Below are 141993 nucleotides of genomic sequence, written 5' to 3'. Positions count from 1 at the left end.
GACCAAATAAACCGAAATTCTGTTTTGTTTCATTGTTTTAGAGGGAGGCACACTTGGCATAACGTCGAACATTTTCACGAGCGTCAGAGCACGTTTATTAACCGAGCTCACACGGGCGAGCTCTCGCTCACGGCAGGAAAATCCCCCGCATTCTTCACCAAGGCCCCACTCCTGTCCTGCACACCCAGCTTGGCTTTGCGCGGTTCCCTCGCTGGAAGCCTCGTCGGAGCTCACTCCTTGTGGCTTTTCTGATGTAGAAGGAAGTTGGACTTGTGGCGAAATGTCTTCTCGCAGGCGTCGCACTCGTAGGGCTTCTCCCCGGTGTGGATCTTCTGGTGCTCCGTGAGGGTCCAGAGCCGCCGGTAGGTTTTCCCGCAGTCGGCGCACTCGTAGGGCTTCTCCCCGGTGTGGATCCTCTGGTGCACCCTGAAGGCGGACTTGTGGCAGAAGGACTTCCCGCAGTCGGCGCACTCGTAGGGCTTCTCCCCGGTGTGCGTGCGCCGGTGCTCCACGAAGGAGAACTTCTGGCAGAAGGTCTTGCCGCAGTCGGCGCACTCGTAGGGCCGCTCCCCCGAGTGCGACCTCTGGTGGTGCGTGAGGGCCGACTTCCTGCAGTAGGTCCTCCCGCACTGGCCGCACTCGTACGGCCGCTCCCACGGGGTCCTCGGGTGGACGAGCCAGCGCGAGCTCCTGCCCGCCGCGCGCGCGAGCTCGGCGCCCGCAAACAGGTTCTCCTTGGCGTCCAGCCCCTCGCGGCCGCCGCGGTCGGCCTCCGCCATGGGCGCGGCCCGCCTCTCTCCCGCGTGCGTTCTCTGGTGTATGGCGAGCGTCGACCTGTGGCAGAAGGACTTGCCGCACTCGGCGCACTTGTGCGGGCGCTTCCCGCGGTGCGTCATCTTGTGTGCGGTGAGCGCCGACTTGGTGCACAGGAACTTCCCGCACTGCGCGCACTCGTAGGGCTTCTCCCCGGTGTGGCTTCTGCGGTGGACGTTGAGGGCTGACTGGCAGAAGAAGGTCTTCTCGCACTCGCCGCACTCGTAGGGCTTCTCCCCCGTGTGGATCCGCTGGTGCGCGGCCAGGGCTGACTGGCAGAAGAAGGTCTTCCCGCACTGCGCGCACTCGTTGGGCTTCTCCCCGCGGTGGGTTCGCTGGTGCACCCGGAGGTAGGACTTCTTGCTGAAGGCGTTCCCGCACTCCTTGCACGCGTAAGGCTTCTCCCCGGTGTGTGACCGGAAGTGCTCGGCGAGGGCCGACTTCCGGAAGAAGGTCTTTCCACACTCGTTGCACTCGTAGGATTTCTCCCCTCCGTGGATCTTCTGATGTACCAGGAGGGCGGACTTGTCGATGAAGGCCTTCCCACACTCGCTGCACTCGTAGGGCCTCTCTCCAGTGTGGATTCTCCGGTGTCGAGTGAGGCTCGTCTTCACACGGAAGGTCTTCCTGCACACGTTGCACGCGTAGGGCCTCTCTCCGGTGTGGATTCTCCGGTGGACGATGAGGGTGGACCTCTTGGAGAAGGTCCTCCGGCACTCGTCACACTCATTCAGCTTCCTGCCGGCCGGCTCCCCTGTCTGCGCGGACAGGACTGTCCTGAAGAAGGGTTTCGCGTATTTATTGTGGTCAAAAGGCTGTTTCAAGGCCTGAATGTTTGGGTGCAGAAAGAGGTCCTCCTCTTCCTCGTCAGTCCTGGCTTCCCGGGCTGGGTCACACTTGCGCCTTCTCGCTCCAGAGCGGCCGCTCCCATCCTCAGGCGGGGACTGCGGCCTCTCACACCCACTGTGCTCCTCAGGAGCCTTTGGGTTTTCTTTGCTCTTCACGGCAACAATGACTACCGAACTGGTTTCCACGCTGTCTCCATCTGAATCGCAACTGCAGGGTGTTTCTTCTGAGGGCGCGGTATTCATGCCCGGAGCACATGTTTCGCCCACGGCACCGTCTCTCTCTGTGGTCGGCTCGCTGTTGCTCTCGGGGGCAACCTGCCGCACACGCGTATCTCGGGTCTCCTTGTCCTGCCCCAGTGCATTATCGCCTTCTAGAAAGGAGCGCAGTGAGTAACGTGTGAGTCTCTAGACACTTACTATGCCATAAGAAGCCTGGCACATGCTTGGTGCAGGGGTTCAGACTTTAGGCCCCCCTCCCAGGATTAAGGAAATACCAAGTACAAATAATCTTACTTGGTTGATTTTGGAGAGAGAAAAAAAAAGCAAATTCATCCACACTAACCCACTAACAGGGCTGAAGGAAAAAGAAACTAGCAAAGAATCTTTGACACTTTACAAGAGCTCCGATGCTTTACCGAGACATTCTATACATAGGGTGAGAACGATAAAACAGTTAGAAGGCACAGTACACAAAGCAAACTGGAAGCGGGGTGATGGTGTGTTCCAAGTGACAGGTCAAGTTTGAACTTAAGAGACAGACGATGCAGTGAGACCAAGGAAAACACAGAAGGTGACTCTGAAAATTCTGCAGTGACATGGAGCTCTGGGATTCACCCATTTAAAAAGGGAACAGGGAGTAAGACTGGGAGCTGAGCGGCCGGGACTGGAGGGAGGTGAGCTGGACGCCTCGAGCAACCGCACAACCCCGAGAGCGAGGGTTTTCTTAAATTTTGTCTCCTAGGAGTCTTGCTTGCCTCATTTTAGGACTAGAATGGAAGTTTATTTCTAGTTTAAACCATGGACAAAAAAAGGATATAAAAATATAATGCAAATCAACCAATATGTGTCCTTTTTAAGACAATCTACAATATCTACATATAAAACAGGTCTATGACAGTGGTGTGTGGGCAAGGCCGGCAACAAACGCTGCAGAAATGAGATGAGTGGTGGGGCAAAAAAGGAGCTCAGCTCTGGGGTGAGTGACCGAGGGGCAAAGTCTTGAGTTTCAATGAAAGGAGGACGCTTATTTGAGGGGCTCCCAGCTGGGATCCTCCCGTCTCAGCCTCCTAAGGGCTGGGACTACAGGTGTGCATCCCCACACCCTGATGTTTAAGTTAACTGCTAGTTGTCCTCAACCACTCCCAAAGGTATGAAGAGAGACCCCAGCGACGCCCACACTGCTCGTGGCCTTCCGGCCGGGCTCTCATCTCCTCTGGTCCTCACCTGCGCAGCGCTGACTTGAGAATCCATCCACCACCCACGGTTCTTCTCCTCGCTCCAGCCTGAAGATCACATCTGGCTTGCTGATATGAAACCCTGTCAGTGGGAAAGGACATGGCACTTGGACCACGCTCTTTGGACCTCACAGATTCTGAGGGATGGAAAAGGCACAGCTTCAGACGCCGTGCGGTGGCGAGGCCCAGCCACGGCTCACGAGATGGAGCACTGTGTTGGGGGGAGGGTGGGAGAGCCCCTGCGGGTGCGTGCACGCACACACGCACTTCTACTGTCTAAAAGGGTGTAGTCATCGTTCTCTTCCGATATTCAAAGTGAAGTCATTAAATCCTACAGACCCAACATGTCCCCGAGGCACAGAAGGCAGCGAGCCCTTGGGCGCCGTGCGGGCCGCGCTCACCCACGGACACGAGGTTGCTGTAGTTCTCCAGCATCACCTCCCGGTACAGGAGCCGCTGCGCGGGGTCCAGCTGCTGCCACTCCTCATAGGAGAAGTCCACAGTCAGGTCCTCGAATGAAACCGGTCCCTGAAATGTGTTGAATCTAAGGTAATTAGAATCAAGTCTATGGGAACATCAAATACCATGACTACAGTTATAAAGAAATATACATTGTGGGAGGGTCAAAACAGATTGTCAGTGTGTTGAGAGAGAGAGAGAGAGAGAGAGAGAGAGAGAGAGAGAGAGAGAGAGAGAGTGTGTGTGCCAGGAAGGGAAGGGTCCACCTCTGAGCTACACTCCCAATCCTATTTTTTAATTTTTAAACAAGGTATCACAGAATTATCATGAATTGGCCTCAAACCTGTGATCCTCCTGTCTTGACCTTCCAAGTGCTGAGATTACAGGCCCCCACCACCCCACTTGGTTACTGTGTTCACTTTTTTGGGGGGGAGCACTGTGGATGGAACCCAGGGGCATTCTACCTCCGAGCTACACTCCTGCCCTATTTTTTATTCTTTATTTTGAAACAGGGTCTCACTGAGTTGCAGAGGGCCTAAGTAGCTGAGGCTGTCCGTGAACCGTGATCCTCCTGTCTCAGCCTCCCAAGTGCTGGGATGACAAGCGTGCGCCTCCTCGCCCAGCCCTGTGTTCGTTTTTTAATGAAATCTCTGAATGTATTAGTTTACACGTGTCCTGGGGCTCTGGCTGGCTTGGGTTACTAACTCACACGAAACACTGATCCCGCTTTCTAGGCGCACACATTCTGAGAGGCCGACGTGGACAGCAATGCACACGCCTGGCAAAGAGCAAGCGCGCTCACAGGAGACGAGGCGCCAAGACAAAGGCGAAAGCGAATTCCATTCTGTGTTATCAGACTTCTTTGAGGGGGGATTTTTTTCCTAAAATATAAACTGTGTTTCACAGGAATGTGATCATTATAGAATCTACACAACATAGAAAGTGTAAAAACTACAAATATTTCTGTGTGAAAAGAAGCTGGACAGAGGACAGAGAACAGAGGAACTTTTTCCTAAAATTAGTAGTGTTGGATTTTTTTTTTTTTTTTTTTTTTTGGTGGTACTGGGGGTGGAACCCAGAGGCCTTCTACCTCCAGGCTATACTCCCAGACCTATTTTTTAATACTTTATTTGGAAACAGGGTCTCACTAAGTTGCTGAGAGCCTCACTAAGTAGCTGAGGCTGGCTTCGAACCTGTGTGATCCTTCTGTCTCAGCTTCCCAAGGGCTGAGATTATAAGTGTGTGCCACCACGCCCAGCTAGTAGTGTTGGATTTTTTTTTTAAGACAGTACAACATATCAGTAAAAAATTATTGCCAGGCGTGGTGGCACACGCTTGTAATCCCCACGCTTGGAAGGCGGAGACAGGAGGATCAGGCAGGTTCGACGCCAGCCTCTCTGGCTTAAGAGACCCTGTTTCCAAATAAAATATAAAATAGGTCTGGGAGTGTATCCCGGTGGTAGAAGGGCTTCCAGGAACCCCAGTACCACCAAAAAAATATGTATATATATAATATACAACCAACATGTTCACTTAGCTAAAAATTATATTGTAATTCTGAGTTCTTTTAGGCTACATATTAATATCAATAAAGCACAAAAAAATTTATCATTTTTTTTTAGCCAAGATACTAATGTGAAGCCCAGGGGTCTCCAGGGTTGCCCCTGATTTTCTAATTTGGAGACCACTGTTTTGAATAATGGAAATCCATAAGAAGATTTGTAAGCAAGGCCTGGAGTTTTGTGAGCCAATTTGTATTTTAGAAGCGACACTCCTGAGTATAGGGTTGGCCCCAACAGCCTGCGGGCCCGATTCAGCCATGGAGAGCCCGGCTGGCTGTGCCCTGTGCTCACACCATCACAGCCGCTCCATGCTACCGCTGCTGTGCTCAGGACACAGGGGAGAAGCCATGAGGCCAGATGAGCTAAACATTTACCATCTGCTCCTCTAAAGAAAATGTTTAATGTCCTCTACTGTAAAACATGGAAAACAGCTTGATGGTCAACACAGAGGGGAAGAAATGGCGATATCCTCATGAGACCGAACCACAGGTCGCTCTGGTGGGGCGGGAAGGAGGGCATCAATCCTACTTGATAAGCGCGAGGAGCGGCCCTGCTTGGCTGCATGGATGCTTCTCATCATCAGCTGGGCACACAAGACTGTGGCTTGGATTCGGGGGACAGAATGATAAAAGGACTTAGGATAGGAAGCGAATGCGTTCACCGCAGATGCTGTGCCTGAAGTGCCCGCAAACCATGGAAGCAGAGATGCCTGGGGCAGGTGGACATTTGGTCCTGGGGCTAAGCAGAACGAGAATCGTGACTGGAAGCAATGTTTGAAGGCATAAATAATGAAGGCGGTCTCCATGAAGCGCTAAGGAGGGATGTCCAGGTGAAAAAAGTGAAAAAAGTGAAACACAAGTGTATCGACAGTATACTACCTCTGTGTAAGAAAGGAAATGCAAAATACACATGCAACCACTACGTGTGGGGAAAAAAAAAACAGCCAGAAGAGACAAACTCACAAACGTGGCCACTTCAGGGAGGGGCGAGGACAAGTAGAAAGTACAAGGGAGGCTGGGCGTGGTGGCGCACGCTTGTAATCCCATCATTTGGGAGGCTGAGACAGAAGGATCACTGTTTGAGGACAGCCTCAGCTACTTAGTGAGGCCCTTTGCAGCTCAGTGAGACCCTGTTTCAAAATAAAGAACAAAAAATAAGGCTAGGGATGTAGCTCAGAGGTAGAATGCCCCTGGGTTCCATCCCTAGTACAAAAAAAAAAAAAAGAAAAAGAAAAAGAAAGAAAGAAAGAAAGAAAGAAAGAAAGAAAGAAAGAAAGAAGAAGAAAGTACAGGGGAACGGGAAGCGGGCAAGAGAGAGGGGGCAGCATTTCTCTAAATATGCTTTTTATACTGTTCTATTTTTATGGTAATATTACCTAACCCCAAATAAAATAGCCATAATCAAACAGTATACAGAAAGAAAACTCCGAAGGAGCCACAGATAAAAATACATGAGAGCTGGGAGTGGTGCACGCTTGTCATCCCAGCATTCAGGAGGCCAAGACAGGAGGATCACAGTTCACAGACAGCCTCAGCTACTTAGTGAGGCCCTCTGCAACTCAATGAGACCCTGTTTCAAAATAAAAGAATAAAAAATAGGGCTGGGGTATAGCTTGGAGGTAGAATGCCCCTGGGTTCCATCCTTGGTACAGGAAAAAATAAAATAATAAAAATATGAACTAACCATAATAAAAATAGCAACCACAGTAAAGAGGATGAAGGACACCTACAGTGGCTCTGGAGAAGAGCATCCGCCTACGTTCTGTAAGGCTCTAGGTAAAGGCACTGCATATAATTACACTCTATTTAGAAAATGTGTTTCTCACATGGGTTATGGACCAGTGATTATTAACACTACCTTGTGTGTGTACTTAATTGAGGAAATAAGTAAACAGAATGTAGATCAGGAAAGTCAGGTTTCTCTCTCCCTCTGAGACAAAAGAGTTATAGAGAAGAGAAAGGCAACGTTGTATTTGGTTTGAATTAGAACTCTGGAGATTTTTTTTACTCTTTTGAAAGCCTTCCCTTTCCCCAATCTGCTATATTCTTTCACACTGGCATATTTTATTAAGACAATTTCAACATCCCCTTCCATCGCCGTGGATACACTCCTACAGATAAACTGGAAATAGTCACCACCCATTTTGTTTCCACCATGAATTACTTCCTCCAGAGCCAAGAGCTTCCTGATGATAAAAAGTATCTTACAATTACAGGCACAACAACAGACACAGGTCTTAATACTCAGAAAGAAAGACTGCAAAAATACTGGAAGCAAAGGGCCGGGAGGGGAGTGGAGAGCCTCACCAGCGAGTCCTGTGAGAGCCTTTAAAAGCACAGCAAATGTGTCAGACACTGTGAGAAACTGAACGATGCTCATAATTAAGAGAAAAAAATGTCCAATTCTCCTAAAAGTAACTCGAGGCAACTGCTACGTGTCTCTTGGTGGATCCGTCACCCATTCAGAGCAGAGTTCACAGATCCTTACAACACAAGACAATCCACAAAAAAGAAACAAGAACTTCCACGAGCAGACACAGGGCCGTGGAGGGCGACGGAGGAAGGCACACGGGCCTCAGCCTCCAAAGCCACCGGCCTTGTCTGTGGAGACACCTGCAGGCGATGCCTAGATCCTACGCTGCTGCAGAGATGGAGACAGCCGCACGCCCTGCCCGGTGCTGTGGACGGAGCCCTGGGGACAGAAGACAGGGCAGGGACGGGTCACGAGGAGATGGCTCCTGGCTGTGGTCACATGTGAGGTAAAAGGAGGTAGAGTCAAAAAAACACCCAAACCATGGGGACATGGTTTAAAAGCAGGGGTGTGAAACCTGGGACACGTTCAGGAAACTGCACGCACGTTCCCAACACGCTGCAGTGCTGCTCAGCATGGGCGCCGCTCGCACTTGGGGCCACTAAAGCCTCTGCAGGAATTTGGGCTGTCAAAGTTCTGTGGGCTGCTGCTGCTGCGTGGCAGAGAAATAGAGAACGAGGGATCACAGACATCCTGTAAGATACAGGACAGTCTCACGCAGAAAAGAAATGCTCCGAGTCTTGTATCATTTTCTAACATCCTAAATATTCACAGATGATAAGCCTGTCTATAACGACTTGAGCCCAGGACCTTATTCCGTCTTACACTAAACACACAGTGTTTATATATGTTTTTCTTACATAGACTCAATTTTCCAGAAATGCCATACTGAGCACATCAAGGGAACACTGCATTGGGTTGGAATTAGAACTCTGGAGACGTTTCTGAGAAACATCACTTATGGCTGCGTTGCCCACGGTATTTGTGAAAAGCTCACACACCTCCATCAGGGTGGATCCGTCAGTGTGGATTGGTAATTATCCCGCTCACAGCCATTCAACTTCCAGGTCTAAGTATCCAACTGTGTGTATCCGCACAACTTCGTACCAAATACATACTGTTTCGTTTGTAACTATTTTCCTCTTCTCTCTCCTACAGAGAATTATATTGATTTAAAAACCAGAGAAATAGGTTATTTATGATTCCCAAACTAAGATGAAAGATGGGTTTTAGCTGGGATCTTTAGAAACGAGCGCCAGGCTAACGAGTTATCACTTCACTTGGGAGCTCCGGGCCCGGCGGCGAGGGGCGGAGGGAGGCGGCGAGGACACAGCGCCCACTCACCTGCCCCGGAGGCAGCGTCAGCCCAGCGCTCTGCAGGACTGCGTGGCGAAGCTGGCCTTGGGGTAGTGTGTGGAGGACAGGACACTGGGGCAATTTATCTGCCCACCTCATTCCCAGTTCTTTTCTCCCTGTATTCAAGATTCACCCCAAGGTGAGTCAACCTGCCCACACAGGTTGGCTACATCATCTTTTCCCATTATCTGTTTTCAGAAAGCCAGAAACCCCACCTCATGGGGTGTGGTTCCATTCAAGTCTAAAAGAGGAGGCAGGCTGGTGTGCGTGGGCAGCTTCAACTAAGAGAGAGAGAGAGAGAGGAGATGGTGGCATATGTCAAGTTGTTGTCCTTTTGAAAAGTACAGCTTGAGCTGGCTGTGGTGGAGCGTGCTTGTAATTCCAGTACCTGGGAGGCTGAGACAGGAGGACTGCGTGTTCACAGACAGCCTCAGCAACTTAGTGAGGCCCTGTTTAAAAATAAATAAGTCAGCTGAGACAGGAGGATCACATAGGTTTGAAGCCAGACTCAGCTACTTAGTGAGGCTCTCAGCAACTTAGTGAGACCATTTCCAAATAAAATATTTTAAAAAAATAGGTCTGGGAGTATAGCCTGGAGGTAGAAATGCCCCTGGGTTCCACCCCCAGTACCACCAAAAATAAATAAATAAATAAATAAATAAATAAATAATAAATAAGTAAATAAAATAGGGCTGGGGGTATAGCTCAGAGTAGAATGCTCCTGGGTTCAATCCCCAAGTCTGTCTGTCTGTCTCTCACACACACACTATACATTTTTTTTTTTTTTTTGGTGGTACTGGGGTTCCTGGAAACCCTACTTCCGGGCTACACTCCCAGATATATTTTATGTTTTTATTTGGAAACAGGGTCTCTTAAGCGAGCGCGGCTGGCTTCGAACCTGCGCGATCCTCCTGTCTCCACCTCCCAAGCGTGGGGATTACAAGCGTGCGCCACCACGCCCAGCTCACACCACACATCTTTATGAAATAGGTTACATAATTGGACACTGGGTCTGAAGTTGCAACAACTCCTCAGGGTTGGTATTATCTGCATAATGTCTTCCTCCTCTGCTGCTCTGCGTCCCACCAGGGCAGAGGCGACGCCTCTCTTGTCTGAGGGGCACAGAGCGTGCAGCACAGTGTCTGGCGGGCAGCAGTCTGAGCAGTACATTGTTGTTGAAAGGTCTGGAGCGGCAGGAATAACAATGCTGGGAATGATCACGAAGCACAGAGCTGTGCGGGTCGCCCCAGGAGGCTCGGCTCTGCTGTGTGGACTTACGCGAGGGGCTTTCAGAGTAAGATGCTACCAGGTGGCACACTAGAGGGTCAGCAGCCGACAGAGGCCGCGTGAACAGCCTTGAGGAGGGAGAAGCAGCAAGCAGACCGTGAGAACATGAGCCCGGCAGCCCAGAAGAGAGCAGCTGAGGCGGGGGCAGCAGGGAGGGACAAAGTCAAGAAATAGCGACCGGCAAACATCAGCAAGGCCTGATAATCAGATAGGGTAGGAGGTAAGGAACAGGGCTGTCTAAGAAGTGTCTCCTTTTCTGGTTTGTACAACTAGAAGAGCAGTGGCAGCACAGAGAGGGATAAAGAAGGAGGAGCCAATCGAGCAGATGCAAATATCATTCCCATTTTGGACACCAGTACTCCACGGCCTTCTGAACATCCTTACGGAGATGCCCAGCAATCATCTCGAGCTGAAGCTCTTGGAGGCACAAAAAGATTTCAGAGCACAACGAGCTGCAAATTAAAGTCAAAAATGGCATAAGAAGAATAAGAAAGAATAATGGGATAACTAGGGAATAACGTTTATGGTACAAGAGGAAACAGTAAGGGTTGACAAGAGACTCATGTGAGTGAGATCACAGAAATTATTGGAGGAACATTTTAGTGAGGAGGTGGTCAGGTGCAACAGAGTTTGGTAAGGCGTGGACTGGAAAATACCCACTGGGTCTGAAAACATTTAGGTGACTGTTAACTTTGTTTTGTGTGTGTGGGTCTGGGGATGGAACCCAGGGGCATTCGACCTCTAAGCTACACCCCCTGCCCTATTTTTTATTCTTTATTTTGAAACAGGGTCTTACTGAGTTGCAGAGGGCCTCACTAAGTAGCTGAGGCTGTCCGCGAACCGTGATCCTCTGGTCTCAGCCTCCCGAATGCTGGGATTACAAGCGCGCGCCGCCACGCCCGGCAAGTGGCTGCTAACTTTAGCAGAACAGATCCATGCGACTGATGGGGACAGAGAAGACTGCACGAAGTCAGATGAGAGGAGACAGCAAGTTTTACCTACAGAATATATCACTGATTTGTTCCCTGGAGAACTCCCCCCCCCCCCCGGTGGTACTCGGGGTGGAACCCAGGGGCTTTTCTACCTCCGGGCTATACTCCCAGACCTATTTTATATTTTATTTGGAAACAGGGTCTCACTAAGTTGCTGAGAGCCTCACTAAGTAGCTGAGGCTGGCTTTGAACCTGTGAGATCCTCCTATCTCAGCCTCCCAAGCGCGGGGATTACAAGTGTGCGCCACCACGGCCAGCTAGCACTTGTTTTAAAAGTATACCTAAAATAGTTACAGGACAAATCGTTACAGGACATTCTCTGAAGAGCATGCAATCCATTCTTCTAGGTTTCATCACTGGATCAGGAGGAGCCATCGGAATGCCGAGTACTTGGGTGATAGCAAAGTCATCCCGTCATTACTGTGCTTTGCCTGGTATAAAAGTCACCGCTGTTTTTGGCAGAGCTGCCTTTGCAACACTTATTCAAAGATTATCTGAGAAAATGTTTATATATAAATGACAGAAAAACATACTAGTAACCAATTGAATGCCTCGAATAAGCACACTGGAATGCACGATCTCTGTATATTTAGGCTGATTATTCTCTTAATGATCTGATTCTCTTACTTTCTGTGCTGCTGAATTTTACATATTGCTACTATTTCACCTGCATGTGCAAACGATAAACCTCCTACAATCCACTGTAAAATGTGGGAAGCAAATCCTTAAACAACTTACCTGGGATCTGTTCATTTTCAGGCGCTCCTGAGAAAAGACCAAGGGTGCTGAGCAGAGCTGGGTAAGGAAGAATGGGGCATGGTGTTATGAGAGGTCGGGCCCACACAGCAGCCCCTACAATCACCACCGAGACAGACACCCCTGAAAAGTCTGGCACAGGAAGCGACGGTTTGGGCAACGTCCACTGCTAGCTCTGAAGTAAATACAGAGACTTTCTTCTCTCTCCTTTTTTTTTTTCCCAAGGAGTTTCTCTTACTGAATGGATATAACCACGGGTTTTCTACTTTAATCACTATCGATTTGTGCTTCCCTGGAAAAAGTTACAAATTCCCTGAGTCCAGTAACACTAGACTGGGTCAACAAATGTTACTATATAAAAAGCTTGAAAGAGCAGTCCAGAATTAAAACGACTCTGAGATTAAAATATTTATTGAATAGGAAAATGTTGATATTATGTTGCTTACCTAATTGCCTACTAATATGTTTAGCCAATGAGAATAGAGAATCTAATGTCCTTCAAATAATGCAAGTACTTTAAGATGCTCATCTTTTTGACGGTTTGGCCTCCCCAAATTGCATTCACAAGAGGACCTCTCACTACAAATTTGTTTTTAACTTAGAAGTGGTACAGGACAGAGCCCTAACCTGGGAATCAAGGGACCAGAATTCAAGTCTTGGCTCTGTCACCAGAATGCTACACGATGGGTACATATTTACCTTCTAAGCCTTAATTTTAAAATCAGGCAAGTTTGTTTGTTTGTGTTTTTTGGTGGTACTGGGGATGGAATTCTGGGGCATTCTACCTCCGGGCTACACTCCTAGCCCTATTTTATTTTATTTGAACCTGTGATCCTTCTGTTTTAGCTCGCCAAGTACTGGGATTACAGACATGCGCCCCCACGCCCGACTTAAAAGGTTTTGAAAACGTTTCTTTTACCTCCACTGTGTGGTTATATATGGGCAAAAATTTAATCAGTCGCCAGGAGCGGAGATGGTCACGGTTTGAGCAGCTCAAAATAAATTAAGAGTGGAGACTGTAGAGAAAGACAGGTACGTGTTTAGGAAATGATGGAGAAATCTTTTCCTTAGGTGTTCCCCCTTCCCTCCAACCAACGCCTCGACGATCCTCCGAGGGAGTGTCTCGCTGTCAAATCGGGAGCCCTGCCTATTCCCTCAAGTGTAGCTGCGTCCTTCTGAAAACGGAATTCAAGCTTTGTCGGGCCAGAGTACGCCAACAGCGGCAGGTCCAGGGGCATCTGCGAAACTTCGGACTCGGATGCACAAACCTTTCCCCTTCGCAGGGCACCGTCTTCGGGCCAAGCAGGGCCGCAGAGCGCCTGTTCCGAGGCCTGCAGTCCCAGCCGGCGCTGCCCCGCGGGCCGGCCCGGGACCCTCGGAGGCCTCCCTCGAGAGCGACGCGGGAGGGCGCCGTCCACCTCCACGGCCCGGCCAGCGGCGCCTCCCCTCGACCCCGGCGCTCGCCGCCAGCCCCTCCGCTGGCTCCTGGGCACCTCCGCCGCGCGCCCACGTCGCACCAGGCCCAGGGGGCGCCGGGGCTCGGCAACGCAGGGGATGTGAGACCCTCCCCGGGGAAAGCCGGGCGAACCGGAAGAGCATCTCAGTAGAGGACCGGAAGCGGAGCATGCGCAGCAGGGGCTTCCGGCCGCGCTTCCCGGGATGCTCCGTAGGGCGTTCCCGCACTTCCGGGACCACAGTACCCAGAAGGCGCCGCGGCCGCGGTCCAGCTGTGGGGGGGCCTTTGGAGGAGCCTGGACTCAGGGGGCTTGGCGGGCCGACGGCTGTCGTTTATCCAATACGAAAAGCCTCACCTCCGTTTTGCTGAGAATTATGGATGAGAAGGGAAAATTACAGACTGTGAAAGAGATTCCTGCAGTGTATCAAGAAAGCAATAATGCTTCACAGGATGTCTCCCAGATTAAAAAATAATAATAATAACTTGGCTTCCCCCAAACACGCGAGAACTACATGAATATTGAAGAGAATTCAGACCATCTCCAAATAAGTCTAAAGAGAATAATCTATTAGCTATAGTCCCAATTCCCAGATACCCGAGTTTAACGTTAAATGCATGTTTTTCTGGCAATTTTACAGGTGATAATTATTAGTTTTGCATGCCTGTGAGGGATGTTTTCCCCAAAAGGTTTTAATCTCTTACTGTAGTGTAAGGTTATGCTCCTTCACAGATGCTGAATTCGACCATGGGCTTAGTCCTGCCATATAAGGCCGCAGCCTACAGCAGCCACTCTGATGGAACGGCCACGTATGGCTCTGTAAGGCAGACATTTTGGAACAACAGCAGGGTGTGACATCAGCGTTGAGCCAGTGACGGATATACGATGCTATAGTCCCAGCAATCCCATGGCAGTAGGATCGCTCGCTGTTACTCCCACTTGTGGAATTTGAGTTTTCCAGTCCTACACCTTTTGACCTGATAGAGATCTTAGGTCTTGGAGAGGATGGTGGACAATTCCTTTGGAAACACCGTGATGAAAACTGGAATCCATGCTCTCTCCTCTGGGCCTTCAGGAGACGATTCCGAGTGTGTGCATGGCAGAGTTCCTGGCAGAATCAGGTTCCTGTTGTCTACAGCAGTGACCTTCCGAACACACCTTCGTGTGGACTTCCCTTCTTTCCTTCATTGTCCCTAGTTCTTCATTCCTGCTTCCTGGAATCATGCTCTGGGTTCAAGCTCTAGCACAGCGCTCTCTCTCTCTCTCTCTCTCTCTCTCTCTCTCTCTCTCTCTCTCTCTCTCTCTCTCTCTCTCTCTCTCTCTCTCTCTCTCCATCATCTTAAGTGAAATAAACAACTGGCAAATAAATATATAAAGCATAATTTCTATGCATACACGTGTTGACAAAGCTATGCACATTTAAATAGATATAAGAAGAATGGCATAAATGTACAAGCATTTAGAAAAGATACAAATGTAACGACAGTAATCCACCAGCTATGAGATGCTTAGGCGAGAGACTCACTTGCGGATCTCTGTCATTTTTCCATGAAGAAGTAAAATGAATGGTTTTTCCATTTTGTTTATGAAGGATACGCAGAATAGATGGGGATTTTAAGTGCATCCTGAACCCATTAACAATATGAATGTCAATATTTCATGTGTGTGCATGCCTGTGAAAAGAAAGGGGATAGACACATACATAGATCTTCGCTGAGCTATGCACTACAGAAAAGACTGAAATAAATATTTATTGTGGACAAGTATAAGGTTAGAAGTGATTTTATTTAAGTTTTTTATTTTTTTGGTACTGGGGATTGAACCTAGGGGCATTCTATCTCTGAGCTATACCCCCAACCGTAATTTTTATTTTTTTATTTTGAAACAGGATCTCACTAAGTTGCTGAGGCTGGCCAAGAACCTGCGATCCTCCTTTCTCAGCCTTCCAAGTACTGGGATTACCAGCATGGGCCACCACACCTGGCTTTAACTCCTTTTGAATGTAACAATTTAAGGTTCTATATTTTCTTACAAACTTCTCTTTATTGTGATCTCCCCAAATCTTCATTTTAGTGGCGGAGACCTATAATACTGACACTACTGCTAGGTGTGGTGTCCATGCCTGTCAGCCCAGTATTTGGGGACCTGAGAAGCAGGATCACAGTTCTGACGCCAGCATCAGCAATTCAGCAAGGCTCTCGTCAGCTTAGTGAGACTGTTTGGAAATAAAATAATAAATTAGGGCGGGGGTATAGCCCAGAGGTGGAATGCCCATGAGTTTAATCCCTGGCACTGCAGATTCATACATAAATAACAATACTACTGACACCAGACCAAAGTGTTTAATGGGCAGTGCGGTATATGTTCAGGAGGAGACACTGGCTCTCAGGGGGACGTGACCTGTCTGTGGGCTGGAGAGAGTCTCATCTGGGAAGACATATGTGACTGGTGCCCGGGAGGGCAGTACAGGGAAGGAGGAACACCTTTGAAGTGTGGTCCCACTGAAAGTATCAGCCCACGGGAGGTGAAGAGGGAAGAGGACGGTGATATGTCTCAGCACAGAAGTGAGCGGGGAGGTGGAAGCCGGCCTCTCACTCTGGGGTCCCTCTGGACACTGTGTATCAGGCCTCTCCCATGACACGGTCCCAGTGTCTGAAAAAAAGTGTTTCAATGCACACTGTCCTGCCCCTCATGAAATTCCTGCCAGTTCATATTGGGGAAGGGGGGGAGACTGGGACTGGCCCTGACTTTCCTTTTTTTTAAAAAAAAAAAAATCAGGGGTCCAGCCAGGATTCTGGAATGATCTCTACATTTCAGAGCATCGGATCCCACATCTGTCTGCTTCCCGCTGACCAATCGTGGGGACTGTGAATTCAGACTGCCTGAGAGTTGATGCTGACGGGAGCCGTGATTGAGCAGAATGGAAATAGCACCTGAGTTGGGCCCTGCCGGGGGTGGCGGTCCTCTGAAGGACAGTTGGCACAAGGAGAGAGGTACTGTAGCATAGAGAGGGACCCCCACCGTGGCTGGGACTCAGCGAGGCTTCTGGGAGGTATGGACTTCTAAGCTCGGCCCGACTGGGTAGATTGGCAGCCCCAGGTGAGGAGGATTCCTCTGGTCAGAGGGAGGTGCATTTGGTTAGAGCAGAGCCTGGCTGGCCAGGTGGTGCCTGTGTGAGGTGGTGGAGCAGGTGGTGTTCTCCAAAGACGCCCATTACAGTGTCCCCATGCCATCTGCGCCTGCTGCACTGCTCCCCCATCAAAAGGTGGGCTCTCTGCCCCCCCCCCCTTGAACCTGGGCAGATCTTCCTGATGGCCTGCAGGATACAGTGGAAGAGATGCTTTGTGACTGCAGAGGTCTGGGGATAAAGCAACTCAGTCTCCACCCGGCTCTTTGGGGATGCTGGCCCTTGGAACCCAGCTGTCACAGACATAGGAGTAAAAATGTTTTCATGAGGACCCCAGCCCCAGCTGCCATCTGCCCGATGATGCCCAAAAGACCCTGAGTGTAGACACTGGCAAGCCGGCCTTCAGAACCGCAGCAGTAACTGGCGTTGCGTTACAGCGCTGTTTGGAGTGGCCCATTGCACTGCAATGATCACTGGTGCACATGGCCAGACAGTGACAAGCACTGAAATCCCAGGCTACAGAAGGGTGTGGGTGCAGCTGAGTACCAGACTGGAATAAGGAGTCTAGGCATGAGAGGAGAAGAAAATGGAGAAGAGGAGGAGATAAAACGAGGAGAGGGAAGAGGAGGGGGCTGGAGGAGAAGGAGAGGGGTTATAGAAGGGGGAGGCTCTGGAGGAAAAGAGAAAAAACACAGCCAGCTGACCTTGGGCATGCAGTTTCTTTTCTTTTTTCTTTTCTTTTTTCTTTTCTTTTTTCTTTTCTTTTCTTCCCCCCCCCCCCCCCCAGTACTGGGAATGAAACTCAGGGGCATTCTACCTCCAAGATACACTCCCAGATCTATTTTTATTCTTTATTTTGAAACAGGGTCTCATTGAGTTGCAGAGGGCCTCACTAAGTAGCTGAGGCTGGCTGCAAACCTGCAAGCCTCTTGTCTGAGCCTCCTGAATACTAGGATTAAAGCCCAAATACTAGAATCACCAAAACCCAGTTTGACATGTAGTTTATATAGTGACCACTAGATGGCAGCCGCACGACAGGCCAGCCATGGTCCGTCTCCTAGGATGAACTTTATTGCCTACCAGGAGATCTGGATAGCTCAGGCTTGACCCCCACGCTTATGGCCACAGTGTCTACCTAGTAGTAGAGGTGGATGGTGTGGGCAGTCTACAGAGAAATAGAGGACAGTGGGGGAGGCTGGAGGCAGGGACGTCGGAGAGGAGTCCAACGCGGTGGTCCAGCGAGGGATGGGAGTGGAGAGGTATCATCAGTAATTGATGGGCTGGGAAATGTGAGGTGCAGAAGAGCTGCGGTGGCCCAGGAATGGGGCTTGAGGTGGGCTTGAGGTGGGCGGAAGAGGTCTGTGGAGCTCAGGTTGGCTGGATTGGGTTTGGGGGCCTAGAGGGAATGCTGGTTGACAGAAAAGAGTCAGGGTTAGATCTCATGGTTTGACTTGTCACAGCCCAGAGCCATGCTAGAGACTAGTGTCTCAGAGCCAGCAGGGGTCCTGGTTGCAAGCAACAGATACGGACTCCGGCTAACTACATAGTAAAGGGGACTTAGATAAGGATGCTATTAAATATAGGTGTCTAATAAGGAGGCTCACAGGACCAAGTTAAAATACTGTCCAGAACCAAGGTGTACTAGGTGGTAGGACCATCTGATGGGGCCACAACTCCATCAGCACCCTGGACAGTGGGTAGCCGCTGAGATGCCCAAGGAAAACACCCTCTGTGCTCTTGGGGCTGCGATCGCGAGGCAGTCCTGGGTATGGGCAGCTGACTGGCTGGGCCCAGGTCTCATGGCTTGTGCCCAGGTTCCCTAGAGAGACCCCAGGGATCCCACTGAAAGCTCTTCTCCATCTTCCTCTCCCCCCCCCCCCCGGGCCTATTAAGATTGGTCACTGTTACCGACTAGCTCAGTTCTGTGGGGGGCAAGTCCACTAGCGGTCGGGGGCCTCAGAAAGATGGGACAAAAGGCAGGCGAAGTCCTGCAGATCCTTATCTGCAGCGGTCCTTTCCCCTCTATGAATTCTTTAAGTTTTTAGTCACGACGCTTTGGAAAAAGGACCTGAGGTGGACAAAGGCTTCTTGAGCCAATGACACTTTATTATGAAAAACCCAAGAAATTTATACACTTCACCAGTAAAGTTAAGAGAAAGGGGGGCGGGGGTCCTTCAGCTGGCTGTTGGCCTTTGAAGAATTAACTTCTGTTTCTCTCCAAGGTCTTGCAGATAAGCAGCTCCAGGTGGCAGCCTCCCAGGATAGTCGAGGCTTGGGAGCTTCTCAGGGGAATCTTCTTTTAACCCTTCCTGGAACTTTCCATCTTTTGGGCTCAGTTCATATAACAAGTGTGAGGAGATTTGGTAATTCAGGTATTGGCATCTTATCTTCTGAATCTGAAAGCTTAAGCATACTCACAACACAGTTTGGCAGACAAAATACCACAAACAACACCACAAGATTTTTAGTTTTAATTGTCAGATGTATTTTCTTAACTGCTGAGCACTCTTTTTTAAACAACAAGCCTATTAAAAGTCTACTTATCTTTAATAATTCACTTCCCTGTCACAAACTCTCTGCAACCTGCTTTTAACCTTCTAATTTCTTTCTTTTCCAGTTGGGACTTTCTTATGATATGCTCTTTTTCATGCAAAAATGCTTTTCTTACTCTTACGGTATTTCCTTTTCTTCATACATATATATATTTAGAATGTCTGTCCTTTATTTTGTCATATTCATTTCTAACTATGCGGCCATTTTTTCTGTCTCCTGGAGTGCTCACACTGAGGTAAAAGTTAACAGTCTTTTTCTTTGGGTCTATTGTATTTGGGCAGCTAAGTTGTTTCTTTAAGGTCACACACAAGGTTTTTCTCTGTCTCTTGGCAGGATTTGCCAGAGTTAACGATGAAGGTCGGAGGCCATTTGTGATTGCTGCAGCTGGGGTGCTTATCACAGTACCCGAATTCTGGCCAGTTTCTCATTATTGTTGAGCAGAGCCAAGGACGCTTGGACAGATTATTAGAGTGTTCATCTTCACTGACTCAGTTTTATAAATCACATCACTGGAGCAATTCATATAGAAAGTTAAAAGGAATAATAGTGAAGGGTATCTATAAGTTGGGGGGCTTTGGCCAGAGACGATACCTGCCTCTCGGGGCGTCCTTGCCGATTAACTATGTGGAGTGGGGTCTCAACACATAGATGCCGAGGCAGCAGGATGTCTTGGCAGGTCACCACCCTCCCTGTAGAAGAAGTAGGGCAGAGAGAACTGCTCTGAGCAGGCAGGTAGTTGTCTAGGGAACCCTGCATGTGGTCTTGAATCCTGTGGCATTCTCTGCTGCTGGGGCATTCAGAGATGCTGTGTGGTTCCCTTGCAAAGGCGCAGCATGAATTCAGGGACTTGTGACATCTCAGGAGGTGGCTTTACACCTCACCAAGTTGGACGGATGGTGCCCGGGACTTTTTAAATTACTTATTTATTTTACGGTAGTAGGGATTGAACCTAGGTGCATTCTACCTCTGAACTACACACCCAGCCTTTTTTGTTTGTTTGTTTTGTGTTGTTGTTTAGAAATGGTCTTGCTAAGTTGCTGAGGACCTTGATAATTTGTTGAGATTGGCCTCAAACTTGCCATCTTTCTGTCCCAGCCTCCCAAGTACTGGGATTATAAGCATGTGCTACCATGGCGAACAAAGCTGTGTCTTTATATCTCTCTCCAGAAACATCTGGAAATCAGGCCCGTTTTTGAAGGAGCCAGACTTCAACAATGTCTTTCCTCCTCTGGATGGGAGCCAAGCATGGATCTATCCAGAGATATCTCTTGACTGCAGAGAGTACAGATGGTGCTGAAGCTGAGAGGACAGATGTACAGATAGTTCATCTGTACGTCCTCGGGTCCATTCTGGACACCTGGGTCCTGGGCCCTGCCTCTTGATAGATCAAATATGCATCAAAACTGGGAGAATGAATCCGCAACAGGAGGCTAAACACAGGGCTCCCGAATGCCAGAGAGAAGGGGACCTGGGGAAGACTGATGTTCCCTCCTGTCACCATAACAACACGATGCCGCCAGAGCCAATGGGAAGGCAGAGCTGGCAGTAGGCGGAGATGAAGGTGCAGGCTCAGTTGCAACCACAAAGGATTCTGCCCCGGGGAAACTCCCAACAGGGGCAGACCATACAGAGTTAGCTGTTAGGGTAAGCATTTGGGTCTTTGAAGTTTTAAGGGGGCTGCGGCTTCCTCTAAAAGTCTAAGAGAACATTAAGGCTAGATGGACCTCCTCAACCTCTCAGTCTCCAGATAAGGAACTGAGGCAAGGAGAACATGGCTGATGTGTTCCAGATCACACAGTGGGCGGATGGCAGAGCCAGGACACAGTGCCGGGCCTCAGAGTCCCTACTCCTCTGTTTGGTGTGAGCCCACGCCGCCAAGGCTGCCAGCGCCCCGACTCTTTCCTGACCTCAGTCCTCTTTAGGCATCTGCATCACGTCTTCCCCTGCCGTGTGTGGGGACCACAGGCACAGGAAGGCCACGCAGCCTCCCCACAAATGTTCTTAAGCTCAGCCCCCACCATTCCACTGCCAGGCAGCGGTTCAGCGCTCAGCTCCGCTGGACAGCTCCCACCGTCCTTGGGTGGGAGTTCTCAACATCCTTTGAGATATGGGTGGTTGGCCAGGTGTGGTGGTGGTGCATGCCTGCAATCCCGGTACTTGGAAGGCTGAGACAGAAGGATCGCAGTTTCGCAGCCAACCCCAGCTACTTAGTGAGGCACTCTGGTGATGCAGGCCTGTAATCCCAGTACTTGGGAGGCAGAGACAGGAGGATTGAAGGTGAGAGGCCAGACTCAGAAACTTAGCAAGAAGACCTTGTTTCCAAGTAAAAAATAAAAAGGGCTGGGAATGTAGCTTGGAGATAGAATGCCCTTGGATTCAATCTCTACTAGACAACAAAACAAAATAAAATAAAAACAATAACAAAGCCCCTAGCCTGGTCCAAACACCATGCTGTGCTGGATAGTGCTGGCTATTATCTGTTTCTCCAGCTTGGCTAGGCAGGCATAATTACTCCCATCTAATTAAATTAATTTATTTAGTGGTACTCGGGATTCTCACTCCAAGCCTTCCAGTGCTGTGCCCTTCAGTTGCCAACAGCAGATCTCAGCAATGGACCAAGTCTCTGAAGCGGAGACTTAACTTCCCCTGCCTTACCTGTATCTCCAGTCCTCCGCACCTCTCTCCTTGTTATGGCCTGGATTTGGAATGGCCCCAGAGACTCATGTGTCAAAGCCCAGTCCCCAGGCAGCAGTGGTCAGCGTGGGGATCTGGGGAGATGATTGGGTCACGAAGGCTCTGACCGCATTGATGGGTTAATCTGTCGATGGTTTCATCCGTGGAATGGAAATTGGGAGATGGTGGGACTTTAGAAGTGGGTCTAGTTGGAGGAGATAGGTTCCTGGGGCTGTGCCCTGGAAGGGTATTTTTTTTGTTGTTTCTGTCCCCTCTTTTTGAGCATTCTACTCCTGAGCTACACTCCCAGCCCGATTTTATTTTATTTATGTATTTATTTACACATATACAACAAATATATGTATAACATATGCAAATATATATATGGATGGAACTAAGGATTAAACCCAGGGGTATTTTACTGAGTTACATCCTCAGCCCTATATTTTATTTATTTATTTATTTATTTATTTATTTATTTATTTTTGGTGGTACTGGGGTTCCTGGAAGCCTTTCTATCTCCGGGCTACACTCCCAGACCTATTTTTACATTTTAATTTGGAAACAGGATCTCCTAAGCCAGCACGCGGGGCTGGCTTCGAACCTGCGCAATTCTCCTGTCTTCGCCTCCCAAGCGCGGGGATTACAAGCATGCGCCACCACGCCCCGCTTATTCTTTGTTTTGAAACAGGGTCTCACTAAGTTGTGGAGGGCTTCACTAAGTAGCCACACCGGCTTATTTTTCATTTTGAAACCGGGGCTCTTACTACACTGCCAAGGCTGGCCTTAAACTTGCGATCCTCCTGCCTCCGCTTCCCAAGTACTGGGATTACAGGCATGTGCCACCAGGCCCAGCTTCCTGGATTTTTATTTGCTAAACCTGGCACTCCTAGATGGGAGCCCTTGTAGAAATCTGAAGATGAGAAATAACGTTTAATCTATGTTTTAATAAATACACTCATTTACAAAATGGAATATTAGATTACCATAAATAATTTCAGAGGTCCCTGAGGCTTATAAATAAGTCCGTGGAGCACTTAGATAAAGTCATGACTCGAAGCCTCCACAGGTCAAGCAGTCCACGCAGAAGTCATGACCCACTTCCAAGTGGCCTGGGGGAGCCCGGAGCCACCCCCCCCTTCTTTGCCTCCGCTGTGGTCCTCTTTCACTAGTTACAGGGGGGCCTTCCATGCCCAATACATGTGTGCACATTCCCACGAAGAAATTAGGCCACCACAATTATCACCGTGCAGATGCAGAAGCGGAGGCCCAGAGAGGGGAAGAACCCACCCAAGGCCACACAGAAAGGCCAGAGTTACAACCCAGCTCCGCCTGCGCAGCTCCTGTCTACACCATGCTGCTGTCTACACCATGGGGCTGGCAGACAGGCCGGGGCGCGGCGTGGAAGGCGCCCCCTGCTGGCCTCGGCGCCGCAGGTGCCTCCGCTGGAGCCGGGCGTGCAGGTGTCTGGCCCTCTGGGCCTCGCGGGCCGGGAAGAAGGAGGCGGCGATGGAGTGGCGCAGGCGGCGGGCGTAGGCGTCCAGGAGCGCGGTGGCGCAGGCCAGCAGCTGCAGGGTCCCCGCGGCCAGCGCGGCGGCGGCCCGAGGGCGCTGGGCGGGCAGCAGCGGGCAGCGGCGGGAGGCCAGGCGGAGCTCCCAGTGGAAGGAGCGCTGGGCCGAGAGGAAGGGGCGCTCGGCCGGCGGCTGGTTGAGGAGGAAGGGGATGAAGCCCAGGACCGTGTAAGCCGCCTGGAAAGCAGAAAAGGCAAAATCAGCCCGCAGCAGACGGGCGAGGGCACCAGGGCCGACCAGGAAGCCACAGAGGGCGACCCCAGAGGACACAGCGGTGGTGGACCAGCCCTGCGGGGGCCACAGGAGGGGCTGGCTCAGCCATTGTTAGCCATGGAGACACAGGGCGGGACTCCAAGAGAGAAAGAGCCCTGTGACCACCTGCCGGTTCACAACCAGGCCCTTGCTGCCAGAACCTGCTGAGTGACCCTGGGCATGTGAAGCTACACCCCCAGCCCTTATTTGTGTGTGTGTGTGTGTGTGTGTGTGTGTGTGTGTGTGTGTGTGTGTGGCTGCGGGCTCAGTATATAATAAGCATGTGATAAATCTCAGCTATTAACATCATTAGCTCAGGCTCTGACACTGTGAGGTGTTTTATGCAATTGAATTTGCATGTGATCTATTAAAAAAAAAAAAAAAAGAGCCGGGCGTGGTTGCGTACAATGGGAATCCCAGCATTCGGGAGGCTGAGCCAGGAGGATCACCGTTTGCTGCCAGCCTCAGCTATTTAGTGAGGCCCACTGCAACTCAGTGAAACACTGTTTCAAAAGAAAGAATAAAAAAGAATAGTGCTGGGCATGTAGCTCAGAGGTAGAATGTCCCTGGGTTCCATCCCCATTACTGCAAAATAAATAGATAGCTAAATAAATAAATAAATAATGCTGAGTTGCATGCCTGTACTTGGGAGACTGAAACAGGAGGATCTCAAGTTCGAAGCCAGTCTCGGCAACTTATTGAGACCCTAAGCAACTTAGCAAGACCCTGTTTCCGAACAATAAATAAAATAGGGCTGGATGTGCGGCTCAGAAGTAGAATGCCTCTGGGTTCGATCCCCAGCACCACACAGAGTCATCCCTTGATTAATAAACAAATCAGTAAAAATAGGCCTCTCTTATTTTGAGGTGGCCTGCATTCTCTCTTGAATGTTTATTTCTTACTTTTCCAAATAAATCTCTATGACTCTGAACAATAAAAAGATTATGGCAAAGAAAAAGATTGAGGTTGAGTATGGTGGCGCACATTTGTAATCCCAGTGCTTGGGAGGCTGAGACAGGAGGACCGCAGGTTTGAAGCAGCCTCAGCCATGCAGTGAGAGTTGCATGACTGAGACCCCATTTCCAAATAAAAAATAAAATAAGAGCCGGGCGTGGTGGCGCACAATGGGAATCCCAGCATTCGGGAGGCTGAGACAGGAGGATCTGGGTTTGAGGACAGCCTCAGCTACTTAGTGAGGCCTTCTGCAACTCAGTGAGACCCTGTTTCAAAATAAAGAATAAAAAATAGGGCTGGGGGTGCAGCTCAGAGGGAGAATGCCCCTGGGTTCCATCCCACGTACTGAAAAGGCAAATACATAAATAAATAAAATAAGGCTGAGGGTATAGCTCGGAGGTAAATGCCCGTGGGTTCAATCCCTAGCAACACACACACACACACACACACACACACACACACACACACACAGATTGAAGAACACTGATAGTACGTATGCCCCACTGGAAGGAGATAGTGAATATTTCAAATATTGCTACTGACATAATAACTTTTTTAGGCTTTTTGGGCCGTACAGTTTTTCCTGTGCCTTTGTAGAGCAGCCATGGATAATACATAAACAGCTGGAAGGCTGTGTTCCAATAAAACTTTATTGACAAAACCAGGAAGCCATCCGGATCTGCCCTGAGGGCCATAATTGGCCAACTCCGATCTAGACCATATCTGAGATTTATATTCAGTCTGACCCATCCAGGTGTAAGCTGTTAGTAGTGGCCACTGTTAATTAAACCTCTCTTGTGTGGCATAGAACTTACTGCTTTTGGAAACGCAGTCCCATTTTTTTTTTTTTTTTTTTTGGTGGTATTGGGGTTCCTGGAAACCCTTCTCCGGGCTACACTCCCAGAACTATTTTATATTTTTTTTATTTGGAAACAGGGTCTCTTAAGCCAGCGAGGCTGGCATCGAACCAGCACGATCCTCCTATCTCCGCCTCCCAAGCACGGGGATTACAAGCGTGCGCCACCACGCCCGGCATTACACAATCCCATTTTTAAGACTCACAATAGTTTTGTAGTATAAGTTGTATTGATCTAATTTATACAAATGGAAACAAGGAGGCCAGGACATTTTGTTACTTAAAAGTGTGACCACGGAAGAGTTATCTTTTTTTTTTTTTGGTGGTACTGGGGTTCCTGGAAGCCCTTCTACCTCCAGGCTACACTCCCAGACCTATTTTTACATTTTTATTTGGAAACAGGGTCTCCTAAGCCAGCCAGCGCGCGTGGCTAGCTTCGAACCTGCGCGATCCTCCTGTCTCTGCTTCCCAAGCGCGGGGATTACAAGCGTGCGCCACCACGCCCGGCCGGAAGAGTTATCTTAAGTCGAGGTGTTTGAGTCTGGAACTGGGGGTGAACATAGAGCCCACTTTGTAGGGCTCCCGTGGGGACCCAGGCCCCGGGGCTTATCTAAAACCTGAAGCCAGGGGAAATATCATTGCAAGTCAAGGTTTAACAGGCCCGCCCCTCCCTTCAAAAACGACTACCGGTCACCTCCCCTCCCTGGTACTTACGTCATACTTGACCGTGAGCGTGATGGGCACAGCCGGCAACTTCTGAGCCCAGTCCACAGCCGCCCGTGCCAGGAGGAAGGCCACGTAGTCTAGGGCCACCATCACCGCTGTGGCCGCCAGGACCAGGGTGAGCGGCCCCAGCCTCAGACAGCAGCTCAGCAGCTCCTCCTGGGACAGCTTGGGCCGGGCTGCCCGGAACAGCCAGGCAGGTGGAGAGGCCACCAAGTGGGCAGCCTGGGCCTGGGCCAGCTGCTGGGCCAGCTGCCGGGTCGCGTAGAAATTGTCGAACCTCAGGTCGGTCAGGTAGCGATGGAGGTACCCGGCAGACTCCGAGAGGAGGCACAACAGAAAGAGCCCCGTGACAGCCCGCCGGGTCCCCAGCACAGTGGCCTGGGCCAGGGACTCCAGGCTGGAGAAATCCTCTGAGATCCGCTGCGTGACGCTGAGCGCGTGAAGCCAGACGGCAGAGCCGTTACCCTGGGCCTCGAATGCCAAGCCCCGGCTGCCCGCTCGGCCGGAGGGGCCCAGGGCCCGGGATGCCACGTGCAGCTGCTGAGTGCTGTCCAGCAAACTCTCCAGGGAGCCCTCGGTGACGCACCTCAGCACCTGGCCGGTGGCGCCCACGTTGGCCAAGACGTTGGGCAGCGTGGCGAGGGCCAGGGTGGCCGTGCTGTAGGACAGCAGCAGCCGGCGGCCCTGCGCCGTGCCCAGCATGGGCATGCTGAGTGCAAACACACACCGGGCGGGGGGCACCAGGGCCAGGCCCAGGAAGACCAGGAAGCCACAGGTGGTGGCCATGACGGCCGAGGGGCCCAGAGGACAGAGCTGCAAAGACACCAGCCAGTGATGGACCAGTCCCGCGGCAGCGACAACCAGGGAGCCGCACAGGAGGAGCTGGGTCAGCAGCTGGCCACAGCTGGCTGGAACCGGCCGAGAGAAGGCATCCCAGGCAGCCCGCAGCGGGCCCAGGGCCTTGATGATGCCCCGGGACCAGAGTCTCCACCTGTACACAAGGAAGTAGGGGACCCTCCGTCAGGAGGTTGGTGGTCTACCCACCGTCCAGCCCCCAGGAACCCCGACCATGTGGCCATAGGGGCTTTACAGATGGACCAATCAGAGTGCCCCGCCTCCTATCCCATGTGACACAAGCTGAACCAATCAGAGCCTTCCCTAGGGCCTTTTCTCACTGGCACTGGCAGGGAAGAGCCCAGTTGCCCTGCAGCTCCTGAGGATGTGGGGTTGCACATATGGGCTGCCTGAGTCCGTGATTACAGTCTGGTGAGAGTAACTGGCCCAAGAGAAGGAAAGATACAGAGCAAGAAGCAGAGATGAAAGGGAGAGAATGGTGGAGGAGAGAGAGAGAAGGAGGAGGAGAAGCTATTCCACTTGAATTCATAGTCTTTAGGACTCTCCGTGCCTCCTGTACCATTTAGGGGCAAAGAAGGTGGGCCTCTGAGCAACTTTTCTATTCTTTCAGCCTTATATTTATTCACTCAACAAATGCGTGCCAGCCACTGGAGAAATCGTGATGAATGAAATAGACGGAGCCCCTGTCTTTGTCGCTCACACGGCAGGGATGGCGGGAGGACAGCAAGGAGAGGTTGGGCTCTGTCTCCTCTTTTTCTGCAGGCAAGTCTTGCAGACCGATGGGCTGGGGGCTGAGAGAGGGAGTCGGAGTTATGGCTGGTGGTGAGGTTTGGTTTCTGAGGAAGCGCTGAGCGTTTTTTCCTGAGGGGGATCTCTGTGGTGGAAGCAGGTGCTCGTGGAGGGAGGCCCGAGGACTTCAGGTTGGAACTCTTAAAGCGGAGAGGCCGATTTTGCCGCTCTGAGGAACTCCTGAGTCTGGGTCCAAGATGCAAGACCAGAATTCAGAGGGGAAGTTGGGCTGCGATGCCACATTATGTAAAGATGCCTAAAAGCCACGTGCGGTGGCACACACCTGCAATCCCAGTACTGAGAGGCTGAGACAGGAGGACTGCGGGTTCGAGGGCAGCCTCGGCAACGTAGCTAGACTCTCAGCAAACTAGGGAGATCCCGTTTCAAAAACAAAAAAAGGGCTGGGGGTGTAGCTCGGAGGTAGAATGCTCCTGGGCTCAATCCCCAGCATCCCAAATAAATAAATATAGAGAAAGTCTCAGCGCAGGGTGAGGGGGTGAATTGCTCAAGAGGGAGCCGTGTTGGGAAGGAGAGAGATGCAGCCAGCGGCTGAACCCCCGGGCCCAGCAGCCAGCAAAGGGGTGGAGAGGTCCACGGTGGCGCCAGGTGCACACAGTGCTTCCAGGAGCGAGCCGTGAGTGGGCGAGATGTCAACCACGTAAAGACAGCGCGGGCTGACGGGCGGCAAGAGGGGCCCTGAGCAAGGCCTCTTGGGTCCAGCCGCCTAGGGGTCACTGGCGACCTTGGCAGGGTGGCTTGGTGGCATGTTGGGCCGAAACCCAATTAGAGCAGGTCCAGGGGAGACTGAAGGAGAATAGGAGACGCAGAATCATTTTCGCAGTGAAGGGGCAGAGAAACGGAGCCGTAGCAGGCAGGGTTGATGGGACCAGGAGGCCTCATTCCGGAGGAGAAGCAGCAGCCGGTTTGCAGGGGAAAGGCCCGATGGAAGGGCCTGGGTGAAGGAGGGACTAATGCAGTCCGATGAGAAGAGAGAGGAGAGCTTGCAGGTGGGGCCCATCTTAGACAGGAGCAGGGGCCGCTCATCCTTAAGGGCACGTGCGCAGAGCGAGGGAATGCCGGTAATGAACAGGCAAGGTGTCTGCGCCGGTGACAGATAGCACCAGATACACAAAGACAGAGCCGTGGCTAAGAGCAGGATCTCTGGTCTGCTTGGGCTCAGATCCCCACTCCGCAGTTCAGCTGTGTGACCTTGAAAATATTTCTCAGCTTCTTTGGGCCTCACTTTTCTCACCAGTAAAATGGTACCCAAAAAAGGATTTACTTCCTTGCAGGTCTACCTTGTGCCTGCACATCATAAATGCCACGTGAGTGATTTTCTGTCGTTAGAGGGTCAGTTCGTGCAGGGCAGGGACCTTGTCTTTTTTGATCACTGATACAGCCCAGGTACCTAGAGTCATGTCTGCTGTGCAGTGGGTGCTCTGTGAGCACCCTCTCGAGTGTGGCGAGATTGCTTCTGTTTGCTCAGCTAGCAGGGAACAAATGAACAGGAACAACTGGACGCCGGAGGAGGTGGACCCTTGGAGATAGAGGAGAAGGTACGGAATTGCCCGCACATCCGGCACCGAGACGGATTAAGTCATGGTCAATACACCGGAGGGAGGGCTTCGCAGTACAACTGGGGAGGTTTAAACAGGACATTGGAGTGTAAGTCCATTAGAACACAACTCTGAGCATGGGATGCCTGGGCTTCGTGGAGCCGGCGTGGTGGTGCACGCTCGTAATCCCAGCATTCGGGAGGCTGAGACGGGAGGATTGCGGTTTGCAGGCAGCATCAGCTACTTAGTGAGGCCCTCTGCAACTCAGTGAGACCCTGTTTCAAAATAAAGAATGAAAAGTAGGACTGGGGTTGGAGGTAGAATGCCCCTGGGTTCCATCCCCAGTACCACAGAGAGAGAGAGAGAGAGAGAGAGAGAGAGAGAGAGAGAGAGAGAGAGGAAGAAGAAGAAGAAGAAGAAGAAGAAGAAGAAGAAGAAGAAGGAGAAAAAGAAGGAGGAGGAGGAGGAAGAGGAGGAGGAGGAAGAAGAGGAGGAGGAGGAAGGGAGGGAGGGAGAGAGGGAGAAAGGGAAAGGGAGAGAGAGAGAGAGAGAGAGAGAGAGAGAGAGAGAGAGAGAGGGAGAGAGGCGTGCTTCTCGGGAGAGATGCCATTTGAGCTGGGGCTGAGAGAGAGCTGACCCCAGAGGGCTCCATTAAGAAGCCCTGAAGGGTTGGGGGTGGGTCTATGCTGTCTGAGGCCTGGGGGCCTGGAGCAGAGGTACCATCCTGGACCCCAAGGGATGAATTCAGCTTCAGATATGCTGTGTGTGTGTGTGTGTGTGTGTGTGTGTGTGTGTGTACGCGCTCGCACACTGTTTCCATCTGGAAATAGGAGGTTCCACATTAAAATCCGGATTTCTAGCTTTTTTTTTTTTTTTTTTGAGAAATCGGAGGATTGGGTTAGAATTCCTGCCTTTGTAATAGGCAGCTAGCGCTGAGTAAGCACTATCCCTTCAACAGAGGTGCGGGGGATCTAAGGCTGTGCCCAGCTCATCCACGTATGGGCTGTCCGCACCCCAGGAGCCCCCACAGTGCCTGGTCCTCGAAGGCATTCGGATGTGGGACCAATTGCCCCTCCGTCTGGATAACTGCTGTTCAGAACAGATAGCTATTCACGTAATCATATAAGCTAACCGTATAGATGCTAAGAATTGAAAGGCGGCACTGTGTACATCGGAGTTAAGTTCTGTGCTGGGTATTACAAATGGCGAAAGAAGAAGCTGCCGCTTTGAATGCGCACTCTGAGCCCAGCCCTGGGCCTGGCTTTTCTCCTTCAATTCCTACAACGCTTTCATAGACATTGTTATCGTTCCCATTTCAGAGGAGTGAGGATTCACCCGGCCACACACCCGGCAGTGGAAGACCTTGAGATTCGACTGGGGCTCGTACCCATCACAATGGACTGTTCTTTGCCTGCGGCCCTTGGTGCCCAGCGACCCCGACCTACCCGGTGCTGACGAGGTGCTCGTCGGCTCCACGGAGGCCCGTCATGGTCTGGAACAGCAGCAGCGGCAGGGGCCGTCTCTGGCAGCCGCGGCAGGTGGAGAGGAAGTGGGGACTCCTGGGCCGGGACTGCTGCTTTTGCTTCTCCCCCTAAATTGAGCTTCCGCCCACTGGTCCCGCCCTGCCTGGCACCCACCCCCCCTGGGATTGGAGGAGGTGCCTGGTCCTCTCCCTGTAGGCAGGAGCAGTGGGAGGTGTGGGAGGAGAAAGAGAGGTCCCCCTCCCCAAAAAACCCCTCTGTAATCCTAATAACAGGAAGGCAGAATTAACCCCATTTTACAGAGGCAGAAACTGAGTTTCAGAGAAACTGCACCAGTCACTACCAGGAGCGGGAGGCCATGAACTCTGCTCTGCTCCCCTTTCCCCTCCCCCTCCAGGGCTGTGTGCCCCAAGGCCACCTGGTCGCTGGCTCTTGGGGGGTGGTGAGAATCCCCAGAAGACTATGGAGCTCCCCAGCATCTAAGAGCAGAGACCAGAGGTTTGTTACTGAGCTTACCCAATGTCGCCGCTGCCTCACAGAGAAGGGCGCGCAGACCTGTCTATGATTCTCTTTTCATCGTCAGTACTGTAAACAGTGGGCACTCAATAAGTGTACCTTCCCCAGATGTACCTTCTGCTCTAGTCACTGCCTTCCTGGTCCACTTCTAGGCGGTCCTAGAAGCCAGTTCCACTTCTCCCCAGCACCTCTGACCCGCCAGCTTTCTTCCCCAAAGGCCTCTCCTGACCCCCCCCCCCCACACACAGGGGATGGGTCAGAGGGCAGAATTCCAGGCTGCCCGTCATTTTCCCTTAAAAGGCCATGGTACCCGGGCTCCTGGCTCAGGTCCAGGGGGGGGTGGGGCACCCTGCGGCTTGGATAGAGGAAGTGGCATTTCACAGTACCCAGGAATTGGATGAGACACCTGCGGCTGGGCTCTAAGGAGTCTAAAACCCTGCCTAGGCCAGGAGCCCCACCAGGAAGCCTAGAGTGTTCACATCCGAAAGAACTAGGTTCCACACAGAGGAGCTCAGGAGCAGCGAACCTCACCCTGCAGGGCCTGGGCAGCTCAGCTCCTGCACAGAGCAGGTGTCCTGGAGGCAGGGTGAGCTGCAGGTGCCCACCCCTTTGGGAAGGGCGGCTGCTCCTCTCCATTGGCCAAGGGTTAAGGCCCCTCCTCCTCCAAAAAGTGAGGCCTAACATGACCAGATTTCCAATATCTCCAAAGATACCAGTCATTCCTCCCTATCTGTAAAAATCCCAACATTTTTAAAACCAGTATTTTTTTTTTTTAATAAAATACTGGTTCAAGACCAGCCTCAGCAACTTAGTGATACTCTCAGGAACCTAGCAAAACCTTCTTTCAAAAATATAAAAAAGGGCTGTGGGTGTAGCTTGGAGGTAGGATTCCTCTGGGTTCAATCTCTGGTACTATAAAAAAAGAAAGAAAGAAGGAAAGAAGAAAGAAGAAAAAAAAGGAAGGAAGGAGGGAAGGAAGGAAGCTGGGCGTGGTGGCGCATGCTTATAATCCTAGTATTTGATAGGATGAGACAGGAGGATCATAATTTGTGGACAGCTTCAGCTACTTAGTGAGACCCTTTGGAACTCAGTGAGACCCTGTTTCCAAATAAAGAATAAAAAATAGGGCTGGGGGTGTAGCTCGGAGGTAGAATGCCCCTGGGTTCCATCCCCAGTAACACACACACACAAAAAGAAATCAAGACAATGTACATAGAATGTGCAGTAGGCAATCATTAAATACTCAGGCCCTGCTCCCTCCCGCCTGGGCAGCCACTCCACAGGAGTGAGGCCAGCCAGCTCCGACTTGCCCATTCGGGGCTCTGTGGTGCCCACCAGCCACCTTGCAGGGCCCGCCACGTGAGAAGTCGAGGAGTGGGGCTGGCCACAAGGGCGGTCCAGGGCACTGCACGGGCACCCGAGCGCTGCCTGGCTGTGGACCACGCGGTCTTTCCCACTAAGCCTCTGGAACGTGAGGGTTTTTTGGGTTTTTTTTGTTTTTTTGTTTTTATCTTTTCTTGGTAGATGGAGGCGTCGCCTCTGCCCATACAAGGCTGGCCGGACTCCAGGCCCACGGCATCCGGAGGGGGCGGGCCTTCTGAATCATCTAGAGGGATGATTGGAGAGGGACTTTCTGGGAAGGATTCAGAGGCATGAGACAGAAGAGGAAGTAGCTTGCCTTCCCGGAGCCTGGTGGGCAGTGAGAATCAGCGCTCCAGAGAGCGTTGGTGTCACTGAGCCTGAAAGCCGGTGTAAAATGTGGCTCCTGTCCAGAGGCGGTTAAAGTCCTACTGTGCACACAGTGTTCGCCGACAGAAACAGGGCAGGAGCTACCAAAATGAGCCAGACGATACGGTTTTCTAAGAACCACATAAAAAACTGGAATTAATTTCAATAAAACATTTTATTCAACCTACTACATCCAAGGTGTTACCCTTTGGCATGTTAAAATATAAAATGTTATTAATAGGATATTTTACATTTATTTTCTCATGCTAAGTATTTGTTTATTGATTTATAGCACTAGGAGTTGAATCCAGGGCCATTCTATCTCCGAGCTACACCCAGCTTTTTTAAAATTATTTATTTTATTTTGAAACAGAGTCTTGCCCGGTGGCTGAGGGTCTCATACTACTTGGGAGGCTGAGACAGGAGGATCACAGGTTGGAGGTCAGCCTTAGCAACTTAGCGAGACCATTTTGAAACAAGAAACAACAAAAAAAGGGGGGGGCGGTATCGCTCAGAAGAAGATGCCCCGGGTTTCATCCCCAGTACCAGGGTGCCTGGTATTTGGTCCAGTGTTATTCTGGATGTTTCTGTGTGGGTGTGTTGATGAGATGAAGATTTTAAATAAATGGGCTCAGAGTAAAACAGATTACACTCCAGAAAGGGGTGAGCGTCATCCGATCAGTGGATGCCTGAACAGGACAAAAGTTTGAGCTTCTGGGGATGGGGGAATTCTCTTCTGCAGCGGGCAGGCTTCAGGTTCCACCTGCAACTAACACTCACTCTCTCTCTCTCTCTCTCTCTCCCTCTCCCTCTCCTTCTCCCTCTCTCCCTCTCTCCCTCTCTCTCTCCTCTGCCTTCCAGCCTAGGCCCCTGTCAGATAAGGGACTCGCCAAGACTCCCCGCTTGTATTTCAGTTGTAGGAACAAATGTCCCCCACCTCCCTCTTTATCTCCCTGAGATACAGCGGTCCCTCCCTGCCCGGAGTTTCGCCATTTTCCCATGGTCAGCCACCATCCAAAAATATTAAATGGAAAACCTCAGAAATAATTCACACGTTTTAAGTAATTTTTTGGCGACAGCGTCTCGTCATTAGCCATTGTTGTTCATCTTATTGTGCGTAATTCATAAATTAAACTTGACCCTTGGAAGGCTGGGACAGGAGGATTACAGGTTAGAGGTTAGCCTCAGCCATTTAGCAAGATCCTGTTTCAAAAAACATAAACAAACAAACAAACAAACAGGGCTAGGGGTGTAGCTCAGAGGTAGCATGGCCTTGGGTTCAATCCCCAATAGCACAAACACAAAAACAAAACTAAAACCGTTTTATATATGTACAGGTAAGTGGCAACACTATTTTAGGTATGGATAGTTAGGAGAACCCCATTGTATTCATAAGGTTCAGGCGCGCTCTGCCCGGCCCCTCCGCACCCCGGGGTCCTGCAGTGTCCTTGGTCACCTCCACACGCTCTGCGCAGGCCTCCACTAGACCCTTAGGAAGGCTCCTCGCTCCCCGTGAGCTGCTTGTTTGAAGATCTCAACTGTGGCCCCTTTGTGCCGCCTGTTAGGGAGGGATGGAGGCGGAGGCCAGTGTTGCTCCTCCTCTTCCACCCGCCGGAGTCACTCTCGGTCCCTCGCACCCACATCCTGGTGTCCCTGTGCGCCTCCTGCGTGTCCCTGAGTATCTGTAGTTTCCTGTGTCTCCATGTGTCTGTGCTTTGCACAGTGTGTTTTGCCCAGATTTATTTAAATATCCCCCCATGGTCACCCAGGTGGTGTCTGGCTCCTTAGCACCCCAAGAACAATGGCCTAGCAGGGTGTGGTGGCCCAGGCCTGTAATCCCAGGATTTGGGAGGCTGAGACAGGATGATTGCAGCCTCAGCTATTTATATTTTCTATTTTTTGGTGGTACTGGGGTTCCTGGAAACCCTTCTACCTCCGGGCTACACTCCCAGACCTATTTTTATACTTTTTTAAAATTTGGAAACAGGGTCTCTTAAGCCAGCGCGGCTGGCTTTGAACCTGTGCGATCCTCCTGTCTCCGCCTCCCAAGCGCGGGGATGACAAGCCTGCACCACCACGCCTGGCCTGCCTCAGCTATTTAGTGAGGCCCTCTGCAAATCAGCAAGACCCTGTTTCAAAATAAAAAATAAAATAGGGCTGGGGGCATAGGGATTGAACCCAGGGGCATTCTACCTCCAAGCTCCACCCTGAGCCCTGCTTTTTTATTTTTCTTTTGAAATAGGGTCTCACTAGGTTGATGAGAGTCTCACTACTTGCTGAGGCTGGCTTCAAACCTGCGATCCTCCTGTCTCAGCCTCCCACATACTGGAATTACAAGCCTGTGCCACCATGCCCAGCAGATCACCTCTTTTGTTAAGAAAGACAAAGCCCTTTGGCCTCAGGGGCCAGTGATGTGCAGTGAGCATTTCTGGGGAGGGGATGAGGGAGTCGCTTTTTAAGGGGAGAATTGTCACCAGCCAGAAGAGGATGAGCTAGACAGACTTTCTAATCTCCACAAAGGTCCAGGAGAGAAGCCAGAGGGTGGAGAATGGCAGCCGTCCTCCTGCCTGGCCCATCCTGCCACCGATCTCCCACCTGGCCCTCCCTCCTCCCTCCAGCTCTGGCTCCTCAGTTCTCAGCCCAAAGCCAAAGCCGCCTCCTCACAGAAGTCCCCCACCACCGGGCCCCTGAGTCATGGTATCTCATTGGCCGGTTCCCTTTTCTTCTTAGCCCCAATGAATCATGACTCAGAGTCATTTTATCTCTTTGTTTACCTTCCTACTTCCGGTCCCTCCTGCTAGAAAGCTAGTTCCGTGTCCTGGGATAGTTAACAGAAATAGTACAGGCTCTGAGTAGATGCTTGTTGAATTAATAAACAAGAGAATGAGCAAACAAAGAAATGGGCCGAGCAGACCTCAGATCCAAGGCCAACATCAGTTTCTCATAAATCTGACGGAAAGCCGGGCGCGGCGGCGCACACTTGTGCTCCCTGTACTCGGGAGGCTGAGACAGGGGGATCGCAGGTTCGCTGCCAGCCTCAGCTACTTTGAGGCCTCCGCCACTTAGCGAAACCCTGTTTCAAAAGAAATAAAAACTAGGACTGGGGTTGTAGCTCGGAGGTGGTGAGGTAGGAGCCTGCTGGGTTCTTGGATCCACTTATGGGTAGAAGCTTAAAAAATAAGATAAAAGCTCCCAGGAAGGCCTGGAGGTGGGCTGGGGGTGGATGGCCCGGCCCGCTCCCCCGGGAAGGCCCGGTGCCGGGAGGGAGGCCGAGCCGCGGGTACCGAGGAACTCAGCGCTGCTGCGCTGCGCTGGGCCGTGATGCGCTTAGGACAGCAGATCCTGCTCTGCGTGGTGAGGCTGCGGGACTCCGCTCTTGGAAGGGAGAAAAAATTCATTGCTACCGAGTGCCTGATCCCACAACCTCTTCAAACCACACATACTGTCTTCTCTTACTAGAAAGAAAGAAAAAAAAGAAAGAAAGAAAGAAAGGAAAAGAAAAGAAAAAACATTGGAGAGGGGTCAAGATGGCCGCGGGGGCAGCCAGGATTATGGAGATGCAGACAAAACATATCCAACTGACCTGGAACTTTTGGAAAAATTCCCTGCAAAGGGGGACTGCTTCTTCCTTACATGCTTAAGAATCCTAGACATCATCTGTAAGGAGGGAGCTCAGCAGAGACCTAGGAGGAAGGCGGTGTTGGCAGCGGTGGCTGCAGGGGTGGTGGAGGCTTGTATGTGTGAGAGGCAGAGACCTGATCCAACCCACCCTGATCTTCTGAAGAAATTGCCCCAAAGGTGCCAAGACATCCTGCTGCCTCGGCATCTATGTGTTGAGACCCCCACTCCACATAGTTAATCGGCAGAACGCCCCGAGAAAGAGGTATCGTCTCTGGCCAAAATATCCCCCACTTTTACCCTTCATGACTATTAATATTTCCTTTAACTTTCTACACGAATTGGTCCAGTGATGTGAAATTAGGACTATAAATAGAAACTGAGTCCGTGGAAATAAACGTCCTTGGCTTTGTTCAATAATAATAAAAACTGGCCAGAATTCAGATGCTGTGATAAGCATTCCAGCTGCAGCAATTACAAAGGGTCTCTGACCCTCACTATCACTAACTTAGGTTAAGCTATTAACTCAGGTAAGGTAGTTCAGTTTAAGGAAACTTTGTTTACCCTTGAGATCCTGCCTAGAGACAGAGAAGATAAAAACCTTGTGTGTGACCTTAAAGCAATTTAGTTGATAAACAACTTAGTTGCCCAAATACAATAGACTCAAGGAGAAAGATTGGTGACTTTTACGCCCAGTGTAAATATTCCTGAAGACAGAGAGGCTGATCGCATGGTTAATGAATATGACAAAATAAAGGACAGACGTTCTAAATATATATGTATGAAGGAAAGGAAATACCGTGTAAGAGTAAGAAAAGCATTTTTGCATGAAGAAGAGCTTATCATAAGAAAGTCCCAACCGGGAGAGAAAGGAATTAGAAAGTTAGAAGCAGGTTGCAGAGGGTTTGTGACAGAGAAATGGATTATTAAAGATGGTTAGACTTTTAATAGGCTTATTGTCTAAAGAAGAGTGTTCAGCAGTTAAGGAAATATATCTGACAATTAAAACCAAGAACTTTGTGGTGTTGTTTGTGGTATTTTGTCTGCAAAACTGTGTTGTGAGTTTGCTTAAGCTTTCAGATTTAGGAGATAAAAATGCCAACACCTGGAGAAACTTTATCACATCCACCTGAATCACCACGTCTCCCCACACTTGCTATATGAACTGAGCCCAAAAGATGGAAAGTTCCAAGAAAGCCAAAGAAGATTCCCCGAGAAACCCCCAAGCCTTGGCCATGCTTGTTTATTTTGGGAAGTGGCCCCCTGGGACTGCTTATCTGCAAAGACCTTGGAAAAGAATCAGGAGTCAGGAGTCAATCTCTCGAAGATCAACAGTCAGCTGAAGGACTAGTTTTATTACCTTTGTTTACATGTCATTCATTATTACTTCACAATGATTACACCCACCTCCCTTTTCTCTTATTATTAACTTTACTGGTGAAAGGTATACATTTCTTGGAGTTTTTGTAATAAAGTGTCATTGGCTCAAGAAGCCTTTGTCCACCTCAAATTCTTTCCCAAGCGCCGTACCTAAAAACTTAGGGAATTCATAGAGGGGAAGGAATTGCTGCAGATAAGTTTCTGCAGAACTCCACCTGCCTTTTGTCCCATCTTTCTGAGGATTTGACCGGGAGCTGACAATAACGACCCAACTGAGATTAGTCGGCGACACAAAGGTGGAATGCTACCGCCGCGCATGCTCAGGAATACAGGACAACATGCAGTGTGGGAAAGGAAGGAGTTTGAGAAAGAATTGAGATGGTGGAGGCAGCAGCAACGTCAGCGGCCCGTACTTAGGAGAGGCAGAGATCTGATGCAACACACCTGGATCTTTTGAAGAAATAACCCCAGAGGCACAATGCTACCACCGCGCACACTTGGGAACTTGGGACAACATGCAGTGTAAAAAGAGGGTGCTCGGATCCAAGCCTACCGAGGGGTGAGGCTGGTGCTGGGGACAGCAAGGCTGGGATCAGAGCCTGCCATGAGGCAAGGCCAGTGCAGGGGCCTCCGAGACTGGGATCAGAGACTACTGAGGAATAAGGCCAGTGCCTGGGCCAGCCTGGTCGGGATTGGGGCCTGCCGTGAGGCAAGGCTGGTCCTGGGGCCTCCAAGGCCGGGATTGGAGCCTACCAAGGGGTGAAGCTGATGCCGGCACCACCGAGGCTTGGACCAAAGCCTGCCATGAGGCAGGGCTGTTTCTGGGGCCTCTGAGGCTGGGACCAGAGCCTGCCGAGGAGTGAGGCCAGTGCCGGGGCCACCGAGGCTGGGATCGGAGCCTGCCGTGAGGCAAGGCCGGGGTTGGGGCCTCTGAGGCTGGGATCGGAGCCTGCCGAGGGGTTAGGCCAGTGCTGAGGCCAGCTAGGCCAGGATTGGAGCCTGCCATGAGGCAAGGCCAGGATCGGAGCCTGCCGAGGGGTCAGGCTGGTGCCGGGGCAAGCAAAGCCAGGATCAGAGCCTGCGGTGAGGCAGGGCCAGTGCTGGGGCCTCTGAGGCCAGGATCAGAGCCTGCCGAGGGGTTAGGCCAGTGCTGGAACCAGTTAGGCCAGGATCAGAGCCTGCCATGTGGCAAGGCCGGTGCTGGGGCCTCCGAGGCCAGGATCAGAGCCTGCCAAGGGGTTAGGCCGGTGCCAGGGCCAGCAAGGCCGGGATCGGAGCCTGCCATGAGGCAAGGCCAGCGCTGAGGCCTCCGAGGCTGGGATCAGAGCCTGCCGAGGGCTGAGGCCGGTGCCGGGGCCAGTTAGGCCAGGATCAGAGCCCGCCATGAGGCAAGGTCGGTGCTGGGGCTTCTGAGGCTGGGATCGGTGCCTGCCGAGTGGTTGGGTCGGTGTCGGGGCCAGCAAGGGAGGGATCGAAGCCTGCCATGAGGCAAGGTCGGTGCTGGGGCCTCCAAGGCCGGGATTGGAGCCTGCCGAGGGGTTAGGCTGGTGCTGGAACCAGTGAGGCTGGATTGGAGCCTGCCGTGAGGCAAGGTCGGTGCTAGGGCCTCCGAGGCCGGGATCAGAGCCTGCTGAGGGGTAAGGCTGGTGCCTGGGCCAGCAAGGCTGGGATTGCAACCTGCCGAGGGGTTAGGCCCTGTGCCGGGAGGGAGGCCAGGATTGGAGCCTGCCAAGGGGTGAGGCTGGTGCCAGGGCCAGTGAGGCCGGGATCAGGACCTGCCATGAGGCAAGGCTGGTGCTGGAGCCAGTGAGGCCAGCATCAGAGTCTGCCGGGTGGCCAGGCCAGTGCCGAGGCTGTCAAGAGTGGGATCGGAACTTGCAATGGGGCATACACAGAGAAATATCACAGAAAAAAAAAAAGATGCTTTACCTGATATGCAAAAACTAGGAAGAAATAGGTAATAGGAGGAGATCTAGTTGAAGGAAGGACCCTATAGAGGAGCAATTAAGGTGACCAATCAGAGGGGACGGGATGGGGGAGGATGGAACCTCTTTAAAACTCATGATGTACGGAAACAAATGTATCAAAGATAATCACAAATCAAGCATGGGATCGAGGGAGGGGGAGGGAATGGGATGGGGACTGGATAAAGGCTAATTGGATGATGTGTGCTTATATATCCTCACAAGCCCTGTATTCCATTATAATGTATGACTACAATGCACTAATAAAAATATTTAAATATAAAAAAATAAAAAATAAAAGAATAAGGCTTCTTTACTGCCCTCCCACCCCAAGTAATAATATGCAGACAGCTTCGGAGATAAGACACAAAACAGGCCGGGCCTCTCTAGACCACTTGAGAAGTACAGCCCAGTACCAGCTCCCCGTAATTTAAACAAGACAGAGTCTCCCTAGGCCACCTGTGAGAAAAGGCACAAGAGAGGGAGAGAGAGAATGTGGGTTGATGGCTATCCTGCTCTATCTCTGGCTTATGCTAGGTGAAATAAATCTCACACTTACCCCTCCCTCCCCTCCACAATTACGTGACCAAATGTATAGCAAACTTGGAATTCCTTTGTCTGATGCTTTCAGATCTGAAAGCTTTGCTTACTGGGCCTTCACTAGAGAATGAAGTAGCCTGCTTTTCCAACACAGGTCAGTGTTCCTTTGCCTCTGGGACCAAGCTGTGAGAGCATCCTGCAAAGTAGAAGATCCCTGGTTTCAATCACGGTACCATAAAAAACGAAACAAGTAAATCTGGTGTAGGCTCACAGGTCAAGTATTTACAGATACTTGCTATGGGCCAGAGACTGGCTTAGTTACCAGACTTGAGGCAGTGAGCCAAATAAAATCTGTATTTACACAAATTTGTGTGCCAGAGGGAGAGAAAGCTAATAAACAGTCGGGTGTGGTGGTGCACACCCGTGATCCCAGTACTTGGGAGGCTGAGACAGGAGGATCCAGGTTTGCGGCCAGCACTCGGCTACTTAACAAAGCCCTCAGCAATTTCGTGTGACCCTGCTTCAAAATTAAAAATAAGAAAAAAAAAAAAAAAGCCGGGCGTGGTGGCGCACGCTTGGAATCCCAGCATTTGGGAGGCTGAGACCGGAGGATCGCGGTTTGCGGACAGCCTCAGCTACCTTAGTGAGGCCCTTTGCAACTCAGTGAGACCTGGTTTCAAAATAAATAAAAAATCAGGTTGGGAGTGTAGCTTGGAGGTAAATAGATAAATAAATAAATAAATAAATAAATAAATAAACATAAATAAAATAAAAATAAAAATAAGAAAAATAGGGTTGGGGATGTAGCTCAGAGGTAGAATGCTCCTGAGTTCAATCCCCAGTACCACCAGAAGGAGAAGGAGGAGGAGGGGGAGAAGGAGGAGGAGGAGGAGAAGAAGAAGAAGAGAAGAAAGCTAATAAGCAAGAAAAACAAATGCTACAGACTCCTAAGGGCCAGGAGAGCAGAGTGAGGGGCAGAGGGCAATATGGGTGAGCGCTAAGAATGTAAATAAAGTGAGGGCGGGAGCCAGGTGAGCATCTGCTTATATCCAAGCGGAGGGCCAGCACATGCAAAGGCCCTGGTGCAGGTGTGTGGAGCCGAGAGGAGAGGGGAAAGCGGGAGGGAGTGAAGTCAGAGAGGTCAAGCCTGCGGAACCCCCAGCCCAGGAATTCGGGGATTTGAGGCCCTCGTGTTCAGAAAGGCGAAGAGGCTCTGGGTCCAGTGTTGATTGACATCCTTTATTGTGTAGCACATTTGATCAGGAGTACTTGAATCATGAATCCTCTGGTTACATGTCCGAGGGTTCCTCTGTGCCTGGGCCTCTCGCTGTCCCACAGGAAGGCGGTACCTCGGCAGCCCGGCAGGGCCGACCCTGAGGTTAAATACTGAACACTCATTGGGAAGGAGGGGGCTCCAGGTCCAGCTCGGGGGTGTCCTCTCTGCTCTCAGGGAGGTGCCCCTGGCTCTCTAGGGCTCTAGCCAGACCACCTCCATCCTGGGGGCTGCTCAGGGCATCCCAGCCCGGGGGCAGAGCCAGGGAAGCGCAAGGGTCCCGGCCCCCCCCATGTGCCTCACCAGGAGCGGGGCAGACACTTCCTGAGCGTCTGCTGGCTGGACCCCTGCGCTATTCCCAGGATTCCTCGGCCTGACACAGGAGAGCTGCGGTCCTCCTTACCCCAACTCCAGCCTCCAGCTCCTGGGAATGTCGCCAGTTTTCCCAACTATAGCGGGGGATAACAACACTTTGCCCACCTGAGCCATTTTACCCAGAGCTTCCTCAGAGCCCCAATGAATGACTCTTCCTGCTTCTCCTCGTCCCTGAAAAATGTGGTCTCTGTTAGTTGAGCATGCTTACCGCTCGGGCTGAGGGCTCAGAGGTAAAGACCTGCTGCTTGGCCAAGAGACAGGTGGTGGGCGCCCCACGGCCACGCAGGCCCTGGGGCCACAGGCAGGAGGCCATGAGTCCCCTGGGAGAGAGTGGGCCCCGGCATGGCCTGACCCCAGAGTCTGACCGCACTGAATCAGACCAAAGAGGAGAACCTCTTTCTTGGGTAGAGATGTCGGCTGGTGGTTCTCAAACTCCCCTGGGGGAACCCATAGATACAGAGGCTTTGCACAGTTTCCCCACACTCTGGCGACCATCATCTCTATTCCCTGTCTCTAAGGATTGAAAACCATACCTGCTACTGGGGACCCGCCTGGATAGAAGCCAAACAACTATTGTTGAATGGGTACCAGCCGCGCGGGATGTACCGTGGTCACGAACGGCTTCCACATCTGGCCGGAACTTTGCAACCCCAATGCCTCTCTCCTAGAGAGAAGATGGTCTCTCCAGAGAGACCTAAAGTGGTCAGTTGGCGATAAAGTAGCCGTGCTACTGGTGATACATTGCCTCCCATCCAGAGTGGACAAGACAAAGACCATTCTAGATATGCTCATGGTGGCTAAAGTCAGGCTCTCGTGCCTCTAGAGCACACACCCGCTCACAGAGAGAGCAGCTTCTCAGGAGGCAGATCTGGAAGTTATCTGGGCCCTGAACTACCTACGGAGAGGGGGAAAGTGTCACAGACAATGGGCCTGTGGGCCCGAGTGGACCGCTGGAGGTCATCCTTGCTTCCTGCCTAGTAGATTACAGAAAAGGATTGCTTGATCTTCCAGTAGGATCCTAGCAGCAAGAGATGGTGAGAGTCCTCTGGAAGGGCCCAGCCCAAAGGGAATCACCCCCCAAGAGGGCTCAGAGTGTTCGAAATGTGTCATTGGCCAAGGTGGGTGGCAGTTCCGTGGCGTTGGTCGAGTGGATGTCGGCCCAGTCCGGGAAGGTGCCCAGCTGGAAGATACTCTGTGCCCAGGTATTCATGGCCAAGCTGAGCAGCAGGACGCCCATCACGTTCATCAGAAAACCCGTCCGAACCTGAAAGGGAGCCCAGATGGAGGGAGGGGTCAGCACAGACCCGCTGTCCAGATGGGAAACCCAGGCTCAGACACGGGAAGTCACTCGCCCCAGATTCCCGGCTGGGAAGTGCCAGCCTCAGTTGGGGGGGGGGGCGTCGGAAGAGAATGGATGGCGTGAGGTCTGGGGAAGGCTTGGGGCTCACTTCTCCAGGGTCCTGAGAGCCCGGCTCTAAATTCCTATGGCCCCACAACCGTGATTTTGATCAGCAACTCACTTGCTGGTCTGGGGAGCAAACCCCACCGTGGGCCACTGCAGTGACCTGGCTCTGCGGGGGCCTTGGGGCCCTGGCCCAGTCTCCACCTCTTGGGGTCTCTCCCGTCTCCTTGTTCTCCACGTCTGTGTGGTTTGCTCATCCACCCCCTCACCCTCCCTAATCGCCCTCCCTGTGTCATCCCTCCCACCCTGTCGACCCACCCCGCTCGGCCAAGCCATCTTTAAAGGCAGAAGCAAAACAGAGTCATTGCCCTGCTTGAAACTCCTGCGGTCCGGAGCCTGTGCCCACTCTCCACCCGCCCATGTCTCTGACACAGTCGCTCAGCTCGGCCCCTCAGCGCAGCCCCCTAGCTGTGCACGCGGCGCTGCTCCCTTCCCCGCCTTGCTTGCCGTGCCTCTGCCTGGACAGCTCTGCTGTTTTTGTGCAAGGCTGGCTGCTTCTCCATGACGTCTCAGGGAATGTGGAGAGGCTGTCCCATCCTATCGTTTCCCTTTTCCACTTCCTCATGTCCTATGATTTATTTCTTTCCTTTATAATATTTCAAAATCTGCTAAACGTGGCTGCTGTCTAGTCTGCATCAAACAGAAAACAACACTGGTGCTGCCTGCAGCTCTGCCCCTGCGTGTGCTGCCCCCCAGTGGCCAGAACGCAGAACACACTCAGCTTGCTTTAGGACTGTGTGTGTGTGTGTGTGTGTGTGTGTGTGTGTGTGTGTGTATGTGTGTGTACCCGTATATCAGCTCAGGACCCTGAATTCTCCAGTGGAGAGGAAGAGGCTGAGGAGGGAGGCATCCCTTGGGCAGGGAGCTCTCTGCTGGGAAGGAGACACTCCCCATACATACCTGGGCCCTGACTGAAGCTGGTGCCCGCCCCAGCTTCACTTCCTTCTTTTCACTTGGTGGCCGGGCACTGCGGCCCACCCAAACCAGGGTGTGGAAGACAGTCGCTAGGCAGTTTCCCAGAGCGATTGCCGAAGGATGTTTTGGGCCCCGTTCAGAACAGCCTGTTCGGAGCCCCGGGGGTGCAGGAGGCCATGCCTTCCCCATCACCCGCCCCCCCCCAAAGGCTACAGACTCACCATGTCTTTGACCAGCAGGTGTCCAGAGGCGAAGGCGATTGAATTGGGCGGCGTGGAGACCGGGAGCATGAAGGCGTAGGAGCAGCCCACCGTGCCCGGGATCATGAGGTACAGCGGGTGCACGCGCAGGCGGATGGCCTGGGCCGGGAGGTGGGGGGCGCAAGACACAGGTGGGTGCGGAAAAATCACAGGTGGCAAGAGAGTGTCACAGAGGCACAGAGATTGGCAGAGTGACGGGCGGGGGGAGACAGACAGAGAAGCATAGAGACACAGGAAGAAAGACAAGCAGATGGGAAGAGGAGATGGAGGGACATTTCAAGGTCATGGTCACACTGCTGTTTCATTAGGGAGGGACTGGGGTGGTTTATCCAGGATGCTCCTTCTCAAGCCCGTGAGCACCTGGACCGCCCAGCTGGCTGGCTCTGCTGTGCCCCAGCAGGTCCAGGGACCAGCGCTGAGAATGAGGGCACTAACTGGACAGGACCGGGCCAGGCCGGGCTGCAGTGCTAAGGAGAACCCCGGCTGGGTCTGCTGGCAAGCACTTCCACAGTTGTTATACTGTGTGGAACAAGGCATTCGGGAGGCTGACACAGGAGGATCTGGGTTCGTGGTCAGCCTCAGCTACTTAGAGAGGCCCTTTGCAACTCAATGAGACCTTGTTTCAAAATAAAGAATAAAAATAGGGCTGGAGATGTAGCTCAGAGGTAGAATGCCCCTGGGTTCCATCCCCAGTACCACAAAATAAATAAATAAAAATATAAAATAAGAGCCGGGTGTGTCGGCGCACGCGTGTAATCCCCGCGCTTGGGAGGTGGAGACAGGAGGATCGCGCAGGTTCGAAGCCAGCCGTGCTGGCTTAAGAGACCCTGTTTCCAAATAAAAAGTATAAAAATAGGTCTGGGAGTGTAGCCCGGAGGTAGAAGGGCTTCCAGTAACCCCAGTACCACAAAAAAAAAAAAAAAAGAAAGAAAGAAAGAAAGAAAGAAAAAGAAAAAAATAGGGTTTGGGTATAGCTGAGAGGCAGAATTCCCCTGGGTTCCATTCCCAGAATCAAAAAATAAAAGTAATGAAAAAATAAGCAAACCACAGCCTTATACGAGCTGGTGCAGTTAAGCATGCTGGCAACCCACTGCGCACTAGGCCAACATGCTTGCGTGTGGTCTGGGGGTTCCTGGAAGCCCTTCTACCTCCGGGCTACACTCCCAGACCTATATACATTTTTATTTGGAAACAGGGTCTCTTAAGCCAGCGCGGCTGGCTTTGAACCTGCGCGATCCTCCTGTCTCCGCCTCCCAAGTGCGGGGATTACAAGCGTGCGCCACTTCTGTGGTGCTTGGGTAGAGATTTGGGAAGTGTGGGCTTGGAAAGAGAGTTCTGACTCTGCCCTGGGGAAGCCCCCCCCCCCGCCCCGGAAGGCCCCTCACCAGCTCCGCCAGCACCGGCAGGAAGATGATGATGGTGGCCGTGTTGCTGGCAAACTCGGTGAAGAAGGCGATGACGACGGTGATGAGCATCACAGCCAGCACCGGGGGCACGTGCTCCAGCGGGTGCAGCTGCCCCCCGATCCACGCCGACAGCCCCGACTCCTGCGGGCAGGCGCACGTCACTCCCTGTCCACCCAGCTTCCCCCTCGGTGAGGAGACGCAGAGCAGAGAGGGCCGGGGACACAGCCAGGCACACCGGCCAGCCAGGGCCCTCGGCCGCGCGGACGTCAACCCTGGGACCCCACGGTCCATTCGGACGGGATCAGAAGCTCCGTTTCCATTGGCTCTAGCACCCTGAGCCTCCAACTTCAGTAGGAGATGGAGTGAGACTCCTCCTGGTAAATCTCATTCCTCCAGTGATCGTGTGTGTGTGTGTGTGTGTGTGTGTGTGTGTGTGTGTGTGTGTTACTGGAAACTGAACTCAGGGGCATTCTGCCTCTGAGCTACACCCCAGCACTTTTTCTTTTTCATTTTGAAATAGTCTTGCTAGGTTGCTGAGAGTTACTATGCTGAGGCTGGTCTCAAACCTGTGATCCTCCTGTTTCAGTCTCCAGAGTACTGAGATTATAGATATGCAGGTCCACCCTGACTAAAGTGTGTGTGTGTGTGTGTGTGTGTGTGTGTGTGTGTGTGTGTTACTCAGGATTGAACTCAGGGGCATGCTGCTTCTGAGTTACACCCCCAGGCCCCCAACCCTATTTTTTTTTAAAAAACAGGGTCTTGCTAAGTTGTGGAGGGCCTCACTAAGATGCTGAGGCTGGCCTTGAACCTGCAATCCTCCTATCTCAGCCACCCAAGTACTAGGATTACAGGCATGTAATGATGCCCAGCTAAATAACAACATATTAATAAATAAGATACTTTTATGTAAGTAACAATTACATAAAAATTCACTGTTGTAATTATAAATAATATATTAATATGTACCAAATATTATATATGATATGCTACACATCATACATGATATAAAACATGTATCAGATACATATCAAATAAAACAGGATCAGTATGATTATTGAGAATAAATATATTACGATTAGTGTTAAGGATGCTCAGTACAATGATATCAGTACAGAGAGTAATATATTTGATATTGTACCATTATTCACCATCATAAGAACTGACATCCTTATGACTTTAGCCAGGCCAGGCATTTGAAGCAACATCTGCTGGCTTCTCCAACCAGTCTGCAAGGTGAGCGGCCCCAGGTCTGTCTGTCTCCAAAAGGAGTGACCAAGTTGCACATCTGGATCCATAAGCTAACTTGCTTCTGCTGAATTCCCTCCACCAACACCCCTTCTCCCTCCCTCCCTCCCTCCCTCTCTCTCTGCCTGCCTGCCTGTCTGTCTGTCTGTCTGTCTGTCTGTCTGTCTGTCTCTCTCTCTCTCTCTCTCTCTCTCTCTCTCTCTCTCTCTCCATCTCTCTCTCCATCGCTTTCTCTTCTCTTTGGTACTGAAGATTGAACCTAGGGGTACTCTATCTCCAAGCTACACCCCGAGCCCCATTTTTATTCTTTATTTTGAAACAGAGCCTCACTAAGTTGCCGAGAGCCTCTCTAAGTAACCTGAACCCTGGCCCTGAACCCTGATCCTCCCGTGTCAGCTCCCAAGTACTGGGATTGCCAGCGTGCACCACCATACCTGGCTATTTTATTTATATCTTTAAACAGGGTGTTAGTTGCTTAGGGTCTGGCTAAGATGCTGAGGCTGGCTTCAAACCTGTGACCCTCCTGAATCAGCCTACTAGGAACTGGGGTTGCAGGTGTGCGCCACCACGCCCAGCTCACTTGGCCTCTCAGTTAAGAGCAACGCCCAGGCTGACCACAGTCTTCCAAGCCAGAGAAGAAGACAGATGCCCAGGACAGGAAGGGAAGGGTCGTCTCCTAGGCTCCGCTCTCGCCAGTGCAGCAAAATCACTGGGGTGCCCTCTCTGCTGGCTTTTCCAGGAATTACCCCAGTTAAACGTACATAATATGGAACACTCCCTCCAACCCGGCCTCCCACCACCGAATGTGTCCTTAAATCACCCCATCCCACACATTTTCATAATGACCACGTAGCTGTGAATACCGTGCTCAACACTGCCCCCTGGTGGTGTCATAAAAAGCTGCAAGTGCAAACCCTGGTGTAGCTTGTTTTCTGGACAAAAATAAGTGGAGGTTTAGGAGCCGATGGAGGGCAGAGCTGGATCCCTCCCCTAACATTTAGACTCAGGTGTCTTCCTACCACTGTCCTTTGATCAACCTAGACTCCTCTGCTATCCTAATGGTTTTACCGAAGACGCTTCATCCATTTTTGCATTTTGAAAATGCACGGCTTCAGAATTTAGGACTTCAGAACAGACTCTAGGATAGAGCCTAGAGTTTTTATATAAAAATCATTACACTGGCCCCTCAGGTTTAACTTCAAAAGTTGCCTTCAATGCACGAGTAATAAATGTCCACAGATCTCTGTCACCGGAGCCGAGTGCGGTAGTGTGTGCCTGTAGTTCCAGTACTTGGAAGGCTGGCGGCAACTTAGTGAGACCCTGTTTCAAAACTAAAAAATAAAATAGGGCCGGAGGAGTAGCTCAGAAGCAGAATGCCCCTAGGTCCAACCCCCAGGTCCACAAGAAGAAGAAGAAGAAAGAAGAAGAAAGAAGGAAGAAGGAAGAAGGAGGAGGAGAAGAAGAAGAAGAAGAAGAAGAAGAAGAAGAAGAAGAAGAAGAAGAAGAAGAAGAAGAAGAAGAAGAAGAAGAAGAAGAAGAAGAAGAAGAAATTTAGAAAAATTTCACCCTGGAAGAATCCTTGTAGAAGAAGGTGTTGTGGGTACCTCTGCACTGTTCGATGGTGAATGCCGCTTCTCCCCTGGCCCAGGGAGAGCTGCAAGGATACAACGGGGCCCTGGCTTTTCACAGAGGCCTCCACTCTGGCAAGGAGGCCCAGGAGTGTGTGCCGTTAATGGAGAGGGGCTGGTGGCCGGGAATGTTAATGACTCGGGACAGGAGCCAGCCAAACGCCTCCCTGTCCGTTGGCCTCCGGGGGCCGGGCTTCCTGCCAACATCCCACAGTACTCGGGTCCCTGGCTAGTCCCTCAATGGAGAGCCCTGGAAGCCTCATGAGAGGAAAACCCCCAGGGGCTCTGTTGGGGACACTGGAGGGACTTCACCTGCCCTTTCCCATCCCCTTAGGCATCGGAAGCTCTGTTTCCTTGGAAACACACAGCCCAGTGTTCCCAGGGATGCCAGGAACCAGCAACAGCCAACATCCAGGCTACGTGGCCAGAGGTGAGGGAAGAGCCCCGGAGTCGGGCTGAGTGTGCCCCGGCTTGATGCTTTCTGGCTGTCATCCCAGGCGAGTCCCGTGGCCTCTCTGCCTTCCTCTCCCGCTCTGTGAACTGGGGATAACACCAGCACCTGTTCTAGAAGGTGACTGTTGGGAGAAAAGGGGCCCCCCTATAAAGCACCCAGGAGGGTGGCCGGGTACCCAGGGAGTGCCCAGTGCACACCAGCTGTACTCGGCAGCACTGAGCCACCAGGGGCCGGAGGGGTTAGGATTCAGGATCGCCTGGCGCAGCAGGCAACAGACTGTGCTCCTCGGTGGCCCCAGAGATGACCAGACAGCGGAGGCCACCTTGCAGGTGGGAGGGAGGGAGGCTGAGCTGCCAGGATGATGCCCCCCCCTTCAACTGATCACCTGATCTCTTTTCTCTATGTCAGGGCCCCATCCCATAAGGAAAGTGTATGATTGAAGTTTAGTATTTGAAATCAAAATCTCCCTGAGCCCTTGAGACTCTTGTCAAAAGACAAAGAGTTTTTTGATGAAAAATACAGAGGCCTCAGCTGTGTGTATGCAGCTCTGTAAAATGAGTGTTAGGTTAGAGAGGGCAGTGGATTTGATTACAGACAGGAACAAGGAGAAGGCTTTAAGGGCCAGCGTGAACATTCTCTCTGCAGCGTTCCCGAGGTGGGTGACCTTGGGCAAGTTATCTGACATCTCTGAACCTTGATTTCTTTAAGTGACGGTAAGAATGAAGTAAGTTCAGGTAAGAGCAGCCTCTACACATAGGAAGCACAAGTATTGTTTATCAGCATGTGTGTGCATGTGTGTGTGTGTGTGTGTGTGTGTGTGTGTGTGTATTTGTAGTACTGGGGGTTGAACCCGGGGCATGCGACCTCTGAGCTACACCCCAGCCCTATTTTTATTTTTTATTTGGAAACAAGATCTCACTAAGGACTATATATAAGGACTTAGAACAATAATAATCATTTAATTATACTCCTGAAGTCTGGGTGCTGGCTGAGAGCATCGCTAAGTTGCTGAGGCTGGCTGTGAACCTGCGATCTTCTGGCCTCAGCCTCCTAGGTACTGGGATTACAGGCTTGCACCACCACACCCAGTGACATATTTTATTTTATATTTATATTTATTTATTTATTTATTTATTTATTTATTTTTGCGGGTTTAGGATAGAACCAGGGGCATTTGACCTCTGAGCTATATACCCCTTGCCCTATTTTTTATTCTTTATTTTGAAACCGGGTCTCACTGAGTTGCGGAGAGCCTCACTAAGCAGCTGAGGCTGTCCGGGAACCGTGATCCTCTGGTCTCAGCCTCTCGAATGCTGGGATTACAAGCATGTGCCACCACGCCCGGCTTGACATATTTTAATAAACAATATGTGCTTACTTGGTGCCAGGTACTCTCCTAAGCACTTTACTACTAACTTGTTTAATATCCTAACAGCTGTGTGGGTGAGCGGGCTGCTGGTATCCATCTCTTCTCTGCCGGGCACTTTCCCTGTCTTTGTGTGTGTGTGTGTGTGTGTGTGTGTGTGTGTGTGTGTGTGTGTGTGGTACTGGGGTTCCTGGGAGCCCTTCTACCTCCAGGCTACATTCCCAGACCTATTTTTTATATTTTTATTTGGAAACAGGGTCTCTTAAGCCAGCGCGGCTGGCTTTGAACCTGCGCGATCCTCCTGTCTCCGCCTCCCAAGCGCAGGGATTACAAGCGTGCCCACCACGCCCGGCTTCCCTGTCTTATTTATTAATTTTCAAAACTACCCATCTAATAGGTCACAACAGCAAGTATCTGTTGAGCACGGCTAAGGATGCTTCTGGGTGTCTAGACCAGTGGTGGACAGGACAGATCGGGTCCCTGTCCTTGTGGAGCTTATATTCTCCTGAGGGAGATTCCAATCAACAGATCAACAGGGTCATTAGGGCTAGACATGGTGTGAGCAGGGTGGTGAGGGGAGAGGGATGGGGAAGGGCTGCTCTACACCTGGGGGCCGTGGAGGCCACCTCTGAGGAGCTGAGGCTTGAAGAATAAGACTCTGAGATCTCTGTAAGGATATTCAACAGAGAAAGGCAGGTGCAAAGGTCTTGGGGTGCAGATGAGTCTGACTGGACCAAGGAAGAGACCAGACGGAGAGGAGAGGAGTGAAGAGCGAGCGAGGCCGGCGCCCATGTCAGGGAGGCAGGCGTAGCTGGGCCATGAGCGGCCTCCTATGGAGACCCAGGAAGCCTTCAGACCTAGGTTAAAGTACATGGGAATCACGGATGCATGGTTTCGCAGGGCACCCCATGAGCACTGAGTGGCCTGAGCTCAGCGCAGCTCCGGGACGCGCTTCCAGCCTCGGAGCCGCCCGCGCGGCCCGCCTGGCCCCATCCGAGGACCCCCAGCCCCGGGGCCTGGCCGAGGCCCAGCGGAGGCGCTGGGCAGGGCCTGGGAGCCAGGAGGTGCCATAAGCATTCTTGTTGCTCTGGACCGGGTCGCGGCTGCCCGGGGACAGGATGGTCCAGGCAGAGGTTGGGGGAACGAGGCAGCTGCCACACAAAGGCCCCGTTGAGCAGAAACCCTGGGACAGACTGCCCAGGCCTGGGCAAGGGGCCAGACCGGCCTCCCAGCATGCTCTGCGGCCTGCAGCCCAGCCCTCGGAGCCGGAGCCTCTCCCACCCAGCCCGGCTGGGCTCCGGCTTGGAGAACCCCTGGTGGCCGGGTCATCTCCTCCAGCCCGCTGCCTGGGCCAGGCCGGGCTCAGCTCACCGTGGTAACTGGCGCCATTTCTGTTGGGTGCTTGGCTGGGCACCCCATGCCATCCTGGACCCCAATTTTCCCTCCCCCCAACATCTAATCACACCAACTGTGTCAGGCTGTGGTTTAAGTTTCCTACACACACTGACTTAAGACGGTGGGTGTCACTGTTACTACCATTTGACAGGTGAAGAAACAGAGGCCCAGAGAGGTTTAGTAACTGGGCGAAGGTCACACACCTAACAAGTGGGAGATCTTTGATTCCAACCCGGATAATCTGTTTCTACGGCAGTGCAGAGACTCTTTAAGACCTGGATGACACCCACGTCCTCTGTCCTCTAGGAAGCCTCCCTACAACAGCTCCTAAGGCGGCAGCAACACGGAGAGTCAGACAAACACGAATCCAGATTCATGCTCTGAACAGGCATGGTGGTGCATGCTTGTAATCCCCGCGCTTGGGAGGCTGAGACAGGAGGATCGCACAGGTTCAAAGCCAGCCTCAGCTATTTAGTGAGGCTCTCAGCAACTTAGTGAGACCCTGTTTCCAAATAAAGTATAAAATAGGTCTGGGAGTATAGCCTGGAGGTAGAAAGCCCCTGGGTTCCACCCCCAGTACCACAAACACACAAAAAAATTCCATGCTCTACTACCCATGATCTGTGCTACCTGGAAGCAGTCACTTAACCCCTGTGGGCCTTGTGATTTTAAAAATGAATTTTATTTATGCATAAATCACTTTTATTTGATTCATTTAATAAAAGAGAATTTTTGTGAAACCACTAGCAATATGGTAAACTTTAAATAACTTATTTTGGCTTCGCTTATTTATTATATTTCTTGGAATGGGGATATGCACATTATTTGCCAATAAATGCTTACTGGGTTTTTTTTTTGGTGTGTGTGTGTGGGTGGGTCTAGGAATGGAACCCAGAGGCATTTGACCTCCGGTCTACACCCCTTGCCCAGTTTTTTATTCTTAATTTTGAAACCAGTCTCACTGAGTTGCAGAGGGCCCCACTAAGGAGCTGAGGCTGACTGTGAACCTCCGGTCTCAGCCTCCCGAATGCTGGGATGACAAGTGTGCGCCACCACGCCTGGCTTGCTTACTGGTTTAAATTTACATTTACCCCAGATGCAGAATCTTGAAACTTACTCTAATTAAATGAAGAAAAATGTATTGAAAAATTCTTTTTTTGTGTGATACTGGGGATTGATCCCAGGGGCCTTCTACCTCTGTGCTAGACCCCCAGCCTTTTTATTTTCTGTCTGGAAACAGGGTCTCACTAAGTTGTGGAGGGCCTCACTAAGTGGCTGAGGCTGGCCACAAACCTGCGATCCTCCTGCCTCAACCTCCAAGTACTGGGATTACAAGCCTGTGCCACCATTCCCAGCTAAAAAAATCTTTTAAATGAGCAAAAGAAAAAAAAAACAAAACATTTTGCTCTTACAATTCAAAATATATCCCAAATAACGTTTTTACAACAGCCAAAACCATTAACCAAAAATCCAGGCCAATGGTCTCATATGTGTAACAAAATGGTCACACTCAATTGTCTTGACTATTAAGACTATTAAGACATATATACATGTATGTGTGTATATATATTTATATGCATAGAAATAAATTTATATATATATACTTAGGAATATACATACATATATATATATATGTACACACACACACACACACACACACACACTTCTAAAACCACGCAGATTAGCAACTTGGAGAGTTTTGCCTCTGGGAAATCAGAAGAAGAACTTTTGTTCATCTGTCTTTTTGTTTTCTTTGACTTCTGTACCACTGCACATGTGTTACTTAAAAAAAACAGAATATGTTTAATAAAAAGAGTGCTTCTAGCCAGGCGTGGTGGCGCACGCTTGTAATCCCAGGACTTGGGAGGCTGAGACAGGAGGATCCAGGTTCGTGGCCAGCCTCAGCTACTCAGTGAGGCCCTCTGCAACTCAGTGAGACCCTGTTTCAAAATAAAGAATAAAAAATAGAGCTGGGGATGTAGATGGGAGGTAGATTGCCCCTGGGTTCCATTCCCAGGACTGTAATAAATAAACAAGCAAATAAATAAAAAGCAATAAATAAACACACAAAATAAATAAATAAATACATAATAAAAAAATCCAACATGCCTACACAAATAAAAGAATCTCTCCAAGGAGAACCTGCAGGTGCCGTCCAGGTTGCCTGGAGTGGACGCCCTGCGGCCCCTGCTGAGTGCAGGGAGCTCTGGCACCCTGGGACGAGGCGCCTGGCTCACATTCACACCTGCTCCTGTGGCAGCTCCCTCCTGCAGATGGACACTGGGACCCAAAGGCCTGTTTGTCTCTGGTTCATGGAGATGTTTCCAAAGCCTCTGTAGGGTTGGGTCTGCCTCCCAGCTCCTCTCTCCCTGGCCCTCTCCCCCACAGGTGGTGACCCCAAGGGCAGGAGCTAATGACCTCCTGCTGGTCAAGCACCTGGGGGTCGCAGACACTGGCGAGGACATGGTGAGACCCCTGGATGTAATCCCAGCATGCCTTCCTCGCCGGGCATGGGGCTCACCATCACCTTAATACCTTCCAACAATCCAAAGAGTCAGAAGTTGGTAATTCACAGGTGGGAAAGCCAGAGCCCAGAGAGGTTAAGCCTCCTGCCCAAAGTCCCGGGTGAGGGTTAAATGAGATAATACTTGGTATAAATGTTGGGGCTGAGACCACACTGCCTCCGGCTGACCGTGGACTTGCCCAGCCCCGAGAGCGAGCGACTTCTAAAACTGTACTCTGTGTCTCGCTAGGTTCACCCTAGTGCCGCCCTGACAAGCTCACGGAGCCCGCTGGAATAACATTCATTATAGCATTAATTAACTATCATTAATACCCAACATGCTAGCCAGGTGTGGTGGCGCACGCTTGTAATCCCAGTGCTTGGGCGGCTGAGACAGGAGGATCGCAGGCTCATGGCCAGCCTCGGCTACTTAGTGAGGCTCTCTGCAACTTAATGAGCCCATTTCAAAATAAAAAGTAAGCTGGGCGCGGTAACGCACGCTTGTAATCCCAGTACTTGGGAGGCTGAGACAGGAGGACCTCAGGTTCGTGGCCAGCCTCAACTACTCGGTGAGGCCCTCTGCAACTTAGTGAGACCCTGTTTCAAAATAAAGAATAAAAAGTAAGGCTGAAGGTATAGTTCAGAGGTAGAATGTCCTTTGGTTCAATCACCAGTACCACACACACACACACACACACACACACACCCCAAAAAATAAAAATAAAAATAAATAAAAAATAAAAAATCCAACATGCCTATCACAGAGTCAAGAACGCGGACTCTAGAGCGGGCCTGCCTGGATTCCCATCTTGACTGCACGGCTGTGTGACCGCAGGCAAGTTGCTTGACCTCTCTGTGTCCCCACTTCCTTATCTACAGAATGGGAATAACAACTGCGTCTACCTCACAGGCTCTGTACTGCGGTCTGCCTCCAACCCTGGCAGCCGACAGAGGCCTGTTTCAAAGCTGACATTTTCCCTCTCCTCTTTCCCTCCTGTCCCCTCCCCCCTTGTTAACAAGAAACAGCCTCTTAGCAGTTTACTGACCAAAGGCGCCTGTGAATCTAAGAATCAACTCGAGGATGACGTGGACCTGAATCTGTCTCCTCCGACCAGCCCAGGCCACCCTGAAGAGCCGACCTGAAAGGGGACTGGATGCCTTTGTTCAGATAGAGTCCAGGCTTTGATTCTGAACTGTTAAGCTCACTGGCTTTCTCCGATTTGCTAGCAAATCACAGCTCTTTTTTTCCTTCCTCTCAAAGGCTTGTCCCAGTTATTTGATTGGCAAGTGGGGTCAGGTAGCGGAATCCGGAACGGTGCGTGGCACGGGGCCGTGCCGCCACTCCTCTGCGCTCACGGGACCCTGGAGCCGGGATCGTGCTCGGACTTGTGTTAGTATCACGCCTGCCTCGAGCTCCCTGAGTGTCCGTATCATACCTCGTTCCTCTTTCTCCGCAGCACCTGGAGCTGCGTGTGGGCCCATGAAGTAGAAACCACGATTGCAAGCTGGTAAGCAGGAAGCCGGTGTGCCCGCGTGGCCCTGGGTGCCCCTCGGCCCTGTCCTGGAGCGGCGCTGGGACCTCCCACCCTCCCGGGCCCGGGGCTGTTACCTCGCAGCCCTTGGCCATGGCGAAGCCCCCGCCCAGGAGAAGGATGATGTTCCAGGGCACGGTCTCCTGGGCCTTCTTCCAGGTCAGCAGCGGCTCCGTCTGTGTGTTGGGAGCTGAGTGGGGCAGAGAGAGGACCCGGCACAGGTCAGGGCCACGCAGCCTGGGGAAGGGCCAGCCACCAGCCCTGCCGCCCCTGCCCTGGGTTCCCCAGAAGGCCACGGTCTCACTCCTGCTTCCGATTTGGGGATTTTAGCCCATTAAGTCTCAAGAACTGCCAGGTACAGTGGCACATGCTTGTAATTCTAGTACTTGGGAGGTTGCGACAGGAAGATGGCAGGTTCAAGGCCAGCCTCGGCAATGTAGCGAGACTCTTAGCAACTTAGTAAGGCTGTGTCACAAAACAAAACAGAACGCGCGGGGATGTAGTTCAGCTGTGGAATGCCCCTGAATTCAATTCCCAGCACACACACACACACACACACACACACACACACACACACTCCCAAGAATTAAATTTCATGAATACTTCAATGAATTTGATACAGGTGTATTAAAATAGGTTGAAATAGTAATCTAGAGCTAATATATATTAATGAATATTTTATTATATTATAACTAGTTGATTGTTATATATTATGCCATATAATTATACTCTATATTTAAGTCTATAAATGTTCCACATCTCCCTCCGCTGATGGGACAAAATGAGTGTAGAAGAAACCCCACAAGCATCATGATGCGGTGTCTGCTCTACTCAGAATGAAAATAATTCTGTGGTTCCTCGGCTTGAGAATGTTCTGGAAACAGGCACTCCACCAGCAGAACATTCAAGTCGTCCAACACCCCTTCTGGTTTGGTGTGCAAGATAAAAGGCTGCCTTTGATTTGAATGTGTACAGAGAACTAAAGAGAGAGGAGGAAATTTAGTAAAATGGAAACTAAGGTTAGCTTTGGACCATGAGATTATGACATGACTTCTTTTTTCTTAACAATATCAGTGCAACTGAGACAAGAGGATCCCGGGTTCGAGGCCAGCCTCAGCAATGCAGTGAGACTGTCAGCAACATAGCAGGACCCAGTTTCAAAAAGAGAAAAGTAAAAAGGACTGGGGTGTAGCTCAGAGGTAGAATGCTCCTGGGTTCCATCCTCAGTACCAAGACAAAACAAAATCAAAATCAGTGTGATTTCATCAGGCTAAATACGGCATGGTCCCTAGAGGGTCCCTGTGAGGATGGTCTGAGGTCACGATGACGTTGTCGGTGAACGGGAAGGGTTTCCGTTTAGCTGCAGCCCAGGCTCTAGAGCGGAGTTACTCTGGCACCTGTAGCCTAGCGCCTGGCGCAGAGCCCACACTCCTAAGATGAGATTTTCCTTTGCAAGGTGCTACCAGGGAGGTGGAAAGGGGGTGTGGGAGAAAGACAGTCTCCTTCCTGGTCAAGGAACTACCGGCATCTTGTCTCTCCTTTTTAGCTTTTTACACAGTGGCCTCCCTGAAGCTGGATTTGAAATCAGGAATTAAAGGCAATAAAAGCTACTTAGTAAAACCCGTCCTTCAGTTAGCGCGAGGCCCACGGGGCTGCGCAGCCCCGCAGGTTCTTGGACCAAATTCGACATTCGATTCAGCTCAGAATCGAACGAAACTGCAGGCGGCAGGTGGCCCAGACCTCAGCCTTTAGGTGATAAAATATTATTTCATTAAAGAGGTAGGAAAAACCTGAAAAGAAAAGCAACTTGCTCTGCATAGCGGGTAAGATCCAGACAGGGGGAGGGCGCAGGCCCTGGCGTGGGGCTCACGGGATGCAGAAGTGGCCAGTGCTCACCGGACTGTCTGCCACGTTACGAGCTCAGCCTCAGCGCTTCCTGTTCTGACCGTCTTCCCACCCACCCTGTCCTGGCCACTGTCCCCTGTGAGCCCAGCCCTGGACGCGTGGATCCCCACTTCTGGCTCAGCTTGACACTAGCTGGGGTTTAGAGCAGTGGCTAAAAGCACAAGCTTGAAATTAGATTTGAGGAGCCAGGTGTGGTGGTGCACGCCCGTCATCTCAGGGCTCTGGAGGCTGAGATGGGAGGATCGCAGGTTCAAGGCCAGCCTCAGCGGTGTAGCAAGACTCTCACCAACTTAGCATGACCCTGTTTCAAAACAATAAAATAAAAAAAATAAAATAGCTGGGGGGTGTAGCTCAGAGGTAGAATGCCCCTAGGTTCAATACCCAGTAAAACATACACACACACACACACACACACACACACACACACACTTGATTTGAATCCTGCCTTCAGTCATTCACCAACTATATGGACCAGTGATTGTCCCTCTCTGAACCCCATTGAACTCCTCTGCAAGCTGGGGTTGCAGCGCTTCCCCAGAGACTTGTTGGCGTAAATGGTCTCCCCTGTAGAGGGCTCGGCCGAGGGCGTGGCCCAGAGCAAGCCCCAGTTCTTCCTTTGACAAATGTGTACAGAGCTCCCACCGTGCGCCCAACGCTCTTTTGGACAAAGGGGTGCAGAAGAGCCAGCACGGACACAATCCCTCTCCCCGGGAATGGACATTCCAGTGGAGAAGGCGGGTAGTGAGCAAATAAATACGTGATGCCGAGAAAGTTTAGATGGTGAAAAGAAAAACAAAATAGGGTAAAGGAAATGAGAATGACAAAAAAAAAACCCCAAAAACAAATAAACAAAAATACTCTTCTAGGTGGTGCATTCAGAGAATGCTTCTCTGGGGAGATGGCATTTGTTTTTTTGTTTGTTTGGTTTTTTTTTTTTTTTTTTGGTGTTACTGGGATTCCTGGAAGCCCTTCTACCTCCAGGCTACACTCCCAGACCTATTTTTTTATATTTTTATTTGGAAACAGGGTCTCTTAAGCCAGCGAGGCTGGCTTCGAACCTGCGCGATCCTCCTGTCTCCGCCTCCCAAGCGCGGGGATGACAAGCGTGCGCCACCACGCCCGGCGGGAGATGGCATTTGGACAGAGCCCTAGATGCAGTGATGGGTGAGCCATGCAGGTACATATCTGGAGGAAGAGCTGGCTGGGCGGGGAGGAAACGGGAGACACTATTGTTGTCATTATCATCGTCGCCATCACTGTCAATGGTGGACGTAGCACTGTGCCCACCATTGTCAACCACAGCACGTGCCTGGCACATTGTAGGTACCGGATCAATACCTGTGGGCTGGCCATTAAAAGGGAGAAATACTGGCTGGGCATGGTGGTGCATACCTGTAATCCCACTACTTGGGAGGCTGAAAGAGGGGGATCGCAGTTTCAAGGCCATCCTCAGCAACTGAGTGAGATTCAGCAACCTAGCAAGACCCTGTTTCAAAAAAAAAAAAAAAAAACTTAGGCGCCGGGCGTGGTGGCGCACGCTTGTAATCCCCACGCTTGGGAGGCGGAGACAGGAGGATCGCGCAGGTGCTGGCTTAAGAGACCCTGTTTCCAAATAAAAAATATTAAAAAAAATAGGTGTCTGGGCGTGTAGCCCGGAGGTGGAAGCCCTCCATGGACCAGACGCAGCTCACACAAGCATTCAGTGCTGCTGCTGCTGCCCCCATGGGTTTGCTTTCCAGTTAGAATTAACTGTCCACGTTAAAATCAGGGAGATCTCTACGCAAGCCCAGATATTTCACTTCTTTTGAAAAAGAATCAGCAAGTTTGACAAGAGCAGCTGTTTTCTTGCGTGGTGGCGATCGGTAGGAACTGAGCAGCATTTCGCGTCGGTTCGCAGAGACCTCGGCACGCCAGGACACAGAGGATCTTGCCGTTTATTATCATCCTCTGCTGCTATTTTCCTTGTGATTCTTCTGTTTCAGAGACTTGGCCACAGAAATGCAAGAGGGGGCTATGTGTTATGTGAGACATTTCCCCGTACCTACTTGGCTGTGGGCATTACAGTCTGCAACACCTGATCTAGAAAACCACTAAAAGCCAAGGTGAGAGGCACTAAGGGAATCCCTTATTTTCTTTTATTTGGGGGAGGGCACTAGGGATTAAACCCAGGGGCAGTCTACCTCCAAGCTACACCCCTAGCCCTATTATATTTTTTATTTGAAAACAGGGTCTCACTTAGTTACTGAGAGCCTTGCTCTGTTGGTGAGACTGGCTTAGAACCTGTGATCTTCCCGTCTCAGCCTCCCACGTATTGGGATTACAGGCGTGTGCCACCACACCTGGCTGGGGACTTCCTCATTTTCTAAGTGGGAAGCAGGATTAGAAGAGGTCATCGGGCATGTAGTAGTAGAGCTAGGGTACCAAATACCTGTGCCACTGTGCCTTCCCCAGAGCCCAGCCAATAGAAAGCTGTGGGTATGGAGGTCACCTGGGGAACAGAGCCACGGATGGAGACTTGACTAAAGGCAGCTGGTTATGGGGTGGCCAGGAATCCATGAGGCCTTTAGGTGGGGAGATCTGCTCAGATAAGAACTCACTGTACCAAGAAAATTCCTATTCTCCTTGATGGGAAATAGAGACAACTGAGAGAAGAGAAATAAAAAGCCCAGGTGAAGGAGTAGACAGGGAGAGAGGCCACATGTCACAGAGGGACACGAGTGCTGATGCCCTTGAGGAAACAGAAAGCGTGGGAAAGAAGAAATCATGTGCAAGTAGAAACTGGGCAGAGGCAGAAACCATGCAGAAGCGGGGACTAAGCGAGTGCAGAAGCCACGTGGAAGTAAAAGCCAGGTGGATGTGGAAACTAAGCAGGAGCAGACACCAAGAGGAAGTAGAAACCATGTGGAATTAAGAAATAGGTGGAAGTAGAAACCAATGGAAGTAGAAATCAGGCAGAAGTAGAAACTCAGCAGAAATAAAAACCAAAGTAGAAACCCCAGGAATCAGAAACCAGGAGGAAGTAGAAACCGTGTGGAGTTAAGAACGAGGTGGGAATAGAAACTAAGTGGAAGCAGAAACCATGGGGAAGTAGAAATCAGGCAGAAGTAGAAACTCAGCAGAAATAAAAACCAAAGTAGAAACCCCAGGAATCAGAAACCAAGAGGAAACAGAAACCATGCTGATGTAGAAGCCAGGCAGAAACAAAAACCACGCAGAAGTTAAATGAAACGGAAGTAGAAACTAAGTGGACTCAGAAACCAGGCAGAAGCAGAGACACCGAGGGCGCGACCACCACGAGGGAGCGAAGGAGTGGGCGTTACCGAGGAGTAGACACCATAAGGAAACGGAGGCTTTGAGCACGCAGAAACTGATACTCGTGCAAGGCCTAAGAGACAGGATAAACTCAGAAGAGGTCAGGAAAGGGTACACTGAGTGGTGAGTTGGAAGTTAGAGAGACGCAGGGCTGGAGAGAAGGGCCGAGTCCTGCTCAACTGCAGAGGCCACGAGCCATCGGAGGCCTTCTTGGACCCAGTTCTGGCCTCCTTGGGGTCCAATGTGCCACAGCTACCGGAACTCCTTGTCTTCTGTTGGAATCTCACAATGACTGGGACTAGCCTGCATAATCATTTGCTTTTTTTATTTTCAATGATAAAAAATAGATTCTGTCCCCGAGACCATCCCACTGCCCCAGGTGGAGTCTGGGCTAGTGGCAGCCTCCATCCCAGGTGGCAGGTGCTGGTGTTGCTTTCTGGCAGACATCCGCTGGAAATCCAGCCTGCGGACATGTGGCTTGCGGGGTGCTGGGTGTTGTTTTTTTTTTTTTTTAATAAATTGGATTTTAATGCCTTTAGGCAGTTTTGCCTCCTATTCTGCTTAAACGCCGCTTGTTATTTTTGTGCCTGTGTTCTTAGTTAACTGGGTTGTAATTTTTTTGCCTTTGGCAAAGGGGTCAGCCACACCCCTTTACAGGGGTCTCCTGTAAAGGGCCAGAAAGTAATTATGTTTGGCTTTGTGGGTCAAGAGGTAAAGTCGAGGCAGTTGTGTAGGTACTTGCAAAAGTAAGAAAAATAAATTTCCAGTTTTCTTGAGGAAATGGAAACTAGGAAGCAGAAACTAGGCAGAACTTTACTTATGAACACTGAAATTTGAATTTCATGTAATGTTCACGTGTCAGGAAATATTTTTCTTTGGACTCTTTTCAACCATTTGAAAATATGAAAACCATTCTTAGCTTATGGATTGTACAAACAGAGAGAGCTTCCGGGTCTGGCTTGGAGGCCATATCTGCTAACACCTGTCCTCAGCTGTCATTCCCAGCATCCCTACATCCCCAGACGAGGTTCAGTGCAAGGGGGACTCGCCGGACCATGTGTTTAGCGAAGCCCGGCTGCTCCAGGTCACTGATGCCCCTGTCCCTCACCACGGTCCTCGCTGAGCTCACCAAGACCTCAACCTTGACCTTCTTACCTTTGAAGTCAAACCACCACTTGAACGAGGGCCTCTGGGATGGGAAGAAGAACAGGATGATGACAATGGCCACACCCGTGACAGCATCAGAAACAAACCTACAATGAGAAGGCCCCAAAGCATGTGACCCTGGGCTTCTCAGCAGGCCCCGGCTTGGCAGCTTTGCAAATGAGGATTTGTTGAAGGGAATTAGGCCCTCCGCTGTGAAGGGGGCATTGTTGAAGGCTGGCCCCTGGATGCAGTGGGCATTAGGCTCAGCGGGAATGCCTTGCCCACAGGTGCAAAAGCCTTTATCCCCAGCTCCCTGGGGTGTTTAGCTACTGCTTGAGCCAAACAGTGATTATCTGCCCAATTCAAGGGCCCTAGGAAAAGAGGCTTGACCAAAGGAGATCTGAGGGCCATAGAATATTGATCCAAGCACCACAAGTTGCCTAACGTGGACTCCATAAGAACCTCGTACGCATTCTTGAGTCTCCTTATGCTTGAGTTCATACTGGCACGGGCCACTTGCCACAGAGACGCAGCCCACTCCCACCAATGGAGCCCAGACCCACCCAGCCTCCCAGCCCCTCAAAACCCACCACCGCCCAGGCATCCACAGTGTGTCTTTTGGGTGAGCCTGGGACCCTTAGGACAGGCCTCTTCTGTTTCTGATGAGAAATTGGGGGTATCTGACAGCAAAAACAACTTGCTCAAGGGCAGACTAGTTGGTGGAGGAGGTGGGCCTTGAACCCAATTTTCTGTCTCCAAGACCATTGCTAACAAAAGCTCTTTCAGCTCACGTATTTGGAAAGAAGAATATTCAAATAGCCAAAACGCTGAAAAAGAGTATCACTATAATCAGGGAAATACAAATGAGAACACCAAAGGAGCCAGGCACGGGTCACACACCTGTAATCCCAGCATTTGAGAAGCTGAGACAGGAGGATCACAGGTTTGAGGCTTGCCTTGGCAACTTAGTGAGACCCTATTTCAAAATAAAAAATACAATAGGGCTGGGGGTGTAGTTCAGAGGTAGAATGCCCTTGGGTTCAAGCCCCAGTACCAAAAAAAGAGGAAGGAAGATTTTTTTGATAGAAACATATTTAAATTACATTTCATTCACATTACAAAATATCTTGCATCTGATTTAAAAAGACAAGAGATAATGTCAGGCTTTATGCATTCACGAAGAAAGTCAACCAAGATGCCTGCTTAAAACAAACCAACCAACCACAGGGCTTCATTTGTAGTATTGGACACAGTTCGATAAAAAATGGTCAGATAAAGTGTTCCCATTCTGTGGAATATCGAGGTGTAATCTCAGTACTTGGGAGGCTGAGACAAGAGGGCTGCAGGTTCAAGGCCAGCCTCAGCAACTCTGTGAGGCCCTGTTTCAAAATAAGAAATCAAAAGGCCTGGGGGCTTAGCTTACCTTAGAAGTTAAAATGCCCTTGGGTTTAATCTCCAGTGCCAAAAAAAAGTTAAGTCAGAAATATCAAGTTGTTCTTTTGATCATATGGTTGTACATCTCCATCTTTCGTCATATGCGTGTACACATATACATATACATATGCGTGTACACATATACATATACATATGCGTGTACACATATACATATACATATGCGTGTGTAAGTGTTAGTATATGTGTATGTATCCAGCTTGTTACACACCAAGCTATTCACTGCGCTCCTCCTGGGGGATGGGACGGAAGGCAGAGGAAGGGGAACCAACTTTGAATTTTTTCAGTTTGTCGTTGTTGGAATTTTCTGTACATATGTTGCATAACTTTATAATTAAAGAAAAAAGCGGATCAGAAATAATGTTTGCTGGGATCACAATTCTGTTAGACCTTGTGGATCCATGGGGTTCTTTTTAACTGTTTGTGTTTCACTAAAGTATAATTATCATAATCAAAGTGTAGAAGAATTTGCAGAGAGGCCTTTTTAAAGTCAGAAAAGATGTATATCAGAACTGGAGGCTGGGATTCTAAGTGATTTTTGCTTTATCTGCATTGTAGGAATGTTTATAACACCCATTTTTTACCTAAAAAACACCACCAACAAAATACATTCTGGAAAAATAAGACTGGTAATAGTGATAAAAGCCACCTTTCTTGGCTCCATAAAGTTATATTGGTTTTACCTTCAACACATCAGAACTTTTTTTTTTTTTTTTGTGGTACTGGGGATGGAACCCAGGGGCATTCTACCTCCAAGATACACCCTCAGCCCTATTTTCTATTCCTTATTTTGAAACAGGGTCTCACTGAGTTGCAGAGGGTCTCATTAAATAGTAGCTGAGGCTGGCCGCAAATCGCGATCCTCCTGTCTCAGCCTCTCAAACGCTGGAATTACAAGCGTGCGCCACCATGCCCGACTAGAACTTTTTTCTTTTTTTTTTTTTTTTTTGGTGGTGCCAGGGATTGAACCCAGGGGCCTTCTACCTCCGACCTACACCCCCAGACTGATTTTTTATTCTTTATATTTGAAACAAAGTCTCACTAAGTCATAGAGGGCCTCACTAAGCATCTGAGGCTGGCTGTGAACCCAGATCCTCTGGTCTCAGCCTCCCAAGGACTGGAATTACGAGCGTGTGCCACCAAGCCCGGCTCTGATCAAAACTTTTATCATTCATTTTAGGAGCAAGGACTCTGAGGCTCAGTGGGAGAGGTATCCAGAACTGCAAGGTCCACATGGTAGCTGCTGGCCTCATGGCTGGTGTGTATTCAAAATGTGGCAAGACCAAGCTGAGATGTGCTTTATGTGGAGAATACACACCAGATTGTGGTGATTAAGTAGCCAAAACAAAACCCCCAAAATCAAGGATGTAGAATATAAAAATACCTCACATAACAATACAGCCATGAGTTTCTGGGCGTGGGGGCGCACGTTTGTAATCCCAGCATTTGGGAGGCTGAGACCAGAGGATCGCGGTTCGCGGACAGCCTCAGCTACTTAGTGAGGCCCTCTGCAACTCAGTGAGACCCTGTTTCAAAATAAATAATATGCCAGGGCGTGGTGGCACACGCTTGTAATCCCCGCGCTTGGGAGGCAGAGTCAGGAGGATCGTGCAGGTTCGAAGCCAGCCACACTGGCTTAAGAGACCCTGTTTCCAAATAAAAAGTATAAAATGGGTCTGGGAGTGTAGCCTGGAGGTAGAAGGGTTTCCAGGAACCCCAGTACCACCACCACCAAAAAAAAAAAAAGATAAATAAATAAATAATAAAAAAATAGGGCTGGGGGTGTAGCTCGGAGGTAGAATGCCCCTGGGTTCCATCCCCAGTACCACAAAAAAAGTGTGTGTGTGTGTGTGTGTGTGTGTGTGTGTGTGTGTGTGTGAATTAACAGCAGTAATACCCTTGGACAAATGTTATAATCTGATTTTGTCACTGTGCAAATATCGTGGAGTATACTAACACAAACTAAGCCAGCTATGCCATCACTAGTCATATCATCTCATGGGGCCAGCTCTGTAGTTCCTCACTGAGTAAAATGTCATCACTTGGAACATGCCTATATCAAACATACGTTTTCCAGTACTGGAGATTGAACCCAGGAGCACTTTACCACTGAACTACATCCCCAACCTCCCCCCACCCCGAGTTTGGTACTAGGGATGGAACCCAGGGCCACTCTGCCTCCAAGCTACACCTCAGCCCCATTTTTTTTTTTTCATTTTAAAGCAGGGCCTTGCTAAGTTGCCGAGAGTCTTGCTTAATTTCTGAGCTTTGCCTCAAACCTGTGATTCTCCTGTTTCAGCTTTCCAAGTAGTGAGATTTTAGGTGTGCTCCCCCATGACTGGCAGCTCAGCCTTTTTTTTTTTTTTTTTTTTTTTGGTATATGTGTTTGGTACTGGGGATTGAACCCAGGCATGTTCTACCTCCAAGCTACACCTCATGCCCCCCCCCCTTTTTTTCTTTTTTGCAGTACTGGGGATGGAACCTAGGAGCATTCTACCTCTGAGCTGCAACTCCAGCCCTATTTTTTATTCTTTATTTTGAAACAGGATCTCACTGAGTTGCAAAGGGCCTCCCTAAATAGCTGAAGCTGTACACGCGCTGACCCAAATCATCAGAATTCACCAAATCCAGCAGACGCAGGTCCCATCTAATAACGTCGGAGTTTGACACCATGACCCACTCACTCCTCCCACTGGCACCTGCCTCTGCTCACAGCCCCATGGTCCACAGCTTGGGTCCTCGCTGGCTGCTTCTCAGCTTACCTAACACTGTCCTTCTCCACCCAGCTGAGACGTGTTGAGGTTCCGTAGAATCCTCCACACTCTCCGGGTCCACTTTCTCTAGCTAAGCCCATCGAGTCCTATGGCTTTAAGTTCCACATCGGTAGAAGGACCCCCAGATTCACACCTGCAAACTAAGTATCTCCCCTGAGCTCCTGTCTTGCACTCCAACTACCTGCTACGATATATACGACTTGACAGGTCTAAACTGAGCCCAAGATGGGATTGGTGAGAAGCCAACCCAACCTTGAAGAACGTCCTTCAAATAACCGCCATCCAGGCGGGTTCCCTCCACCCCCAAATCCAACCCCCTGCAGGCCCTGCTGTACCTAACTTTGAAATATATCTTAACTCCTGCATCTCCACATTGCTACAATGTGCTACAACCTCCACTCCAGTCACTGAAGCCTCTGACCTCTGTTAATCCCAACTGTATTAATTCATTAATTCTTCAGAACTGCTGTTATGGGTATAGGATGATCCCTGAAGAACTCAAGTATTAGTGTTCAGAACTGGTATATGTAAGTCATGAGGGCTGTAATATCATCAGTAGATAACTCCATTGTGATGGATTTGCCCTGGCCTGGGGGGTGACCTAGGATTGTGGCTAGAGAGGGCGGGTCCCTGGGGTGTGGCCTCAGGGACTGTGCTTGTCTGTGAATCCTCTCGCTTGCTGGCTTTCTCGTGACAACAGAGCCTTGCTCCCTCCCTCTCTGCTTCCCACCACCCTGCACTGAGCTCTGCAGACCCAGCCTCACATGGACTGAGCCTGAAATATCCAAAAACTGTGAGCAAATAAATTGTCCTTCCCCTAAGGTGTGTGGTCAGTTGTTTTGGGTTATAGTAGTAAGAATGCTGACCGAGACAGCTAATCATGGGGAAAGAATTGTTAAACTAACATTTTACACATATAATTTTTTAAAATATAGCTTTTAAGTCGAAATGAGGTAGAACATCATGTGTATGTCTTAGGCCTTTTCGTTTCCTTATTCAACAATTTGCCTGTTTGTTTGCTTGTTCTGTGGTTGCTGGGAATTAAACCCAGGGCTCTGTGCATGTTAGGCGTCTGTCACTGAGCTGAAACCAGATATTTTATCATCCAAACCTCATCTCTTTTGAGAGGGGAAGAGTACTGATAATGGCATAATTACATGGGACCTGGGGTATACACCCGGACTCAGGCCTCCCCAGCTCTGCTTGGCTGCCTCTCTAGCTCCTTGTGGCCCACCCCAGACTCTATTCCATGGGTCCCCAGAATCTCACCCGGGGGGGAAGAGGCTGGCCCAGCCAGGGATGAACTTCGGGTCCCGGGAGAAGAGGAGCACAGCAAATGCGCAGAACAGGATGAAAACGGCCTGCTCGGCAAACCTGCGGCACAGACAGGCAGGCGCGACGTGACCCTGGGCTCAGGCGACGGCAGCAGGGGAGGAGGGCTCAGGCAGGCGTCCACTGGCCGTGACCCGCGACGGGCCCAGGCCCTGCCTCTGAGGAAGCTGACAAGAATTATTCACTCCCAGGGAGTCCTCAGAGAGAGGGGAGGGGCGTCCAATGGTGTAACGGATTCCTATCCTGGGGCTCCACGCTCCCCGGGGTCCTGCCTCCCCAAAAGGTTTCTATCATTATCACCGGGAATTCTCCAGGGTCCTACGGAAAAACAAGAAAGAGAAAGGGGAGAGAGTAAGAAACAGAGACAGAGGCAGGAAAGCAGAGAGAAAAAGAAACAGACTGAGTTAGAGAGAGGGAGAGGAAGGGGGGATCACACAGTGACAGATAAATGAGGGGACAGACACACTGGAGGGGGGCACAGAAGTGGGAAGGGAGGATCCCCAATTGCTGGAGGAGATAGCAACTCCGTGCACCCCTTGCCCAGACTGGGGGAGCAGGCCCAGAGAGGGTTAGTTCCCTGCCCAAAGCCACACGGGGAGTGTGTCCTAAACGCAGGCCTGCCGAAGGCTGGTTATCTTCACCACGTGGGAAATGTGCATTAAACAAGGACATGGAAGCCCCTGGAGCCAGCGAGAGGTATCCCACGTGCCAGAAGGGAAGGGGCGGAGAGCCACCCACGCACACCTGCGGGGTTTTGGGGTTTTGGGTTTTACGTTCTCAAGCTACCCGGCCCAGCCCCAGGGCAAGAGGCCACTGTGTGAGCTGATTCCCACCCTCCGCCTCCAGCCTCTCAGGTCCTTATGATCCTCTGGGACCCAGGCAGGCCCAGCAGGAGCTGACCCTCACCCCCGACCCCCACGCACTTGATGGGCCCCAAGTTCTGGAATTCTTCCTGAATCACTGCTCTGGCCTGGTGTTCTGCATCCGCTCTTAACGATGATTTCTTCTTTCTTCTGCACCTGGAACAGAAAGAGGGCGGTCGGGAGAGGCCAGGGCAGGCGAGACTGACTTCTCACAGACCCTCACTTGGCCAGGCCACATCCACTCTGTTCTGGATGATGCCTGGGTCTTCCTGCCGCATCTCCCCTTCCGACTGTGCTCCCCTACCCCAGAGCCTGGCCGATCTTTTAAAAGGGTGTGATAGATGGGCGTGGCGGTACACACTCTAATCCCAGCCTTCGGGAGGCTGAGACAGGAGGATCGCGATTTGCGGACAGCCTCAGCTACTTAGTGAGGCCCTTTGCAACTTAGTGAGACCCTGCTTCAAAATAAAGAATAAAAAATAGGGCTGGGGTGGAGGGTAGCTCAGAGGTAGAATGCACCCACAGTACTGTAAAAAAAAAAAAAAAAGTATGCAATGGAATTGGTAATATGACTCCCAGGCTTAAAATCCTCTTATGAATCAACAGCAGGGCCCCATAAATGAGAAACCCTGCACTCCGCTACCCTCTGGTCACGAGTATTCACTTTACTGAGAGAACAATAATATATATATATATATATATATATATATATATATATATATATGTATGTTTAATTATATACTTATGAATATATGTATATATATTATACTTTTTTATAAATACTTAAATACTTTTTATATATACTTAATACTTAAATTCTTTTTTTATATATACTTAAATACTTTTTTCCCCTTGTGATACTGGGGATTGAACCCAGGGGCATTGTACCGCTGAGTCACACCCCCAGCTTATGTTATGTTATTTTTTATTGGGAAGCAGGCGCTCACTAAGTTGCTTGAACCCTCTGCTAAATTGCTGAGGCCAGCTTCAGACCTGCAATGATCCCACAGTCTCAGTCTCCCAAGTACTGGGATTACAAGCATGCGCCATTATGCCCGGCTCAAATAATTACTAATGATGGGTGACATTTACTGAGGGCCGGGGCTTAGCAGGCAGGACCCCCCCCCCCATCCACTCCTCACATCTCTGGAGCTCAAGCCACCATGATGTGACAGGATGGCAGTCATCTTTGGTTTCTGGGGGACACAGTAGGACTTGGGAAGGGAAGGGGGGTTAGGAAGCTGAGTCCTGCAGGCCAGCCTCCAGCCTGGCTCAGCAGCTCAGACCTTTTTCTCCCAGCCACGCCCCCACCCCCAAGGAACTCAGTGAGGTACCTGAAACTTATTCCCCCATACAGGAAGGAGATCCAGAGCCAGCCCGCCAGGAGGAAAAGGAGCATGAGGGGCAGCGCGAAGATGAACCAGGAGCCGAAGTTCACCACGTCGCACTGCGGAAAGAAGCTGGAGACCGTGGGCAGTGAGCCGGCCCCACGGCCCAGCCAGGCGTGCAGGGGTCCGCAGGGGTCCGGGGAAGTGGCGGGGACAGCGTTCCTCCCCTTACTTAGTGAGGCCCTCCGCAACTCAGTGAGACCCGGTTTCAAAATAAAGAATAAAAAATAGGGCAGGGGGTGTAGCTCAGAGGTCGAATGCCTCTGGGTTCCATCTCCAGACCCGCAAAAGAAAGAAAGAAAGAAAGAAAGAAAGAAAGAAAGAAAGAAAGAAAGAAAGAATAAAAAATAGGGCTGGGGGTATAGCTTGGAGGTATAATGCCCCTGGGTTCCATCCCCAGTACAACACACATACACACCAAAAAAAGTTATGTTTTCTATAAAGTTTTCATGATAAACTTTGGCTAGGAAACTGTACAAACAGTATGATGATGTTATAGCTAAATACAGAATGTCCTCTGAAGAGCTCGTGTGTTAATAATAGTTAAGTCACGAGGGCTGTAATCTCATTGGTGGAAGAATCCACTGTAGTGGATTTGCTGGGTGGCAACTTAGGCAGGTGGAGAAGGTGGGTCATTGGGGGTGTGGCTTTAGAGACTGCTCTTGTTTTTGAATTCCCTTGCTGTGGGTTCCCTCTGGCTTCCCGCCTCTGTGATAGGAAAGCAGAGCATCGCTCCTCCCTCTTTCTGCTTCTCACTGCCAAGCCCTGAGCTCTGCAGACCCAGCTTGACATGGACAGAACTCCAAAATCTCCAAAACTGTGAGCAAATCAATCTTCCTGCCTTAAGCTGTGTGGTCAGTTGTTTTGGATTACAGCTGGGGGAATGCTAACTGAGACAGGCAACAATAATGTTAAACATACACACATATTTAATATATAAACACAGAAAAGACTACAGGGACATCTGCTATCAGCGTGATTGGAGCTGTTCCAAACTTTTCATTTCTTCTAATGTTTTCTTTTTTTTTTCTTTTTTTTTTTTTTTTTTTGGTGGTACTGGGGTTCCTGGAAGCCCTTCTACCTCCGGACTACACTCCACGGGCTACACTCCCAGACCTATTTTTACATTTTTTTAAATTTGGAAACAGGGTCTCCTAAGCCAGCGCGCGCGGCTGGCTTCGAACCCGCGCGATCCTCCTGTCTCCGCCTCCCAAGCGCGGGGATGACAAGCGTGCGCCACCACGCCCGGCTTCTTCTATGTTTTCAAAGTGCTTTACAATGTGCCTATATGATTTGATAAATGGATAAAATGCACTTTGGGACAAGGGACAAGGGTCATTCAGGGGAGTCATTTCCCTATTCGCCCCCGGGCTCCTTTTGGCTCTCAGCTGGAGAACCAAAACCATACATCGCTCAGCACCTCCATCCAGACCAGAAGGCCCGGGTGTGTGCCATTAAATGCTGCACACGATTCGCATGTCATTTATTCAGAAATCTTAGGTATTTGGTATTTTCACGAAGCAGCTCCGGTGCCGTCTCCCTAAATCCTCCTCAGGTTAGGAGAAAGTCCTGTTCATATAAGGATAGTCAGCAGCCTGAAAACAGCTGGCAGCAGCTGCCCTGCCCATTCCCCCACGCCGCAGCTCAGACCCCGCCTGCTTTCTCAGGGCCTACGGCTTTCTGCCCCAGCCGGACACCCACCTCCTTGTGGAAGCCGCAGAAAACTAAGGAAGCAGAGGGATGAACCTAGATCCCCACACCTGGAGCAGGACCAGCTCGGCTTCTGGTTTGTTAGTTACTAACCCAAACCACCAGGTACAGCTGGGCCCTATTTAAACACACTTAGGGTTTGCAGTAAAACCCAGTGGGTTTAAACTAATAAAATATGTGAGATGGGGTTTTGCTATGTTGGCCTTGAACTCATGGGCGTAAGCAGTATTCTCTTCCTGGCTCCAGAGTGGACTGGGACAACAGGTGTCGTCCCACTGCACCGGGCTCTCCCTGGTCTCCCCGCGGATCCTGGAGATTTCCCGGGGAGCAGTTCCGGTTCAGAGCCCCCGTACTGGATGTCCCTTCCGTCTGAAAGGCTCCCAGCTTGTGCACGTAGTCCACGCCCTCATTTCTAGGTCTCTGCTCTGATGTCACCTTAGCAAAAGGGACAGATGACCCTCACTAACTTATGAGAATTGGGCACCACTGTGTGTGTGTGTGTGTGTGTGTGTGTGTGTGTGTGTGTGTGTGTGTTTTACTGGGGATTGACCCCAGGGGCATTCTACCTTTGTCCTTTTCACAGTTTTGTTTTCTGAAACAGGGTCTCACTAGGTTACTGAGAGTTTCACTACGTTGCTGAGTCTGGCCTCAAACCTGCGACCTTCCTGTCTCAGCCTCCCAAGTACTGAGTCTACAAGTGTGCACCACCACACCTGGCTCTACAGGGCACCACTTCTGACCCTTGTATTCTGCTATCCATTCTATCTTCGAGCTACACCCCCAGCCCATTTAATTTTTTTTTTTTTTTGAAACATGGTCTTGCTAAGTTTTTGAGGCTGGCTTTGAATCTGTAAGCCTCTAGTCTCAGCCTCCCAAGTACTGGATTACAGGCTTGAGCCACTGCTTTCAGCTTCGCCCTGCTTTATTTATGTCCTACCCCACATATAAGCTTATATTCCACTTCCTGTTCCGTCTCTTGTCTGTTCCCCTGTCACCAACACACACACAAGAAGAAAAGTTCCCGGGGTGCTGAGATCTGCTGGATTGCATCTCTCTGTGTCTCCAGAGCCTGGCTGGGGAGAGGAGGCTCCTTGGAACACATTCCCTGAACGTGGGGTGGGTTTGGGGAGGGGGAGACGGAGCTGGCGCCTCACCTCTTGAGCTGGCCGAGCAGGATGAGGTTGGGGGCTGTGCCGGTGAGGGTGGCAGTGCCCCCGATGCTGGCCGAGTAGGGGATGGAGATGAGGAAGCCCTTCCAGATGTTCCTGCGGCGCTCCTCCTCCTTCTGGGAGTCCGCGGGCAGGTCGAGCGGGGCCTCTGCCTCTTCAAGGTGGCCGCCTCTGCTGCAAAGGGCCCAAGGAGAAGCCGTTCAGAATGCGTTCAGACGAACGGCTCGCCTCTCGGGGGTCAGAAGAGCTAAGTGTTCTTTCTAGAAGTAAATTTGAGCTGGGCATAGTGGTGCGCGGTAATCCCAGTACTTGAGAGGCAGAGACGGAGGATCATAGGTTTGAAGACAGACTCGCAATTTATAGAGGGTCTCCGCAACCTCGAGACCTAGCGACCTCGTGAGACTCTGTTTCTAGATGAGAAATAAAATCAGGCTGGGGGTGTAGCTCAAAGGTAGAATGCCCCCGGGCTCAATCCCCAGTACCAAAAATTAAAAAAAAAAAATAGACACAGGTCTCAGACAAATGAATAAGGGAATTCACCATGGTGTTAAATAGAATTTAAATCAAAAGCTATCTGAATGTCCTTTGAAAAGGAACAGGTTTTCATAGTGTGGTCATAATGTCATAATGTCCAAGCATCTCAACACATCACACCTGTACACCTTAAACAGATACAGTTTTGTCAAGTATACTTCAAATCTGAAAGAGAAAAAGGAAATTAAGATCTAAAAATAGCTGTTTCTATGTAACAAGCAATTTTAAAGATGTATTTTATTTTTGGTACTGGGGCTTGAACCCAGGGGCATTCTACTTTCAAACTACACCCCCGCCCCATCTCTTTTGGTTTTTATTTTGAAATAGGATCTTGCTAAGTAGCTGAAGGGTTTGCTAAGTTGCTGAGGCTGGACTTGAACCTGCAATACTCCTGTCCCAGCCTCCCAAATACTGAGATTACAGGCATGCACCACCATGTCTAACTTAAAACATTATTTTTATAAAGCCGGGCGTGGTGGCGCACGCTTGTAATCCCCGCGCTTGGGAGGCGGAGACAGGAGGATCGCGCAGGTTCGAAGCCAGCCTCGCTGGCGTAAGAGACCCTGTTTCAAAAATATAAAATAGGTCTGGGAGTGTAGCCCGGAGGTAGAAGGGCTTCCAGGAACCCCAGTACCACCAAAAAAATATATATTTTTATAATCTTATTTTTAAATTAAAAGTATTTATTTATTTATTTTGCAACACTACTGATTGAGCCTAGGGAAATTCTGCCTCCAAATTACTATACCTTCCCTCCAGCCCTTTTTTTTTTTGTTGTTGTTGGTCTTTTATTTTAAAGCAAATTCTTACTAAGTTGCTGAGGGCCTCACTAAGTTGCTGAGGCTGGCCTTAAACCTGCGATCCTCCTGCCTCAGCCTCCCAGGTGCTGGGATTAGAGTGTGCACCACCATGTACAGCCAACATTTATTTCTTTTCAAGCCGGGTGTGATGGTACACGCTTGTAATCCCAGTACTTGGGAGGCTGAGACAGGAGGATTGCAGTTTTACGGTCAGCCTCAGCAACTTGTGAGGCTCTCTGCAACTTAGTGAGACCCTGTTTCAAAATAAAAAATAAAAAATAGGGCTGGGGATGGAGCTCAGAGGTAGAATGTCCCTGGGTTCGGGATCCAGTTCTGAAAAAAAAAAAAAAAAAAAGAGTAAAAGACAATTAAAAAATCACCTGGCCTTAATGACCTCAGCAGGAATCTCCCCCAGATGGCAGCGGGAACCCAGCCTGTCCGATAGGAAGGTGGAGACAGAGCAGAGAGACAGAGTGGAGACAGCTGGCAATCGGGGCCTGGGCTGACTTCTCAGGCGTGGGGGCCTGATCCAGAACCGCGGCCTCCCTCAGCCTGGACGCCCAACAGACAGAGCCACAGAAAGAGGAGGGAGTGTGCAGAAGGGGTTCTAGGACTCATCCAGAAAAATCCTTGCTTTGTTCAGAAGGGGAAACTGAGGCCCAGTGTGGGGAGGGGTGTGCCTGCCTCCCATGGACAAGGACTTCCGCATGGTGGGGACTGGGTGTTTTCCAATAGCCCCATCATGAGCTCTGCATGGCTGATTCTTAAAATACAGCCCCAGGTCACATGGGGAGGGGCGGATGGGCCACAGACCCCAACCCTCAAAGTTGGATCAAAGGCCCCAGGTATGATACCCGGAAGGAAGGAGCGCGGGCAGGGGGTGGGCACGCCGGGCACGCCCCTCCTCACTGGCTCCCAGCTGGTCCAAAGCCAAGGCTGCTCAGGGGCCGCGGGGTCCCACCTTCCCGGCCCGCAACCTCGACCTCTCTGGCTCCGCCTCCCGCCATGGCTCGGCAGCCCGGCCTCCCCGCTGCTCTTTGAACCCTCAGGAGCTTGACGCATGCTGGGCTCTCCGCTGAGAACACTCTTTCCACAGAGACCCACGAGCCTCGCCTCCCACAGGGGTTGCTCGGGCGTGACCCTCGGCGAGGCTCCCTGGACGCCCACTGTTTATTTATTTTTATACTTTTATCGGTGCATTACAGCCTCAGATCATAATGTAGCTCTGGTGCTAGTGACACCCATGCGCAGGGCACTTGGCGGGGTTACCCTCGCTCCTTCCCCTTACTTATATTTATTTATTTGTTTATTTATTTATTTATTTAGCGGTTCTGGGGATGGAACCCAGAGGCATTCAACCTCTGAGCTACACCCCTTGCCCTTTTTAAAAATTATTCTTTATCTTGAAACTGGGTCTCACTAAGTTGCAGAGGGCCTCACTAAGTAGCTGAGGCTGTCCTCAAACCTGCGATCCTCCTGTCTCAGCCTACCAAGTACTGGGATTACAGGCGTGTGCCACCACACCCGGCTCTGACCACCCAGTTTAAAAGTGCCCTCCTCCACGCAGGGGGGTGTAGCTCGGAGGTAGAACGCCCCTGGGTTCCATCTCGAGACCCGCAAAAAAAAAAAAGTGCCCTCCTCCACTCACCAGTCCACCTCCCGGCCCTCCAGCACTTACAACATCTGGCCTGCTGCAGACTTCATTCATTCATTCATTCATTCATTCATCGATTCATTTCTCCCCACTAAACCTTAGTCTCCCTACAAGAGCTGGGGCTTTCTCTGTCCCTTGCTGCTGCCCCTGAATAAGGATGTACATGCTGAGTGAATACAGTGGGCCCGATCGAAGCCACCCAGAACTATGGCGGCCAATCGCTTGGTCCCCTGCTGCTTGGTCCGTTAAAATGAGAAAAATCGTGCCTTACAACAAGCGCCGCCCTGCGCAGATGTAAGGCAGCCTGCTCTCGTCACTCCTCTCATTTAACCTCAAAACAGCGCTTTAGTGTGAGCCCCTGTCGTGCCCAGCGGGCAGGGAAGGCTAGCTGAGGCCCAGGGCAGCCTAATGACTTGTTCGAGGCGCACAGCAGTGGACAGCAGGGCCGGAGTTCCAGGTCAGAGCCGTGTGACCCCACGCCCCACAAGCTCAACCACCGGCCGAAATGCAGAGGACAGACGCTGGGGACCCAAGGACACTGGAGACTCCCGCGGTGCCAAGGGCTGTCCCCGGATCGCAGGACGTTTGTCTTTGGGGCCTCTCGGCCTCCCATCTTTGACGGGCTGAGCTCTCTGGGTCCCGCCCTGTTTAGAGGAGGCCCTGCTGTCCATGCCCAAGCCACAGGGTTGAGAAGACCCAGGGGCCGGGCCGGGTGGGGATGGCTGCAGCACCCAGCCGCAGCCCAGTGCCTCCCTCCATGGATTCCCCCAGGACTTACTGTTCCGTGCTGGCGAGAAACTGCATCTCGGTGGGCACGGCGTGCAGGCCGCTCCTCTGTGCCGTGGCTACGAGGAAAGGCCGGGTTTAGTGAAGGCCACGCAGAGGGCACCGGCTTCTGAGGAGCCGGCCTGCCCTGGACCTCGTGCTATTTATTGAATGGGTGAGGGGGGAGAGGGAGGACTAAACGGGAGAGGAGAAGGAGGACTAAACGGGAAGGATGCTCCTACATCGACAGACACGCCCATCCTCTGGTCCCACCATCCACATCTGGAGACGCCTCAGGCCTCTGGGCAGGGAGTTAGCCAGGCGGCCTGACCACCCCTGGCTCAAGCCCAGGCCCATCTGAGTCGCCACGGCCAAAGGGCTACTTGGGGGCTTTCAGCACTGGGTGGTGATGGATCGGCAATGGGATGGGTGAGCTCCATTGTCTGTCCGTCCATCAGTCCATCCATCCATCCATCCATCTGAAAAGTACTTATTGTCCCTCTACTGTGGACTCCGGACTATGAGCTTGGGTACCCAGTGAGCGATACAGGACAAGGCCGCTGTTCCCATGGAGATTATATTATAGAGGAAAGACCACCAGTATATGAATTTTCTATTAGTGATGGATGCTGGGGAGGAAATAAAACTGGGCAATGTGAGGGCCAGATAAACGGTATACGGTATGCTGGACGCAGGCGGGTGTCATGGGGACTATATAAGCAGGGCGGGATGGGTGTCCTGGGGTGTGACATCTTTTTCAAGAGTCTGACTGAGATAAAATTCTTACAGGAAATCTGAGAAGGAAACCCTGCCACCTATCAGAGATGTGAAGCAGGTGAGGAGGTGAGCCATGGAGCAGTGAAGAGCAGGTGCCCTGGGGCAGGAGAGTGCCTGGTCGGCTGGGACTACCATACATAAAGAATGTACACCTGAGCTGGGCGTGGTGGCGCACACTTGTAATCCCAGCATTCGGAAGGCTGAGACCGGAGGATCGCAGTTTGCAGACAGACAGCCTCAGCTACTTAGTGAGGCCTCTGCAACTCAGTGAGACCCGGTTTCAAAATAAAGAATAAAAAATAGCACAGGGGTGTAGATCGGAGGTCGAATGCCCCTGGGTTCCATCCCCAGACCTGCAAGGAAAAAAAAAATGTACACCTGGTCACTTTTTATTATTTTTTTTTTCCGGTGGTACTGGGAATTGAAGCCTGGGGCATTCTACCTCCAAGCTACACCTCCAGGCATAATTTATTTTTCATTTATAAACCGGGCCTTGCTAACTTGCTGAGGCTGTCCTCGAACTTGCGATCCTCCTGTCCCAAGTACTGAGATTACAGGTGTGCTCCCAGCTCCGGTTACACTTGGGTGAGACTGAAAAGGCAGAACTGTGAGCACACTCACGGCCACACCATGTGTTCTCCGGGAGCCTCCACAGTCTAAGAGAACACCGACCTCACACCCAGGCACTCCGAGACTAATGAGGGACAGAAGGCAAGATCGCTACGGACTCCTGTGAAACCATAAAATCCCCAGCGCCTGCCTCTTGCAAATGAACACCTGCTCCTTCCTGCCCCAGGCACAGACCTGCCCCTGGTCTCTGGCAGCAGCCAATCTGGAAGCAGCCTGGCATCCTAGGCCCTCCTCCAGACGACCTGGCCAAAGCCCCCGCCCTTGCTGATGTCCAGGGTCTGAGCGCTGGCTCCTGCCGCGATGGGTAACAGGATCAACTCATTCAACTACAGAGTCTTTTTGGGATTCTGATTGGAGGGTATTGATACCTTTGAAGGAACTCTAGTAAGGAGGAAAAATAGTTTTATTATTTTTAATAGTGGAGATTAGACCCAGAGACATTCTATATCTATGCTATGCCTCTCTGACACATCTTAGTGAAACAAGGTCTCGCTAAGTTGCCGAGCTCCTCGCTAAGTCGCTTCTGTGACTCTCCTGTGTCAGCCGCCCAGGTACTTGGATCACAGGCATGCACCACCATGCCTGGCTTGATTTTTTTTTTTATTTTATGTGAGATTTTTCTTTGGGAAATCAGGCCGCATTTCAGCCATATGAACCTGAACGAATCGTTCAAAAGTAGCCTCAAGTCTTTCCCTGCCTCGCCCGGTGGCCTGGGGAGCCCCTTCCCCACCCCTGCCTCTGATTTCCCTCTTACTACCAGGAGGGAGCAGGGTTTTATGGGGGCCACTGGTGTCATATCTGTTGTGCCTGAGGCTGGCCCCACTGACCACCAGCAGCGCTCTGAAGGCAGAAGGTCAGGTCTGCTTGTCCTGGGTGTCGTGGATAAGTACCTCAGGGTGCGTGAGGCCTGATCCCGGGGTGCCAAGGCAGGAAGCGAAGGCCTGTTAATAGTGCACTAATGGCCGGGGCAAAGTCGCTCCCCAGGGGGGATGGCGGAACAGGAAGAATGCTGACCTGGTCACCCCAGGCCCTCACCCATCCATAGCTCACAGCTGTCGTACAGCATCAGATGACCACAGGGCTCACCAGCCCTCAGACACGACTCTGGGCTCCCTGGGGGGTGATCCCACTCCAGAGGGTCCATCGGTGGCTCGAGGCCTGGACCTCAGTAGTTTTAGAAAAAGCTCTATAGGCGAGTCTTTTGTGTAGCCAGGGTTGAGAGCAACTTGTCTGAAGTTGCAGGTAAGAAGCTGAGGCTCCGCTGGGGCTGCCCAGGTTCTTGAGGGAGAGGGCACCCCAGTTTGCTCATCCCTGGAACCTGGTCACATGCACGCTACCTACATCTGAGTCAGAGGGCTCCGGATATCAGAGAACTCACACTCCTAGCAGGGAGCCCCGGCACACCCAACTGCATCCTGGGAGATGGGAAAAGAGTCCCTGCTTCCTTATATGGGTTAGTAGTGCAGATCACTCTGGATCAGCCTTTATGTTCTTGATAATGATGAAGATTAAATTGAAAAAAATAGGCAAACCTAGGCGAGGGCTCCTAACCATTTACCCAGCATCCCCCACTCACTCCCGGGATTCCTGGACCGCAGGGGTCCAAGTGAGCACAGGAAAACAGGCTGCTGGGCAAAGTCTCCAGACACTTCTCTGGGTCCAGACGTGGTGATGACTCGGGAGCTTGGTGCTTAGTAAGGCCTTAGTTGAATGTTTCTATCAGACAGGGGGACTGGGAGCTTCATGTTGGCAATCTTGTGACAACCTCGGAGCAGCCTTGGGGAGCTGGGCAAGGCTGACTGTCTCCTTTTTGACACCTGGGGAAACTGAGGCTTGGAGAGGTGGGTCAAAGTTGGGACCAAGGGGATGCAGTGGCGTAGAGGCAGAGCCAGGCCAGTACCTGGGACTGCTGACCCCCGACCCTCCATCCTCTCCCCATCTCCAAGGCACACAGCTGATGCTTGGTAGGTGGACTTGAAACTAGTAACTCTAGTCTAGTAGATCATCTGGAACTAATACTCTAGTCCAGCCTTCCCAGTATGGTGGAAATATTCTGATTTGGCACATAGAAGGCCTTCAGGAAAGAATTCTTGTGTCAAATATTCCTTAACAAACACCCCAGGGAAGGTCAAAAGCCCCATATATGGCAGATTGACATCCATCAATTCATTTGGTACTACTTATGACCTAGGGGTAAGCGTTATTATCCCCAGTGGACATATGGGTAAACTGAGGCTGAGAACAGTTAACTGACTAGCCCATTCCTTCATTGATTCATTAAATTCACACACTTATTGAGCACCGAGTATGGTCAGTCCGTGTCCTGGGAGAATAAGACTTCTCTATGAACAGCAACGAGAAGGACGCAAGCCCTCGGGGAGCTTGGAGTCTACGGAGACATCATGAATTAGTGGGCAAACAGATCCCTTTAGCTGGGAGTAGGGAATGGACCCATCAGGCACGGGACTGAGGGTCTGCTCACCGGCTCCTCTGACTTCAGCATCTCACAGTAACTTTATGCAGCTGCCACGTATTAGCCACTTCCTGTGCACCTGCTTCTCATTTCTCACACATTATGCAACATACTCAAACCATGGAACCAGCTTAGGTGTCCACCGACAGATGAATGGAAAATGGTATGTACACACGATGGAATTTTACTCAACCATAAAGAAGAACAAAAGCCAGGGCTGGTGGCACACGCTTGTAATCCTAGCATTTGGGGGGCTGACACAGGAGGGTTGTGCAGGTTTGAAGCCAGCCTCAACTACTTAGTGAAGCTCTCAGCAACTCAGTGAGACCCTGTTTCAAAATAAAGAGTAAAAAATAGGGCTTGAGGTGTTGCTTGAAGGTAAAATGCCCCTGGGTTCCACCCCCAGTATAGGAGAAGAAGAAGAAGAAGAAGAAGAAGAAGAAGAGGAGGAGGAGGAGGAGGAGGAGGAGGAGGAGGAGGAGGAGGAGGAAGAGATGCCATTAGCAGAAAAATGTACAGAACTAGAAAATATCAATGCTAGGTGAGATTTGCCAGTCTCAGAAAGTCAACAGTCATCTGTTTCCTCTCATATTTGGACACTAGAACAAAAATAGGAACAAAAAGGACCTCTGTTGGATGACAAGAGAAACCAGTAGAGTAGTGGGAGGGGGAAAAGAGGGAGGTGAGGCTTGAAGACGGGAATAGTTCAAAGAAGGCTGTGTCCATATATGCAGGCATTACTGCCACTCTCACTGAGGTGTACGGGGAGGGAGGATCCAGAGGGAAATCCATCAAGTGACCCTTGCATGTATTAATGTATCCCTTTGACTCTCACTCTGATGTGTGATTACAATGCACCAATAAAGGTTAAAAAAGAGGCTTTATCCGTGCTTTATAGATGAGGGTAACGAGCATATATTGAAGGAAGAGATAACGATGCTGAACCCAGCCTAAGAGGTCCTTTGTGAACGGCGGCATCCGGGCCTTCCTGAAGGTAAGCCATGGATGGCACTCCTGGGTGGCCTTCTTTGGGCAGAGAACAGGAGGAAAAAGACTTTAGATTAGAATGTCAGCTGGAGCTAGGCACGGTGCGTGCCCACCTCTAATCCCAGCTACTTGGGAGCCCGAGGCAAGAGGATCGCATGCTAGAGGACAACTTAGGGAGACCCTGTCTCAAAATAAAAAAAATAAAAGTGGCTGGGGAATGTAGCTCAGGGGTAGAGAGCTTCTGGGTTCAATCCTTCATGGAGAAGAAGGAGGAGGAGGAAGGGGAAGAAGAGGAGAGGAAAAAGAAAAAGAAAGCCAGGTGGGCTCTCACTAGCTAAAGGACACAGGCAAGTCATGGCCTTGAACTCTGTGAGATGGGATGGACAGTGGCCCCCAGCAGGTGAGGGTATAATAGAGCACACCTGCAGAGGGCCCTGGAGAAGCCGCCAACCACAGGACACCGCAGAGCACAGCGCCAGGTAAAGGCCCTGGAGACAGGGGCAGATATTCTCCAGGGCTGGGACCTCTGGGTCCTGCCCAGTGAGCCCCACCCTAGCCCAGCTTCGGCTCCCCTCTGTGCCAGGTCCTAAGACACGGAGCTCAGAAGAGAGATTCTCGATTCAGAGCTCAGCTGCCATGTTACTTTGGGCAAACCCTTTTGTGTCTTGGGACCTCATTCTCTTTCTCTGTATGACAGAGATCATTTACCTTCCAGTCCAGTTATAGAGATTAAACAAGCTGGTGGGTATGTAAAATTGATTCTAGAGTTCTGCAGACCATGGCCTCAACAAGGAACAGCTGGTATTAGGATTGTGGTCGCTGCTGCAGATGCCCCTCATGAACTTGGTGCCCCTGGGAGACTGCTTGTCCCTCTCCTGGTCCCACACAGTCTCCTCACCTCCAGCTCCCTGGTCAAAACACAGAAACTGGGTGAAAGGGGCATCTCTCTTTGCACTGGAATCGGTCCTGTCCTAGGTCACAGACGCTGATCATTAACCAGCGCCCGCTCTCTGATCCTGCGGCCTGTGAAGGCAGGTGTCTGGCCCGGCCACCCGGGGCCCCCTGCCTCCCCACATCCTGCAACCCAAAGGGAAAAACTAGATCTCACGGCACAGCCACCGCATGTGACCTTGAGCAATCCCTTCCCTCCCTGCGGCTCAGATTTCACATCTTTGTAATGAGCGGCTTGGCGTTCAGACCCCTGGGTGGCCTTCTTGTAGTAGGCTCCCGCAGGAGGCAGAGGAAGGAAGAGGAGGCTGTGTGGTCCAAAGGTAGCCAGCCCAATCCAAAGGCCCAGGGTTCTGAAACCTTGTGGCCTGAGGTGGGGAGTCTTCGCGTTCTTTTTTATTTCTTTCTCAGCACCCATTCCTCAAAATGAAGGCGTTGCTAGCGCCATTTCATTCAGACATGAGGCTCTCAGGAGTCTTTGCATAGAATCAGTACTCAAGAAATAGCAGCTACTGTTACCTGGAAGTCCAGCGTATAAAACAGATAAAGTGGGCTTGACTGGGACTGAACTGGGGAAATGAGACCCGGCCGCTTGCCACCACCCCAGGGTGACTGCAAAGTAGTTCTCGGGGCCCCAAGATCTGAGGGGAGCAGCTTGAAAACCCAATGAATCTGACCATGTAGAGCAGGGGTCTGCAACCCGTGGGTTTCAAGTGAGAGCCATCCCCACCATGGGTTTTGGGTGACCTGCCAACTACACTGATTTTTACTTTTTTCTTTGTGGTACTGTGGACTAAACCCAGGGGCATTTTATTCTATTATCTCTGTTATACCCCCAATCCTTTTTTATTTTTTTGTTCAAAGACAGGTTCTCACTAAGTTGCTGAGGGCCTTGCTAAGTTGCTGAGGTTGGCTTCGAACCTGTGATTCTTCTGTCTCAGCCTCCCAAGTACTGGGGTTACAGACATGCGCCACCATGCCTAGCTGATTTTTTTTTTTTTTTTTACAATTTTAAATGGTTAAAAGATCAATTGAAGGATATTATTTCAGGACATAAAAATTACATGAAATTTCAACTTTGGCACCCATAAATAACATGCTACCATCGGCACAGGGCCACAACCATTGGCACCCCGCCGCTCTCTTCAAAGGCAGAGTAGAGCAGTTGCAACAGAGTAGATCACAGAGCCTAAAATATTTACTGTCTGGTTATTTACGGAGAATGACTGCCAACCCCGGCTATAAAGCATCTCTCCTCTCCCACGTGTACGACTTTGGCCTTCTCAGAGTTCCCGATTCTGCTCTTTTGCCAACAGTGATGTTCTGGACCTTAACTGTAAAGTGATTATAGTTATTCCTAGCTTTCAGGGCCATTGTGGAAATAAGATATACAAGACTCTTGAGTGCATGGTGCGGAAATACTCACATGCTGTCAGCAAGCAACGTGCACTTAGATAAATATGGACCAGCGTTTAACTTTTAAGAGATACGTATTTTTTACGCGCATGCCTGTGTGTGGTATTAGGAATTGAGCCCAGGGGCATTCTCCCTCCAAGCCATACCCCCAGCACTTTTTATTTATTTTTTTATTTGAAATAGGGCCTCGCTAAGTTGCTGAGGCTGTCCTTAAGCCTGCCTTCATCCTGTCTTATTTCTCACACATTATGAAACATACTCAAACCACGGAACCAGCTTAGGTGTCCACCGACAGATGAATGGGCAGAAAAAAATATGGTATGTACACACGATGGAATTTTTTTCTTATTTATTTATTTATTTATTTATTTATTGTGGTACTGGGGTTCCTGGAAACCCTTCTACCTCTGGGCTACACTCCCAGACACCTATTTGTAACCCCAAGTACTGAGGTTACAGGCATGTGCCATATTTATTTATTTATTTATTTATTTATTTATTTATTTATTGTGATACTGGGGTTCCTGGAAACCCTTCTACCTCCGGGTTACACTCCCAGACCTATTTTTATATTTTTATTTGGAAACAGGGTCTCCTAAGCCAGCGCGGTTGGCTTCGAACCTGCGCGATCCTCCTGTCTCTGCCTCCCGAGCGTGGGGATTACAAGCGTGCGCTACCATGCCTGGCAATTTTTAAAGTCTATCCCCGTCTCCCACTTCCACCTATCTCATGGCAGCCGTTCAGATGCCTTTCGTGTCCAGCTTTGACTTTTTTATGTTCCTATACAATATTTTATCATTCACATGAGTATATTTAATTTATGTGGTATTATGATCTGACTCTCCCTCTGATTTCTTCCACAATCATAACTGTTTCGTGAGATCCCTGCCTCTAACTGGTTCTGTCTCTTGCAGGCAGCATGGCACTCCGTGTACACACCCATCGCCCTTCACTAGTGATGGAGCCACTGTCTCTCACACCACGGAGCAGGCCGTAGTGAGCATCGCTGTGCATGGCTCCTCCGGGATCTGCAGGGAATCCCCTGGGCCCTGGCTTCCAGAGCAGAGGGGCTGGGTTCTGGGGTGTACGCACACTGACTTGAGGAAATCCTTGCAGAATGTCCTTAAGAGAGGCTGACCTGGACCACACTCTTTCTAACAGTGCACAAGACTTCCCATGCCAAGCCTGGGTGTGATCCGGCTTTCTTACGCTTTTGCCAGTCTTACTGACTTAAATATCGTCGCTTCGATTGGCAGTCCTCTACAGGGCAGTGCTGTCGAACATCTGTTCAAACGCTTTCAAAGAAAGTTCAATGATAGCATGCATGGCTTTCAGAGGGCCATCTGGAGAGCCACGGGAGCCAGCGTCCATAAAACACTGAGTAAACGCACATTTTTAAAAAGCAAGATGCCAGTTAAAACTGTCGAATTCTCCATGAATACCATCAAAACTCCTGGCACACAGCAAGTGCTCAGGAAGCGTGCATGCCCGCGGCCCTCCCCGGTATCCTCTGGCTCTTCCCAGCCCGCAGCCCCCCAGGCTGGCGGAGCAGGCCCCGCGCCCGGCACGGCCTCACCTGTGCTCTCCTCGCTCTCCCGGCTGAGGTCCTTCTGAGTCTCCTTCGGGCTAAAGAGACTCTTGAGGATGGCGTTGGCGATGGGCAGCATCATGGCGGTGGAGGCGGTGTTGCTCAGCCACATGGACAGGAACGAGGTGGTCAGCATCATCCCCAGAATGAGCCTGAGCCACAGAGGGAGAGGGGGTGGTCCAGAGCCCAGGGGAGGCTTACAGGCGAAAGTCGTGACTAAGTAGGGACCAACAGACTGGACTTGTTTAAATCTAAGGCAGCCTTGGCCAGTGCGCTGGCCACACGTGCCGGAGGTACCGGGGTTCTGAAGCCATTTTGAGCTCCATACTTTCTGTCCATTGCTCCCAAAGCCTCGATGGCACCCGTTTCTTGGTACCATTTTTGGGTGCCAAGGCTCTCACCATCTCTCCCTAACGGCCTCCTCCTGCTCCCTCCGCCACCCACAGCTCACCCCGCCAAGCCCGTCGGCACCCGACAGGCCTGAACTTACCAGCCTCCTGCTCTCTGTTTGGTCCGCCCTCATCAATTGAATCTAGGTTTCACGTATTTTTTAATACTGGTCTTTTAATCCGCTTGGAACTTATTTAGGTGAATAGTGTGAAGCCAGGTATAGGTGTTGTTTCTTTCATACACTAAACCAGTGATCTCAGCTCCTATCATTCATGGAATAATCTTTCCCTTTTCCCTACTGACACTAATGTCTTCAAGATTATTTTTTCTGTGTTTAAAATATCTGTTTTTAGCTGGGCGTGGTGCCGCACGCTTGTAATCCCCGGGCTTGGGAGGCTGAGACAGGAGGATCGCGCAGGTTCGAAGCCAGCCTCAGCTGGCATGAGAGACCCTGTTTCCAAATAAAACATAAAATAGGTCTGGGAGCGTAGCCCGGAGGTAGAAGGGCCCTGGGTTCCATCCCCAGTACCACCAAAAAAAAAAATCTGTTTTTGCTGGGTGTGGTGGCATATGCCTATAATTCCGGTACTTGGAAGGCTGAGACAGGAGGACCGCAGGTTCAAAGTCAGCCTCAACAACTTAGTGAGCTTCTCAGCAACTTAGAGACGCCCTGTTTCCAAAGGGGGAAAAAAAAAAAAGGCTGGGGAATTTAGCTTGGAGGTAGAATGCCCTAGGGTTCAGTCCCTGGCACCAAACAAACAAAACAAAACAAAACATCTATTTTTAAACAGTGTCCTGTTCTTTTCCTTGCTACCTTATAATGTGTGTGATAGCAGACGTGCCCACTGCCAGCCATTCTGGAAAGTTGATCTCAAATGACCCCTGCTCCAGGGAGTCTTCTCCTCCCTCTGTGGGGCTCCTGTGCTGAGGTACCCCTTAGGTACCAACATCTGTTCTTTTCTTGTGGTACTGGGGATCGGACTCTGGGGCACTCTATCTCTGAGCTATACCCCCAGCCCTGTTTTAATTTTGAAATAGGGTCTCACTCGGTTGATGAGAGTCTCAGTGATTTTTGGGTATCCTCACCCCTGTGGTCCTCCCGTCTCAGCCCCCCCCAGGACTGGGATTACAATCGTGCAGTAGAAATCAGTTCTTAGATGGACTCTGCTCACAGGACCGACGGTTCCTCCTTGAGGAAGCACTTTTACATAGCACTGCACAGTGGCTGGCATAGCAGACGACAGAACTCTGTCTTCCAGAACCTTCTTCCCTTACCCCTCCCCCACATCGACCTTGTCATGCAAATCTGTCTTTCTCCACGACCATCATCCTAGTCCAGCATGTCTTGTCAGGACACCTGACCAGCCTCCCAGTGGGCCGAGCCTGGCTTCTCGAATCTCTTTTCCTGCAGTCTGATCTCTACATCCAGCCCAGAGGAGTCTTAAAATGCAAAAAAGGTCAGGTTCCTCCCAGTTTAAGACAATTTCTTTTTTTGGTTTCCCTCCCTTCCTCTCTTTCTTTCTTTCTTTCTTTCTTTCTTTCTTTCTTTCTTTTCTTTCTTTCATGTGTGTAGTCCTGGGGATGGAACCCAGGGGCATTCTACCTCTGAGCTACACCCCCAACCCTATTTTATTCTTATTCTGAAAGAGTCTTGCTAGGTTGGTGAGAGTTTCACTACTTACCGAGGCCGTCCTCAAACCTGTGGTCCTCCTGTCTCAGCCTCCCATGTACTGGGATTACAGGCATATACCACCCCCGCCCCTTTAAAGCAGAAAGTTGGAATCGGGGCTGTGGATGTCATTTAAGGCTGTGTCAGGGGGATAAAATCCTCATCTTCATCCTGCTAACTTCCAACCAGAACTGAGTATTTTCTTCAGTGATAAACAGGCATCACGGTTCCTTGGCAGGAGCAGGATGCGGGGCTGTCTCACTAGAGATCTCGGCTCGTATCACGCCACCTATCATGTGCGCGTGAGAAGGGCTGTCGACCCTCGGAATTATGGCGGTCACTGGGCCCTCTGCTGGGTCTCGCCGTTCGCCCAGTGAGTAAAGGACTATGTACGCTACTCTGGCACAGATATGGGTGTTAAAAAATTATTTGGATAGCTGCATTTTGCTGTAGCTGTTGTTTCAAATCCTAAGAGTTATGTTTTATATAATTGAAAACATTATTCTGGGGAAAGCCTTAGGAGTCACCAATCTGCCCAAGGGGTTTATGGAGCAAAAAATGTACATAAATGCATGTATAATACACATTTATTTATTTATTTATTTAGGTACTGGGGATTAGACCCAGGCGTGTTTATTCTACCTCTGAGCTACACTCCCAGTCTCATTTTATATTTTATTTTCAAACAGGGTCTTACTAAGTTTCTGAGGACCTCGCTAACCTGCTGAGGCTGGCCTTGAACCTGTGATCCTCCTGTCTCAGCCTCCCAAGTTCTGGGATTACAGGTGTGCACCACCATGCCTGGCTATAGCATGCCTATTTTAAAGGTTTTATTTATTTATTTATTTATTTATTTATTTATTTATTTATTTATTTACTTATTTTGTGATGCTGGGAATTAAACCCAAGAGCATTCTACCTCTGAGATCCACCCCCAGCCCTCTTTTAGACTTTTAGTTAGAAACGGGCCTCACTAAGTTGCAGAGGGCCTCACTAAGTTCCCGAGGCTGGCCGCCAACCTGCCATCCTCTTGTCTCAGCCTCCCCAGCACTGACAAGCGTGCACCGCCACGCCGGGCCGGGTACGCAGTGTGAGGACAGCTGTGCCCGGGTGTGTCTGGCACACGCCAGCTGCTCACTCAACAGCCGAGGAGGAGTCAGCGCCCGCCTTACCTGGCCGGCTGGACCCCGACCAGCATTAGGACCTTGAGGGCGATTCTCCGGTGCAGGTTCCACTCCTCGATGGCGCCGGCCATGATGAGCCCGCTGAGGAAGAGGAAGTTGGTGTCCAGGAAGTACTGGGGGCAGACCTTGCTGGAGGGCAGGATGCCCAGGAAGGGGAAGAGGACGATGGGCAGCAGCGCCGTCACCGACAGCGGCAGGGCCTCCGTGCACCAGTACACGGCCATGAGCAGGATGACGAACAGGCAGCGGCCTTCCTGCGGGAGACGCGGGCACCGGGGTCAGCGGAGCTGGGGTGCAGAGGGCCGGGCGGGGCGGGGCGGGGGTCAGCGGAGCTGGGCTGCAGAGGGACAGGGGTCAGTGGAGCTGGGTGCGGAGGGCCAGGCGGGGCGGGGGTCAGCGGAGCTGGGTGCAGAGGGACAGGGGTCAGCGGAGCTGGGTGCAGAGGGCCGGGCGGGGCGGGGTGGGCGGGCGAGGGAGGGTCGGCCAGGGAGGCTGAAGACCTGGAAGGGCAGAGCCCTGGGCTGGTGGCATCGTCTTTCTGAGCCTCATTTGGCTCAACTATAAAATAGGAACTCTCTTTCTGTCCATTGCACGGGACTACTGAAGACTTTTGGTTTGGGTTTTTTTGTTTGTTTTTTGTTTGTTTTTTGTCTGGTACTGGAGATTGAACCCACGGGCATTCTATTTCCAAATTACATTCCAGCACTATTTATTTATTTATTTATTTATTTATTTATTTATTTATTTATTTTGGTGGTACTGGGGTTCCTGGAAACACTTCTACCTCCGGGCTACACTCCCAGACCTATTTTATTTTATTTTTTTAATTTGGAAACAGGGTCTCTTAAGCCAGCGCAGCTGGCTTTGAACCTGCGCGATCCTCCTGTCTCCCTCTGCCTCCCGAGCGCGGGGATTACAAACGTGTGCCACTGCACCCGCTATTATTTTTTTAATCTTTTTTTTTTTTTTTTTTTGTAGTGGTGGTACTGGGGTTCCTGGAAACCCTTTTACCTCCGGGCTACACTCCCAGACCTATTTTAACATTTTTATTTAGAAACAGGGTCTCCTATGCCAGCACGCGCGGCTGGCTTCCAACCTACGCAATCCTCCTGTCTCTGCCTCCCAAGCGCAGGGATTACAAGCGTGCGCCACCACGCCCGGCTATTTTTTTAATCTTGAAACACAGTCTCACTAGGTTGCTAAGGGTCTTGCTATACTGCTGAGGCTGTCCTCAAACCTGCAATCCTCCTATTCAAGCCTCCCAGGTTACTGGGATTATAGGCATGCATAACTAAGCCTGGCCTTTTTTTTTTTTTAATTTTGAAACAGGGTCTTGCCAAGTTGCTAAGGACTCCACTCAGTGGGGCTGAGTCTGGCCTCAAACCGAGGATGCTCCTGCCTCAGTCTCCCAAGTACTGGGATTGCAAGCATGCGCCACCATGCCTGGCACTGTTGAAGAATTAAATGAAATACCTTTGTCGTCTTAGAAGTAAACTCTGAGATGAGGGTGAGCATAATAGTGATTTGCTTGGTAGAGGAGCCCGGAAAATTCTGGAATTTTCCGGGGATATGGACCAGAGAAGGAAGCCAATACCTTTATGAGAAGGTGACATTGTGGGCAAAAGGAGCTGCAGTTCTCATGGGGGCCCTGGGAGGCAGCGGAGACCATTCCTCAGAGTGGTCCTGCCTGGGAGGCCAAGCAGCCACCTCCGGGCCAGCAGTGATGGAGGACCGCCCCTAGAAGCTCCTAGCAGTTCTGGCCTCCCTGTGTGTGGGCTGAGCATGCGCCCACAGCCAGCAAGACAGTCCCACGGAGGCAGCAAGGAGCCTCCAGCTACGTCATGTGCAGGGGTGGTGAGCACCACTGGGGATGAGGGAGAGCCCTGAGAGCCACGGCCACATCTATGCACAGCGCCTCACGCTGTGCGCAGCACAAGTACACACTCTGTAAGTGATGCCGATACCCAGCATTCACCGGGCCACTGCGTGCCACAACCATGCCGTTCTGCGTACCACCCGACAGACCAAACAACGCCATCCCAATGGAATTATGATCTCCGCTCCTGGCTGTACCCTCGGGGCACTCTTGGGTTTCCTTAGATTATCCTGCATTGTCCATTCGCTTTGGAAAAGCATGAGAATAAAACGTCTCACTTTTGTCCTTGGTCTACACGAGACACCTAGACAGCCAGACCCCACTAGACTCCTCTGCTTGGCACCTGAGAGTTGGTGCTCAGCCATGTCCAGCTCATTGGCTTCGTCTGCCCAGGGGGACAGACATATAGGCGACCCTTCACCCCCAGAGAGACCAGGTCTAGGACAGAGTTTGGTACAGTAGACCGTGGGAGCCGAGGAGAAAAGAAACTAAATTGGCCAACAGAGTCAGAAAAAAAAAAAAAGCAGACGCCTCAGTCCTCAGTCCTCAGTCCTCAGTCCTCAGTCCTCAGTCCCCCTGGACCCAGGTGTTGAATCCTAATCCCCACTGTGGCGTTAGTAAGTGAACTGGGCATCCTGTCTTTTCTTTGGTAACCATCGCTGAACCAATACTCTGAAGATGTGATTCCGGGAGCCCAGGTGTTTCTGGAGATCAGAGACAGTCATGGGTGGTAGTTCAACTTGGGCAACTTTTCAGCAGTACTGGCGATTGGACCCAGGGGCATTCTACCTCCGAGCTACCCCCCTAGGCCTATTTTTATTTTTTATTTTTGGAAACAAGTTGTGGCGGGCCTTGCTACATTGCCGAGGCTGGCCATGAACCTGCGATCCTCCTGTCTCGGCCTCCCAAGTACTGGGATCAAAGGCGTGTGTCACCACACCTGACTGAGCCCAGGCCACTTTGCACTCTGCCTAAGAGGTCTGCTTCTAAGTGATATGGCTTCCCATGCATGGAAAATTAGGGATTGGAGGGGGATCTGCTTGAGAAAAAGGAATCCCCCAAGAGAGTGTCCCAGAAGGAGGAGTCCTCTGGTCCCGGGCAACCGACAAGAGTGGTCTCTTCAAGGGAAGCTGAGCAGAGGTGGAGAGGGAAGTCCCCGGAGGGCCACCCTCTTCCCTCTCCCACAGCTGCCGGCCAAGGGAGGGAACGGGAAGACTTCGCTTCCAATCAAGTTCCTCATTCGATCCGCCTTTAGGGCGGGGTGTCCTCCTTTCTGAATCAAGACCCAGTCTGCGTATTGAAGCAAACGGAGGTTCTTATTATTTCTCAAGAGTGGCAGACAGAGTCCTGAGCTAGCAGGGGTTTTTGTCCGAATGATTCAAACAAAACAAAACAAAATAACTTCCCTGCAGAGGGACCGTTCCATGGCCATAGCTGGGAGAGAATTAGAACGTGATTGTTTTTGAAAAATTGGCCTATTGAGCTATAATTTACAGGCAGTGAAATGCGCTCATTGTAAGTGCCCAGTTGAAGGAGGCTTGACCCCTCCCCCAAGTCCCCATATTTCCATTGTCCCAACAAGACACAGACCATCTCTCCCTCAAACATCCCCTTCCACGTCATCTCCACGCACCTGCAAAACACTGCAGGATCAATCCCCGGGACTGCAAACAAAAGACACCAAAACAAAACGCTGCCGGGATTCCTGTCTCTGTAGCTCGGTCCCCGCTGTCCTTGGACCTTACAACAATGGACCCACACAGCTCTGACTTCTGTAGCTGGCCGTTTCGCTCAGGGTACTATCTGGGCGATTCATCCCCATGGTGTTGGAGAGCCGCGTTCTCCGTGCTGCGAGTCTGTGCTGCTTTGCTGGTTTATTCTCTGCTGATGGACGTTTGGATTATTTCCAGTTTGGGGCTGAGTAAACCCACTATGACCATTTGAATAGGGCTGCCTGGGGGCGACAGCCTCCTGCTGAACAAATACGCGGCTTCAGGGGCAGTGTATGCGTTCTAAGTGTTGTGTACATGGTGGGAGAAGGCTCGCCTATTAACGGGGCGTGCTTAGTGCACACCTGTAATCCTACAACTTGACAGGCTGAGGCAGGAGGATCACAGGTTTGCAGCCAGTCTCAGCAGCTTAGTGAGGCTCTCCACAGCTCAGTGAGACACACTAAAAATAAAATAGGGCTGGGGGTATAGCTCAGCTGTAGAATGACCCTGGGTTCGATTTCCAGTAATACACACACACACACACACACACACACACACACACGCACACACCAGAGTTGCCTTTTGGAGGTACTGATGTTCCTTCCTCTCTCCTGCTGCTCCTCTCCCCTCCTCTCCCCACGCTGCCTCCCTCCTCTCCCCTCTCTCCTCTCTCTCTCCCTGCCCGCCCCTTCTCTCTAGGGTGCTCCTCCAGGATGCCAACACCAGCCCCCCACAGAGGACACCTGCAGACTCCGCACATGTCAGCTGGACGGTGGCCTGAGGAAACGTCAGGGTTGGGGAGTCAACCCAAGGCCCCCATGGGACCTTGGCAGTAAGGGGGCTGAGAGTGCGGCTCATTCCCTTGCTGGTTAAAGATGGGACTGGGCCGAGGTGACCCCAAATGGCTTCCCTGCCCTGGCTGGGCTTCCTCTGGGCAAAGGGATCCAGGGTGCCAACTGGGTGCCAGGTGTCTGGTGGGGAATTAATAAGTTCCTTTCCCTCGCCCCCCTCCTGCCCCGCTGGGCCTGGAGGACAGAATTGACTTCCAAAGAGCAGCTCTCTCCCAGGAGACTCGGAGGCAGGGACCACATTGCTGAGGATATAAACCGCGAAGAGGTGGATTCTTTTTTTTTTTTTTTTTTTTTTTTTTGGTGGTACTGGGGGTGGAACCCAGGGGCTTTCTACCTCCGGGCTATACTCCCAGACCTATTTTTATATTTTATTTGGAAACAGGGTCTCACTAAGTTGCTGAGAGCCTCACTAAGTAGCTGAGTCTGGCTTTGAACCTGTGCGATCCTCCTGTCTCAGCCTCCCAAGTGCAGGGATTACAAGTGTGCGCCACCAAGCCCGGCATAAGAGGGGGATTCTAAGAGAACAACCAACCACCCTCCATCCAAACAGGGCCTTGTCTATGTCTGTTCACGTCTAGACTCGATGCCTCACAAGGTTTTGTTTTGTCTTGTTTTTTTGGCACTGGGAATTGAACCCAATGGCATTCTATCCCTGAGCCTCACCTTCAGCCCGTTGTGTGTGTGTGTGGGGGGGGGGGGAGTCTGGGGATGGAACCCAGGGGCATTTGACCTCTGAGCTGCACCCCCTGCCCTATTTTTTTATTTTTTATTTTGAAACTGGGTCTCACTGAGTTACAGAGGGCCTCACTCAGTAGCTGAGGCTGTCTTCGAGCCGCGATCCTCCGGGTCTCAGCCTCCCAAATGCTGGGATTACAAGCGTGCGCCACTATACCCGGCTCCCCCCCCCTTTTATCTTTCATTTTGAAACAGGGTTTCTCTAAGTTGCTAAAGTTGGCCTTGAACCTGTGATCCTCCTGTCTCAGCCTTCCAAGTACTGGGATTACAGGCATATGCCACAGTGCCTAGCTGATATTTGTTAAATCAATGAATAAGTGATATAAATCAGACATTACAAGTTCAACTGTTCAGTTATTTAGTGAGCGAGGTGGGCTGTTGTAAGGGAAGCCACATCGCGCTCACAAGTCTGATGTGTACTTTTGACAGTGGTGTAGGTGCATACAACCATTATTTTAACCAGGGGGAAAATGTCCAACTCTTAGGCTTTGGTATGAAGTGAACCCCAGAAAAGCTCTGCTTGTTGCCATGGAGAATGTGAGCCCCTGATGCCAGATCTCCTCGTTTCTTCAGGAGCAGCTTGAAAAGCTTAAAATTATGCTTTTCTGCAAAAAATCCCACAATTTTAGGGTTCTTTTTATATTTTGTTTTGGTTTGGTTTTAGTGCTGGGGGATTGAGCTCAGGTACATTCTACCTCTGAGCTACAATCCCAGCCCTATTTTATTTTTATATTGGAAACAAGGTCTTGCTAAGTTACTGAGAGCCTCACTAAGTTCCTGAGGCTGACTTTGAACCTGAAACCTGCCATCTTCCTGTCTCAGCCTCCCAAGTAGTGGGATTACAGGTGTGCATCAGCACGGCCGGCTGAAATCCAAATTTTAAAAAACTTTATTCACACCGGGCATGGTGGCACACGCTTGTAATCCTAGTGCTTGCAGAGCTGAGACAAGAGGATTGCACAGGTTCAAAACCAGCCTCGGCAGCCGGGCGTGGTGGCGCACGCTTGTAATCCCCGCGCTTGGGAGGTAGAGACAGGAGGATCGTGCAGGTTTGAAGCCAGCCACACGCGCTGGCTTAGGAGACCCTGTTTCCAAATAAAAAATGTAAAATTAGGTTTGGAAGTGTAGCCCGGAGGTAGAAGGGCTTCCAGGAACCCCAGTACCACCACCAAAAAAAAAAAAAAAAAAAGAAGTGGATTGAACACACTTAGGCCGGGCGTGGTGGCGCACGCTTGTAATCCCCGCGCTTGGGAGGCGGAGACAGGAGGATCGCGCAGGTTCTAAGGTAGCTGTGTGCGCTGGCTTAGGAGACCCTGTTTCCAAATAAAAATGTAAAAATAGGTCTGGGAGTGTGGCCCAAAGGTAGAAGGGCTTCCAGGAACCCCAGTACCACCAAAAAAAAAAAAAAAAAAAAAAAAAAAAAAAAAAAAAAACCAGCCTCGGCAACTTAGTGAGACCCTGTTTCCAAATAAAGTATAAAATAGGTCTGGGAATGTAGACTAGAGGTAGAAAGCCCCTGGGTTCTACCGCCAGTACCGCACAGACACACACAAGAAAAATTACTCACTAAAAGGAAAGTGTGGGCCAAAACAAAACAACCCCCACAGCCTCCCCCACAGACACACAACTGCAAGTGATAACTAACCCGTAGCTGCCAGTTTACGACCTCTTGTTGACATGGTTTTAACTGGAGGAGTCACGGACACCTTAGGCAATTCATGAAAACTCAGGGAAGCACTCATACATATACAATACTGAGTGTGATCTCAAACATTATTGACAGATTACTAGAGTTTGCAGTAATCAGCATTTAAAAAAAAATCCCTGCTCTCTTTTAAAACGCCCATTTTACGGTCTGCAAACTGAGACCGGGGAGGCAGAGCAGGTCCTTCAGGACCATGGAGAGCACCGGGCGGGGGCGGCTGTCAGAGCTCCCAGTCCTGGCACCATGGCAGCAGAGGAGGGCTGGATCTCGAGTGTACTCCACCTCGCAGCAGATGGGCCCACCTCTGCATCCGGGCCCTCTGCTCTGGGAACTCAGACCAGCCACCTGACCGCGCTGTCCGTGTGTTCGCAAGGTGAAAGCTGCCCTTGACCCCTCAAGGGCACATGATGGCAGGCGCGTGGAGTCTCCTGATCCCGGCGCCGTTTCTTTGAATTTTAACTTCTGGAGTGCAGAGGTTACAGAGGATTCTGATCTTGCAGACTCGCTTTCTGGGTCATTTCAGGGCAGGCAGCCCGCCTCTGGCCCCTCTGTTCCCTCCAGAGGCTCTGCTGCAGGGGATATTACACTCACTCAGGGTGGCCGTGGTGGGTGGGGTGGCAGCTCTAAGGTGGCTCGCCTCTCCCCTCCCCAGAAGTGTCCATCTGTCCTCTGAAGCTGGGGCTTCTCAGTCATAACCTGTAGGTGTGAAGCAGGAGAGAGCGAGGCCCAGGGAGAGCCAGGCGCCAAAAGCAAGAAGACGGCCCCCAAGGCCAGACTTTGGAAGAGCTTGAAGGGACCGGAGGGCAGGTGCTTGGGAAGCTGCCAGCAGGATTAGAAAGAAAGACTGTGCCAAGGATCTCCTGAACCGGGCTATCTAAGTGCAGCGGCCCCAGCTCCCACGCGGCTCTTCAGGTGTTATTAAAATGAAATGAGATTTAAAATCACCTTCTCGGTGATCTTAGCCTCATTTCAAGTGCTCAGCAGCGACACAATACGGTGTCTGCCATTTTGGACAGAACTAGAGTATTTCCTTCATCACAAAGAGTTCTATTGGATAAAAATGGCCCTAGAGGACCAGAAAGCTCCTGCAAAATGGGTTTTCTCCTGAACTCCGAGGACAAGCCAGGGAGGACTCCAAGACTGAGTTTGTTCCTCTGCAAGTTGGGAATAATTATATCTGGATGTCTATGTCACAGAGGACCCCATTTCGGTAAATGCATGTGAAAGCATTTTAAAATATGTACTTGTAAAAAAAAATGATTAAAGAAAAGAGTAATGAGTACTTGCTGGGAAATTATTTTAGGATGAGGTTATGAATAAATTTTCATTTATTTTTTCTCTAATTTTCCAAATTTCAGCAACAAATATACTGTGTATATGTGGGGCGGGTACTGGGGATTGAACTCGAAGTTACTGGTTCTACCTTCAAGCTACATGCCCGGCCCTTTTCATTTTTGTTTCAAAACAGGGCCTTACGAGGTTGCTGAGAGCCTTGCTAGGGCTGCTAAGGTTGGCCTCAAACTTGCAATCCTCCTGTTTCAGCCTCTCGAGCACTAGGATTACGGGTGTGCACCACCACGCCTGGCAAATATGCACATTTTTTAAAAAAAGAGAAGACATTCTCTGAATACAAAACTAATATATTGGTAAACTTCTTAGGTTAAGCTTCTTTCTCTGAGAATTAGTACATATTTAATTACTCTATTATAGAAATTTGAGGCCAGCTCAATTGCTCCGCCCCTTATGGCTTACTTGAATTTCACCTGCTCAATTGCTTAATTCAACCTTCCAGCTCGTGAACGTCGCCATGATAAATCCCAGTGTTGATGAATCTCTGTAAGTTTTCCTCCCTGTAAGACCATCTTTCTTTCTTTCTTTCTTTCTTTCTTTCTTTCTTTCTTTCTTTCTTTACTTTCTTACTTTCTTTCCTTTTGCGTACTGGGGATGGAACCCAGGGGCATTCTACCTCCAAGCTATACCCCCAGCCCTATTTTTTATACTTTATTTTGAAACAGGGTCTCACTGAGTTGCCGAGGGCCTCGCGATGTAACCGAGGCCGGCCACGAACCTGCGATCCTCCTGTCTCAGCCTCCATGTGCTCTTTCAATCTGCAGATGTTTTAGTTTTGTCTCAGAAGTTTTTTTTTCTATTAAAGATTCTAATATTGTTTTCCATTTTATTCTCCTTTCTTCCTCGGGGACACCAAGAGTGCGGACGCTGGGTTTCTCTTACCTCCCATTTTTCGCGCCTCTTTCCCTACTCTCCTTTCCGATTCCCGTTTCCACTCTTCTTTGCCTGGACATCGCAATCCTCACTGTGGCTTTGGTCCTTCCTCCATCCACTGTTGCTAATCTGGCTGCTGTAACAGGGTGACCTCACGTCTCTCTTCCTTTTTCTGGGCACGGCTTTCTCGTTTCTCCTCTTTCTCGTCTTCGTTTTGTGGTGCTGGGGGATTGGATCCAAGGTCATTCTACCTCTGAGCCACACACCCCCCACCGTAATTTTTAGGGTTTAGTGTGTGTGTGTGTGTGTGTGTGTGTGTGTGAGACTGGGGATTGAACCCCGAGGCATTCTACCTCCAAACTACACTCTCAGCCTTTGTTGTTTAGTTTTGAAACGGGCCTCAGGTTGCTGAGGGTCTGACTACCTGCTGAAGCTGTCCTCGAGCCTGCGATCCTCCCGTCTCAGCCTCCCAAGGACTGAGATTACTGGCATGCACTGCCACACCCGGCTCCTTCTATTTCTTAATGCCTCTTCTTTGCCCCTTTTATTTCTCATTTTGTCATTTAAGAAGGCCGTCATTTATCTAACTGTTCAAATATTTATAAATTAAAATAGGGAAATATCTTTTCGATAGTTTCTCCCAGGGTTTATTCTTTGTGTACTCTCATAGTCCTCTTCTTCCTGTTCTTACGGCATCTCTGGGCAGGCCAGGGATTACCCCGGCTGCCCATCACAGCACTGGGGCCATTTTTCTAAGCCCAGCTCCTTGTGGGAGGGGAGCGTGGGCGCAGGCGGGGCGTCATCGTCCGTGCATCAGCGCTGGTGACAATCCCCGGCCCTTTCCCAATAACTAGACCGGTTTCTCCTCCAAGCAGCCTGGAGTTTGCTCAGTATAAACATCCAAGACTGTGGTAGTTCTTGGGTCTCTCGGCACTCGTGTTTCCTGGTTGATGAGGACACTGGAGTCCTTATAACCACATAGCGGATGACAGCCCACCATGTTGATGCAACATCCTGCTTCTCCGCAAGGGTCTCCGCCTCCCGGCCGGTTCATCTGCCCTCGGGGACTCCCCCTTCCTCCACGCATGTGCACCAGGCTTTCTGGTGAGAGGGACTTGCTCAGAGACTTGAAAACCCCCGCTGGGGCAATCCACGCCCTGCTCAGGATCCGCAGGCGCGTCCAAAACCGCGTGCCACAGCCGGCTCTTCTTCAAACCTTGCGCGTGGGATCAGAGTCTTTCTGTCTCCGTCCAAGAGAGTGCTTTGTTCTGGTAGTGGCTGCTCTCGGGCTGCTCCAGAGGTGAATGGAGCAGAAAAGACTTTATTCTATCCCCGGGAACCTGACGCGCCTCCTGCCTAGTGGCTCCGTCTCTAGAAGGTTCTGTGCTTCCCCTGCACATGCGCACCTTCTAATCTTTCTACGGCAGGTGTGCACAGAAGAAGCGGTGGGGCTCGGAATCAGACAAGCCCAACTCTGGCATCCAGCTCTTCCACATTTTAATGATTGATCCTGGACCCCTCCTCAGTCTCTTCATTTCTTGTAGACATGTCTGTGTGTGCGTGCGTGCGTGCGTGTGTGCGCGTGCGTGTGTTACTGGGGATTGAATCCAAGGGCATTCTAACCTCCAAAGCTAAAACCCCAGCCCTTTTTGTTTTATTTTGAGACAAGGTCTTGCTAGGTGACCGAGAGTCTCACTATAGTGCTGAGGCTGTCCTCAAACCTGTGATCCTCCTGTCTCAGATCTCTTAAGTACTGGAATTACAGGCATGCGCCACCATGCCCAGCTGGACATGTTGTATTAATAACTACCTTGGAGAGGAGTTCATTGAATGCAAGATAAACTCTGACTCAATGATTGATGGCTGGAGAAACTCAATACATGTGAGCTTTTGTTGATGATTAGTAATCATCTATTTATATTACTTTACTAATCATGCAAGTTTAATGCCTGAAAGCTGGCCTTTAAGAATGCTGTCTTCAATCTTGAAGTATGAGATCCAGAATGAACCTGAGGCGACGGGGATACCATGATTCTCAACAGGGGCGATCGCGTCCCCAGGACACACTGTGGGTCATCATGCCTGGTGGAGGGTTCCTGGTGCCCAGAGAGTGCAGGACAGGGATGCTGCTGGCATCCGGCGGTGCCCAGCCCGGCCCTCCACTATAAAGAATGACTCGTTCCCGGCCGGTCGTGGTGGCGCACACCTGTGATAAAAGTACTTAGGAGGCAAAGGCAGGAGGATCGCAGGTTCAAGGCCAGCCTCAGCAACTTAGTGAGACCTTGTTTCAAAATACAAAATAAAAAGGGCTGGCGGTGTAGCTCAGAGGTAGAACACCCCGGCTTCAATCCCCGGTACCACACACACACGTGACTACTTGTTCCTGGTAGTATTGATGGCGATTACGCCGATGTAGAGAAACTCTGGTCTAAGCTAACCCCAAGTATGATGGAGAAAATGGTTGCCTGAGAAGGAAAGTGGCTTGCACGGGATCACACAGTGACCCAGGGGCAGAATGTCCAGGCCAAGAACTTGTGTTATCTATTTCGTGGAGAGACGATGGTCCCTGAGCTTTCCTGGTAGCACTGGGGTGAGGGTGCCGGTGACCCTGACAGTGACCCCACCACCAATCCGCTCCCCAGTGCCCTGCTGGGCTCCCACTTGTCCCGCCCCAGGGGGAGCAAGAACGGGGCAGGAGTGGGAGTGGTCGCAGCCCTAACAAAGACGGGCTCCCCCAGTCAGGATTTCTTACAGGAAGCCTTGTAATCCCTCCCCCCCACTCCAAGAAATCCCAGCTTCTCCAGCTTAGCTGACACATTACCACAGGGATTAAAGTCTAGAGGAACACATGCAGAGATGGGGTGGGGGGCGGGGAGGAGGAAAATGCCCCGTCAGGCGGTTAATTTTTGAGCTGGGGATGATTTCCAGTAGACAGAAGGCCGCCTCCCCCCACCACCCCCAAGCTTGTGCCCCCAGCAGGGATGGAAGAAAGGCATGGAAACTTCTCCAGGGTCCAGGGCAGGAGCTTCCAAGCCCCCGTGGCCCTCACCCTGCCCTCCTGGGCTACACGGGCCCCTGTGGCCAGGCTTGGGATGGCTACCAACAGCCCCATGCCAGGCAGCGTGCTGGTGCACCAACACTCTGGAGAGCAGGAGGGGCCAGCTGCCCACAGAGGTGCCCCTTGCTGCCTCCTTAAGGCCCAGTCCCCAGGACTTCGGACTCCAAGAACCTCGCCGGCTCGCCTCACCATGCCCAGCCCAGGCACTCGCTCCTGCTGTGAGATTTCGGCCAAGTTTCTGAGCCTCAACTTGTGTGTGGATGGCTGGGATGATGGTGCACAGGCTCTCCCCAGTGGTCCAGCACCTGGGAAATGGCAGCCCCTCGAGGGACGAGCCGTGGGGAACCTGGAGGGTGGTGGACAGGGCGCTGGAAGATGGGGCTCCGAGTCTGGACTCAGGGCCAGAACAGAGGGGTCCGTGGGTCGTGAGTTGGCCCCAGACCCAGAAGACCTGAGTAGCAGGATCCTGCCCTATCCTTGCTAGAGCAAGGGGCCCGACTTGGGTCCTGGGCTTCCTCCTCTGTCAGATGAGGATTCAATATGTGATACGGGTAGAGGGTGGGGCACAGAGTGTGCACGCACACACAAGTACATGCACATGCACACGCCCACAGGCCTATTGGCTCTGTCACTTCCAGCTCGCTTCTTGTCTTCTCTACGTTGGAAGTTTCATCACAGTGACCCAGAAGACACTTCGGGTTTGCCACTCAGGAATAAAGTACTGATTCTTGGTGCCACCCAGACACGATGTACAGCCCACGGGAGGGACTCAGCCCAGCAAGACGCACCCAGACAGAGGCCTCCGCTCGGAAGCAGAGGACTGGGGGAGGCAGAGGAGGCCGGGGACAAAGCCAGGAGCAGTCGCGCCATCCTGGGGCGAACCTCGCTCCCCACCTGCGGGCCGGGAGCCTCAGCGGCCCTTCCGTGCCTCAGGCTCCACCTGCAGGTCATGATGGCCGGCCGGCCGGCAGTGGAGGCCGGGAGGGAGATGGAAAGCTGAGTGGTCATGGCCCTGCTCTGATGCCGTGGCACGAGGAAGACTTCTCCCTGGCCTCTCGAGCCGCCCCGGGTCAGCTCGGTGCCGTACCACTGAGGCACAAGGCAGCCACGCACCGAGCAGAGCAGGCGCCAGGCAAGGTCTGGGGACCCTCTGACAAACTCTACCCCCGGGAGGCGCCTCCGGCCGTTTTGTAAGGCCGTCCAGTTTACGGAGGCTCAGCCTGCGTGACCCGCTGGAGGTCGCTCCGCTCCAGTGAGACGGGCAGACAAGAATAACGACGCTACTCGCTTAACCCAGGGGCATTCTACCTCTGAGCTATACCCCCAGCCCTTTTTTTGTGTGTGTGGTACTGGGGGTGGAACCCAGGGGCTTTCTACCTCCGGGCTATACTCCCAGACCTATTTTATATTTTATTTGGAAATAGGGAGGGTCTCATTAAGTTGCTGAGAGCCTAAGGAGCTGAGGCTGGGTTCAAACGTGTGCCATCCTCCTGTCTCAGCCTCCCAAGTGCAGGGATTACAAGCGTGCGCCACCACGCCCGGCACTCTTTTTTTTTTTTGAAACAGGGTCTCACTGAGTTGCAAAGGGCCTCACTAAGTAGCTGAGGCTGTCCACAAACCGCAATCCTCCTGTCTCAGCCTCCCGAATGCTGGGATGACAAGTGTGCGCCACCACGCCCGGCTGAACCTCCTCTTTCTTAAGCACCCACGACATACCAGGCAGCGAGCCGCACCGTTAGCACACACTTGTCCACCTGAAGGCCCTGCCTGCGAACGAGAGGGCTGGTCCTCACCGCCAGCGTGGCCATTTTTCTGCCCATGCGTGCTGATTTTGTAAGGGATGAGGCCATAATCCCACCCTGGCGGTCGGAGCCCAGGGCCGAGCCCGGGTCTCGCAATCCCTAGCTTCTCTGTGACGGGCATCATGGTGACGTGGCTGGCAGGCCGAGTTTACTGCTTAACTGAGCACTTTCTACACATGGCGCTGGCTGAAGCCCCTCATGGTGTCTTTAGCTCCTCCTGAGCTCTGGTAGATTCTGCCAGAGGAAATGAGAGGACAGCCCCTCCCCAAGAAAGCACTTTGCAGGCACACTCGTGTCCTCTGGGGGTCTCTGGGGGTCGGCTGGGTCTGGAGGGCAGCAGCGCAGGCTTTGCTGAGGCGGGAGGGCGGGGCCGGCTCAGGGTGACGCTGTGGGGAGCCTGACTCTGGTTCCTCCCCTCTCCCACGTTGAAAGCACCATGATGGAGCTCGTCTGTGTCCACGCAGGCCTGAGACTCCACGGGGGAAAGGGACGAGGCAGGGCACGGGCGCCAGGGGACCCCTGCGCCAGCCACCTGCACCCTCCGCCCCCCGGTGCAGCGAGACCCTGGACTCCTTCGCAGATGTGGCAAGTTCAAGTCCTCTGGGCCAAGCCAATCATTCACCAATGGTAGGCGGGGTGGGGCAGGGCCACCGGGCCCAGGGGCCCCCAGCACCTGACTCGGCCCTGGGAGGGCAGACCCAAGTTCTTTCTGAAAAAGAAGCTGACTCACGGGTGACCTGGGGCAGCCGCTCTGTCTCCGTGCCCCATCTCCCCAGCCCTCAGGGTTCTAGGCGTGGGGATGCGTCTAGAGCTGCCAGCCCTCCTGGGCCTAACGGGGAGGCCCTTCTCTGGCTGGAGAGAAAGCCAGAAAGTTCATGGCCAGATGGGATGAGCCTTTAACTCTCACCCCGGCTCTTGGGTTTCATCTGTGTGTGACAGGCGAGGGCGGGGTCGGTGTCCTGGGCAGGGTTGTCCAGAGGCCTGAGGACACCCACGGCGTTACTACCCCAGGACCTTTGCACTCGCTGTCCCCGCAGCCTACCCGGAATGTTCTTCCTCCGTAGACACTCAGGGTCCCTTCTCCTCCTTCAGGTCTCTGCACGAATGTCCCGTTTCCAACGAGACCTTCCTGACTGTAACATTGCGCCGCTCCCGTCCTCACGGCCCGGTCCCGGGCTCTGTTTCTTCCTCCAGTGCTTGTAGATTACACTGATGTATCCATTTGCTTTTGATTTCTGTCTCCCCCTCTGAATGCGAGCACAACGCTTGTGACCGTGGGGTTCACAGGCGTGCCCCCCAGAAGAGTAGCTGGTCCCTCGTAGGAGCTCAACTAATGCTTTTTACCGACTGTATTATGAATCGCTTGTGACTAGTGTCTGGCACACAGGAAACACTGAGGGGCTATGCCCCCATATTCATCCAGGACACGCTGCTTAGGCGCCTGCTGTGTGCTGCACGCTGAAGGCAACGCCGACCGTGATGGCCGCTGTCCCCACTCACACCTCACTATTCATGGGGCACTTTACTGATGACCAAGGGCTTGGTTTCCCCGGCTCCTTGCCACATCCCTGTGAGGTAGTTGGGCCCATGTGACAGATGGGTAAACTGAGGTCAGAAAAGGAGGGGCCTTGCTTCCCCTCACAGAGTGGGTCCTCGGCCAAGCCTGGACGCTTCCTGGGCCGTCTGGGCCCACACCTCGTGCTCCTACCATTCCCCATCCTCCTGCCCGCCCCAGCCAGCAGGCCCTGCTGTGAAGGCCAGGCCGTGAGGTCTCCAAGCCCCTTTGGACAATGGGCCCCACGGTCCCCCGCTCCTCAGGCTCTCGGATCTCTGTCTGGGGTTTGGGCCAAGAATAAGAAGGAAAGGGGACTTTTGCTGCGGTGTATTTCCAAATAAATACTATCTCATTTAATCTTCCCAGCAGGCCCTGGGTGATTCCATTTTATAGAGGAGAAAATAGAGGCCGAAAAAACCAAGAGCCCGCTGAATAAAGGGAGGAGGTGAGGAGCACACAGGAGGCATCTGCACTGCTGTGAAGCCTGCTGGACCACCGGTCCACGGCACCTCCCAAGGCGGGTGCAACTCTGGGACTGAAAACGCAACGGTCCTGGGCAGCTCGGCGCCTGCGCCGGGGCAGCCCTCACACGGCGTGAGCCAGCCCTCTGGGCCCCGCGAGGCCGGTGCCGTCGGTGTCCTCGGCTGATCCAGAGGGGGCTAAGTAATCCGCCCGAGGTCACACAGCCTGGAGAACAAGACTGGAGTCCCAGTGGCCTGGGCTAAGGGTCACACTCCTGAGGCTGGCCCTCCCCACCCCGCCCCTAGGAAGGGAGTCTGGGGGCGCACCAGCCCAGGGGACGGCAGGCCCCCCATCCAGAAAGGAATCTAAGCCCCTTCCCCCTCCCCGTAAGAAAAGCATCGGAAGCAGGACACGGGCAGGACCCCCGGGATGACTTCTGGCTCAGAGGGGCTGAGAAGGGCCTCTTAGAACAGGGACTTCCGGTTCAAGAGAGCCGGAAAGATTCTCTCAGAACAAGATTTTTGGTTCCAGGGAGGCCCAAAACGTCTTTTCAAAACAATAAAGACCTTTGGTTCAGGGGTCCTTGCAGAATGGGGGTTTCTGGTTTAGGGGTGGGTTGGAGAAGGGCCTCTTAGAACAAGGACTTCCTTTCTGCGCCTACCCGTCAAAGTCCTCTCAGAACAGGCCTCAGGCTCCCCTGGCCCCCTGTAGGAAGGAGGCCCCAGGCCAGGCGCAGTGTCAGGCCTCCCCGGCCTGGGCACCGCCAGCCTCTATTCCCAGATGTCCACAGAGCAAGCAGCGTCCTCAGGACTTGCTTCTCAGGAAACCTGGCACTTCTGTTTAGATTCTGGGCTCTACGATGCTCTGCTAGGCTGGCACGGTGGTGCATACCTGTCATCCCAGTACTTAGGAGGCAGAGACAGGAGGTTTACAGGTTCAAGACCATCCTCAGCAACCTAATGAGACACTGTTTCAAGAAAATAAAAAGGGTCGGGGCTGTAGCCTGGAGGTAGTCTGCCCCTGGGTTCCATTCCCAGCACCACTAAGTAAGTAAGTAAGTAAGTAAGTAAGTAAGTAAAACGCTTTGCCTGAGCCCCATGGGAAGCTGTGCTGGCTAGTTCTCTCTCCTGAGAAGTTGGCTGCGGGGCTACAGGAGGCTCAGGAAGTGGTTCCATGGGACAGGAGGGATTTTCCTTCACAATGCCCCTCGCTCCAGGCCCCAGAGCCCGTGGCTTGTGGCGCTTGTCAAGAAAGGTACAAGGGACATGGTAAAGCCGAGGGACAGCAGGGACCGTGGGTGGCAGGAACAAGGCCTTCTTTTGTTATTTCCCCAACCAAGAGGCAGGCAGCTGTCCAGCCGCTGAGGGCCCGGAGTGCAGAGGGACCGGTCAGCTCCGTGACGGGGAGTCTGGACCTGCCTCCCAGGGAGGACTGCTTCTGCTGCCTGGAGCACTCCCCACCCCAATTCCGCCTTCCTTCTGGCCCTCCACAGCCAGGCTGAGTGCCCCTGGCAAGCACCCCACACTGCCGGCCCCTCAGAGTTTCCTCAGCCAAATGGAGCTCTTGGCCATGCCTGCGCCGCAGGGCTGCCCGGAGCCGGGAGGATGTGGCCTTTGGGGCAGGGTCCTTCCCTGGCTGCCCTGACACTAAGGCTGGGAATTCTCTGTCGGGGCGTCCTGCACATAGCAGGGCTTTGGCAGTTCTCCTCGACTCCGCCCACTAGATGCCAGCAGCACCCACCCCAGCCGCAACAATCAAATTGTCTCCAGACACGGCCAAACGTCTCCTGGGAACAAGTAGGCCCGACAGCCGCTGATCCGAAGCCCTTTCTCTGAGGCCTGAAACACAGGAGACACTTTGTGCCTGGACGTGGCCAGCGTGCTAGGCACCTGTGGCGAGCACCGTCTTAAATCACCATCGGTTTATTGGGTGAGAAAACAGAGGCACCCGGACGATAAGTACCTGGCCCAAGGTCACACGGGTGGTTAAGAAGCCTGGATAAAAAGCCAAGCAGACAGCCCGAACTCCTCTCCTGGGTGGATGTGCACACCAGCTCCTGTCTCTGTCCAGTCCAGCCTTCATAGAGAGGCGAGACTTCTCAAACTCAGGGTTTTGTACCTGAAGTTCTCAGGAGCATGGGCAGTGATTCTCAAAATCCGATTCCTAAGATCCTATCTCCCTCCGGGTACATTCCTTGACAGCCCCACTCCGCCCAGCACAACTGCTCCAGGCCCCTTGTATCTCCTGAGCCAGGAGGGACCTGAGCTTTCAAGGAGAAAGCTGGCTGCAACTTGGGGGCCAGCCCCACCCTCGCACAATGACCCTGAGCTGCTGGGCCTTGACCTCTTCATCTGTGACATGCGTCCCTCGAGCCTGAGTCACATGGGGGCCTGAGATCACAGACTGGTGCCCGCATGCTGGGGTGTGAGTCCCCGCTCTGCCACTTCCAAGCCGTGGACACCGACCGAACCCCGCCGTGCCTCGGTTTCTTCTGCACACATTGGAAACGCACCTGTCCCACAGACCAATTATGAGCATAAACAAGCTACCAGGTGCACGCTGGTTGCTGGGAACCATGGCTGGCCTCGGGAAGCGTGAGATCCGAGTCTTACAAGGTCTCTCAGTGGACAGAGCAGAGGGCACAGATATTAAGGCACATGGCAGGAGCCGTCTGCAAACTTGAGTCCACTTTCTTCAGCCCCCCCAGGGACAGACAGCACTCTCCTGTCGGGGAACTTCGTGCGGCCCAGTGTGCTGACGAGGTCCCGCAGGAGCGTGGAGCAGAAGGGGCAGAGAGGGGAACCCACCAGGCTGGGTGGCAGGGCCGCTGGCCCCTCGGCCGGCCTCCAGGGCCTTTATCCTGACAGGACCACAGCCCATGCTCCTGAGAACCTCGGGGACAGATGGACAGAGCAGAGCCTGAAGCCCTGTTCTGCAGATGTGGCCACAGGCACAATCCTTTCCCAAGCACCTGCTGCGCCAGGCACCCTCCAGTCTGCCTGGCAGTGAGTTCTGTCAACCCACTGGAGAGCAATGAGGACGCGGAGGCTCTGCGGAAGGGAACGGCCCGCCTGGTGGGCGGCCGTGTGACCTTGTGCCTCTCCCCAGGCCCCAGCGCATCTCCACCGGCCAGGCCCGCCAGGCCCGGCCCCTGCTGGGGTGCTGACTTTGTGTCTTCAAGGTCTGAGGGTGTCAGAAAACCCCGCTCATCACTCCAGAGAGTGCTGTCCTGTGGAGCTGGGTCAAAAACATGATCCTACTCCCCGCCGCTCCTCTGGTAACCACGCCGGCCTGTTTACACACCTGGCAGGAGCGAGGAGCCCGGGAATGTTGGCCAGGCCTCAGAGGAACGGCCGAGGCCTGGGGTCCGTGTGCCCGCCAGGGGCTGGGCGGTGGGTCACACCTGGCGGGGAGAACTCGGAGGGGCACAGGCAAGGGCACTGGGACCACCCACCCAGCTGGCAGAGGCTGTGAAGGGCCCTCTGCGCCTCCTCTGGGCTTAACTTCCTGGCTAGAAACACTGATTTTAGCCCAAACGCTTCACAAACCAGGCTGCAGCCTGAGGCTTTAGAAAGCTCATGAGTCCTGTAATCTGAACGTGGGTTCGAATCCAAATTCCTTCACCCACTGTTCGTGTGCTGAGCACCTGCCGCAGTCAGGCTCCGTTCTCTGTCCTGGGGACGCTGCGGGGAACCTAGCGGGAGAGGCAGCTAGCCAAGAGAAGGGGTCGCTTCAGACCGGGGTCAACTCGGAGGCAGTAATAGAGGAGGCTGCCTTAGAGAGAGGTTTGTGGGGCTCAGAGGGCAACTGCGCGTGGGAAGCAGTAATGGCGGCCAGCATGTCCCTGCCACCCGCCACGTGGGGGAGACGCTGTCTCTTTTACTCCGCTCTGCTGCATGGAGCTTGGCAGAGGCTGGGCCACTGGAGCTGAGCTTTCACTGACCACAGGGCTCCAGCTCGGATGATAAGGAACAAGAGCTTCCCAGCCTTGGCACGTGCAAAAGCCCTGGGGCAGGAGCGGTCTTGACAGGTCTGAAGAACCAAAAGGCCTATGTGGCCAAAGCCTGGTGAGAAAAGAGGGCAGGAGATGGTGCTAAGCATGCTTTCTGACTTTCTGAGAACCCGCAAACCTTGCTCTCATAGGCAGACCACCCGATCCCGAGCCCAGGTCTCACGTTCCAGGCCGTCCGCCTGCCCTCCTCACCCCAGAGCCAGGCACCAGACGGTTAGGGCGACACTACGTCCCAGAGCCTGCTGAAACCAGTCAGAGCGGCCCACTCCGGCCTGCCTGCCTCGTCGATCCTTCTCAGGGGACCACACAGAAGCTCTTTTGGCCATCCTCGCAGCGCTGAGGATGGAACCGTCCTCGCAGCGCTGAGGATGGAACCGTCCTCACACACGCCAGGCAGGTGCACTCCCCCAAGCCACACCTCAGCCCTGCAGAGGTGCTGTCCACACGCCCTCGCTCCCTCTGCCTCTGGGCCGACGGGGCTGCCCTGTGTCCTGCCTGCTGCCTCTAGGGATCTGTGAATGAAATAAACTTCTTCCTTTGCAACAGCCATTGCCACGTCCATGGGCTTACCATACCTAGCTAAAATGTCCCAGTACCATGGAGACAGGGACAGGTGGGCTAAGCAGGCAGGGGACAGGTTATGCAGGGCCCTGGGGCCAAAGCCACAAGTCCAGGTTTCATTCTAAATTCCACTGACCAGCTGGGGACCTGGAGAATACACTGCACCGCTCTAATCCTTGACTGGTCCCTCCTAGGGCAACCTTGGGGTGCTGTACGTGGGCTACCGTGCACAGGGGCACTTAGTGCAACACGGGGCACTGGGTGGGCACTGAGCCAGCGGGGCACTGCCGGTCTCCGCCCTCCCCAGTGTGCACGGAGAGCTGGGCAGGCGGACGCCTTTCTCCAGGGCCTTTCCCTGCTGCAGCCCCCCTGGACCCTTCCTTTCTCTCTGCATCTTGCCACCTTCTGAGTGCAAAACCGGCCGGACACAAGAAGCCCTCCTGGTTGCTCAGCCTGACCCGGGTCTGTCCCTGTCCCTCTCCCTGAATGGCCCCACCCCCAGCTCTTGGGCTAGCACCTGACTGTCCCCAGAGTGCAAAGGTCAGCTCCCTTGGGCAGGAGGCGAAGGAGCTGGGGAGGGCGAGATGGTGGGGCCGCCCTGGGGGCTCTCGGCGCCTCGGACTCCTCGCTGGGTGAACGGGGACGAGCACGGGGGCTCCTTCTTGGGCTTTGGTGAGAAAATACGTGTCAAAATTTGACACACAGCCAGGCATAGTGGTGCACACTTGTAATCCCAGCGCTTGGGAGGCTGAGACAGGAGGATCGCACAGGTTTGAAGCCAGCCTCAGCTACTGAGTGAGGTTCTCGGCAACTCAGTGAGACTCTGGTTCCAAATAAAGTATAAAATAGGTCTGGGAGTATAGCCCGGACCTGGGTTCCACCCCCCCCCCCATACCACGCACACACACATAAAAATCTGACATACAACTGGCATTCTTTTTAGGGGACACTGAGGATGGAACCCAGCGGCATTCTACCTCCAAGCTACACCCCCAGCCCTTGTTATTTTTTATTTTGAAACAGGGTCTTGCTAAGTTGCTGAGTCTTGCTATGTTGCCAGGCTAGCCTCAAACCTGCGATCCTCCTGTGTCAGCCTCCCAAGAACTGGGATGAAAAGCATTCTTTCTTTCACGGATTAAACCCATTTATTGAGTACCTACTATGTGTCAGGAACTGTGCTAGGCACGGAAGATGCAACAGCGTGCAAAACAAAACAAAATAAAACCAACAAAAGAGGCCCTGGCCTCGCGGAGCCCACATCCCAAGGGAGATCCAGACAGCACACTGGCAGGTACTTAATTCAGTACCTAATAGATGGCCAGGTGGTGATAAAGACCATGAGGAAAAATAAGACAAAACCAGGATGGACCTGAAGCGTTTTTCTTTTCCCCTTTTAGACGGGTCAGGAGGTGGGGTAGGGAAGCCGTCGGAGGAGATAAGATCTGATCTGAGGGAGATGAAGGCGCATGCCTCTCCGACACCTGGGGGAGCCGTGGTGTGGGCAGAGGGGCCGCACGAGCAGGAGCCCCGGGTAGGAACAAGCTTGGGCTGTATTTTTATTTATTTACTTATTTATTTTTTGTGGTGCTGGGGATTGAATCCAGGGGCAATCTACCTCCGAGCTTCCCTATTTTTATAGAGGCATTCTAGGGGGGGGGTATTTCTAATACCCCCAGCCCTATTTTTTACTCTTTATTTTGAAACAGGGTCTCACTGAGTTGCAGAGGGCCTCACTAAGTAGCTGAGGCTGTCCACGAACCTATGACCCTCCTGTCTCAGCCTCCCACGTACTGGGATGACGAGCGTGCGCCACCACGCCCGGCTTGGGATTTATTTAAGGAATGGCAGGAGGGCCGGAGTGGATGTGGAGAGGGGCTGGAGATGGAGCCCGCGAGGGAGAAGAGCCCAGAGTTCCTAACCAGTCTTCAGTAAAGATTAGCTCTTCTTACCCGCCTTTGAGGACCTGCAGTGGCCTAAAGAGAAGCGAACCAACTCAGGCCAGGTGTGGGGGCGCACACCTGTAATCCCAGCTACTGGGGAGATTGAGGCAGGAAGGGCCTCAAGTTCAAGGCCAGCCTGCAATTCCACAAGCCCCTGCATCAAAATGAACCTTCAAAATAGGGCTGTGGTGGGCCGGGCGCGGGGGCGCACGCTTGTCATCCCAGCATTCGGGAGGCTGAGACCGGAGGATCGCAGTTCATGGACAGCCTCAGCTACTTAGTGAGGCCCTCCGCAACTCAGTGAGACCCTGTTTCAAAACAAAGAATAAAAAATTGGGCAGGGGTGTAGCTCGGAGGTAGAATGGCCCTGGGTTCCATCCCTAGTACTGTAAAAAAAAAAAAAAAAAAAAAAAAAAAAAAAGCTGGTGGTGACACTCAGAGGTAAAGCCCTCGCCAAGCACACACGCACATAAACCCCTGGGTTGAATGCCCAGGACAAGAAAAGGAAACGAAAAAGGAAAGGAAAGAAGTAAACTGGACCTCGCTGCCACGCCCCTCTCATCTGGAGACCGAAGAAACGTCGCTAGAACGTAAGGGTGGTGATGGCCGCCTGCAGTGGGGTCTGTGCTCGCTGGACAGGGCGGCGCCGACAGCACGCACTGCGAGGCCCGGGCACCCCAGTTCCTTTCCGGAGCCTCGCGTTCCTCTTTTTTGTAGCTAAACGGGATCGGTCACGGAGCTCTGAGTGGACTGGTGGCTGCCCCTGAGCCAGGCTTCCCTTGGGTCCTGGAGCGCCTGCTGGATTCATCCACACCGCAGCTAGACCCGTCTCCAGGTGAGAAAGCTCAGAACTGGCCATTGTAACATAGCCCTTCCCAGTGTCTGCAGCTCATCCCTAGATCGGCTTCAAAAATCCCGTCCCAGGGCCGGGTGTGGGGGAGGGGATGCACAAAGGTTTATATTGTCAACAAAACAATTTATATATTTTCTGAGATTTGTGTTTTGCAAATATAACTTATTTATTGATGGGTAGCAAAATCCTGTGAGGAAAGGTCTGTGGACATGTTCAGTTTTCAGATGGGGAAATGGATTCAGAGAGGTTAAGACACTCTCCCTGCATCACACAGCTCAAGGGGGCAGAGGCCAGAGATGGAGTCATAGCCAAAGAAATCGCAAGCCTGCGCCTTTTGTACCAAAGTAGGCTCGCTCCTGGACACCAGGGTTCACATCCCAGGGACAAGGGCCAACAAATTAGTCCAAACCCGAGCTGCACCCCCCAGCCCTATTTTATCTTTTGTTTTGAAACAAGGTCTGAGTTACAGAAGGCCTTGCTAAGTTTCTGAGGCTGGCCGTGAGCTCGCGATCCTCCTGCCTCAGCCTCCCAAGGACTGGGATCCTGGGTGTGCGGCAAGTGTTTTAAGAGCACACTTTGGTGAGCCACGGTTGAGCCAGACATGTGCTGGAGGCTGCCTTTCTTTAACAGCCTGTCGAATGTCACCTGGGTGGCCCGCATCTTCCAGGTGAAGAAACCACGGAGTGAGGGCCGGCGGCCAACCTCCGGGGTCCCCAAGAGGCAAGAGTCCGATATTTGCTGAGGTGTGGAGGGCAGCTCCGGAAGGCTGTGTGTGGCGCTGAAGAGCTCTGAGGGACTAGGAGGCCACTCCCTTTCCCAGTCTTCCTTCCAAACAAAGTCTCAGTGTGGTGGGACGGTGTCCCGAGCGCCTCTGGACTGCCCTTCCTCTGTAGCGGAGAGGCGGCCCCGGCCCTGGGCTTCAGGCAGGCAGCGCGTGCAGCCAGAATTAACCAACACTGGAGACTGACTTATTTATGGTTACTTTTTTTCTCCTATTAATCATTCACGATTCGGGTTTCTCATACATGGTACAACATAAAATCTCCTCTTTAATTCACTGTGTTTACAGGTTTGGTTTTGTTTCATTTGCCTGTTTTTTTTTTTTTTTTTTAGGATGTGTGCTTACTGGGGCTTGAACCCAGGGGCATTCTACACGCGGAGCTACACACCCAGCCCTTTTACCTTTTATTCCCTTTCTTTCTTTTCTTTTCTCTTCTTTTCTTTCTCTTTCTCTTATTTTTTCTTTTTTCTTTCTTTCTTTTTTTTTTTTGTGGTACTGGGGTTCCTGAAAACCCTTCTACCTCCAGGCTATACTCCCAGACCTATTTTATACTTTTTTTTTTTTAATTTGGAAACAGGGTCTCTTGATACAGCGCGGCTGGCTTCGAATCTGCGCGATCTTCCTGTCTCTGCCTCCCAAGCGCGGGGATTACAAGCGTGCCCACCACGCCCGGCGTTTTTATTTTCTCGTTTACAAAGCAGGGTCTTGTTAGGTTTCTGAGAGTCCCGCTAAGTTGCCGAGGTTGTCCTAGAACCTGGGATCCTCCTGTATCAGCCTCCCAAGTACTGCGATTACAGGCTTTTGCCACCACGCCCGGCTGTGTTTATAGATAGTTTTTTTAAAAAGGAAGGGAGGGCAGTAAGGTGATTCATGCAAAAATATGGAGGGGGGGAAATAACAATAATTAAGTCCATGACATTGAGTGATAAGGGGATTTAGCAGAACTGGAGAGATGAGATTATAGAAATCAAATTAGACCCCACACCATTTTGGGGTACGTGTGGGCAGATTTCCCATCTGAGCCCCCTAAGGTTCAGTGAAATGATGCAGGGTGAAAGCCCTAGGTGCTGTGGCGTTCCTGCAGAAGGCCCCGCTCCACCAGGCTGGGCTCCCAATTCTGTTTGAGAAACCTCCAAGAGGGCTTCACAGAACCCGGCCACCTGCGTCTCCTGAAGCCCGGGACCACGGGAGGAGAAAGAGCCGCTGAATCTTCAGCAGCTGTGTGGACTCGGGGGCAGCACTCGGCTCCGCTGTGCCTCCCTTCCCACCTCTGTAACTATGAGGGTACTCACAGCGGCTACTTCTTAAGCTGTGGTGAAAAGAAAATCAGCTAAAACTCAGAAAGCAAGAAACATGGCTGACAGCGATACGGGGCAAAGGCTGTGAGTGTTACTATCAGTACTGTTATTATTTGTGGTCGTGGGGATTGGACCCAGGGACCTCTGAGTTATTTCCCCAGACCTTTAAAAAAATTTTTTAAACAGGGTCTTGCTAGTTTGCCGAGGGGCTCACTTAAATGCTGAGACTGGCCTTGAACCTGTGACCCTCCTGTCTTGACCTCTCAAGTCCTGGGATCACAGGCCTGAGTCGCTAAGCTCAGATGACGACGACGACAACAACAACGACGACTATTACTACTATCTCCTACTCCGTGTCAGGCACGGCATGGCACAATTTCCACATCTTCTCCAAATTTCCTAAAAACCCTTGGAGCAGGTGAGCATCCTCCCCACTTCACAGATAAGAAAACTGAGGTCTGGAAACTCAAAGTCTGCAGCCCAGGCGACTCCCCCTTCCAGTGTTTCAGAGCCAAGACCCACGCTCAGGTCTGTCCCTCCAACACCAGGCTCTCTCTGCCACTTCTCAGAGCCTTGGTTTCTTTGTCTGCCAAGGAAGAGAACTTAAACGCACCTTGAAAGTTGAATTAAACATAAAGATGCTATGGTGTGGGCACAAAAGATTTCATGGGCCCCGACTAATAACCAGGAAGGAAGACGATACTGTGGCCACATCGTCGATGAAGAAACAGAGGCCCAGAGAAAACGGCTCGCCCAAGGTCACAGAACAAGTACCTGGTCCATCCGGATGGAGATTCCAGGTCCATCCAGAGCCTCAACACTGGGAGGGAAATGGCCATTTTCCTGGCCACCCATCTGCCCAAGAATAAGGCCACCAATCTCACAGGTGTACTACCAGCCCCTAAAAACATCGCCATCCCGGAAGGAGTCAGCCGGGGGCCGAGATGACACCTTTGTGCGTCTGGAAGAGGGTCCCTTCCTCGGGTGCACTCAGGCCTGCCCCAGGTGGGTTCCGCCTCGCTTGGCCCCTCCGGGGCCCTTGTTCAGTGCAGACCTTCACGACGGTATGCTGTGCCCTGCCTAGAACATCTCCAAACTCCTCCTCAGAGTCCTTAGAGTCACCTGCGCGCACCCGCTGTCAGACCGATGGTCTGGGCTTGAAACCAGGGGCATTCTGCCTCTAAGCTACGCCCTCAGGCTGATTTTATTTTATTTTATTTTTTTAGAGAGTCTTGCTAAATTGCTAAGAACCTCACCAAATGGCTGAGGTTGGCCTCAAGCCTGAGATTGTCCGGTCAGTCCCAGCCTCCCAAGTACAGGGATTACAGGTATGTGCACCATGCCCGGCTGATCACCCTATTTATTTATTTATTTATTTATTTATTTATTTATTTATTTGTGGCACTGCGGTTGGAATTCAGGGGCATTCTACCTTCAAGCTACACACCCAATCCAATTTTTTATTCTTTATTTTGAGACAGTGTCTCATGTGTTTTTATCTCTTCCACGTCAAAAAAGCCTAACAGCTTAGACAATTCCGCTCTACGGAACCTGCCACGGGTCCCCTCCGCCCTGCCGGCGCTGCCTCCTTGCTCCCAGTTCCCAGGAGGGCTCCCTCCTCCCTGCAGCCCTCCAGGCCTGCACCGCGCAGCTCACCATTACATGATCCCTCCTCCTCACGGTTACTTTTGTGAACATGTAATGTCTCACTTAACGCCCCAAACCCCAACTTCTTGGAGTTAGAAGCCGTCTGTGGCCTTGGTGCCCTCCCGTGAGCCGCGGGCGCCGGGCACCGCTGAGGGCCCCTCTCCTGCCCGGCGCTGGTGTGGATTTTCCCCGCAGCCCTCTGACCCCGGTGCCGCCTTTGATCCAGCGATCACTGTCTTTGGAAGCCGGGAAGAGCCAGGGGTCAAGTCCTTACTGTCACTGTGTGCCTCTGAGCGGCTCCCGCTCTCTCTTTTGCATTTCACCTCTGCCCTCTGGGGTCCACCTGCTTTTGCATTTCACCTCTGCCCTCTGGGGTCCACCTGCTCCGGTGAAAGGGTCGTAAAAGGCAACGCGTACAAAGCGAAGCCTTGCCCTGGTGCAGCCTGGGCCGTTCCCATCCACAGGGCCTGGTGCGCAGGAAGGCGGCTGGTGCATCTTAGGTTAGGTTGAGTGTCCCAGGCTCAGTTCTGAGACCATGCATACCCTCGTTTATACGCACCACGCGTCTAAGGGTTGACAAGGTCATTTCCCCTGATTTCACAGGGGTAAACTGAAGTTCAGAGAGGTTAAGGGACTCGCCCCAGGCCACACAGCTTGGCACTTCGTTAAGGGTTCATTAATAAGACGTGGAGAGAAATGTGCCACAGGGCACTGCCAGGAGTGCAGTTAGAGCTCAAAGAAAGGGCTAGGGTTAGGGCCAGGGCCAGGGTTAGGGCTAAGGTTAGGGCTAGAGCTAGGGCTAGGGCTGGGGCTAGGGCTGGGGCTAGGGCTGGGGTTAGGGCCAGGATTAGAGCTAGGGCTAGGGCCAGGGTTAGGGTTAGGGTTAGGGCTGGGGCTAGGGCTAGCGCTGGGGCTAGGGCTAGGGCTAGGGTTAGGCTTAGGGCCAGGGTTAGGGCTAGGGCTGGGGTTAGGGCTAGAGCTAGGGCTAGGGTTAGGGCTAGGGCTAGGTTTAGGGCTGGGGCTAGGGCCAGGGCTAGGGTTAGGGCCAGGATTAGAGCTAGGGCTAGGGCCAGGGTTAGGGTTAGGGCTAGGGCTGGGGCTAGGGCTAGGGCCAGGGCCAGGGCCAGGGCTAGGGCTAGGGTTAAGGCTAGGGCTAGGGCTAGGGCTAGGGCTGGGGCTAGGGCTAGGGCTAGAGCTAGGGCCAGGGTTAGGGCTAGGGTAGGTAGGATGGCGGCGTGTTCTCCCCACGGAGCTCGCAGCAGCAGGACGAGCAGCCTGCTCGCCCGCCCGGAGGCGGAGGCTGGGAGGGCGGCGGGGCGGGGAGTTACCTTGGGCGGCAGGGCGAAGACCACCGGCAGCAGCGCCAGCGGCGCCAGCAGCAGCACCAGCATCCGCCGCGCGCTCCACACCTTCTTGGCCAGCGCCGCCAGCGCCGCCATCCGCGCGATCCCCGGCGCCGCGGCCGGACTGGCCCTCGGCCCCCGCGCGGGCTTAAGGCCGGGAGGGCGGGGAGGGGACTGCGCGGGAGCCGCCCCCCTCCGCCCGGCGGGGAGAGCGCGCAGGGCCCTGGCACCGCCGGCTCGGGGCGGCCCGGCGCCCGCCAGGTGGAGGCGCTGGCCGGGGTGCCCGGGTTCAAGTCCCGCTCAGCGCCTGCCCACCGCGGGGGCCGCCGGGCATCTGTAGAGCTCCTCCTGGCAGCGGGATGGAGACTGTGGCCGCCCGGCGAGCTCTCCGCCCTGGATGCTCTGATTCTCTCCCAAAGCGGGCAGATTACCCAGGGGCCCGAGGAGCCTTTTCCTTCCTGCTGGATAGACGCGCAGGAGTTGCAGGCTTAGCTTTTTATTGGTCTGGTGGTGGTGGTGGAGGGGGGGTATTGGGGATAGCTGTTTTTCATTTTTTATTTTGAAACAAGGTCTCACTAACTTGTTGAGCGTCTCGCTAAGTTGCTGGGGCTGGCCTCAAACCTGCGGTCCTCCTGTCTCCGCCTCCCAGGTACTGGGATCACAGGTGTGTGCCGAGCACAGCTAATTGTGATGGGCTCACATTTAAAATTTCCTTTGGGTCGCGCTTTTGGTGTAAACGCTACATAGTCCTAAATCCTGAAGCGTTTTCCTGGCTCCCCCTCCCCACCCTCCCCAGAAGTTTTATATCTCTGAAACTTGTACCCATGGAGTAAGAACCCCCCATCCCCTCCTCTTGGGGCTCCTGGGAACACTCCCCACCCAGCTCTGACTTTCTGTCTCTGTGAATCTGATCGGTCTTAGAGAAGTGGTATCATAGAATATCTGCCCTTTTGTAATTAACTTTATTTCACTTAATATGTTTTTGAAATTCATGCGTGTTGTATCTTGTGTCCGATTTCTTTCTTTTATGTTGAATAATATTCAACTGTAGGGATGTACCGTATTTTGCGCATCCACTCCTTTCTGATGGGCATTGGATGGCTTCTGCCTTTCAGCAGGGGATCGTGCTGCTGTGAACGTGGGTGTGCAGGTCCTAGGTCTCTGCTTCCGGGGACTGAGTTGCTGGGTCATACACGTTTCTTTCAGGGGCGGCCACGTCATCCTCCATCGCTGCACCGTTTAGCGCTCCAGCGTCCGCCAAGGCTCCGTCCCACGTCATCCTCACTAGCATGTGTTTTCTGGGGTTTGCTCGTGGTGGCCGCGCCCGTGGGGGTGGAGGGGCGCTGTGATCTTGGGGTGTGTTTCCCTGGTGGTCCCCGATGCTGAGCACCTTGCCCTGTGCTTGATCTAGGGAGCGTCCTTGGGGGAGAAGTCCTTCGCTCTTGAGACATTCGCTGTGTCCGGCTTGCCCGGCGCTGCTCTAAGCATTACGTTGCGTAGACACGGACGGCTGCGGTCCCCTGATGCTCTCACGCATTTTCAGTGGAATGTAGAAATCTTATAATTGTTTTATTTGTACTGGAGATTGAACCCAGGGGATTTCTACCTCTGAGCTGCATCCCTAGCCCTGTTTTTATATTATTATTATTGTTTATTATTATTATTATTATTATTATTATTATTATTATTGTGTGTGTTACTCAGGATTGAACCCAGAGACAGTCTACCTGTAAGCCACACCCTCAGCCTTATTTTACTTTTATTTTGAAACAGGGTCTTGCTAGATTGACGAGAATCTTTCTACTTGTTGAGTGACCTCGAGCCTGCGGTCCTCCCGTCTCGGCCTCCCAGGTACTGAGGTCACAGGTGTCACCGCCGCGCCAGGCTTCTTATTTATCTTAATGTCACTTTACCTTATCCCACTTGTAACATTACTATTTTCAGTATTTCCTCTACACACATTTAGATCCATGTCAAACTGCAAGAATTTTTCCTTCAATGGCCACACGTAATTTAGAACCAGGCTTTGGTGGTACACACCTATAACCCCAGCTATCTGGAAGGCTGAGGCAGGAGAATCCTAAGTCTGAGGCCAGCCTGGACAATTTGCTAAAATCCTGTTATGGTTAGATACAAATGGCCCCTTGAAGGGCTCAAAACTTGCTGTCTGGGGTTGATAGAACTGAGTCTTGAGAGCTGGAATCCCGAGGACTTATCTGGGTGGTGACCCGGCCGGGAGGGTGTGGCCAGAGGTGGCCCCTGGGGATGTGGCCTTGGGGTTATAGAAATGGGTCCCCCCCACCCCGCCCTGTGATGTAGGAGCGCAGCCCACCCTCTCCCTCTCCCTCCTCCCACCACCAGGCCCTGAGATCCCTGTCCCCGCCTCACAGGGATTGAACCTGAAACCGTAAGAAAATGAACCTTTCCTCTAAATTACATGGTCAGCCTTTTAGATTACACCTGCAAGAACACTGACCCCAACAGACCCGTCTTAAAATGAAAAGGGGCTGCTGGGGCTGTAGCTCAGTGGAATCGTGTCTCAGTGCTCAACACCCATACTATGAAAAAACAAAAATAAGAGTGTAATTTAGAACACGCAAGATACTGATATGATATTAATATCGCTACTTTACCTCATGCTTAACATTTGCATGGAAATATATTTTTCTACTGTTTTTTAACTATCAACTTGTCCATGCTTCTATATTTATAAGATGCTTCTTATCTACAGTTGGTCCTGTTTTTTAATACAATTGGACATTCACTGAGTGTCACATCCATTCATACTTGATTGAAGTGTTCATCTGAATGGGTTCAAGTGTCTCCTGCTGTTTGTTTTCTATTTGTTGTTTCTCTGTCTCTTCTCTCTTGCTATCTCTTGTGCCAACAAAATATATATATTTATATTATTTATATATTTATATTATTTATATAAATATATTTATATATTTTTATATATTTTATATATAATATGTATATATTTATATATAAATATATATATATACACATATATATATATATTTTTTTGCATTACTGGAGAAGGAACCACCCAGGGGCATTCTACCTCCAAGCTACACCCCCTGCTCTATTTTTTTATTCTTTTATTTGAAACAGGGTCTCACTGAGTTGCAGAGGGCCTCACTAGGTAGCTGAGGCTGTCCGCGAACCGCCATCCTCCGGTCTCAGCCTCCCAAATGCTGGGATTACAAGTGTGCACCATCAGGCCCGGATCCTGAAGATAGATAGATAGATAGATATAGTGGGGGGGGTGTCTGGGAATGGAACCCAGGGGCATTTAACCTCTGAGCTACACCTCCTGCCCTGTTTTTTCATTCTTTATTTTGAAACAGGGTCTCACTGAGTTGCAGAGGGCCTAAGTAGCTGAGGCTGTCTGCGAACCGCGATCCTCCGGTCTCAGCCTCCCGAATACTGGGATTACAAGCGTGTGCCACCACGCCCGGCTTCTGAATATATTTTTGATAGTCAATTTATTCCCTATATTAATCTTTAATTCTTCTGTATTAAAATTTTAGTCGAGCCGGGCATGGTGGCGCATGCTTGTAATCCCAGCGTTTGGGAGGCTGAGACCTGGAGGATCGCGGTTCGCGGACAGCCTCAGCTACTTAGTGAGGTCCTCTGCAACTCAGTGAGACCCGGTTTCAAAATAAAGAATATAAAATAGGGCAGGGGGTGTAGCTCGGAGGTCAAATGCCCCTGAGTTCCATCCCCAGACCTGCAAAAAAAAAAAAATTTTAGTGATTACACTAGAGATTATGGCATGCATCTTTATCAGTCTGCCCTCAAATGATGATATATCATTTCAGGGACAGAAAATTTACAACAGCATTGTTCCATATTCCTTTATAGTCTTATTTTTTTTAAATTATGTATTCTCTAACTCCAGTGGTGGCCGGGCGTGGTGGCGCACGCCTGTAATCCCCACACTTGGGAGGCGGAGACAGGAGGATCCCGCAGGCTTGAAGCCAGCCGTGCTGGCTTAAGAGACTCTGTTTCCAAATAAAAGTATAAAATAGGTCTGGTAGCATAGCCCAGAGGTAGAAGGGCTTTCAAGAACCCCAATACCACCAAAGACAAACAAACAAAAAATTACACACACAAAAAAATTTATGAGCCCACTATAGAATGGATGATATCTTGAAATCACCCATCATGGGAATATTTATACTACAGAAATAATAAAATGTATAAATAAGGGCTCTTTTTTCTCAGAGGTCCAGTTGTCACACATTTACCAGAGCCACACTATAAATTCCACAAGAGTGGCATAATTTTTTTTTTTTTTTTTTTTTTTTTGGTGGTGGTACTGGGGTTCCTGGAAGCCCTTCTACCTCCGGGCTACACTCCCAGACCTATTTTTACATTTTTATTTGGAAACAGGGTCTCCTAAGCCAGCGCGCGTGGCTGGCTTCAAACCTGCGCGATCCTCCTGTCTCTGCCTCCCAAGCGCGGGGATGACAAGCGTGCGCCACCACGCCCGGCGAGTGGCATAATTTTTAAAGTCAATAATCTTTAAAATGCACTATAAATATATATAGAAAACGAAGCTTCTTTTACAGGCGGCCTTTTATATTCTCCCCTACTCACCTCGGCTCTTCCTTCCTTCCCACAGACCTGAGATTGTTCCTCTTAGTTCTGGTCTATCAAAACGAGTTCTCTGCTTCTGTTTCTCTGAGAGTATCTTTCCTCTGCCTTTGTGTCTGAAGCCATTTTCACTGGACATAGACTGACGTTATCCTCACTGTATAGGCTGATAGGCCAGTTTGTTTTAGTTTTGTTTTTTTGTTTTTGTTTTTTGGTTGTACTGGGGTTACTGGAAACCCTTCTACCTCTGGGCTACACTCCCAGACCTATTTTTATACTTTTTATTTGGAAACAGGGTCTCTTAAGCCAGCGCGGCTGGCTTCGAACCTGCGCCATCCTCCTGTCTCCGCCTCCCAAGCGTGGGGATTACGAGCGTGCGCCCCCACACCCGGCATGGGCTGTTTGTTTTAATTGAGCATTTTAAAAATGGTATCCCACTGGCTTCAGGATTGCATTATTATCCAGGCGTGGTGGCACATGTCTATAATCCCAGGACTTTGGAAACAGAGACAGGAGGCCTGAAGTTTCAAACAGCCTCCATGTACACAAGTTACATTGTTTCTGGTGAGAAAGTATCCAGTGTATATCATTGTTCCCCTCCAGGTAATAGGCATTACCCTGGCTGCGCTAAGATCTGTGTCTGTGGTTCCCTCTTGGCTGTGCGGTGCTGGCGTGAACTTTCCTTTGCGCTTCCTTGGACCTGCACACTGACGCTGTTTATAACACTCTCAGCCATGATTCCCTCAGACACTTTTTTGTTGTTGTTGTTGTTGTTGTTGTTGTTTTGGTGGTACTGGGGTTGCTGGAAGCCCTTCTACCTCCGGGCTGCACTCCCAGACCTATTTTATATTTTTACTTGGAAACAGGGTCCCTTACACCAGCGCGGCTGGCTTTGAACCTGCGCGCTCCTCCTGTCTCCGCCTCCCAAGCGCGGGGATGACAAGCGTGCGCCGCCGCGCCCGGCGTCCTTCATTCCTTTTTATTGCTGAATAATATTGCATTGTACTGTATATCACACCTCATCACCCGCTCACGAGTTGATAGACATTTGGATTATCTGCCTTTGGGGCTGTAAATAATAATCCTGCTCTGATCATTGGTGTACATGTTTTTGTGGATACGTGTTTTCATTTTCTTAGGTACATCTCTAGCAGTGGTATATCTGGGACATGTAGTGACTCCAGGTTTAACCTTTGAAGGAACTGCCAGACGGTTTTCAGGGGTTTACAGGATTTTACAATCCCGCCAGCAGTGTACAAGGGTTCCAGTTTCTCCGCATCCTTGTCCACACTCGCCGTCTGTCTTTCCTACTGCAGCAGCCCCATGGCTGTGCTTTTCATCTGAAAGACCCCTCGGGCTGCGATGATGGCGGCTTGGACGAGAGGGGCAATAGTGGACGCGGTGAGAGCAGATTTGCTTCTGGACACGTTGCCTGGAGAGCTGCCGGGTCTTGCTGAAGGCCCGACGAGGGTGTGGGAGAGAGGAGCTGTCACTGGGCTGGATGCAGTGGTGGGATATTTCTCAGATAACTTTATGTGGTACCGTGCAATATTTAAATAATGACATTTGGTTACAAAAAGTGAACGCTGCCTCCTGTGTCGATTTCTCTTAACTCTCCATCGCTCAAGGAAGGGGTCTTGGCTGGGTATTAGCATCCCCACAACGCCCCACTCTGCAAACCTTCCTTTGCAACCTGCAGAGATGGCGTCAGGGTCACAGGCTTTGCTACCTTGCGGAAATCAGATAATGCTGTATGATTTTTATTTTATTTACTCTTATAATTACCTTTGACTTTGGGCAAATGTTTTTTTCTTTTTTTTGGAGGGTAGGATGGGGGGTTTGTATTGGGGATTAAACCCAGGGACATTCTACCTCTGAGCTATAAGCCCAGGTCTATTTTTTATTTTGAAACAGGGCTTGACGAAGTTGCTGAGGCTGGACTTGAACCTGCGATCCTCCTGTCTCTGCCTCCCAAGTACTGGGATTACAGGCGTGTGCCACCAGGCGGGGCTTGCCTGTAACTTATTTTAAAACCTCCCTTTAAGTTTACAGCATGAATCAAGTGAGAGGAAAATGCTAAGTTAACTCATTACGGAGAGCGCATGGTTAGGGCGCCATTCCAAACCCTAGATCCAAAGATGGGGAACTGGGGGGCCGGGAGATGGCGTGAGAGGGCCCAGGTGTGTGGCTGCCATCCTTCCCATAAACCCCAAGGGCAACTTGCTTCCCTGTGCCGTCCAAGCTGTGATGAAACCTTCCCCGTGACCTTTCCGGGCGGGACCTGACCCTGAGCCAGCCCAGTAGTGGCTTCATCAAAGGCTCAGCGCAGCCTTGGATGGAGATGCGGCCCCCAAAGAGCACTTTGGACTCCCAGGCCTGGGTGTGAGGGCGGCGCTCCAGAGCGCAGAGCTGTGCCCGGGGACTTGGGCCAGCTGGGGGTTGAGAAACTAGTCCATTCCCCAAAGTTCAAGTGGAAATAGTTGGGACCAGGGTGTGTCTCATCAGGGACCCATGTTGGCTCCCCTGTTCCAGAACCATCCAGGAGGTCAAAGGACATGTTTGGCCTGAGAACAGTTTCCAATCTGGTGGCTCAAACTGAACAATAATAGTGCTAATCACACCCAGCACGTGCACCACACCCACTAGGAGCCGCAGACTTTTTCTCTCTCCTCTCCTCTCCCTCCTCCTCCTCCTCCTTATTCCTTCTTCCTTCTTCTTCTTCTTCCTCCTCCTCCTCCTCCTCCTTCTTCTTTCCTCTCTCTCTCTCTCTCTCTCTCTCTCTCTCTCTCTCTCTCTCTCTCTCTCTGTGCTTCCAGGGGTTGGAATCAGAGGGAGTCTACGTCTGAACTACATCCCCAGCCCTTTTTATTTTGAAACAGGGTCTCACTAAGTTCCTGAGGCTAGCCTTGAATCTGCAATCCTCCTGTCTTGGCCTCCCAAATACTGGGATTACAGGCCTGAGACACCCTGTCCAGTCACGCAGCTTTCAGGGCTCTATGCGTGCTGACTCATCTCACCACCTAAAGGTCCATGTACACCAGCTGTCTGAGCCTGCCTCCTCTGCATTAGACAAAGCCGCCTTCGAGTTCTGTCTGGACCCCTTGCTTATCACTGAGCGAGAGGAGGCCTGCCCTCCCTGGGCCCGAGTTTCCAAGTTAATCATAATAATTCATATCGTTGGCGTGAGAATTAGCAGGCCAGCGCACAGCCCGGCACTTGCCCAGCGGAAGCGTTCAATACCTGACAGCGATGAGTATTTGTACTCACTCCCACTGAGAGTCGGGGGACCTGTCCCACCCCTTGAATGTGGGCGGGGCTTGTGATGTTCCAATCCATACACAGGAAGAAGTGCCGGGCTCTGCGGGGCTCCGGTTTGGTTGGCTCACTCTGGGGACCATCACCCTTGAGACCCAGCCACCATATTTGAAATTCAAACAAAGCCGGACGAGGTGGTTACACAGAGAAGGCCGGGGAGCCCAATTCCCCCAGCCCACAGCCAGCATCAGCTCACTGGTGTGTGCGTAAGCAGCCTTCGGATGCCTCCAGCCCTGCCCCTGAGCCTTCCGGCTGAGGCCGGATGTGTCGGAGCAGAGACGAGCCCTCCCCACACTGCCCAGTCCACACTTCTGGCCCATATGACCCAGGAGCCAAGAAGCGACTGCTTTATGCCATTAAGTGTGTCAGAAACTACTGCTTCCACCTTCCCCTTTCTATCGGGAGTTCAGCTTCCTACGGGAAGGAGTCTGCAGCACCTGAGGTCCCCGGCGGGACCACTTGGACCCCGGAACCCGGGGACCAAAGGTGGCGCCAAGGCAGGGGCCCGTGAATCTCCTTTCTTTGTTGCGTCTCCTGGACAGTGAAAAAGGAAGTCGACTGTGGGGGAAGATGTTTAAGAGCACCCACAGCCCATGGATGGTTTCACTAACCTTTGCTTTCATCTAGACCAGGAATGTCCACTGGGCAGATGAGGAAGCAGACTCAGCAAGATGAAGACAGTTGTCCAGGGTCGCACAGCGAGGTGACCTCGTGCACAAAGGGCTGAGAGTCCCAGGACACACACGGCTCTCCCTGCCCCATCTGAGCCCCCAGCAGCTCTCCTGGGGGCCATCAGGAGAGCAGGAGTCTTGGCTTATGGGGTGAAGGAATCTGACACACACCTGACTTCCAGAGGCTCCTCCTGATAGAGGAAAACCTCAGCTGCCTCCCTCCTCCTTCCCTTTAAAGATGCTCAGAGAAGCTGGGGGTGGCGGCACAACCTGTGATCCAGTACTCACTCAGGAGGCTGAGGCAGGAGGATCGCAGGTTCATGGCCAGCCTCAGCAACTTAGCGAGGCCCTCCACAATTCAGGGAGACCCTGTTTCCAAATAAAAAAAATGAAATGGGGCTGAGGGAGTAGCTCAGAAGTAGAATGCCCCCACCACACACACAAAGATGCTCAACAGGACAGGTCAAGCCCGTTCGTTCTGCCTCCCTGCCTTGGCCACTGGCTGGACACTCACTGCCCTGGCTCCTCTGGGCATCTTCCGACTCCAGGCTGCTAAACCCAGCTGCTGACCTCAGCTGATGGCAGGCACGCACTGAGCTGGCCGCGCTGAACACTGGTGCCCATGCAAACTAGAAAATGTGTCTTAGGTGCTCACAGCTTCCCTGAGGTGACAGTTTCTACTATTTATAAAACTGCTCCAGCTGGGCGTGGTGGCGCACGCTTGTAATCCCTGTGCTTGGGAGACTGAGACAGGAGGATGGCACAGGTTCCAAGCCAGCCTCAGCTTAGTGAGGCTCTCAGCAACTTAGCGAGACACTGTTTCCAAATAAATTATAAAATAGGGCTGGGAGTGTAGCCCAGAGGCAGAAAGCTCCTGGATTCCGCCCACAAGTACCCCCAAAAAACAAAATACTGTATTCCGGCACTATGCTAGGAACTTTACATAGAAATGCATATAAAACTTCATACTGACCAGTGTATAAATAATGGGGAAAAGACCATCTTCACACTTACTTAATAATGGAGGATAAGTGAGAAATGACAACTGGGTGTGGTGGTGCACACCTGTAACACCGGCACTTCATCATGGGTTCGAGGACAGCCTCAGCAATTAGCCAGACGCTCAGCAACCTGGTGAGCCTGTTTCAAAACAAAAATAATAATAAAAAGGGCTGGGGGTGTAGTTCCGAGGTAGGATGCTCCTGGGTGCCATCTCCAGGGGGTGAGGAGGGAGGCGCTTCCCAAGGGCGGCAGGCAGAGCGGAGCTGGGCCAGGAGCCGGGCAGCCTCCGCTTCTTCACAAGCCGCCTGGCCCCGCGCACACTGGGCGTTTGCGCCCTCAGTGACCTGTGAGTGGAGCTGCGGTGTCCGGGTGGCCCCAGAAAGGCCGGCCAGGGCTCTGAGCACTTGGCCTATTTGTTTTGCGTGGGGCCAGCGATCGATCCGCCCCTCGTTAAGTGGCATTAATGAGCTTTAACTGGAAAACAGCTGGACGGCGTGAGAGCGATATGAATGGCAGCCTCGCCCAGCATCCAGGGCGGGCTGCACGCCGAGCACCGAGCACCGAGCTGGGGCTTAGTGAAGCGCCGGCGCCGCCTCCCTCCTCCTGGCCCTGCGCACCACAGTCTGCGGAGCCTGCTTGCTCTCCTTGGACACACCTGTCCTCTGCCCCCTGCCCCTCTGCCCAGGTCTCTCTGGGCACCTTTCCCGCCCTCACCACCTCACGACGGCCTCCTCTTGTCACTCCATCACCTCTTCAGGGGCCCCGTGACCACCCAACCCAAAGACACTCAGCCCTGCTGGGGGCTACCGCCTCACCTGCACCCCATCTCTGCTGTTACGCCCTTCTTAATTATTTATTTGCTTATTTGTTTTTGTGTGGTACTGGGGGTGGAACCCAGGGGTTTTTCTACCTCCGGGCTATCCTCCCAGACCTATTTTATATTTTATTTGGAAATAGGGTCTCAGTAAGTTGCTGAAAGCCTCACTCAGTAGCTGAGGCTGGCTTCGAACCTGTGCCTGTCTCAGCCTCCCAAGCGCGGGTATGACACGCGTGCGCCACCGCGCCCGGCTATTACTCCCTTCTTGACATGACTCCGCGTGAAGCTCTCCCCTGCCAGGCTCGACTCCAGGACAACAAGAAGTCCTTTATGGCCCCGGCCACCTGGCCAGATAGGGCCTGGTCTAGTGGAGGATGGATCTGTGTTCAACGACTGGGCCAGCTTTCGAGCATCCCATTAGACTGCAGTGACCGTGGGTTCCCATCCATGGGGAGCGCTCAGCAGGGTTGACCGAGCAGCAGCAGTGCACCGTGGGTAGCACGCTCAGCAGGGCGCAGGGCGCCAGCATCCTCTGGAGCTGGAGCCACAACAGTGGCCAAGCCAAAGGCCGCACACAGCTCTCGTTTGGGTCTTTCTACCCAGTGACAGAGGAGTCACGTGCACAGCGTATCACATGATGCTTAATGCTATGGAGAGCAAAGCAGGAAAGAGGAGAGTGAGGGGCACGACCAGCAAAACCCACCCCCCAAAGGGACCTAAGCCTCCTTCCCCTCCGCGTCCCCCTCCCTGGGTGGCAGCGCCTCCCAGCATGGCGCTTCACCCGAGGCCCCGCAGCTCCAAGAGCAATATTGGCCTTGCAGCGGACTCCGCAGAGCCCTCACGCTGGGCTCCGGATCGGTCCCCGTGTCGTCCCGGGAGGTCACGCACTTGGCTCGCGGGCTTTCCTCACCCTGGAAGGCCCGGAGCTGTGGCCACCCCTGCCCTCCCCCACCCCGGGCAGCGGGTGAAGGCTGCAAACCCCACGCGCCTTTGATCAGCACCGACCCCCGGGGTTCTGACTGTTTTTTGTTCCAAAGCACAGGCCAGGACCACAGGGCAGAGGCTTTGCTTCCAGCAGGCAGGACCGTGGGTAGGTGGAGCGCGTGTGTGCATGGCGTGTGTGCGAGAAGCGGCGGGAGGAAGGCGCCTGTGAATCCCTGACTGTTCAACAAGCGGGCTGGGTGTGTGAGAGGGAACTCATCTCAGTTCAGTCACTGTTCAGAGCGCGTTTGAGAAAGTGGGGCTGGAGCTGTGGGCCAAACGAGGCTCCTGCCCAGAGCCCACGGCCCAGAGGGGACAAGGCGGCAGGTGCATAAGGATATCAGGGTGCCGCCGCAGGGGAGGCCAGGGCAGGCCCCACGCTCCAGGCGAGCGAACAGGGAGCGCCAAGGCCTTGGAGGAGCGTGACTGGCATTGGCGGAGGGCAAGGTGTGGCTCTCGCAGAGGGAGACGCAGCGCGAGTGCTGGGTGGGGCAGGTGGGCCCATGGGTCCTGAGTGAGCGGGGCCACAGCGGGGTTTGTACAGGCCGAGGACAAGCTTCACAGAGATTTAGCAGCTCCCCAGGCTGTCAGGAGGGGGCGCTGTGGTAGATTCCATTCACGGATTCCTACGCCTTTTATAGAAATGTAGGAGAAATACAGAAGAGCCGGATGTAACGAAGTGCCAAACCCATCCACCCATGGGAGCTGAGCTCAAGCGCCAGCACGTGCCCATCCCTGGGACCCTCAAGTCACACCGGCCCGGGTGACCTGATTACGCTTTGACTGCAGAGCTGACAGGATGCGGGGCTGGCCCGGCTGGTCAGGGGTGGAAGATGGTCCGGGATCCCAGGTGAGGCTGAGGGGCTGGGTTCCGAAGTGCAAGTTGTTAGGAGCAGAGGCCGAGGGTGGAGTGGGAGAGTGGAGGTACCCAGAGCCCCGGGGAAGGCCACCCTACCTAAAGGTCCAGACTGAGGTGCTTGCAGGGGAGCATGAGAAGACTCCCCCTCCCCTCTTGAGTCTGTACCGAGAGGCTCAGCAGGACAGGTGAAGAGGCCGGGGACTGGCAGGCAGCCTGGGTGGAGGGCAGTAGGGAGGAACAGGGCCCTGCGAGCTCATCTGGCATCTCTCCAGAGAAGTCAGATGACTGGATTTCTTTTTTTTTTTTTTTTTTTTTTTTTTTTTTTTGGTGGTACTGGGGTTCCTGGAAGCCCTTCTACCTTAGGGCTACACCCCCAGACCTATTTTATACTTTTATATTTGGAAACAGGGTCTCTTAGGCCAGTGCGGCTGGCTTCGAACCTGCGCGATCCTCCTGTCTCCGTGTCCCAAGCGCGGGGATTACAAGCGTGCGCCACCACGCCCAGCGATGACTGGATTTCTTTATGAATGAAACCATCCCGTTTGCCTAACACTGGCAACCAGAAAAACTCACATTCTGCGATCCTACCGAAAATGCCTGCAGTAAGTACAGCAACCAGCCTGCCCCAGCCTAGTCCCTCATTTGGGACCTCTCCAGGTGTGCAGAGGGGGCCGGAGGCGGGGACTGGCAGGCGCTGAGTGGGCTGGGGCTGGGCCAACATATCTGCTGCCATCCTTGGAGAGAAGGCCGTGTCTGCCTGCTGCTGCCCGTACTCTGGCCCAGAGGGTCTCAAGCGTCCCCATCCCCCAAGTAAGGAGTGAGATGCTGTCAACAAGCAGGGCTTTGTAGGGCTGGGGCTGTATCTGTTTGGGTCTGAATGCTTTGGGCTTCTGGTGACAGAAAACAGATTGGCAGCAACTTCAACTTTAAAGATGTCTACTTTGGCATGTAAGGAGCCAAGGAGAGGCGGCTTTTCAGACCAGGCTAAGGAGACTCTCACTCTGCCCGCCACGGCCCTCTCCTCGACTCCTGTGCCTTCAGAGCCGCTCTCCGGGCGGTGCTGTTGCCAGGGCGGGGAGACAGCTCTCACCTCCTTGACTCTAAGACATTAAACCATCCACAGAAACTCTCCTTACAGATTCGTGTGTGTCTGACTGGCTAGAATGGAGCCACATGCCCACCCCTCCATCGGGAACCATCTGAGCTTCACCTAACAAACACCTGGACAATCGGGGTTCTGTCTAAAGGGAACAAGGGGGACCCCGGCTTCTGTAGGCAGCAGACAGCATTTAGCACGGTCTCTGCAGTTGCAGGCTAATGACTGGAAATGCCGCTCAGCATCTCGAAGCAGCCCCCGCTCCCTCGTCTGTGCAGGGCAGGGCAGGCAACTCACTTCTGGCCCGCCCAGCAGCCACATCCCGATTTTTGTTACTGTTGTTTGTTTTGGGTACTGGTGACTGAACCCAGGGGCATTCTACCTCTGTGCTACACCCCCAGTCCTATTTTCTATTCTTTATTTTGAAACCGGGTCTCACTGAGTTGCAAAGGGCCTCACTAAGTAGCTGAGGCTGTCCTCGAACCGCAGTCCTCGGGTCTCAGCCTCCCGAATGCTGGGATTACAAGTGTGCGCCACCACGCCCGGCTCTCCTGACAGATCCTGACTTTCCTTAGGGGGGTGGCACTCAGAACAGCAGCCTCAGCACCGGCCGGGGACTTGTGAGAAACACAGACTCTCAGCCCAGTCTCAGACCTTCGACACAGAAACACTGAGGCCAGGCCCAGCAACGGGGGAAGAAGAGTGGACGAAGGGAGAGAGGGAGGGGAGAGGAGGCAGCTTCCGGTTTATCGCTACCTGTTTGCAGTGGATGACAGTAACCTGCGACCTCTGGTGGCACAAGGAAGCCATGGCCTTCGGAGTTGTGTGGCCCAGATCAGACTCAAGGAGACTCCTGGTTCCCGAAGGAAGGCGGGGCTCCCCTGTGAGCGGGCAGTGACAGCTGGCCAGACAGGCTCACTTGCTTGTGGCACAAGGGTAAGGGGCACAGAAAAACTCCAGGATCCAGACACATATTTGAGTTAAAAAAAAAAAAAAGCAAATTGGCAAACCATGGCCTACAGGCCAGCTGCCTTTTTTGTGTGTGTGTATGTGCTGGGGATGGAACTCAGGGGCTTTCTATCTCCAGGCTACACTCCCGTACATATTTTATATTTATTTGGAAACAGTGTCTCACTATGTTGCTGAGAGCCTCACTTAAGTAGCTGAGATTGGCTTCAAACCTACATGATCCTCCAGTCTCAGCCTCCTAAGTACTGAGATTACAAGCGTGCGCCACTACTCTGGGCTCAGCAGCCTGCTTTTGAAAATAATGCTTTACTGAAGGCAGAATTGGGGTTAGGTTTCACTTCTTAGGTCCATCAGATTATACCATAGGTGTCTTTGTCAGCGCAGGCGGCTGGAACCCCTCGGCCAGCACATCTCCTTTAGCGACCGGGGCTTCACACAGAGTTCCCTACCAGGCCTTAACACACTTCCTCTCCTGGCCCCATGAACTGGCCACGAGCGCACTTTACATTCAAGGAAATACTGGCTGGTTTTCTTTTTAGTGGTGGACACACCTCAGTGTCATAACACATTTCCTGGCTCTGACACTCCGAGTGACTCTGGCAAGACTTAATTTATGTGTGCCTCATTTGCTTACTCTAAGACGGGTCAATGACTGCAAAGAACTTAGTAACTGCTAAAGCTAGATGTTAAAAACTTGGCTGTGAATCCCATGTGGCCCGAGGACATGATGGCTCACATGACTGTTTCCACACGTGTAAGGGGATTGTTAGCCATGTCTGCCTGGGCCCTGGTGGGGCTTCACGTGAAGCGGCTGGCCTGTTGCTGTGTCGCTGCACAGCACCGTCTTTTCCCAGTGAACTCCGAGGAATCTAGAGCTACACAGGGCTCCTGGGACCTTTGTGAAACCCTGAAAAGGCCAGGAACCCACTGCTCAATTAGGATCAGTTGTTAACCCTTCACAGGCCGCGGCTGTGTCTGTCTCTTTGCTAAGGGATCACCAGTATTTGCTGCCTGCCGCTGCCACCTGCCGCTAACCAGGCCTCGTGCCCAGAGCCTGCAGCAGGCTCCCCACGGCTCCCGCAGCCGCCATGCCAGTCCAGGATCTTCTTCCGCTCTTGTGCTGATGGTTCTCTTTGGGTCAGCAACCAGTGCAGCGCTCTCGAAACCCTACTCAGACTTCACCCGCTTAGAGCCTCGGGGTTCCATAAGGAGATCCACCTTGCCCAGGGCCGGTGTGGCAGGGCCTCGCCCACGGCTCTGCTCTCCTTTTCTGCCTTTCCGCCTGCTTGCCACGTGGACCTTGCTCCTCAAGGATGTTCCTCCTCCACCAACTTGGTACAGGAGCCTCCTCCCGTGGGGACATCCCCACTCTCCTTCCTTCCATGTGGTTCCTTTTACAGCTTCACTCAGCACTCAGAAACCCCTGCCTACTTTGTCTCTCGAAAATAAGGACCACCTTCCCGTCCCCTGCGTTATCTCCAATGACTGGACGCCATGAGCCCTACGATGTTATCGCGCACACGAGGTAGGCGTGGGGCCTGCTGGAAGAAGAGGACGCTAAGGAAAGGCCAGCTCACTTGTGTTGAGAATATTAGCTGGGAAAATTCTTGCCAGCTCCTCTGGCCCTTACTTTGAAGATGTTGTACAATGGCAATACATAAAAGGTGTCAGATCCAGTGTCTCATTTTTTAAAGAATCAGTAGGAAAACCGCGAACTCTGGAGCCAGGTAAAAGTTGCTCTTGTTCCCTGACAGCTTGGACAAGTTCTCTCTTTATAAAGCCAGTTCTCCATCTATAAAGTGGACATGCCTAACTTGGAGGTGTTTTAGATCCAGTATGAAAACTCCTGACAGACAAGAATTCCTTCTTCTCTCTACTAGCCCCAACTACCCAGGAAGGGAAGTTTTCATTTGTTCCTGGCCATCGGCCAGGTACAGAGCACTCAGGTGGGCAGTGGCTGTGTGGACAAAAAAACATGGTCCTGGGCCCACTGGGATGCTCACTGTAAAAGCAGGCACTGGGACCGGTTTGCTCAGAGCTGTACCAAGTACCCAGAGAGGCTCCAGGCACATAAAGGGCATTCAAACCATTTGCTGACTGGAGCCTCCAGGAGGAAGGGTATTATCTCACAACACACCTGGACAAGGCTGAAAGCTCCTGGTACTTTGTGTCCTAATTCAGTGGTCCTGTTCCTTAAATCAGACTCTATTTCATTTTATTCACATGCCACTTGACTATTTTTGCTCGACTTACTGCCTGTAATTAACTCACTTTTTTTTAACTTATATAAGTTTAAAATAACTTTTTATCACTCACTTGTAATAACTGGAAGTTAACCATAAAAGTGCAGAGCAAGAAAAATAAAAACAATGCTACATAATTTCCAGTTACCTGAAAGCTATAAAACTGCTTTTTTTTAAGAGAAATGTTGCGGTCAGCCGGGCGTGGTGGTGCACACTTGTAATCCCCGCGCTTGGGAGGCGGAGACAGGAGGATTGCGCAGGTTCGAAGCCAGCCGCGCTGGCTTTAAAGACCCTGTTTTTAAATAAAAATATAAAAATCGGTCTGGGAGTGTAGCCCAGAGGTAGAAGAGTTTCCAGGAACCCCAGTACCACCAAAAAAAAAGGAAGAAAAAAAAAAAAAAGAAAAGTTGCGGTCAAGCAGCATTTTTCATCTTTTCCCCATGACTCTCAAAAAGAAGTATATTTTATTTCAAACCCGGCACATGCCTATGTCTACACACGTACTTGAGACAGTTTCATAAAATCATACACTGGTATTTTGTAGTCTGCGTCTCCACTTCATCTTTAAAGTGTAGGTTATATCCCACGACGCTGGTTCCTAGTTGAATGCACCATGTGCACAGCAACACGGGATGCTGGGTTAGGGGCTGGTAAAGACATACCGCCCCAGCTGAGACTGCCCGTCTCAGCAGGAGTTCCAAGAACCACGATCTCATCACATGGTTCCTCCCTCCAGGCCAAGTACATGAGGTGTACAAGTCACGCATGGGAGGAAGCCTGGCCTAGGCTGACTTTAAATGCCCGGTTCTGCCTCAAACATGTCTCAGGTGCACAGTAAGCTCTTGAGCACGGTGGACTGCAGGTGACAATGACTTAACCATCACACACCACTTAAAAATATCCCGGCATGTTTATTGAGATCTAATCTCATTTGTAGCACTTCTTCAAACTTACTGTGAAAAACAGTGTAACTGTGTGGTTGCCGGACACATTCCTCTACCCCACCATGGACCTCTTTCTTCCTCTCAGGCGCACTTCATCCAATTTCTTTAGCACTGGCCTGGACTTTTTGGAGGAGGAAGAGTAGCTCTTCAGAAAGGCTTCAAACACAGTCTCCGTGTTGGGGTGGGTACTGAGGAAGGCCTTCTCCAGGACGTACAGGTCTACTCCCTTATCTTCTGGAAGTCCCGAAATGAAACTCAGCCCAAAGTCTATGAGCACAATGTTCAGCTGCTCCGCGGGGGGCCTCAGAAGCATGTTGGAGGTGGTGAGATCGCCGTGAATGAGGTCTTCATCGTGCATTCTAGCCAAAACCTGCCCAATCATCTTGGCTAAGCCGAAGAGGCTTTGGGGAGTTTTTTCAGTCTCCAGAGTGGATTGAATGTAATCTCGAACAGTCACTGAGCCTTCAATTTCTTCCATATATAAGCAGTTGGAAGCATAGTCCACAAAAAATACAACTGGGGCAGCTATTCCTGCAATCAACACAGAAGTGGTTACTGGGCTGAATTCTTCCTTTGGATGGAAAACTTAATTTTCAGACTGAGCCAGTTTTTCAGACTCAAGCCCTGAGGAACTATGCCTGAGACCGTCCACAGCTCAGCTGGGAGGTACCAAAGCCTCTTTCGAAACCACGGCACCCCTAACAGCTGGATTTCACCTGCCACACTTACTCCCTAAGGAATAAACAAATCAAAGGGCCAGAAGGGGGAGCACGGGCAGTTTTTAACCTGCCAAGGACATAAAGAGGAGGCCAAGCAGTCTGTAGGCTTAGAGAGGACAGGATTCAGATCCCACTTCCCTTCCCTGTTAGTTGTGCAACTTGAAGTTTCATTAACTTCTTTAAGCCTCCATTTCTGCTACTATAACATGACAATACCTCCAATAAATTCGGTCAGTGAATCTTGATGGAATGTCAACCATGCTTAGGACACTTCTAGAAACTGAGATGTCAGTGGAGATACAGTAATAAACAAGGAAGCCATGACACCACGCTTTAATAGAACTTATATCATAGGGTGAAAACGGACAACACACACACAAATAACTTCATTAAATCTCTGAAGGTTGGCGATGCACCTGGTTGTTTACTGCTGAATCCCTCAGATGTCCCAGCATCTAATACTGTCCTGGTACAGAGTAGGTGCCAAAAAAAAAAAAATAATAATACTACTTGTAAAAAGAGCAAGAAGTGTGGACAGTGCTTCTGAGTCACAGGGATCACCCATTCTTAGTTGTGTAAACATGGCCAAGTTAAGTCCCCTCTATGAGCCTCAGTTTCCCATCTGAAGACAAGGTTTCTGAGGGTGGGGTACAGGGTTCTTTAATGACAAAATAAACAATGTAATGAAGTCTGCATATACTGAGTGCTATGTGCCAGGCATATATTCAAACATAACCTATGGCATATGTGCATCATCTAATGGTCACAGCCCTGTACGATGGATACCTCTACTACGACATCCACTTCACCAGTGAGTTAACAGTGGAGAGGCTAAACTTATTGAAAGGACACAAACGAAGCAGCGAGCGCAGGGAGCATATGAACCCAGGGAGTCTAGATACAAGGCAAATACTTGTTAAATGTATCCATTTTTTCCATTTCTTTTTTTTTGGGGGGGGGCGGCCTGGAGATTGAACCCAAGGGCACCCTGAGTCTGAGCCAGAAACACACGCTCCGCCCTATTCTTATTCTTTACTTTGAAACAGGGTCTCGCTAAGTTGCTAAGGGTGTAGTTGATGAGACTAGTCTTAAACCTGCGGTCCTTCGCTCTCAGCCTCCCAAGTACTGAGATCACGGGCCTGCACCACCACGACCGGCGCTGCTTAAAACTGCTTCTTAAAGCTGATGAACTTAGAGATAAGGACGAGAAATGGCAAGGGAACAAAGAGGGAAACCGCCGCACAGGAGGGAAAACACGTCCAACACTGACCATTGTAGCCGTGCCTAGATGCGAAGCGGGCGGGAGGCTCTCAGCCAAACGCTGGTCGGTGCAAGCCAGTGTGGATTAAGAATGAATGAATGAATAAATAAATAAATGAATGAACGCATGCATAAATATGATCTCCTAAAAGAAGAGAGGCAGACCGTACCAACGGGAAACCGGTAAACGGAGGCGCAGAGCCCTGGGATCCCTCCCTCCCCCGGGCCGGGCCCCGGGCCCGCCTCACCTGCGCGGCGGCAGCGGAGCAGCGCCCGGGCCTCCTGCACCGTCCGCCGCCGGCCGAGCCGCGCCTCCAGCGCCGGGTGCCGGTAGCCCTTGGGGAAGCGGTGCTTCACCACCGCGGCGCGGCCCTGGAAGCGGCCGCGGAACACGCGCGCCTCGGCGCCCTGCTTCAGCAGCTCCAGGCCGCTCAGGACGCGGCTGCTCCGCTCCCGGGCGGCGGCCAGCGCCTCGGCCTCGGGGCCCGGCTCCTCGCCAGCCCCGGCCATGCCCGCACGCCAGGCGGGGCGTCCCGAGCCTCCTTTCAACTCTTTCCGGAAGTCGCCGGCGGCACTTCCGCCCGCTCCGGAAACCTCGGACCTCTTCCGCCCCTCAACACCTTCCCCCCGGCACTTCCGCCCCGGGGGAATGGTTCCGCCTCCCGACCGGTCGCCTCTCCTCTCCTCGTCCGTCTCCGACAGTGCTCGGCCGCTCTCCGAAGGCAGCTCCTCCCCGCTCTCCCTGGAAGCCCTCGGCCACGCGCGTTCGCCTTTGGGGACAGTCCCCCAATTTTTCTGCTTTTTCGAAAAAACCAGCGCCTCTTGAGGAAAACGTTTTATGGACTCTCTGCCCCACACCTGTTGTGTGGCTTGAAACAAGAACGCTGACACGCCCCTCTCCTTCCCAGTCGACCTCTGCAGGACAGGACCATTGTTGGCCCGTGTGACTTCACCTTAGCCGCAGAGAAAGCCAGACTGGTGAGCGGTGGCAATTTCCGCCTCCACAGGTGGAGACCGTGCTCTACAAGCGAGAAAGGTGGCTGGACAGAGCTGCTGGGGTACAGCCATAAGCTCCTGGCCTGGCTCTTCATGTGATGTACCACCCCACCGACGTCATCAGTTCCAGGGTCCGGATCTTCAGAATGGAGTGATCAGCTCTGTTTCGATAGAAGCTCATTAGAATGCAATGGTCAAGTGCCCCGGGGCCAACAAATGCCCTTCACGTGTTTGCTTTCCTCCCCGCCCCTTCCCCACAGTCGCTGAGCCCACTTTAAAATACTGAGCAAAGGCCCTTTGGTCCTACCGTTGCTATGACACCAGCTCCTCCACTCCACGTCCCTGGCTTTCATTCATACACACAGCAGGTCCCTTCTCAAATATTAGACCTTTTGTGTTGGCTTAACGTGGCCTCTGGGCACCTTTCACCAGCCTAGCCCGCTCAGACCTCACTCAGAACCAGTTCTATTTATTACGCTCAGTTTCTCAAGTGTATGGCTTCATTATCATAATTGTCAGAGTCCGCATAGCTATCTCCAGGGTTACCACATTCATCTGAACCCTGCGTTAGAAAGCCACTGTGCAACATATTTACAACAGCCAGGCTCTCCGAGGTCAGACTGGTTCTGGCTGCATTCAATGGCTCCCCACTGTGCTTAGGATAAACACTCAGTCCTTGGTTCTGCTCAAGGGGCCTGCATGGAGGCCCTGCAATCTCTTCCAGCCCCTTCTCCCTGCTCTCTGCCCTGCAGACACTCACCTTCCCGTAAGCCACTGCTGTGTTTGCTTGTCATAGGGCCTTTGCACCTGTCCATTCCTCTGCTAGAAGCGCTTTTCTTCTTTTTGTAGCCTAGAACAGTGTAGGCATCCTTCCATTCTCAGCTCAAGTCCTCTTTCCTTAGGAAAGCCCTTCTTGACCTCTCAAGAAGGAAATCCTACTTTACAAGCTCCAGTGGCCCTGGGACTCTCTTGAATGAGGTTGCAGTTCCTTTTATTTATTTATTTATTTATTTATTTGTTTGTTTGTTTGTTTGTTTATTTTTGTTTTGGTACTGGGGACCGAACCCAGAGGCATTCTACCTCTGAGCTATACTCTAGCCCTTTTTATTTTGAAACAAGGCCTTGCTGAGTTACTAAGAGTCTGAATAAGATGCTGAGGGTTTGGCTAAGTTGCTGAGACTGGCTTCAAACCTGCAGTTCTGTCTCAGCCTCTCAACTAATAGGATTCCAGGCGTGCACCTCCATGCCCTGTATACAGATTCCCTCTTTGTTTTGACTCATTATTTGACTGATATCTACTTTCTCCACTAGGTGTTAGCCAGGCAGGAGGTGTGTCTGTTTCCCCACACCTCTGTAGCTCCTGAAAGGACCAGTCACTGTATTCAAATATTGACTTTTTTTTTTTGACTGTCAAAGACAGCTTTTGTTTAGCAGGGTAAAGGTAGTTAGAGATAGAGTAGAAAGCTGGGTGTGGTGGCGCACGCTTGTAATCACAGCATTTGGGAGGCTGAGACAGGAGGATCGCGGTTTGCAGACAGCCTCCCTCAGCTACTTAGTGAGGCCCTTTGCAACTCAGTGAGACCCTGCTTCAAAATAAAGAATAAAAAATAGGGCAGGGGGCCAGGCGTGGTGGCGCACGCTTGTAATCCCCGCGCTTGGGAGGCGGAGACAAGAGGGTCGCGCAGGTTCGAAGCCAGCCGCGCACGCTGGCTTAGGAGACCCTGTTTCCAAATAAAAAAATATAAAAAATAGGTCTGGGAGTGTAGCCCGGAGGTAGAAGGGCTTCCAGGAACCCCAGTACCACCAAAAAAAAAAAAAAAAATAGGGCAGGGGATGTAGCTCGGGGGTAGAATGTCCCATCCCCAGTATCGGGGGAATAAAAAAGGCAGAGTAGAGATCTAAGAGTCCAAGGGGCTCTGAATAAGAAAAGGAGAAGGCTCCAGGGGCGAAAGATATTCAGAGGCATAGAAAGGACGTGATGAACCGAGGGTTACGGGAGGTGGTGGCACTGTTTGGGTACACCCAGAAGCAGATGGCAAAAGGCAGATCCCAGTGCATGTGGTTTATTTGGTTTGTTGTCCCAAGAAACACCAGGAGAGGAGCGAGGGAGGGCCAGGAAGGCAGCCAACGAAGGGTAGGTTGGCAAGATGGTTTCCACCCCGGCAGCAGGAGCTCAGCCCTGCTGAGAGACAGGAACCAGCTTCGAGAGCTCATTTCTTAGACCCAAGGGCCAGGGAGCTGGGCACCTACATGCCACCTTCCGGCTGCCAGTGGTTGAGGGTTGTTCTCAAGGGGTGTGCCATGGCTTGCATCTGGACAGTCCTCCAAAGCCTCAGGTGTTGAAGGTTCAGTCCCCAATGCAGCCATGTTCAGAGATGGGGCTTTGGGGAGAACTGGATCAGTTGGGCTCTGCCCTCATCAGTGGGTTAATGTATTGAGGAATTCCCAGCTGAATGGCCTTGGGGAGGTGGTGAGGCCTGGCTGGGGCAGGACGGGGCCTGGGCGGGGGCGGGGACTGGCTGGGGGGAGCCAGTCCTTGGGGTGGGCCACAAGATTGTGTGGGAACACATCTTGTCCCTGGCCCTTCCCCTCTCTCTGCTCAGGCAGGTTTTGAGGGTCCCACACATAAAGCTCCATTATAGTAAGGAAGATACAATAAACAAGCTATGCAGCCAGTCAGGGATAATAGACGACTTCTTTACCTTGATGTGGTGATGGTTTCGCTAGTGGTCACAGAAGTGAAAGGTTGTCAACTGTACACTTCAAACACTTGCAGCTTATTGCATTCCAAAAAAAAAAAGAAATCAACGTTTAGCTAAAAAAAAAACCTAATGTAACTAGTCTTTTTTTAAAAGTATTATTTTTAAATTATTATTAGTAGTATTATATAAAACTATTAGTATTAGTAATTAGTATTAATAATTAGTAATTAGTATTATTATGAAAGTATTCTATTGTCCTCTTTCGTGTGTGTGTGTGTGTGTGTGTGTGTGTGTGTTACTAGGGATTGAATTGAGCCCAGGGTTATTCTACCTGTGACTTACACCCCCAGCCCTATTTTATGTATTTATTATTATTATTATTATTAGTAGTAGTAGTAGTAGTAGTACTGGGGATGGAATCCAGGGGCTCTCTAACTTCTGGGCTATACTCCCAGACCTATTTTATACTTTATTTGGAAACAGGGTCTCACTCAGTTGCTGAGAGCCTCACTAACTAGCTGAGGCTGGCTTCAAACCTGTGCGATCCTCCTGTCTCAGCCTCCCAAGCTCAGGGATTACAAGTGTGTGTAACCATGCCCGGCTTATTTTTTCATTGTTAAACAGGGTCTCACTATGTTTCTGAGGGCCTTTCTAAGTTGTTGAAGCTAGCCTCGAACCTACCATCCTCCTATCTCTGCTTCCCAAGTACTGGAAGCATGAGTTACTATGGCTGGCTTCTTCTCTTTTCTTCTTCTTTTTTTAATGTGTGTGCTTTTTTATTTTTTATTTTACTTATTTATTTATTTATTTTGTGTGTGTGTGTGTGTGTGTGTGTGTGTGTGTGTGTGTTACTAGGGTTTGAACCCAGGGACATTCTACCTCTAAGCTACATCCTCAGCTTTATTTATTTATTTACTTATTTATTTGTTTTTCAGTACTGGGGATGGAACCCAGGGGCATTCTACCTGGGAGTTACACCCCAGCCCTATGTTTTATTATTTTTACTTTTGAAACAGGGTCTTACTGAGTTGTGAAGGACCTCACCAAGAAGCAGAGGCTGTCTGCAAGCCACGATCCTCCTGTCTCAGCCTCCCAAAAGCTGGGATTAAATGAATGCACCACCATGCCCCGCTCTTAATTCGTTTTGAAGCAGGGTCTCACTAAGTTGCGGAGGGCCTCACTAAGTAGCTGAGGCTGGACTTGAACCTGCAATCCTCCTGTCTCAGCCTCCCAAGTACTGGCATTACAAGCATGTGCCACCACGCCTGGCTTTTATTTTATTTTTAAACAGGG

General features: G+C 51.6%; 3 protein-coding genes across 5 annotated transcripts; all 3 read right to left on the bottom strand.

Moving 5' to 3' along the window:
- Positions 1–23008: 23008 nt before the first annotated feature.
- Positions 23009–42708, bottom strand: OCSTAMP (osteoclast stimulatory transmembrane protein; the record flags this gene model as incomplete). The annotated part of the gene is made up of 8 exons (XM_080716493.1): positions 23009–23392; positions 25992–26994; positions 27636–27833; positions 30649–30794; positions 32879–32939; positions 42007–42152; positions 42287–42367; positions 42667–42708. 8 exons carry the CDS (start codon positions 42706–42708, stop codon positions 23009–23011), a joined length of 2061 nt encoding a protein of 686 aa, XP_080572619.1.
- A 457-nt stretch (positions 42709–43165) lies between these two features.
- Positions 43166–137491, bottom strand: SLC13A3 (solute carrier family 13 member 3; the record flags this gene model as incomplete). Of its 3 annotated transcripts, none has more annotated exons than XM_080716253.1 (13): positions 43166–43342; positions 44677–44814; positions 46101–46262; positions 56322–56434; positions 62617–62714; positions 68103–68207; positions 69089–69184; positions 70363–70488; positions 73281–73466; positions 77062–77128; positions 85856–86019; positions 89099–89191; positions 137184–137491. In XM_080716253.1, the coding sequence occupies 12 exons, from the start codon at positions 89179–89181 to the stop codon at positions 43166–43168; spliced, it is 1515 nt and encodes a 504-aa protein (XP_080572379.1). The 3 variants fall into 3 exon arrangements, with proteins under 3 accessions (XP_080572379.1, XP_080572377.1, XP_080572378.1); XM_080716251.1 differs by lacking the exon at positions 137184–137491 and adding an exon at positions 117510–117620 and having other exon boundaries at positions 89099–89364; XM_080716252.1 differs by lacking the exons at positions 77062–77128; positions 137184–137491 and adding an exon at positions 117510–117620 and having other exon boundaries at positions 70363–70405; positions 89099–89364.
- TP53RK (TP53 regulating kinase) lies at positions 135076–137512 on the bottom strand (the record flags this gene model as incomplete). The annotated part of the gene is made up of 2 exons (XM_080716255.1): positions 135076–135554; positions 137251–137512. The coding sequence occupies 2 exons, from the start codon at positions 137510–137512 to the stop codon at positions 135076–135078; spliced, it is 741 nt and encodes a 246-aa protein (XP_080572381.1).
- Between the last annotated feature and the right edge of the window lie 4481 nt (positions 137513–141993).

Source organism: Muscardinus avellanarius (genome assembly GCF_963383645.1).
Source record: "Muscardinus avellanarius genome assembly, chromosome: 19".
NCBI classification, from domain to species: domain Eukaryota; kingdom Metazoa; phylum Chordata; class Mammalia; order Rodentia; family Gliridae; genus Muscardinus; species Muscardinus avellanarius.
Note: the sequence above shows the minus strand (reverse complement) of the source record. Positions and strands in the feature narration are given on the sequence as shown.